The following is a 125,385-nucleotide window of genomic DNA, read 5'->3' as shown; positions in this document are numbered from 1 at the left end:
CTTCAACACGCAGCCTGTGGATCCTATCTGATTAGATAGATTGAAATTGTATGTTAAACATCATAGTTGAAATATATATGTTGCGTAGAAATCCGAAGAGGGTGGCCAGCAGAGATAGATGGGATGGGCTGAGGGTGGCCAGCAGAGATAGATGGGATGGGCTGAGGGTGACCAGCAGAGATAGATGGGATGGGCTGAGAGTGACCAGCAGAGATAGGTGGGATGGGCTGAGGGTGACCAGCAGAGATAGATGGGATGGGCTGAGAGTGACCAGCAGAGATAGATGGGATGGGCTGAGGGTGACCAGCAGAGATAGATGGGATGGGCTGAGAGTGACCAGCAGAGATAGGTGGGATGGGCTGAGGGTGACCAGCAGAGATAGGTGGGATGGGCTGAGGGTGACCAGCAGAGATAGATGGGATGGGCTGAGGGTGACCAGCAGAGATAGGTGGGATGGGCTGAGGGTGACCAGCAGAGATAGGTGGGATGGGCTGAGGGTGACCAGCAGAGATAGGTGGGATGGGCTGAGGGTGACCAGCAGAGATAGATGGGATGGGCTGAGGGTGGCCAGCAGATATAGATGGGATGGGCTGAGGGTGACCAGCAGAGATAGGTGGGATGGGCTGAGGGTGACCAGCAGAGATAGATGGGATGGGCTGAGGGTGACCAGCAAAGATAGGTGGGATGGGCTGAGGGTGACCAGCAGAGATAGGTGGGATGGGCTGAGGGTGACCAGCAGAGATAGATGGGATGGGCTGAGGGTGGTGTGTATAGTGATGTGTATAGTGCATATTGATGTGTATAGTGTATATTGTTGTGTATATTGATGTGTGTAGTGTATTTTGATGTGTATATTGATGTGTATAGTGTTTAATGATGTGTATATTGTATATTGACCTGTATAATGTATATTGATGTGTATAGTGTATATTGTTGTGTATATTGATGTGTATAGTGTATTTTGATGTGTATATTGATGTGTATAGTGTTTAATGATGTGTATAGTACAGTCCTGGCCAAAAGTTTTGAGAATTACACAAATATTAATTTTCACAAAGTCTGCTGCCTCAGTTTGTATGATGGCAATTTGCATATACTCCAGAATGTTATGAAGAGTGACCAGATGAATTGCAATTCATTTCAAAGTCCCTCTTTGCCATGCAAAAACATTTCCACTGCATTTCAGCCCTGCCACAAAAGGACCAGCTGACACCATGTCAGTGATTCTCTCGTTAACACAGGTGTGAGTGTTGATGAGAACAAGGCTGGAGATCACTCTGTCATGCTGATTGAGTTCTATTAACAGACTGGAAGCTTCAAAAGGAGGGTGGTGCTTGGAATCATTGTTCTTCCTCTGTCAAATATGGGTTACCTGAAATGAAACACGTGCCATCATCATTGCCTTGGCACAAAAAGGGCTTCACAGGCAAGGATATTGCTGCCAGTAAGATTGCACCTAAATCAACCATTTATCATTCATCAAGAACTTTAAGGAGAGCGGTTCAATTGTAGTGAAGAAGGCTTCAGAGTGCCCAAGAAAGTCCAGCACGCGCCAGGACCGTCTCCTAAAGTTGATTCAGCTGCTGGATCGGGGCACCACCAGTACAGAGCTTGCTCAGGAATGGCAGCAGACCGGTGTGAGCGCATCGGCACGCACAGTGAGGCAAAGAATTTTGGGGGATGGCCTGGTGTCAAGAAGGGCAGCAAAGAAGCCACTTCTCTCCAGGAAAAACATCAGGGGCAGACTGATATTCTGCAAAAGGAACAGGAACTGCTGAGGACTGGGGTAAAGTCATTTTCTCTGATGAATCCCCTTTCCGATTGTTTGGGGCACTCGGGAAAAAGCTTGTCTGGAGAAGACAAGGTGAGCACTATCATCAGTCCTGTGTCATGCCAACAGTAAAGCATCCTGAGACCATTCATGTGTGGGGTTGCTTCTCAGCCAAGGGAGTGGGCTCACTCACAATTTTGCCTAAGAACACAGCCATGAATAAAGAATGGTACCAACACATTCTCAGAGAGCAACTTCTCCCAACCATCCAGGAAACATTTGGTGATGAACAATGCCTTTTCCAGCATGATGGAGCACCTTGCCATAAGGCAAAAGTGATAACTAAGTGGCTCGAACAAAACATCGATATTTTGGGTCCATGGCCAGGAAACTCTCCAGACCTTAATCCAATTGACAACTTGTGGTCAATCCTCAAGAGGCGGGTGGACAAACAAAACCCCACAAATTCTGACAAACTCCAAGCATTGATCATGCAAGAATGGGCTGCCATCAGTCAGGATGTGGCCCAGAAGATAATTGGCAGCATGCCAGGGCGGATTGCAGAGGTCTTGAAAAAGAAGGGTCAACACTGCAAATATTGACTCTTCGCATCAACTTCATGTAACTGTCAATAAAAGCCTTTGACACTTATGAAATGCTTGTAATTATCCTTCAGTATTACATAGTAACATCTGACAAAAATATCTAACGACACTGAGGCAGTAGACTTTGTGAAAATTAATATTTGTGTCATTCTCAAACCTTTTGGCCACGACTGTATATATTGACGTGTATAGTGATGTGTATTGTGTAAATGATTGTGTATATTGATGTGTATAGTATATAGTGTATATTGATGGTATAGTGTATATTAATGTATATAGTGATGTGTGTAGTGTATATTCATGTGTATATTGATGTGTATAGCGATGTGTATAATGTATATTGATGTGTATAGTATATAGTGTATATTGATGGTATAGTGTATATTAATGTATATAGTGATGTGTGTAGTGCATATTCATGTGTATATTGATGTGTATAGTGTGCATTGATGTGTATAGTGTGTATTGATATGTATAGTGATGTGTATAATGTATATTGATGTGTATAGTGTATATTGATGGTATAGTGTATATATAGTGATGTGTGTAGTGTATATTCATGTGTATATTGATGTGTATAGTGTATATTGATGTGTATAGTGTGTATTGATGTGTATAGCGATGTGTATAATGTATATTGATGTGTATACAGGGCTCATCTGTGAAAAAGACCTTGGCCTCAGCATGACTCCCTGTCAAAATAAAGGTTAAATAAATAAATGTCTATGCCAAATTATTACATCCGTAAGCAGAAGTGGTAACGGCTTCTCTTACTGTGCTTTTCAAAGGGCTATCATTCCTCCTCGCTTATATAGTGTTGAAGGGAATAATTGTGGTAGGATAATATTCTGAGTACAAAATGACTCATAGATCATTCATTTACCAGATGAGATATAGACTCAGCTTTTCCATATTTCACACATATCAGCGTGTCTGTCACTGCCTTTCTGAGGGCAGGAAGAAATGGCCGTATCAACGTGAAGGATTATCAAAGGAAGATGACTGGATCCTGGTAAATGCATTAACAATAGAAGGTGATCCCGGAAAAGGGAATGCCACATGAAAGCTTTACCGGAATCCAAGCCTCAGACTCTTGACGACTGCCTGTAGAAGTCCACAGCCTTTCTCTCTAAAGGACAGGGTGGAAGGTGCCCTTGAGACTGGTACTGAGTCACCCTGGGAGACGCAAAAGGACCAAGTTCTCTCTCTACTCTGCTTCTGTTTCTCCTGTTGAAATGGTTCATGCTTCTGTAGTAACGGTTTATTGTTGGTTGTGTAATAATATACAATGGTTGTGGGGCATTATGAAACCCTTTGGTCTATAGTTGATTTGAAGACTATATTCTGCTAGATGGATTGTGCTAGCTATGCATATTTCTTACCTAGTGATTCAACATTGTAGATTTGTAAATATGCCAGATGATAATTGTTTTATTGTTGATGACAGGGGTTGACAGTTCCTTCTTGATTTGTTTAATATATGTATACCTCTAAACGTCTCTCTCTCCATTACACACAAATCATCCCATAGTCAATTATACTATTTTTGATCTCAGGAGTTTAATTCATATAATAGGGAGGGGACATTTATTCAAATAAACTAAATGTTTTTTTTTTTTTTTTACAAAACACCGGAGCACACAGAAGTATGCACATGGTCACCCCACTGATCTCTGCTTGTGGTCCTGGACCCTCTGCCTGTGGGTCACTGTGATCTCTCTGAGGGCCCTTGGCCTGTGGGTCACTAGGATGTCTCTGAAGGCCCTTGGCCTGTGAACTGGCTATTAGTGGGGCTTTAGCTCGATGGTTGCCATATGGTAATAAACTCCAGGCAGTCTCCAGTTAATTCTCTGTGATGTGGTGCCTTTGTCCTCGTGCTGTTTCCACAGTGCCTCATGAGGACGCTGGAATGAAAGTTTCCTGGACCTCAAGCGTTCCTGAGCCAGGTTCTCTGAGCCAGGTTCTCTGAGCCAGGTTCTATCAAAAGAATGGAAATAATATTTCCAGGCAACAACCATCTCAACCTTCTGAGTCCATTCAGAGAGCTTTATAGACACTCAGAACCGATGAATGTTGTTTGAACCCATGTCAATTGATGAGTGTCATTCTTATGTGAACCACTCTGTTGTGGAACCAACGGACAGCTGCTAACCACATGCCTGACACTCAGGAAAAATGAAACACGATAACCACTGTGTATAACATTCCATCCCATTTAGTAGAGAAAGAATGTACATGGCACAGGGTCATTGTACAGCAGCCGTGGTGCATTGTAACGGACAGTACGGTTTCCAATAGGACAAGACACAGGAAATATGTTCACACATGAAGGAATTGTCTGCTCTTGCACAGCTTGGATAAGTTAGTGCCCTGCTTGTATAATAATCTCATTTTAGTGTCTTTTCAAGAAAAAACATCTTCAGAGCAGCTGATATTCTACCCAGAAGCAGGACTGGAGCCCACTGGTCCATGCTGATTATAATGAGCAGGATTAAGGGGACAGAGGAGCATAAATATACAACTGGAGATTTGTGAACCGTTTTAGGGCTGCAAAGTAAGTATTTACAGACAGTTTTGTCAATCTAGGTAAGAAAACAATTTAGCCATTGACCTTAGTGTTTTCTGTTTCTAAACATTTATGAGAGTATGATTCATAGAATGTCTCCTCCCACTGTGCTAACCCTGTGGTAAAATCTCTGTCCCCTGTTCAGACAGTAAAACCTGACGTTATTCCTCACTAAGGGGCGTCAGGGGAATGAACCAACAACCATATGTGTGAAACAGCTACTGGCAAGCTGAATGGATTTGTTATGGGCATTTAAAATACTCTGGAGACAACAAATAAATATTCCAAGTAGAAAACAGTTGTTTTCTTTTTTGAGCAAAGGTCATGCTGGGAGCTGGAATACACATTACCTTGAGTATGGTTTTAACAGCATAATGGGCTAAACTCACTAGTATATTTCAGTGGAATATGAGGCCAAATAGGATGGAGATTGTGGAAATGGTTTTAGACAGACGTGACTAAAGACCCAAAACATTAAGATTCTAACAAAGAAAATGAACATGTGAAATGAACGTCAGTGTGTTGCTAACAGTTTAGCTTCCTCCACTGTCCCTGTCCCCATACCGGGCTCTGTCCCTGTCCCCATACCGGGCTCGAGACACACGTGACCGTCTTCCTTGACAATGTACCAACGGTTTGAGCTATCGAAAAATCTCTCACCTCGGACATAGATTGAACGAACCATGTTGCTATGGAGCTGAGGGTGGCATCAGGAGCATCCAGTGTGTGAGCCAGGCGCTAGGTTGCAGATGGGTGCTATGCCATAGGGGGCGGCAGCATAGCCTAGATACGAGTAGCACACTAGTAAGATACCAGTAAGATACCAGTAACATCCAAGTAAGATACCAGTAACATACCAATAAGATACCAGTAACATACAAGTAAGATACCAGTAACATCCAAGTAAGATACCAGTAACATACTAGTAACATACCAGTAAGATACCAGTAACATCCAAGTAAGATACCAGTAACATACTAGTAAGATACCAGTAACATACCAGTAAGATACCATTAACATCCAAGTAAGATACCAGTAACATACCAATAAGATACCAGTAACATACCAGTAAGATACCAGTAACATACCAGTAACATCCAAGTAAGATACCAGTAACATACTAGTAAGATACCAGTAACATACCAGTAAGATACCAGTAACATCCAAGTAAGATACCAGTAACATACCAGTAACATACCAGTAAGATACCAGTAACATCCAAGTAAGATACCAGTAACATACCAGTAAGATACTAGTAACATCCAAGGAAGATACCAGTAACATACCAGTAACATACCAGTAACATCCAAGTAAGATACCAGTAACATACCAGTAAGATACCAGTAACACCCAAGTAAGATACCAGTAACATCCAAGTAAGATACCAGTAACATACTAGTAACATACCAGTAAGATACCAGTAACATCCAAATAAGATACCAGTAACATACTAGTAAGATACCATTAACATCCAAATAAGATACCAGTAACATACCAGTAACATACCAGTAAGATACCAGTAACATCCAAGTAAGATACCAGTAACATACTAGTAAGATACCAATAAGATACCAGTAACATACGAGTAAGATAACAGTAACATCCAAGTAAGATACCAGTAACATCCAAGTAAGATACCAGTAACATACTAGTAACATACCAGTAAGATACCAGTAACATCCAAGTAAGATACCAGTAACATACTAGTAAGATACCAGTAACATACCAGTGACATCCAAGTAAGATACCAGTAACATCCAAGTAAGATACCAGTAACATCCAAGTAAGATACCAGTAACATACTAGGAAGATACCAGTAACATACCAGTAAGATACCAGTAACATACTAGTAAGATACCAGTAACATACTAGTAAGATACCAGTAACATCCAAGTAAGATACCAGTAACATACTAGTAACATACCAGTAACATACTAGTAACATACCAGTAACATCCAAGTAAGATACCAGTAAGATACCAGTAACATACCAGTAACATCCATGTAAGATAGCAGTAACATACTAGTAACATACCAGTAAGATACCAGTAACATCCAAGTAAGATACCAGTAACATACTAGTAAGATACCAATAAGATACCAGTAACATACGAGTAAGATAACAGTAACATCCAAGTAAGATACCAGTAACATCCAAGTAAGATACCAGTAACATACTAGTAACATACCAGTAAGATACCAGTAACATCCATGGAAGAAAGCAGTAACATACTAGTAACATACCAGTAAGATACCAGTGACATACCAGTAAGATACCAGTAAGATACCAGTGAAATCCAAGTAAGATACCAGTAACATCCAAGTAAGATACCAGTAACATCCAAGTAAGATACCAGTAACATAATAGGAAGATACCAGTAACATACCAGTAAGATACCAGTAACATCCAAGTAAGATACCAGTAACATACTAGTAACATACCAGTAACATACTAGTAACATACCAGTAAGATACCAGTAACATCCAAGTAAGATACCAGTAACATACTAGTAAGATACCAGTAACATACCAGTAACATCCATGTAAGATAGCAGTAACATACTAGTAACATACCAGTAAGATACCAGTGACATACCAGTAAGATACCAGTGACATCCAAGTAAGATACCAGTAACATCCAAGTAAGATACCAGTAACATACTAGTAAGATACCAGTAACATACCAGTAACATCCAAGTAATATACCAGTAACATCCAAGTAAGATACCAGTAACATACTAGTAAGATACCAGTAACATACCAGTAACATCCAAGTAAGATATCAGTAACATCCAAGTAAGATACCAGTAACATCCAAGTAAGATACCAGTAACATACTAGTAACATACCAGTAAGATACCAGTAACATCCAAGTAAGATACCAGTAACATACTAGTAAGATACCAGTAACATACCAGTAAGATACCAGTAACATCCAAGTAAGATACCAGTAACATACCAGTAACATACCAGTAACATCCAAGTAAGATACCAGTATTATACTAGTAAGATACCAGTAACATACCAGTAAGATACCAGTAACATCCAAGTAAGATACCAGTAACATACCAGTAAGATACCAGTAACATCCAAGTAAGATACCAGTAACATACCAGTAAGATACCAGTAACATCCAAGTAAGATACCAGTAACATCCAAGTAAGATACCAGTAACATACTAGTAAGATACCAGTAAGATACCAGTAACATCCACGTAAGATACCAGTAACATACTAGTAAGATACCAGTAACATCCAAGTAAGATACCAGTAACATACCGGTAAGATACCAGTAACATCCAAGTAAGATACCAGTAACATACCAGTAACATACCAGTTAGATACCAGTAACATCCAAGTAAGATACCAGTAACATACCAGTAACATCCACATAAGATACCAGTAACATACCAATAAGATACCAGTAACATACCAATAAGATACCAGTAACATACCAATAAGATACGAGTAAGATAACAGTAACATCCAAGTAAGATACCAGTAACATACTAGTAACATACCAGTAACATCCATGTAAGATAGCAGTAACATACTAGTAACATACCAGTAAGATACCAGTAACATCCAAGTAAGATACCAGTAACATACTAGTAAGATACCAGTAACATCCATGTAAGATAGCAGTAACATACTAGTAACATACCAGTAAGATACCAGTAACATACCAGTAAGATACCAGTAAGATACCAGTGACATCCAAGTAAGATACCAGTAACATCCAAGTAAGATACCAGTAACATCCAAGTAAGATACCAGTAACATACTAGAAAGATACCAGTAACATACCAGTAAGATACCAGTAACATACTAGTAAGATACCAGTAACATCCAAGTAAGATACCAGTAACATCCAAGTAAGATACCAGTAACATACTAGTAACATACCAGTAAGATACCAGTAACATCCAAGTAAGATACCAGTAACATACTAGTAAGATACCAGTAAGATACCAGTGACATCCAAGTAAGATACCAGTAACATACCAGTAATATACAAGCAACATTCTAAGTAAGATACCAGTAACATAGCAGTCATTACCAGTAAGATACCAGTCCTCCTGATTTTTGTTTCAGATTTAAATAGTTGTGTTTGACATAGTAGATGTTTTCACACTCATATTTAGAGTGTGTGTATGTGTGTGTGGGGGGGTCTAATGTAAAACAGGTCCACTACCATGGTGAGTCTGAGGGGTAACGTGGCTGCTGGCACAAAGCCCTCCAGTTGAATGCCCATTACATCCCACAGGGAGGGGCCCAGTTTAAGGGGGAGAGAAGACAATGTGAATAGAAATATAGCCTTCAATAATTTCCCACCGATCCAGACATTTCTGACTTAACTCAAGTTAAGTAGGAGTCTTACACATAGATCTGCACACAGACTACACAATTGTAGAGCAGGCTACATAAACAATAATCAATGACTTAATTGCAATTTTGAAAAACATGATGGATGTTGAGGTTTGGTTCTCCTATCTTTGCAATTTACCGTGATGCCCACCCAATCTGCCCATGCTTTCAAGACAGGAGGTGACAGAGCAGAGACCACCAACACAGTGGTGAAACGCCTTTTAATCACACTGGGACTATCCCTGTGTACAAACACACACAGGCCGTTAAGCAAATCATTTGCTTTGCTATAGCACCAGTACACAACATTACACTATTGACAGACTGCGGTGTGGACTGGGACTGCTGTGTCCCAGTATAAACTACCTACAAAAGAACAGGCAAGAAGTAAACAGGACAGAATGGACACCCTGCACACTCCATCGAGCGTCAACAAACTATCATTATTATCCAACTGGCATACTTGTGTTGAAATCATGTGTTTTCAAGTCTTCCCCTGCCATGCGAAGGCCTATGAGAGCTTGAAGGTAAATTGTCTTGATAAACTATTTTATGTCAGATGGTGTACAGCTCAAGAGGATTATCAGTAGGCTATAATAGCTTCAGAATAGCTCATGTTCAGGTTCTGTATTTTGTGCTAACTCTGACCTCTGCTGGTCATTATACGTATCACATTCACTTTCAATAGAAATGTTAGGGTCTGAAAGACCTCAACCGATTATAGAGTCAACACAATACTCATAATGGTAATAATAACAATATACTTTATGACTATGGACTGCAATGTCTTCTGGGCATTAAAAACATGTTAAATCGTGCACAGCAAAGAAGAAATAACTAGCAAAGGCCAAATTATTGAATTAGTGGATAGAAGTTATTTGTAGTTTTAAGGAGAGATGTTGATTAGTTAGTACACTACAGGACCAAAAGTATGTGGACACTTGATCGTCGAACAACTCATTCCAAAATCATGGCCATTAACATGGAGTTGGTCCCCCCTTTGCTGCTATAACTCCCGAGTGGCGCAGCAGTCTAACACACTGCAACTCCGTGCTAGAGGTGTCACTACAGACCCTGGTTTGATTCCAGGCTTTATCACAATCGGCTGTGATTGTGAGTCCCATAGGGTGGTGCACAATTGACCCAGTGTGGTTAGGGTTTGGCCGTGGTAGGCTGTCATTATAAATAAGAATTTGTTTTTAACTGACTTGGCTAGTTAAATAAAGGTTAAATAAAAATATAACAGCCTCTCTTCTGGGATGACTTTCCACTAGATGTTGGAACATTGCTGTTGGGACTTGCTTCCATTCAGCCACAAGAGCATTACTGAGGTTGGGCGATTAGGCCTGGCTCGCAGTTGGCGTTCCAAATCATCCCAAAGGTATTTGACGGGGTTGAGGTCACGGCTCTGTGCAGGCCAGTCTAGTTTTAACTCACTGATCCTGACTAACCATTTCTGTATGAACCTCACTTTGTGCATGTAGGCATTGTCATGCTGAAACAGGAAAGGGCCTTCCCCAAACTGTTGCCACAAAGTTGGAAGCACAGAATCGTCTAGAATGTAAGTGTATGCTGTAGCATTAAGATTGCCCATCACTTGAACTAAGGGGCCTAGCCCGAGCATGAAAAACAGCCCCAAACCATTATTCCTCCACCACCAAACTTTACAGTTGGCACTATGTATTGGGGCAGGTAGCGTTCTCCTGGCATCCTCCTAACCCAGATTCGTCCGTCAGACTGCCAGATGGTAAAGCGTGATTCATCACTCCAGAGAATGCTTTTCCATTACTCCAGAGTCCAATGGCGGCGAGCTTTACACCACTCCAGCTGACACTTGGCATTGCGCATGGTGATTTTAGGCTTGTGTGAGGATGCCCAGGCCATGGAAACCCATTTCACGAAGCTCCCGACGAACAATTATTGTGCTGACGTTGCTTCATGGTGCAGTTTGGAACTCGGTAGTGTCTTGCACCCGAGGACAGATGGTGTTTACATGCCACGCACTTCAGCTGTCCCATTCTGTGAACTTGTGTGGCCTACCACATCACGGCCGAGCCGTTGTTGCTCCTAGATGTTTCCACTTCACAATATCAGCACTTACAGTTGACCTGTGAAGCTCTAGCAGGGCAGAAATGTGACAAACTGACTTGTTGGAAAAGTAGCATCCTATGACGGTGACACATTGATAGTTACAGAGCTCTTCAGTACAGGCCATGCTACTGTCAATGTTTGTCTATGGAGATTGCATGGCTGGGTGCTCGATTTTATACACCTGACAGCAATGGGTATGGCTGAAATAGCCGAATCTACAAATTTGAAGGGGTGTCCACATACTTTTAGTGTATAGATTAAGTAAGCCTGATCGGTCCGCTAACAAACAGATTTTACTCAATAAAAAACTCTGCTACCTTCCCCTGGTATGTTGCTTACCATCCAACCGCAAATAACACCTTTATCAAAAAGGCAAAGGATATCAATGGTGATGCTTAAAGGCATGTGGAATTCCCAGCCAGACCCAGTTCTACAGTATTTATTCAGGACAGCAAAAGTTTCTCTTGTTGTAATCCCCATACTAATTTGAGATGCTGGTGTTATCTCTTCGGTCCTCTGTCTCGCTCTCCCTCTATAATGATCATTAGCATAGACATCTGCAGTTAAAGTTGAAGCAAACATTCAAACAATACAATCAAACAAAGCCTAACTGGGGCAGGCTATGTGTGCCATACTCTCCCAAAAAATTCATTTCAACACATACCAAAATCTAACCTTCCTTTAATGCTGGATCATGGAGACTAATGGCATTGTTGAGCTAGTAACAGGGCCGGTTCCAGGCATAAGCGACGTGGTTGCTTAGGGCCCCCACGACCAAATATATATTTTTAAATCAGGAACTCAGTCGGGTCTCAATTTACTCTTGAGAGTAACAATAGTAGAAAACACCAGGTGAAATTGAAAAATGTGCTTGTGCATCCTTACTTTTTCTCTTATGTCTCTCACTGACAGTCAACGAATTAGCCATGCCAGCTAACAATTGTTAGATTGGTAGTTAGTCTAGCCAGCTATCTAAACTTGTAATCATGACCGGACAAGTGTGCAGGGAACCTGACCTCCAGGGGGCCCCCATTGATTTCGTTATTCTCACTCAGACCATATTAACATGGCATGTCATTACAAAATGTGTAGAATTACAGGAAATTAGCTTTGAAACTGCAAAAATCTCTCTCCATTCCATGGCAAAATATGTAGAATAGCAGAAAATGTGCTTTAAAACTGCTTTAAAACTGCTACATTTTCTCAAAGTCCCATGGCAAAATATGTAGAATGACAGAAAATGAACTTTAATAAGTGCAATTTTTCACTTCACTGTAAGGGGGGGCCTATATTGTTTTGCTGCAGGGTGGCAAACTATTAAGTGCAGTACTTTGGACCAGGGCCTTATAGGCGGCAGGTAGCCTAGCGGTTAGGAGCGTCCGCCCAGTAACCGCAAAGTTGCTTGTTGGAATTCCTGAACCAACTAAGTGAATAATCTGTCAATGTGCCCTTGAGCAAGGCACCTTAACCTTAATTGCTTGCTGTGCTGAACAATGGGCAGTTCAATACCTCTGTCAATGAAATATGTGTGTATTTGATCTGGATAAGAGCATCTGCTAGAGCCGCCCCTGGCTAGTACTGTAATAATGAAAGGGAATCTCTCCAGATGAAATCTCGCGTCTTGTGACGGCCGGCCGCCCAACAACCTGCCCGCTTGACCCTATTCCCTCCTCTCTTCTCCAGACCATTTCCGGAGACCTTCTCCCTTACCTCACCTCGCTCATCAACTCATCCCTGACCGCTGGCTACGTCCCTTCCGTCTTCAAGAGAGCGAGAGTTGCACCCCTTCTGAAAAAACCTACACTCGATCCCTCCGATGTCAACAACTACAGACCAGTATCCCTTCTTTCTTTTCTCTCCAAAACTCTTGAACGTGCCGTCCTTGGCCAGCTCTCCCGCTATTTCTCTCAGAATGACCTTCTTGATCCAAATCAGTCAGGTTTCAAGACTAGTCATTCAACTGAGACTGCTCTTCTCTGTATCACGGAGGCCCTCCGCACTGCTAAAGCTAACTCTCTCTCCTCTGCTCTCATCCTTCTAGACCTATCGGCTGCCTTCGATACTGTGAACCATCAGATCCTCCTCTCCACCCTCTCCGAGTTGGGCATCTCCGGCGCGGCCCACGCTTGGATTGCGTCCTACCTGACAGGTCGCTCCTACCAGGTGGCGTGGCGAGAATCTGTCTCCTCACCACGCGCTCTCACCACTGGCGTCCCCCAGGGCTCTGTTCTAGGCCCTCTCCTATTCTCGCTATACACCATGTCACTTGGCTCTGTCATAACCTCACATGGTCTCTCCTATCATTGCTATGCAGACGACACACAATTAATCTTCTCCTTTCCCCTTCTGATGACCAGGTGGCGAATCGCATCTCTGCATGTCTGGCAGACATATCAGTGTGGATGACGGATCACCACCTCAAGCTGAACCTCGGCAAGACGGAGCTGCTCTTCCTCCCGGGGAAGGACTGCCCGTTCCATGATCTCGCCATCACGGTTGACAACTCCATTGTGTCCTCCTCCCAGAGCGCTAAGAACCTTGGCGTGATCCTGGACAACACCCTGTCGTTCTCAACTAACATCAAGGCGGTGGCCCGTTCTTGTAAGTTCATGCTCTACAACATCCGCAGAGTACGACCCTGCCTCACACAGGAAGCAGCGCAGGTCCTAATCCAGGCACTTGTCATCTCCCGTCTGGATTACTGCAACTCGCTGTTGGCTGGGCTCCCTGCCTGTGCCATTAAACCCCTACAACTCATCCAGAACGCCGCAGCCCGTCTGGTGTTCAACCTTCCCAAGTTCTCTCACGTCACCCCGCTCCTCCGCTCTCTCCACTGGCTTCCAGTTGAAGCTCGCATCCGCTACAAGACCATGGTGCTTGCCTACGGAGCTGTGAGGGGAACGGCACCTCAGTACCTCCAGGCTCTGATCAGGCCCTACACCCAAACAAGTGCACTGCGTTCATCCACCTCTGGCCTGCTCGCCTCCCTACCACTGAGGAAGTACAGTTCCCGCGCAGCCCAGTCAAAACTGTTCGCTGCTCTGGCCCGCCAATGGTGGAACAAACTCCCTCACGACGCCAGGACAGCGGAGTCAATCACCACCTTCCGGAGACACCTGAAACCCCACCTCTTTCAGGAATACCTAGGATAGGATAAAGTAATCCTTCTCACCCCCTTAAAAGATTTAGATGCACTATTGTAAAGTGGCTGTTCCACTGGATGTCTTAAGGTGAACGCACCAATTTGTAAGTCGCTCTGGATAAGAGCGTCTGCTAAATGACTTCAATGTAAATGTAATGTAATGTAATGTAAATGGAAGCTGTCAGACACCAACCAGAGGTTGCCCATATAGTATAGGGAACATGTAAAGCTGTGATGGTACAGCAGCATTCTGAATTGATGTGAGGTCAAATGAAATGCTCAAGTATTGGACATGCCTTCTTTCCCTCCTGTTTATAGCCAGCTTCCACTCCAGAAAGAACCAAATGCTGTCAGCCTTTGGTTATGCACTCAATCATTAGGTAACAACAACATAATTGATTATACACATTCTAGATTAGAAAACAGAGAATCAAAAACAAACAAACATCACAGTAATAAAACCACCATGTAATAATAGTATCATATAGCAATGATTAAATCAGACATTAAAGATGTGAACACCATGATGGCAGGTTTCCATTTACCACGTGATCCCCAGGTTGCGAAAACTGTTTTGACTTCACCATGTCCTCTCCTTTTCCTCAACAGCAGCCCTATATTGTGTTTGTGTGCACGGGCCCAATGATTTATGGCCAATATACCATGGCTGAGGGCTGTGTCCAGGCACTCCGCGTTGCCTCGTGCATAAGAACAGCCCCTAGCCGTGGTATATTGACCATATACCACACCTCCACAGGCCTTATTACTTAAGTAATACAGTCAACCATAGTTGAAAGAACATCCATGATTTCTTTCAATCACACTATATATGTGTGTGTGTTAAAAAAAAAATGGTGATACATATGAGAGACAGAAAGTGCTGGATTAGTTACAATCATCAGTTATGCCTTATCACATTTGTTTTATTAAGTTATTTCCACTTCTGTGCATATCGTTGAAATTTCTTTCTTATTTTTTTAAGAGTTGAGGGGGGACTATTCCTTCAGCACAAAACTTTCTTACTCACTCAATTACGGGCATTGGTCAAGAGGTAAAAAATGTCAGCCAGTTCTTGAAGATCCCACCACCATATTTTCCTGTTCTGTCAGAAGTACCCCAACTTCAACCCAATACTGTTACTCTACTCATGGGCCTCTGGGGTTGAGAGGAGAGGGCAGGACCGTCCTAACAGCATCCTCCCCCAGACTGCCTCACTGGAGTGCTGTCAATCTTCAGGTTGTGCTTCTCTCCTCCTGCCGTGGCCCCGGGCCCCATGCGCTTCTTAATCTCAGCCGCCATGGTCATGAAGGATTGCTCCACGTTAGTTGCGTCCTTCGCACTGGTCTCCAGGAAGGGGATGGATAGAGAGTCAGCAAATTCCTGTTTGAGGACAGTGAGATGAGTCAATCACCAGTCTGACTGCAGTAGTAGGGTGCTTCCATTGCAAGTAATAGTGTCTCCCAAGGGTTGATAATTGAGCCTGTCGACCAGGGCATAAAATGAACACCCGCCAAACGCAGGTAGATTTAGGTACTAGCGGGTAAGAATGTCTATTTCCCCAGCCATGCTGGCAAGTGGTCAATTTGCAGGGTTCTACAATGCGAGCGTTACATTCACAAATAAAAAAGTGAGAAAAGTATGAAAAAATGCAACAGTAGCTGTTTTCAAATTATTTCTGCGTTTTGTTTAATAGCTGCTAATTGCACAAAGAAATAAGAATCCTATACCCCTCCTCACGCAGCAACATTGCCTTGCAGGGGAGCTGTGCACACACTGAGTGAAGTGCTGATGGATTAATTGAGGCGCTCTGCACAGGCATAAAAGCTGGTCTAATTTACCCTAAACAAATCTACAAAGTGAGACTTAGTCCTCAAGCTCAGTTGTTTTTCAATGTTAGTTTGAGTCTGCTGCTTCAACTGATAGTGAAGACGCGCTCTATAGCCAGATCAAAAATCTCAGACACAGGACACTACTCATTTCCTGTTACCACGGTAATGTCCCGCCCTTAAAGGGGAAGATAAAAAATGTAGTCTGATATTTTGATTTAAAAGACTCACGCCACAAAAAAACTAAATTGAGCAATATACCACATTACTTCTTACATTTCTTGTTTTAGAAACATTACAAAGCATGGTGATCTGTTTATGGCCCCAAAAAATTGACTGGTGAAAATATTTGAGTGGCTAGTATATTTTCTTAATTTACCTGCCACAGTGGCTGGTAGACAAAAAGTAAATTTTAGGCCCTGATGTAAACTACAACAAACTAAGGCTACAGAGTATAATATACCCAAATACTGTGGTTAATCTGTATGAGAGTCCAAGTTTCCTGAGGACTCACCTTGGCTGTCGTGTAGTCTACTACCTTCTTGGTGGTGAGGTCACACTTGTTACCCACCAGCAGCTTGTTGACATTCTCGCTGGCATAGCGGCCAATCTCCTGCAGCCACTGCTTTATATTGTTGTAAGACTCCTAGAAAGAGAAAATACCTCAGTTACGGGTTGTCAATAAATGCAGGTTGACTCATAGATGTTAATTAATGTTCTTTGTGGAGGGGCGTCACTAACCTGATCTGTTACATCATAGACAACGATGATACCATGGGCTCCTCTGTAATAGCTGGAGGTAATGGTGCGAAACCGCTCCTGACCAGCAGTGTCCCACTAAAGACAATTTAAAATGTATAAGTTATCGCACTACATGAAAGCATGAACTGCAATTAAACTTCCCAGGACAGCTGCCAGAGCTGCTGACTCAACTCACAATCTGTAGTTTGATGGTCCTGCCATCCAATTCAATAGTTCGGATTTTGAAGTCCACGCCGATGGTGCTTATGAAACTTTCTGTGTAGGTGTCATCCTGAAAAGCATCATAAAAACATAGCTTTAGTCAACAAATGGACACACAGTATCCATCCAAATGATGTAAAGCTGAAGACTGATAGTTCTTACCGCAAATCGAAGCAGGAGGCAAGACTTTCCCACCCCTGAATCACCAATCAGAAGCAGCTTGAACAGGTAGTCACTAGGGGGAAACCAGGTCAGGGAACATTAAATAACAAACCAACAAATCTATTCAATCAAGCCCCCAGCATTGCCTTTCATCTGGGTCTCTGGGGAGTTAGGCTAAGTTCATATGCAATGCTGTCATTTCCATCTGAAATTAGCTATGTTATTATAGCTACAGTTGCATGGGTGTGCAAAGAAATGTCAAAAGAGGAAAATATAAATTATAAACATGGTGGGTCGAGCCCTGAATGCTGATTGGCTGACAGACCTTATCTAACCGGGTGGGTCTAATCCTGAACGCTGATTGGTTAAAAGAGCATTCCAGCAGGTGCCTAATCCACAAATTACTACCGGCTAAATCTATGATGTTAAAATGCCTATTTACTCTGTTCCATCTAACTGCACAATCCACTGTCTCATCAGCCCAGGCAGGAAAGCTATAAACTTGATCTCCACTATAAAAAGCATCTAGACATTATCTCACACTTCTTTTAGACTAACATTTAGTTTAACAGCGGAGATTTGTATAAACCTTGCTGTCACAGTCTCTGACATTTGCAACATTGTTTCAATATTCAAAATCGATCTCCAACTGTCCCAGAGTACTGAACCTTTAGGGGTCGGGAGTCGGGAAGAGAGGCAGGCAGCATTTCTCAGCCAGTCAAAATCATGAATCAGCTGGCATAATTTTTATGGATATATACAAAGTAATGTCATTTGAAACAAGGTCAATCGAAACGAAGTGCAATTAGTTTGCAGTCTTTCCAGCTTCAGTTTGAAGTGATTGTGTTAGCTGTGTTGTTGGCTAGCTCCTCTGAACAACAGTGTCCTGAAGAGAGAGCACGTTTTCTACACCAGGCGAAATTGTGCCTCCTTAGCTCATTGTTATAGATGTATCCAAATAAATGTCACTAGAAAACAGCTTAAACGAATGCAGCTATTGTTGTTATTCTGTCTGCACTGTTTGACGTGACTAAATTAGCAGTAGTTGTCTAGCTAGCAAGGGATAAGAACGTTGCCAGCCAGTACGGCAATGTAACATTTAGAATGAACGACTGGGTCGCGTCCATAGATACAGAACAAAAAGAACGAACTGAACGACTGGGTCGCAGCTCTGGCAACCGAACCAATAGAAGGAACGACCAGCCGGCTTGGTAGCAACCCTAGATTTGTTTCAGGACTACATCTTGTGGAAGGATGAAATACTATGAATAAATTCATCAAATGAACATCAATTATTTTCCGGTTGTCGTGGTAATACTATGAAAGTGTAGATGCCAATCACCATATAAGTTTAAAGATGAAAAAGCCTGGGAGGAGAGATTTTATTTATTTAACCAGGTAGGCAAGTTGAGAACAAGTTCTCATTTACAACTGCAACCTGGCCAAAATAAAACAAAGCAGTTCGACACATAACAACACAGAGTTACACATGGAGTAAAACAAACATACAGTCAATAATACAGTAGAAAAATAAGTCTATATACAATGTGAGCAAATGAAGTGAGATAAGGGAGGTAAAGGCAATAAATAGGCCATGGTGGCGAAGTAAATACAATATAGCAATTAAAACACTGGAATGGTAGATTTGACAGTAGAGGAGTGTGCAAAGTAGAATTACTGGGGTGCAAAGGAGCAAAATAAATACAGTAGAGATGACTAGAAACGATTCGGCCGGTCGTTTTATGTGTGGATTAATTGTCGGAGTAGAGGACCTTGTGCATTTCAGGTAAAATAACAACTCAATGTTTATATCCCAGGACAAATTAGCTATCAACAGCAAGCTAGCTAAATAGGGCAAATTAGCTAGCAAGTGCAAGCCAACTAGCCATACAGGTTCAATGCTTTCAGACCTGTCGCCAAATTAATGTCGTTACAAAATAAATTAATGCACGATAGCGCACGCGCCCAGCCGGTTTGGTTTCCGTGTTAGCCGTGGTTTATTGGCCATATATACACACAACACCTCCTCGGGCATTATTGCTTAAATATAGAACGTTGCAAGAGACAACTAACTAGATCAACAATATTATACATGGTTTTGTCAGCATTGCTTTTGCTATGATCATGACAATATTGTACCAAAACAACCCGATATGATGGCAGATGTAAGGCACAGAGCGAGCTAGTACGTAAACAAAAGATGACGCAGCGATTTGTGATTTAACGTTAACGTTAGCAAGCTAACAGTGGCTAGTTAGCCAGCTACATTGGTTTTCACTCAGAAAAACATCTCATGTTTTTGTGTGTGCAGTTAGCTACTGTAACTAGCTATGTATTTAAGGGCACTTGTTTTACTTGTGTATTTTGTTTTGCGGTAGACGTGTTTGACGTACTGTAGTGATATAAATGGTTGATTGTTGATCATTTGTATATAACGAATATTTGTGCCTGATATGTCATTTGTACTTGGAATAAAGAATACAACAAAATGCTTGTTACATCATCGGTGTTATTAGATATGGAGCTAACAAAAACACCTAAACATGAACTTTACTCACTATTCAGGATTCATGGTGTCCGAAATCTGTGTTTTCTTGGCCCTGTCTGGGTCACACACTCATCTTCTTGGTAGCTAGCTGCGTTGCTATCGTAGTAGGAAAGAAGACTTGTTGTTGTAGCTAGCTAACGTTATTGTACAGAAAATAAATTAGCTAACGTTGGTTTGGCAAATGGTTCTGCAATTTCACGAGCCAAAATGTTTTGTATAGCTTGTTGGTTAGGTAAGTAACTCAAGTGCTCGGTGACTAACCAATTTAGCTAGAATTAGTGTTGCTAGGTAAACATGGCTTTGTTTACCTTGTTGTTCTCGCTTTACTTGTTGCTTACTCGTCCTCATCCCTAGCCGTTTGCGCATGTGTCAGTGAGTGATGACGTTAAATAGTTTTCCTACACCGATTGGAAAATGTAGTTCAGCCAAAGTCCTTCTGAACGTTCTTCTGGCCAGCTGCGTCTTTCTTTTCCCCATTGCAGTTAAGCCAAAACCACGCCCCGTTATTCAGAGGCAGTTCTAAAACGCTTTGAGCGCTCTCCAAGTCCGGAAGTGAATATCAGGTAGCGCGAAACTTCAGTCACTGATTAATAATATTTGCCATGTTTCAAAAATATAATAACATAATGTCGTGGACCGAGCTAGCCATTAACGTTCAAAGACAGATTCAATGGCTGTAGCATAGCGTATTCGACTGAATGATTAGCTAATAAATATTTGAGAAATTATGAATAATAAGCATATGATTTGACCTGATAATAGACTACTAATGATAATATAACAACTTCAAATTCCGAGCTAGTAACGTTAAGTAGCTTAGGTTAATTTAGCTCACCTTCAATTGAGAGAATTCAGCAGAGTTCTCAGAGACATTTTTACAACTCATTGAAACTCTGAAAATAAATACATGATAATAATATGCCTACATTACGGTAGGCAGCTAATTGTTCAATTAAACTTTCTTTCCTTACAATACACATTTTCTGAACCACCAAAGGAGGCGTATTTATTCTTCATGCACAAACGTAATAAATAATAGTGCAAGATCCAGATAATAGATATGTTCCGAACACAATGATATCTATCCACGAAAAAGTGAAGAAGTACCACATAATTTAATATGACAACAATTTAGAGAAAACATATTCAAACAAACTCTTAAAATGCATTATGTATCACTCACAGGTTTAAACAAAACATTGCGTATCCTTTTTAAAAAGAGGCTTGGACAAAGTAATACTTTATTGTCACATCATTACATTTTCAGATCTACCCCCCCCCCCCCCCCCCCCAAAAAAAATGTCACATGCTTCGTAAAAAAAGAAAGAAGTGTTGACTAACAATGAAACGTTTACCTAAGGGCCCTTTCCAACAATGCAGAAAACAAAACTAAAATTGAAATAGTTGAAAAAAATAGAAGAAAATAATATTAATAACACCATGAATAATAGTAATCATCATCTATGATAAATAGCACATAACATCGAACAAGCTATTGGTAAATGTTGACTCTATTAATACTAGACAATTTGACAGATCTTTCAAAAAACATGCAGTGCCAGGTAATTAATATACATTTGTTTTAACTAGGCAAGTCTAAAGAACAAATTCTTATTTATAATGACCCCTGCCAAACCCTAACTCGGACAACACTGGGAAAATGGTGTGCCACCCAATCACAGCCAGGTGTGACACAGCCTGGAATCGAACCAGGGTCTGTAGTGACACCTTTAGCACTGAGATGCAGTGCCTTAGACCGCTGCAACACTTGGGATACTCAGAATAATAGAGGGACATACAGTATTATATACAGGATGGTATGTATGTTTTCCAAGTAGGACTACTAGCTTATGTCTACAACTAGTTTCACCTTTATTCACTATTCTCTTTTTCTTTCATTTCTGGTTAGATCTGACTGTTCATGCCACTTGTAATATGACACACCTAACCCAAACATTTCTCATGCACATGTCCAATCCATAAATAATAGAAAGATTGATAAAACACAATTACAAGTCATCACCAGAAGTCATCAAGACATGATACTCTCATGAACTTGAGTCTTTCATCAAACATCTGGGTCCAAAGTAAAACACAGAGCTGCTGTTACCAAACCCTCCTGTATACAAAGAGCTGATGTTACCAAACCCTCCTGTATACACAGAGCTGCTGTTACCAAACCCTCCTGTATACAAAGAGCTGATGTTACCAAACCCTCCTGTATACACAGAGCTGCTGTTACCAAACCCTCCTGTATACAAAGAGCTGATGTTACCAAACCCTCCTGTATACACAGAGCTGATGTTACCAAACCCTCCTGTATATACAGAGCTGATGTTACCAAACCCTCCTGTATACACAGAGCTGATGTTACCAAACCCTCCTGTATACACAGAGCTGATGTTACCAAACCCTTCTGTATACACAGAGCTGATGTTACCAAACCCTCCTGTATACACAGAGCTGATGTTACCAAACCCTCCTGTATACACAGAGCTGATGTTACCAAACCCTTCTGTATACACAGAGCTGATATTACCAAACCCTCCTGTATACACAGAGCTGATGTTACCAAACCCTCCTGTATACACAGAGCTGATGTTACCAAACCCTCCTGTATACACAGAGGCCTGATGTTACCAAACCCTCCTGTATACACAGAGGCCTGATGTTACCAAACCCTCCTGTATACACAGAGCTGATATTACCAAACCCTCCTGTATACACAGAGGCCTGATGTTACCAAACCCTCCTGTATACACAGAGCTGATATTACCAAACCCTCCTGTATACACAGAGGCCTGATGTTACCAAACCCTCCTGTATACACAGAGGCCTGATGTTACCAAACCCTCCTGTATACACAGAAGCCTGATGTTACCAAACCCTCCTGTATACACAGAGCTGATGTTACCAAACTCTCCTGTATACAAATAGCTGATGTTACCAAACCCTCCTGTATACACAGAGCCTATGTTACCAAACCCTCCTGTATACACAGAGCTGATGTTACCAAACACTCCTGTATACACAGAGGCCTGATGTTACCAAACCCTCCTGTATACACAGAGCTGATGTTACCAAACCCTCCTGTATACAAAGAGGCCTGATGTTACCAAACCTTCCTGTATACACAGAGGACTGATTTATTTTGTGTCTAAACACCAGACCGTTCATTTCATAGCCAGTTCCATCAAAGCATTCAGGCAAAGTTCTCTTATATTGTTGATGAGATCAGTGAGATGTTTATATACATAAAAGTAAACATGATGGCCTATACATCTGAACCTCTTAGCTTCATGGCAGTCTAAAAGTACACAGCACATCTGTTTGTACAGTGGGCTTTCTGTCTATTGAATGACAGAGTAAGGCACATTGCCAGACTGAATTGGAAAGGTCCTCGTTTCTCAAACAAAAGTACTCCATGGATGGGCGACCTTCCCAGAGTCTCTTACCTCAAGGTACAGAGGGATTTATTTCTTCAAGTATCTCCAAAAGGGAAGGCACACAGCCCCAGCACCCCCGGGGGTATAATTGTTTATTAACCATCAGTCCCAAAATCCCAGTTAAGGATTTGTTGAAGTGGTGACATGTTTGTCTAGGAGTGTTTCATATTGTAGGTTGCTGAGTGACTGAGAGCTTGGTTTGAAGCAGAGATTGAGGAGGTTTAGTTCTAGATGGGTTGGTATTTAAGGCACTGCGCTATTTGTCATTGTCGTCCCTACTCTCACTGCAGCACACACTTGTCTTTGTTGCTGAAGTTCCTGCGTCTAAGCTCCAGCCCTCGCTCCAGACGCTCATCCTCCTCAACGGCACTGAGGACACACACACACACGCATAAACAACCACACAGTAGTGCATCGTTTAAAACGTGTGTAAACGTTTAAAATATGTGTGTGCATGCTTAGTGTGTCACACTGCATAAGCTTGGCTGTATAACAAACAGATGGGCTAGACTCACCCTCTCTCCTTGGCGTCCAAGTCCCTGACCAGCTCGTCCCGCTGGTTGACCAGAGAGACCAGTTCCTGCAGTAGGAGCTCCTCCCGGTGCTGCTGGGCCTTAGTCTTCTGCCACTCTGAAGAGAAGGGGGATGAGGCAAGATAGAACATTTGTGGTCATATGCACGTCCTTAAAAAATGTAGTATTATAACAGAAAAGCTCACACACCGAATATGACAACGTTTCAAACCACAAGGATCTTCTTCAGGTCAGATCTGGATCAAAACATTGTCAATAAAGGTGGTAATTTGGAGCATATTAAGTGTGTGGGCCTTTCTATTGTTTTCAGGGATGAGAGACAATATCATAGTCATTATATATACACACACAACTGCTATAGGTCTACAGTCGTCTCACTGGTTGTGTTCAATGTAAACAAGGTTGTGTTTATGCATTGGACTCACTAACCTTCATTGGCCATCATGGCTCTAAGTTCTCTATTCAGTAGTTCAAATCGTTTCTCCAAGTCCTGCTCCTCCTGCCTGTTAAATACAATACATTCAATTAGCTGCCGTCTGCTGGGCACACACACAGAATATGGCGCATTTCAGTTCAAACCATTTCCTCGTAATATAATCATGTTACGTATTCTGAAGAATAATAGATGTGTGAGTGGTGTGTTGTGTCTTACAGCAGCTCCAGATGATCCTGTCTCCTGATCAGGGCGTTCTTCTTGTTGACCAGAGTGAACCACTCCTGGATCAGTTTCTCTTCCTCGTCACGGTCGCTACCTGGAGCAAGGACACAACACATGACACCTCAGAGGTTAGACCCTGTTATATCTACTGAGAAAAGTCACCTGTGGCCTTTGATAAGCACACATAAAGGTAAGCCTGACACTTCCTGTTAGGTTTACAGCCACTTTTTTATATTGTTCTGTTTCTCACTTGATTCCATCAGTCTTCTGAGTCTCCTCTCCACGATGCCTGCTCGGTTGTCGATGTGCTTCTGTTCAGTCTCCAGGGCTTGCAGCTCACTCAGCACATACTGACTGGTGTCCTGCAGACGCGGACCATGAAGATACAGCGACACACATTGCCAAAACGGACATGCAAGGACAGACACACAGATGAACATAGACGACAAAGAGAAAACGGTCAGGAGATTAGAGGGAGAAACAGGAATAAAGGAGAAGAGAAATCCATGTTGACTCCAATGCTTCCCACAGTGAGTGTCAAGTTGGCTCGATGTCCAGGGTGGTGGAACATTCTTGATACACATGGGAAGCAGTTGAGTGTGAAAAACCCAGCAGCGTTGCAGTTCTTGACACACTCAAACCGGTGTGCTTGGCACCAACTACCATACCCCGTTCAAAGGCACTTAAATATTTTGTCTTGCCCATTCACTCTCTGAATGGCACACATACACAATTCATTTCTCAATTGTCTCAAGGCTTAAAAATCCTTCTTTAACCTGTCTCCTCCCCTTCATTGATTGAAGTTGATTTAACAAGTAACATCAATAAGGGATCATAGCTTTCACCTGGATTCATCTGGTCAGTCTACATCATGGAAAGAGCAGGTGTTCATAATGTTTTGTAGACTCAGTGTATATAAAACACAGCAAATCAGATTTGTGACTGTACTGGGCCTTTAAGCTAAACAGAGAGAGAGAGAAGGTGGCCTAAACCAAAAGAGAAAAACAAGTGGATAATAATGTGAAGTCAAGGCAAAGGTTTGAACTGACCAGAGTATCCTCCTCCTGGCTTGGGACACTGGACTCCTGGACTTGTGCTGGGCTCCTTGACTCTACACACAGACCAAACAGCGAGACTGCATATTAGTATATTTACAACAACAATAGAAAAAACTCAGAGTATGCAGCCTTTCATATCATGCTTTACGCATGGTCCTTTTCTGTTGTCTGCTCATTCAGTTCAGGTAAAAATCTCCCGGTAAACCTCCTACCGGATTCTGAGGAGACATTCTTCACTTCTCTGTCTGATACACTTTCAGCTGACTGGACAGGAGACACAAACACAATAGACATGATAGGTAAAGAGAAACATGGCCTGGTTTAAATAGCAAAACATTAGCGCATTAATTGAACATCAATCTCTGTTCAAATACAAGAAAACAGTTTTAAAAGCTGGGAGAGTATTCAGCATGTACCTCTGTGCTCTTAGATGTGCTACTCTGCTGCTCCACCACATCCCCTTCATCCATGGACTCACTCTTCAGCCGCAAGCGCCTTTTCTTCACCAGGTCGGCGTCTCTTACGTGACCAAATCCTGATTTGGCTGCAGAGGTGTGTGACCTGGGTGGAGGCACGGGGGTCTGTGTCTCTCCCATTCCCCCATCCAAATCCCCAGCTACGCTTCCCTTCTCTTCCACTTTTGTCACCCGTTTAGTCCGGGGGGGTGGCACTAGGCTCCCATTGGGCTTAGAAGCCTGTTCTGTAGCACCGTCCTCCAGGGAGATGCTACCTTCCTGTAACTTGCGGGCACAGAAGCGAGCAGCAGCATCCACATCAGAACCCTCACTGGGCTCAGTCACTGCATAGCTGGACTGGCTGCTGTTGTGCTCTATCTGAAGAACACTCAGCTCCTGCCCCGTAAAGTGGGTGCGGATCTGACTCAGGTATGTCATGATGATCAGGCGGTCTGGCACAGAGAGCAGCACCATGTCTGAGGGCTCCAGCAGTCGGGAGATGCCCAGCGCAGCGAAGCCATCAAAGGCCTGTGGGAGAGGGAATAGTCAGCACAAAAAACAACGACTTCTGTGTTCCTTATAGACATTATGTATAATTATGTAAATATGTCATCAATAAGCTCATTGACGTTTTCACCTTCTTGTTGTTTAACTTGATATCGTTGGGTTCCAGTGCCTCAAAAGCTCTAAGAAAAACATCAGTAGTTAATAGAAGGACGGAGAGGACATTTTCTACTATTTTGTGAGAACTTCTATCCTATTTCCTGTAAGGAGATGGAATAATTCTACCTCTCCTACATTCAGCTGTATGGGTGGGTTTAAAGTACATGCGTGGACTACTAATAAAGTTGCTCGACATTTCACATTCAGACTAGGATCGAATATTGTGGATGATTTATCTGATTAGTGATCAAGTGCTTACATCTTGTCGGGATAGAAGTGGTGTAGGATGGAACAGAAAGCCAGACCATTACGCCAGGAGGTGTTAAAATTAGTGACCTTCACTCCCTTATAACCCTGTGTAACCACCTGGCACCACTCCAGTAAAGACCTGCTGGAGGACACGAGACCAGGACTGGGCAGAGGACCAGGCATCTGAGCAGGGTGTGAAGGAGAGAAAAGAGAGAGAGAGGAACAGAGGGAGAGAGACCTGTTATAAGTGACATTCCCATTAACATATTCAATGTTCAGCTGTGTTTTAAATATAATTAACTGTTTATATTCACTTGTAAAAAAATAAATGTACCTCCTGGATGAGGACGAACACATCCTTCCCATGGGCTTCGTCCTTGTCCGCAGGGGGAGTGGAGGCCTCTGGGGCAACTTCCTGGAAGACCACAGGAAAGGAAAGGGGTTTCTTCTTGCTGCGTCGAGGAGGAACAACCGTATCTGACGCTTGACCAGAAGGGACCTCCTTATCTGCTGGGGTCTGTCCATTGGACTGTGGCTCTTCACTGCCTGAGTTACCCTGGATGTTACCCTGGATGTTACCCTGGGTTGTGGTGTCTGGTGAGGATGGCTGAGAAGCTTTCTTAGAGCATCTTGTTGGGACAGCCAGGTCACTGGACTTTCCCCCCCCCTCAGCCGTCTCAGATCTATAGAGACAGAAATAGGAGAAATAAGATGATGGGACAGCAAAGGCAAGTTTCAGTTATACACTCCAAAATGATTGGGAAAGACAAACACGGATTTGAAATGACATACAAATATCATACCCGCCCAAAAATGCTAACCTCCCCTGTTATTGGTAATGGTGAGAGGTTAACATGTCTTGGGGGTATGACATTTGTGCATCTATAACTTTCTCACTCATCATTATTCACAATTCATTCAGGATTATCCATAATCATGGTAGCATCCACACGAATGTAGTGTTTAGAAGCATTTTCTATTCTTATCTACAATAAAAGTGACTACAAAAGGACACATTATTTACCATTCATTTCTACTGGGCACAAAATCATCTGAAACACATCCAAAACAAACAGCAAATGCATCCAACTCATTTGTAGAGTCACAAGCTTTATGTAGTCATTGGGTGCTGGGAATATGGGACCAAATACTTCACTTTTTACTACTTTAATACACATAAGTGAATTAGTCCCAATAATGTCCAAAAAGTGCTTTAATTTCTAAACAGTTCACCCGATATGGATGAAAAACCCCTGAAAGTCTGCACAGTTATTGTATCATTTCCAATGTAAAGTGCTGATGCACAGAGCAAAAACAACAACAAAATTGTAACTGTCCCAATTTTTGGGAGATTACTGAATATCCTGCAAAACAAACAAAAACTGTTTAAAGTTAAGCACGGATTAATGTGAATATTATTTAACTGTGCAAGTAGTTACAAGAGCCAGATGACATGATCTGATTAACTTCAAATTGTTCTGCCAACTTACTGTTGATCCACTGATGAATCTACAGTGCAAAGAGTGGTATCCTGTTCTATCTCAAGGCCCTTCTCTTCCTCCTCAACCCCTGATTCAGTCACATTCTTATGGGAGACTGTCTCTGCTAATTCAGTCAATAACAAGCACTCCTCTTGGGCAGTGGCACAGAGAAAGGTAGCGAGCGTCAAGTCCTCTGTCAACAGGATACAGGCAACCACTGAGAGTATGACATCAAACTCCACTGTGAACTTGACAATCCACCGAGGACAGAAACAGGGACAGATGGGGTATCTGTCCCTGTTTCTGTCCTCGGTGGATTGTCAAGTTCACAGTGGAGTTTGATGTCATACTCTCAGTGGTTGCCACCAGGTCCTCCAGAACCTGTCCATGACTAGTGTCAGTAATAGTCTTTGATGGGTTACTATTTGATGAGGAGGTGGCTATGGTAGAGGGCTCACAAATGATTTCCTGCTGACCTTTCCTTCCATCTAGGTGGTTTGACTCAGGCCTGTCTAGACTGATTTCCTGGGGGATTACTGGTGATGGAGTCTCTTGCTCCTCACTGGCCTCGGGCCCTGGGAGATCTTCTGGGTTCAGAGAGAGGTCTTCCTCATGCAAGAAGGGGATCAGGCGTTTTCTGACACAGAGGGCAGGCACAGGTACATCTGATGTCTCTTCTTCTGCCAACTGACTAATATTAGCCAGTAGCAACTTTTCCTCCTTTATGAGGCTTAGGTCGTCTTTGGGGGGTTCTGCAGGGCTTATGTGAGGGACCTTGGGACATGTAGTAGATGTTCCAGGTTGAGAGGGTGGTAGAGGCCATGGGACCACTGAGTTGACAGAGATAACTTTCTCATTGTCATCCTCCTGGTCAATGCTGGTCATTGGCTCCCTTCTCCTTGACTGTCACCAGAATGCTATCTGAAGAAGTTGTTTCCATGGCGAGGATGAGTGGTTTTGGAATGTCTTCCTTTAGCATCAGTGTTAAGGGTCTCCTTTGTTAAGCTATCTGTGCTGCTGTCTTGGGCCATTGCCTCATTACTTGTATTATCTGGTGGAGGGACAGTTTGTTTTGTTTTGGTGGAGTAAGGCAACTGGCAACAGGTGCCGTGTCTTGACTAACTCTTTCTGGGCCTACTTCCTGAAGAGGCACTGGAGGAGTGATATTTCTATTTTTGCTGCGATGACAGGGAAGTGGTTCCAGTTCAATGGTCCTGGCAAAAGGTCCTGCAGGAGGGGACAACACTGACATGGCCTGCTGTATGGACAAACCATCAGGGCGTGTGTCCTCATGTTCAGCAGGTGGTGAAGAAGATAGCACCCCTGGACTGTGAAACAGAGATATCAATGTTAGCCATCTGGCATGGCTACAATAGCAATTCAATAAATTCCCCAAAATGCAGACGACCACACAATCCTCAACAATGTCACAGACAAAAGACAACAGTAAACATCAACACGGCAAGCTCACTATCAGGTAACGTCCAGTTACATTCCCTGAACAACATTTCATTGGGTTCAGTTCACATGCTCATTCAGCACTAACATCCAACAATTCAACTCTCTCCTCAGGCATGGTAGTAGACTTTACGCACAAAGATATAAAAAACACAAGTTCATGACAAATAACTTTACGAGAAATCTTTACAAGATCACTCAGCATAAAGAAAATACTGTACCACTCCAAATGTCTGAAGACACAAAGCCAGTCAAAACTTGACAGAGCTCCATTCCTATGGCATGAATCAAATCTGCCTCATTAAACCATGCAGGAAAGTAGTGCAGAGAGCGACAGGAGCTCAGGCACTTACCCTCCATCTACTGTATGTAAAACTCTGCTAGCCACACTGTGCCCATATCCTCTTGCCCATCTCAAACTCCAACTCATCTGAATTGCTGTCAGGGATGAACACTGGATCGTCTCCTTACAGACTTTAGCGCCATTAACGATGGGGGTGGCTTCATCTTTATTTTCTTCCAAGCACTCTTCATAAGCTATTTCCTCCAGCTCTGCTTCTCTCAGCAGTGGGAAATCGTCTGTACAGCTTTTGAATCCTTTTTGTATTCTAGAGGTGGTAACACATCCCTCTCTGGTTTACCCTGGTTTACCCACAGTCTTCTCTTTCAGGGGTTCTGTGATCTTCGTCAGTGGTCTGTGATCTCCTTCAGTGGTTTTGTGATTTTATTCAGTGGTTCTGTGATCTCCTTCAATGGTTCTGTGATCTCCCCCAGTGGTTCTGTGACCTTTAGTGGTTATGTGATCTCTATTAGTGGTTCTGTGATCTCTTTCAGTTGTTCTGTGATCTCATTCGGTTGTTCTGTGATCTCATTCAGTTGTTCTGTGATCTCTTTCAGTGGTTTGGCAGTGTCTTTATGTAGTTTGGTGGTCTCCTTCAGTGGTTCGGCCTCTTGCTCAATTTTGTTGGTTGGGTCCTTTAACCATCTCTTGCGCCACAGTCTCCACTAAGCTTATCTTGCCAGTCTCTTCAGTTGTAGAGAGCTTTTTTTTTAGCTAATTAGCAACTTTACAACTACTTACTACATTTGAGCTACTTTGCAACTAAACTCAGCAAAAAAAGAAACGTCCCTTTTTCAGGGCCCTGTCTTTCAAAGATAATTCTTAAATATCCAAATAACTTCACAGATCTTCATTATAAAGGGTTTAAACACTGTTCTCATGCTTGTTCTGACTGGGCTGAGCGGGAACTGTACTTCCACTGAGGAAGTACAGTTCCCGCTCAGCCCAGTCAAAACTGTTCGCTGCTCTGGCCCCCCAATGGTGGAACAAACTCCCTCACGACGCCAGGACAGCGGAGTCAATCACCACTTTCCGGAGACACCTGAAACCCCACCTCTTTAAGGAATACCTAGGATAGGATAAAGTAATCCTTCTCACCCCCCCCCCCCCCCTTAAAAGATTTAGATGCACTATTGTAAAGTGGCTGTTCCACTGGATGTCATAAGGTGAATGCACCAATTTGTAAGTTGCTCTGGATAAGAGCGTCTGCTAAATGACTTAAATGTAATGTAAATGTTGTTCAATGAACCATAAACTATTCATGAACATGCACCAGTCGCTAAGACACTAACAGCTTACAGACGGTAGGCAATTAAGGTCATAGTTATGAAAACTTAGGACACTAAAGAGGTCTTTCTACTGACTCTGAAAAACACCAAAAGAAAGATGCCCAGGGTCCCTGCTCATCTGCGTGACGTGCCTTAGGCATGCTGAAAGGAGGCATGAGGACTGCAGATGTGGTCCGTGCTGTGAGACGCTTAACACAGCGCTACAGGGAGACAGAATAGACAGCTGATCGTCCTCGCAGTGGCAGACCACGTGTAACAACACCTGCACAGAATCGGTACATCCGAACATCACACCTGCGAGACAGGTACAGGATGACAACAACAACTGCCCGAGTTACACCAGGAACGCACAGACTGTCCGCTGGACTGAGGGCTTGTAGGCCTGTTGTAAGGCAGGTCCTCACCAGATATCACCGGCAACAACGTCGCCTATGGGCACAAACCCACCGTCGCTGGATAAGAGCATCTTGATAAGAGCATCTGCTAAATGACTAAACTGTACAGGGCACCCACTAATTCTCTCATGAAGACATCAACATCAAGACCCTCCTCCTGTACAGCTACAGGAACCTGCTCATCTTCCAACACCTCCGATGTGCTCTCAGCGCTCTTCTTTGACACTGGATCTACCTGCTGCTCATTGTTGGGGTGTCCTTGGAAGAACCTGACTGACTTGCATCTTCCTCACACTCAGTGTGGACAACAGCACATTTTTACAGATACAATCTATTTTTCTTAGAAGGGTGAATTGGGCCTCCTCAGTCAATGGTGTGTCAAAGGCTCCTGAACTGTCACAGTGAAAGTAAATGTATGTTTCTCTATTTTACTCGGAGGGAGATGGGAGGAAAATGTCCTATAGGTACTCAGTAATGTAGATCTCTGTTACAGACACCTGTCTATATGGGCTGCCACGGATACAGATATGAAATGACACACTTGATTGGACACTAATCTGAAACCAACAGAAGGACTGGAATCCATAGAGTCATGATCCATAGGTAATGACTTGTAATATGGGGAAAATGACTAGTGTCCAGAAAAGTTATAGCCTAAACGCAGTGTTATTGGCACTTGTTGGCGAGCATTAAAACATTTTTTAAATGTCAACACCACCACAATTATGCATGTCTAGTGTAAATGTGCCTCACAGACACTTTATGCCATGCTGTGATGTGTTCAACCCCCAGTAACTTACCCTGTTTGCAAGGTATTCTTTCTTGGCTCCAATGTGCTCATGCCTACTCCCTCTGTCCCCTTCTCCTTAGTTTCCTCCTCTAAAGTAGCCCACAGAGGCCTTTCTGCCTCAGTTACAGCCTCCCTACTGGGAGGACGCTTCATATCGCACGGCCCCTCTTTCTTCTTAACATCTGACTCTCCAGCTGGAGAAATGTCTCCTTCCACTGACACAGGCGTGTCTAACAGCAATGTGCGCTCCATGGTGAAGCTACCGACAGCCTTCGCAGGGAGATCCAGGAGGGGTGTAGTCGATATTGACGGTACACTATCTTTACCATTTTCCTCTTCAATCATCTGTTTTCTAAGTGATTCAGAAGACTGGGTAGTGGGCTCTGGGGTAGCAGAAGACTGGGTAGTGGGCTCTGGCGTAGCAGAAGACTGGGTAGTGGGCTCTGGGGTAGCTGAAGACTGGGTCACTGTGGGCTCTGGGGTAGCAGAAGACTGGGTAGTGGGCTCTGGGGTAGCAGAAGACTGGGTCAGTGTGGGCTCTGGGGTAGAAGAAGACTGGGTAGCAGAAGACTGGGTAGTGGGCTCTGGGGTAGCAGAAGACTGGGTCACTGTGGGCTCTGGGGTAGCAGAAGACTGGGTAGTGGGCTCTGGGGTAGCAGAAGACTGGGCAGTTGGCTCCGGGGTAGCTGAAGACTGTGTAGTGGGCTCTGGGGTAGCTGAAGACTGTGTAGTGGGCTCTGGGGAGGCTGAAGACTGTGTAGTGGGCTCTGGGGAGGTTGAAGACTGTGTAGTGGGCTCTGGGGAGGCTGAAGACTGTGTAGTGGGCTCTGGGGAGGGTGAAGACTGTGTAGTGGGCTCTGGGGTAGCTGAAGACTGTGTAGTGGGCTCTGGGGAAGCTGAAGACTGTGTAGTGGGCTCTGGGGAGGGTGAAGACTGTGTAGTGGGCTCTGGGGTAGCTGAAGACTGTGTAGTGGGCTCTGGGGTAGCTGAAGACTGGGTAGTGGGCTCTGGGGTAGCTGAAGACTGGGTAGTGGGCTCTGGGGAAGCTGGCATCTGGAGCAGCTCTGATTCATCTGAGATGATTTGCTTGTCACCCTCAACTCTGATAATAGCAGCTTCTGGTTTAACATCGTTGTCTGAGCTGAGAGGGCAAACATATGTGAAGGACATCAGTATTATGACACAGTGAATACTTACAGATCAGACACTCATAATAACTGTAGGACAGGGCCAGGTTTTGTCTTACATTTGAACTATTGCCAAGGATTACCACCAGACCATAATTCACACATATATGGCAAACTTGAACTGGGGTATCCCTGAAGTCATCAATTACTCTCAGTGTTACAGAGATGCCTCCCTTCCTTCCACACTTACCCTGTCTCCAGTGATTCTACATCTGGCACTAACATGTTCTCATCTACTTCCCCCTGTTCCTCCCTGAGGACTTCATCTTTAATCATCACTTCTCCAGAGTCCTGCTCTGGTTCCTGATCATTAGCTTTCTCCTCAGGGCCTTCCAGAGTGGAACCTCTGGCTGCTCCAGGGCCACTGTTGGAGGCTGAGGCTGTGGGTCTGTCTTCTCTGGCAGTTCTACATTCTCCATTGCATCCTCAGCTATGGTGTATAATGTGAATCTCAATTGGATCACAGGTTCAAGGACTTCATATTGCGGGGGATCAGGCATTTTGGGTGTCTCTAGGCTTACTGGAGTAGCATCAATGGTTTTACCCATAGAAATGGAATAACTACTGTTTGATAGTACATCTACTTCTATGGTTTTATCTACACTGACACTGCCTGACAAGGGAAGCGTTTCTGCTTTTGATGACACATGGTCAGAAGAACTGAAAGAGAGACAGAAGATGACATGGAACAGGACATGGAGTGTGACAGAGGAAATGAGAGTTAGACAATAGAAAGGTTGACAAGGTTAAAGGACATTTCGTAGAGAGGAAAATGCTAATAAGATGTACTCTCACTTACCGCTCTTTCAGAACACAGTTAGCATCTCTTCTGTGTTCTTCCAAAAAGCCTGCTTCCTCTTTCGCTGCGTTCCATTCAGAACTATGTGACTCCTCTACACTCTTGTTCACTTGAACTTCTAGAGTGGCTGATTTGTGCTCATCAGCTTGTGATAATGAGGCCTTCTCATCCCGGGGTTGATGGTCCATCTGTTTCTTATCATTCTCTTTGGAGCCCATAACCTCCTCAGTCCATGATGGCCTTTTCGCTTTGATTGGCATTTTCATTTCCTTGTCTTTGCTGGGAGGACCTGCCTTCAGGGCAGCCATGCTTTTCAAAATTTCCTTGTCTTCATCTGACCTGTTGAGGTCATATAAACAAGGTGAATGAGGCACTGGGCTCTGTTTCCTGTGCGTCTTATCAACGGGCTGCTCTAGGCCTTTGGCGTGCTTCTCAGCTGCACACGTGATGTTTCCAACCTCTGGAAGTGTCTTTGTGTCAACTGGGCCGTGCTCTACGTGGAGCTCCATTGATGTTGGCACTCCAGTTGACTCTGGATCAGCGGTCCGTTCAACACTGTGGAAAGGGACATTGATGTTAAGGGTCTGAGCATCAATGGAGATATTATTCTCAGAAGTGCGCGCGTGTGTGTGTGTGCATGCGCGTCCGCGTGTGTGTGTATATATGTGCACGTGTGTGAGTACACTTGCAATGGTAAACATATTTTTTTGTGTTAAGGAGAAACAAAGAGGAGCTTTCAATAAACACACAAATAGTGTCTGTAAAATAGCCCAGTATAGTGTTTAGGCTTGTAAGGATGACATGTTATTATACATCATCACATGAGGATGAGGAAAAAGGATGAAACTGCAGCACAGTGTTAGTGTGTGCTTGTCTACGGAATGTCACACTTACCCTCCATCCTGATGATCCATTCCAGTCATCAAGGGGCTGAATGGTGACCTCTTTACTGCGCCCACTTTTGATGTTTCTTCATCTGCATTGTCCTCCAAAAATAAGTTACCGGCCATGACTGACGGATCAGGCGTCTCTCTGATTATGTCATCAAGGTTGAGCTCAGCCAATGGCGGCTTGTCTGCACTAAAAGGTTTTTCACCCGGGGTTGAGGCAGAGTTGTCCTCTGGTTTGACAGGTTGAGAAGGCACTTCTTTGGTCTCATTGGATTTCTGTTTAAAGTCAGGCTTCTTTTCAGCCAATGGCATGTTATCAGCACTAAACGCTCCCAGGATGTTGGGCTCTTTATGGGTAGTGCTCTCTGGTGCTTCTGTCTCTGGGCTAGAGAAAGGCCATGGAGGAGGGAGCGCTGGAATAAGCTCTGCTGAGACTTCTGTGTGAATAGGGCCAGGAACACCAGTTGCTGGGTCGCCATCTTGCCCAGAACTGAGGAACAAATATACTTGGTGTCAGAGCTCAGACGTTGAGAGCAGGGAGGTTGCGGGGAACACAGCAGGCAGGTCACACACATTAGCAGGGTCATGAACCAGTAGTGTTAGGGAGGGTTGTGCTTTATAGAAGGTGAAATGAAAGTAGGTGTAACAAGACAAAGGGGAGGGGGTGAGTAATTATGGGTATAAATACCAGACACTAGAGACATCCATGTCACTCTTTACCAATCCTCCCTGTTTGAGGCCATACATAGGCCTATTTCTGCCCTTTATGAATCAACAGGGATCCATCAAGCAGGAGGTCAGATTACAGCGTGTCTCTGCACTATTGCTGTAAAGCTGAAATCATGGCAATGGTTCCTTTCACTCCATAAAACTTTTGTATCCATTGGCATCCATTTTATGGTTAGGTAAAAAATTATAGCAATCAATAGAGACGAAAAAGGCAATTTTTACACCAACAAATAACTTTCAATTCATTATTATTTTTCAAATAATCTTTCTCAAAAACGTTTGGATATTGTCCCATACAATAATCTGTACTCTTACTTTTTGTTAATTTTGCCGACGCCGCTGCAGTTCCCCAGTGACCCCACTAGACCCCGACTTTGAATACCACTGCCTACTACATCACACAGCAACAAGACAGCAACAACTCCATTTAAAAATCAACGTGTGAGGTCCAAGCTGTGAAGTGGCTGTACGTACGGTGTACCATCACTAGGAACTCACCCTTTAATAGTACTGGCATCTTTCAACCCCGCAGTTTTCTCAGCAGAGGCTTGTTGGTTTGTGATCCTGATGGCGCCAACGGTCCTGGGGGAGTGAGGAGACTCGTCCCCTCTCAGAGCCAGGGGAACGGTCTCACTGGATACAGACGCTGTCTGCTGCTCTGACAGTTTCGGACCTAGAGCAATCAGGGAGTAAAACATATAGATTATGCTATAATTAAGCAATAAGGCCCGAGGGGGTGTGATCAAATCCAAATCAAATCAAATCCAATTTTATTTGTCACATACACATGGTTAGCAGATGTTAATGCGAGTATAGCGAAATGCTTGTGTTAACATCTGCTAACCATGTGTATGTGACAAATAAAACTTGATTTGATTTGATTTGGATTTGATCACACCCCCTCGGGCCTTATTGCTTAATTGGGGGTTAGTACAGTTTGCACATTAGACTGATAGTATAAATATAGCGAGAACATGAATGTCTCACCAAGAGTAGGACTGTGGTAGTCCTCTTCTGTGAGAGTCTTCAACCCCCTCTGTATCTCTGTAAAACCCGCACACATACACACATCATGTCATGGGGATAACGTACAATATTATGTTATTTCAGTGTGTACAATTACGGCACTCAACAGTGCATAACATGATTTATACAGTATGTAAGTGTTGTTAGAACTGATATTTTACTGGCAGCAGTAACAGAACGTTCTACTCCATTACATATGCAACAGAATGTGTCATTCTGTCTACAGACAACAGGTACTTTGTGCAGGATATATTCTTAGCTAAGTACACCACTTCATTGGTACTGTGCCTTCAGCACTGCTCACAGGCATTGAAATGAATTTAGTTAAAGCTACATTTGTCCGTGGAATATTGTGGTTGTCTCAGTGCTTTGCCAACAGGTAGTGTCGGTCAAGGGACAAACTGTCCAGAATGGTTTTATTGATGAAACTAGGCTGACGTCTTGGAGCTAGTTGCCCTCCCATGTCCTAATGGTTTTCATGCTGTGAGACCTGTTAGTTCAGTACCTGACTGGGAGGCAGTGAGAACAGCTGAGGCAGGGACAGTAGCAGGAAGCAGAGGGACAGGCTTGGGTAGAGGGTGAGAGAGAGGGGCAACAACTAGGGCAAGTTTACGGTGGGTGTTAGGGTGAGGAGTTGGAGGGTTGTGAGAGAAAATACATTTGACAGGAGGTGAGGACTTAGGGAAGGGGATGGAAAGGGGAGGAGAGTGAGGGTTACACAGGGCATCCAGGTCTAGTCTAGTCAACAGGGGTACAGGGGGGACAGGGGCCATGGCATCTCTGGGAGAGGGACAGAAATAGGAGGGGGACAGGCCAGAGGGGCCTGACACAGGCCTTGGCCTCCCCCACTCCCTCTGCCGGACTGAGAGAAGAGAGGTGATGAAGGGGATCGACAGAGAGAGAGTGGGGGTGGGATGAGAGAGAGAGAGCGAGCGAGAGAGAGAGCGAGAGAGAGAGAGAGGGAGCGAGAAAGAGAGGGAGCGAGAGAGAGAAAGAGAGAGAGAGAGAGAGGGGAGCGAGAAAGAGGGAGCGAGAAAGAGGGAGAGCGAGAGGGAGCGAGAGAGAGAAAGAGAAACAGAATTGTAAGTCAAAGATAGTAGGTAAACAAAGGAAGGGAGAAGAGAAAAATCATATAATTAGTTCAGCAACCAGAATTAAGAGTGAAGACATAGCAGCAAGTCAGCTTGTCTCACGCTCCAATATAATACAACCGAAGAGAAACAAGCTACACAAGCTATAACTACAGAAGTAACACAAAGTTATCAGCTTTGGCTACCTGGCTCAGGGTTTGGGAGCTGGGGTTTGGGGAGCGGTGGGTCTGGCTGGGATAGGGCAGTAAAAGTGTTTTTATCTTGAGGAGAAGCAGCAGCGGAAAAGATAGAGGGGGAGGAGGGACGCTGATAAGTTGATACAATCTGAGGTCTGAAGACATTTGAGCGAGCTGCAGTAGAGGAAGAGGGGGGTGTGGGGTGGGCATCAGTCATAAAGGACAGGAGAGGACAGAAATGTGATAGTGTAAGAAAAACTACAGCATGAGACAGTCAAACCTCTATGAGTCAAACTTAAAGACATATAATGGCTAATGTGATAAAGTAGGTGGCCTTTGACCTATGAACTGCCATGTGTCTGGTACCTCTCTGTGGGTCGGAGGGGGGTTGAGAGATGCTAACACCCCGAGGCTTCAAGTCCACTGCAGGGCCACTCAGAGCCCCTGGGAGACTACTGAGAAAAGACCCAGGTACTAGCAGCAACAAGGAAAGGAGAGTGAAAAGAGGGAAGATAAATAGCAGAAACCAATGAGTGAGAGCGATGACCTGGTGGAAAGAGGGAAGATAAATAGCAGAAACCAATGAGTGAGAGCGATGAACTGGTGGAAAGAGGGAAGATAAATAGCAGAAACCAATGAGTGAGAGCGATGAACTGGTGGAAAGAGGGAAGATAAATAGCAGAAACCAATGAGTGAGAGCGATGACCTGGTGGAAAGAGGGAAGATAAATAGCAGAAACCAATGAGTGAGAGCGATGACCTGGTGGAAAGAGGGAAGATAAATAGCAGAAACCAATGAGTGAGAGCGATGACCTGGCGGAAAGAGGGATACTACAAGGCATGCCTTAAGACGTGCACTGATGTTACTTTGACTTTTTCTAAACCACAATTTCCTGTTAATAATGCAGAGAACATTTCTGTTATCTTATAGTAACACTGGAAGTCTTAAACGAAAGCAAACAGGTTCAAAAGTGCCCCTGGTTGATGCTACTAATAATTTCTATGTTGCTCAAAATCACTCTCATTAGACAGGCCAGACAAACCTACAGCATGCTCTTGCTGGGGGATACTTATGTTGAAAATAATTCAAAGTAATTCATAGGTAAATCAGGGAGTACCATCATGCAGATTGAGAAAGAAGTGAAGCTTCAGTAATCACTTGTCAAGGCAGCATCATTCAGTCTATCTGCCTGGCTGGAGGTACCTGAGCCGCAGCTGGGACGGAAGATTTTGAGCAGTGGTTGACAGTGGGTAAAGACTGACACTGAGGGAACTGGGGCTCCTAGGGACACTAATGGCACAGAGGCTGATAGAACTGATGGAACTGGTGGAACTGATGGAACTGATAGAACTGGTGGAACTGGTGGAACTGATGGAACTAATGGAACTGGTGGAACTGGTGGAACTGATGGAACTGGTGGAACTGATGGAACTGGGGGAACTAATGGAACTGGTGGAACTGGGGGAACTGGTAGAACTGATGGAACTGGGGGAACTGGTAGAACTGGTAGAACTGATGGAACTGATGGAACTGGGGGGATTGATGGAACTGATAGAACTGATGGAACTGGTGGAACTAATGGAACTGGTGCATCCATCAGCTCTAGGCCAGAACAAGATGAAGAACAGAACAAGGGGAAGAGAGACAGGGTACCTATGACAGGGGGTTTCTTTAGTGGTGCAGGCCTCCTTCCCGGGGGAGGCACCGGGCAAGCAGGAGGGAGAAGAGCTGGCAGAGAAAGTGGTGAAAGAAAGCAATGAGAATTAAAAAGAAGGGACAGGAGATAGACTTTTAAAAAATGAAGCGATAGAGTGGGGATGCCATTATTTATTGGAGAGAAAGGAAAGCATCAAATAGAGAGATGAACAACAGAAAGCATCAAAGAAGGTAAGGTTTTATCTGACAATGTATGTATGAGTGTATAATTGAAGTGTACCTGCGGCAGCTTTGCTAATGCTAGCTCCAGCACTAGACCTCCTGTCTTCCTCCTCATCACTCTCGTTGAAGTCGTCAAGGTTACCGATGTCTGTGGGTTTGACACTCATCAGACTGGCCAGGCTCTGCATGTCTTCGTCACTGTGGGAGAGTAACACAGCATTGTCATCTAAAATACATAATGAAGTCATTACTGATGTTATTACTGTAGTGGTAATTATGAATCTATCATTAGTGGGATATTATGGGATGGACTCACGTGGCTTTCCCCTCTCTGAGAAACACACAGGACAGGGAGAGCTTCAGAGTGGCCTCCAGCACCTTGACAGACAGGGGCTTCAGCTTCAATGTCAGGTCTTGCTGAGTGGGAGTGGCACTGGCAAACTTCTTCATATTCACGTCCACTGCAGCCAAGACCTTACGTTGACCCTTTGTCTCCTGCAAGGCAAGCAGCAGGGATACATTCATCAGTGGGCTTTAGTGGTACCATTAGATGATCTTTAAAGAACTTCTATATTTCAATGCTATGAGATATTGTATTAGATAGAGGCAGAAAGTACACTCACACTCTCAATGACAAATGTCCAGTCTTTGTCTTCAAACACATCAGAATGGGGATCCTAGTGGGTAAGTACAGAGATGGAAATGACAGGGGAAAAGGACATGTTGTTGTACGTTGTCAATTTACATTAGAAATGTCTAAAGATGATTTATCACAGAAGCAAATATCTATGGTGCAGTGTACTCATGAATACCCATGGGATGATATTTACCCTGAAGAGTGTGAGGGAGATATCCACGTTTTCAGGTACGGGCCAAACCACCATCCCCCTGTAGGGGTTCTTGATGCCCGGCTGCCATCCATGAAGCTAAAGAGAGAGATCAAGACAACAAGACTACATCAAAACATGATACAAATTATGGAAATGCATCCCTGCCATCCTGGTGGGATAAGAGATGTGCTGATTTGAGGTAAGTAAAACTGGGTGAGTATTTACCTTAGAGCACATACGCCTATTTCTTCTGGTCCAAACCACCCTGACTTTATCTGGTTGCCTAAAATCAAACAAAAAGGGACAATGAGACAAGAAACAGTGAGAAATGCAATAAATTGTTTTGTAGATTATTTTAGTCCTTACATAATTCAGCATAAGTTATCTTCTTTGCCGTTTCAATGTAATAATTTCCACAAAAACACTAATACAAACACCAACACACAAGTTCTCTGTCATTTGTTATGAAACCATTTTCTGAGAAGAACGGGACTGCTTCCCCAGTCAGTGTCATCCCTGGTGGTTTAACTCCAAAGAAACAGTTTGTTTTACACAAACTGAACAACGCAAGGGAATCATGCCCTAACAGATGTTCTATTCCACAACAGATGACGAAGAGGGTGGATAGCAGACAATCAGCTGGAACCCAATACACACAACCCAAAGGCTGGAAGAGACACAGCATGTGTGTGTGTATGTGTGTATGTGTGTGTGTCTGTGTGTGTGTCTGTGTGTGTGTGTGTTTAAAGTAAATCTCGGGAATCTATTTTACATTACATAATGCATTCATGAAATATGTCATAGGCCTACACAAATGTTTGACTGTTTGTCAGATATATTGCTATTCTTTCGGTCCTCAATGTGTAATATTATACTAGTGTTGCTCGGTCTCCACTGACTGGGAGAAGTTTCCAACCCTTGGTTTGCCTCTTGTGTTTGTTAGATGGAGAAGCTCGGGCTTCTGCAACGCAGGAATAATGGAAGGAAGCTGCATTAAGGCCAATGGCACTGCTTTCTTGAGGCCTCTGGGGTGGGGTACCTCACAAGAGGAAGGACCCATATTGCTCAATCACTTTTAATCTACAGTCTGAAGACCCTCCCATCCTGATTGTTTATGTTTTAACAAGACCCTCCCACTTTATTACAACTATATCATGTTATTCTGGAATACAGTTGAGCTGTCTGCTCCCTAATATTGCTTGTAAATTGTAATGCACGTAAATTGTAATGCACAGTGTCTCCTGACCCCTCCTGTCTCAGCCTCCAGTATTTATGCTGCATTAGTTTATGTGTCGGGGGGCTAGGGTCAGTTTGTTATATCTGGAGTACTTCTCCTGTCCTATTCGGTGTCCTGTGTGAATCTAAGTGTGCGTTCTCTAATTCTCTCCTTCTCTCTTTCTTTCTCTCTCTCGGAGGACCTGAGCCCTAGGACCATGCCCCAGGACTACCTGACATGATGACTCCTTGCTGTCCCCAGTCCACCTGGCCATGCTGCTGCTCCAGTTTCAACTGGCCTGGGCCCTAGGACCATGTCCCAGGACTACCTGACATGATGACTCCTTGCTGTCCCCAGTCCACCTGGCCATGCTGCTGCTCCAGTTTCAACTGTTCTGCCTTACTATTATTCAACCATGCTGGTCATTTATGAACATTTGAACATCTTGGCCACGTTCTGTTATAATCTCCACCCGGCACAGCCAGAAGAGGACTGGCCACCCCACATATGCTCTCTCTAATTCTCTCTTTCTTTCTCTCTCTCTCGGAGGACCTGAGCCCTAGGACCGAGCCCCAGGACTACCTGACATGATGACTCCTTGCTGTCCCCAGTCCACCTGACTGTGCTGCTGCTCCAGTTTCAACTGTTCTGCCTTATTATTATTCGACCATGCTGGTCATTTATGAACATTTGAACATCTTGGTCATGTTCTGTTATAATCTCTACCCGGCACAGCCAGAAGAGGACTGGCCACCCCACATAGCCTGGTTCCTCTCTAGGTTTCTTCCTAGGTTTTGGCCTTTCTAGGGAGTTTTTCCTAGCCACCGTGCTTTTACACCTGCATTGTTTGCTGTTTGGGGTTTTAGGCTGGGTTTCTGTACAGCACTTTGAGATATCAGCTGATGTACGAAGGGCTATATAAATAAATTTGATTTGATTTGATTTGAAATGCAGGCCCTGTTTAATATATTACTATTGTAGGATCTATCTAAATTGAATTGAAGTTCCTCTAGTGCAGGGGACTCCTTGCTGACATAGAGAGTCATTGAGCTAATACAGCCTGTAACATAGAAAGCAGGGGAAAATTCAGTTCTGTCTCAGATTGTTAGAGCAACAGCACAGAAGGGAGTCAAATGGCATGTTTGGGTGGGGAGGGGGTTGTTTTTAAAACATTGTGGTATCATAGGGCACAGAAATAGACTGACATACTGGGACAGGCAAACCCATTACAACAGGAGAAAGCACACCCATACTCCTTCCTGAGTTACCAGAGGCCAATATGACTCACACCAAAATAAGGCCACTTTGTCATGCTCCAGCTGTCATAAACTCAACCAGAGGCAAGACTGATCATTTGTTGAGACTGAAGACTTTGACCCTGACAGCTACAACCAGTAGTAAGGCTTTCTCAACAACAAAAAACTCCCCCTCATTGGTTCTTATGTTAGAACAGCTTATTACTAAACATGAGATGGACAGTGTGATCACTCTTCATGTTTGTGTTATTATAAGTGATACCCAGTTCAACTGGAGAGCTTCAAGTTCTTCTTTGTTCACATCACTAAGGATATATCATGGTCCAAACACACCAACACAGTTGTAAAGGCACGACAATGCCTTTTCAGAAGGCTGAAGATATTTGTCATGGTCACTCAGATCCTCAAAATCCTCATGGTCACTCATATCCTCGCGCTGCAGACGGCTATACCGGCCCGCTAATACAGGACTATTAAAGGCCCAGGGCACTTTTTTATATTCAAAAATGTTTCTTTAAATATTTTGAAATTATTCTGATTTTTCAGGGGGTGCTGCATCCCTCAGCATCCCTACTTCCCGTGGCTTTGACAGCTGCACCATTGAGAGCATCTCGACTTTCTGCATCAACGTTTTGTATGGCAACTACTTGGCATCTGACCGCAAGGGGGTAGTACGTACGGCCCAGGACATCACTGGGGCCGAAATCCTTGCCATCCAGGACCTTTATACCAGGCGGAGTCAGAGGAAGGCCCTAAAAATTGTCAAAGACTCCAGCCACCCAAGTAATAGACTACAAGCGGTACCTGAGCGCCAAGCCATAAGACTGCTGAACAGTTCATCAAATGGCCACCTGGACAATTTACATTGACACCCTTTTCTTTCTCACTGATATTCTTGCACTGGCTCTATGAACACTCACTGAACTCTACCCACACACTCACTGGACTCTACCCATACACTCACTGGTCGGAGAATTACATACACTTAAGTTGGAGTCATTAAAACTCATTTTTCAACCACTCCACAAATTTCTTGTTGACAAACTATAGTTTTGGCAAGTCGGTTAGGACATCTACTTTGTGCATGACCCAAGTAATTTTTCCAACAATTGTTTACAGACAGATTATTTCATTTATAATTCACTGTATCACAATTCCAATGGGTCAGAAGTTTACATACACTAAGGTGACTGTGCCTTTAAACAGCTTGGAAAATTCCAGAAAATTATGTCACGCTTTAGAAGCTTCTGATAGGCTATTTGACATAGTTTGAGTCAATTGGAGGTGTACCTATGGATGTATTTCAAGGCCTACCTTCAAACCTTCAGTGCCTCTTTGCTTGAAATCATGGGAAAATCAAAAGAAATCAGCCAAGACCTCAGAAAAATATTGTAGACCTTCACAAGTCTGGTTCATCCTTGGGAGCAATTTCCAAACTCCTGAAGGTACCACGTTCATCTGTACAAACAATAGTACGCAAGTATAAAAACCATGGGACCACGCCATCATACCGCTCAGGAAGGAGACGCGTTCTGTCTCCTAGAGATGAACATACTTTGGTGCGAAAAGTGCAAATCAATCCCAGAACAACAGCAAAGGACCTTGTGAAGATGCTGGAGGAAATAGGTACAAAAGTATCTGTATCCACAGTAAAACGAGAACTATATCGACATACCCGGAATTTGTGGGCAGAACTGAAAAAGTGTGTGTGAGCAAGGAGGCCTACAAACCTAACTCAGTTACACCAGCTTTGTCAGGAGGAATGGGCCAAAATTCACCAACTTATTGTGGAAGGCTACCTGAAACTTTTGACCCAAGTTAAACAATTTAAAGGCAATGCTATCAAATAGTAGTTGAGTGTAAAACTTCTGACCCACTGGGAATGTGATGAAAGAAATAAAAGCTGAAATAAATCATTCTCTCTGCTATTATTCTGACATTTCACATTCTTAAAATAAAGTGGTGATCCTAACTGACATAAGACAGGGAATTCTTACTAGGTTTGAATGTCAGGAATTGTGAAAAACTGAGTTTAAATGTATTTGGCTAAGGTGTATGTAAACTTCCAACTTCAACTGTACTACACTGACATTCCAATACACACATACACACTCCCACATACTAAACTGACACTCCAACACACACATACACACACACACACATCGACACACTTTCACACTCTTCACATACTCTGCTGCTACTCTTTTTATTATACACTGCTCAATAAAATAAAGGGAACACTAAAATAACACACCCTAGATCTGAATGAATGAAATATTCTTATTAAATACTTTTTTCTTTACATAGTTGAATGTGCTGACAAAAAAAATCACCAAAAAAAATTCAATGGAAATCAAATGTATCAACCCATGGAGGTCTGGATTTGGAGTCACACTCAAAATTAAAGTGGACAACCACACTACAGGCTGATCCAACTTTGATGTAATGTCCTTAAAAAAAGTCAAAATGAGGCTCAGTAGTGTGTGTGGCTGGACTAAAGCATCCGCCAACTCCTGGACAGTCTGTGGTGCAACGTGGCGTTGGTGGATGGAGCGAGACATGATGTCCCAGATGTGCTCAATTGGATTCAGGTCTGGGGAACGGGCAGGCCAGTCCATAGCATCAATGCCTTCCTATTGCAGGAACTGCTGACACACTCCAGCCACATGAGGTCTAGCATTGTCTTGCATTAGGAGGAACCCAGGGCCAACCGCACCAGCATATGGTCTCACAAGGGGTCTGAGGATCTCATCTCGGTACCTAATGGCAGTCAGGCTACCTCTGGCAAGCACATGGAAGGCTGTGCGACCTTCCATGACTGACCCACACCATGACTGACTCACCGCCAAACCGGTCATGCTGGAGGATGTTGCAGGCAGCAGAACGTTCTCCACGGCGTCTCCAGACTCTGTCACGTCTGTCACATGTGCTCAGTGTGAACCTGCTTTCATCTGTGAAGAGCACAGGGCGCCAGTGGCGAATTTGCCAATCTTGGTGTTCTCGGGCAAATGCCAAACGTCCTGCACGGTGTTGGGCTGTAAGCACAACCCCCACCTGTGGACGTCGGGCCCTCATACCACCCTCATGGAGTCTGTTTCTGACCGTTTGAGCACATTTGTGGCCTGCTGGAGGTCATTTTGCAGGGTTCTGGCAGTGCTCCTCCTGCTCCTCCTTGCACAAATGCGGAGGCAGCGGTCCTGCTGCTGACGGCCTCCTCCACGTCTCCTGATGTACTGGCTTGTCTCCTGGTAGCGCCTCCATATGCTCTGGACACTACGCTGACAGACACAGCAAACCTTCTTGCCACAGCTCGCATTGATGTTCCATCCTGGATGGGCTGCACTACCTGAGCCACTTGTGTGGGTTGTAGACTCCGTCTCATGCTCCCACTAGAGTGAAAGCACCGCCAGCATTCAAAAGTGACCAAAACATCAGCCAGGAAGCATAGGAACTGAGAAGTGGTCTGTGGTCACCACCTGCAGAACCACTCCTTTATTGGGGGTGTCTTGCTAATTGCCTATAATTTCCACCTGTTGTCTATTCCATTTGCACAACAGCATGTGAAATTTATTGTCAATCAGTGTTGCTTCCTAAGTGGACAGTTTGATTTCACAGAAGTGTGATTGACTTGGAGTTACATTGTGTTGTTTAAGTGTTCCCTTTATTTTTTTGAGCAGTGTATATCATGATTGCCTAGTCACTTTTACCCTTTACTTTTACGCTTATAGGGAAGGACATTCAACAAGCACAGCACTTACACAAATGACTGATGGTTGGCTGGGAGAAATCGATGATAAAAACATTGAGGGGGCTGTTTTGTTAGACTTCAGTGCGGCTTTTGACACTATCGAAAATAGTGTGCTGCTGGGAAAATGTATGTGTTATGGCTTTACACTCCCTGCTATATTGTGGATGAAGAGGTACCGGTCTAACAAAACACAGAGGCTATTCTTTAATGGAAGCCTCTCCATAATCCAGGTAAAATCAGGCATTCCCCAGGGCAACTGTCTAGGCTTATGCACGGCTATGCACGGTATGCTGGTATTTACCGGGTTTTGTTTTCACGCCATTTCCGGTCACAACTTGCAGACTTGTTTACATGTTGCTGTGCGTTTTGTTGCCAACCTTACTTTGCTACCTGACAACTTTACGGTTTTTACTTTTTAATTACCGTTTATATTTTTGGTTTTTCCCTCAACTTTTTTTTTTCTCCATTCAACTTTTTCACTCCAGACGCTTTATCTGGACATGGTTCGTCAGGACCTCCAACAGCCGAAGCTAAGTAGTAACATTAACATGATGCCTTCTAATTGCAGTCGCTGTACTCAAAATATACAGGAGAACGATCGCCTTACGGCGAGGATAGCTGTGCTACAAGCCAGTCAGACGCAATCGTTAGGCAAGGGTAATTTCAGTGTAGGAAAGGATGAAACAGCGTCTGTGCCACCAGTAAGTACAGATAGGAACGTTAGTATAAATCCCCTCGCACGGTCCCCGCACCGGACAACTTTCTCACGGTTTCTGGAGGGAAATGCTGTAGGAATGCTCAACCGGTGTCGCTCATTCAGCCGACAGAAACTTTCAACCGGTTTTCCCCATTAAGCAACGAGTCGGAGTCAGAGGCCGAGCCTTCTCTTGTCTCTACTCCTCCCGTTACGGGGTCTGAGACGCCAAAGCTTCCCACCATTAGCTCTGACAAATTGAAAATTCTAGTCATTGGCAACTCCATTACCCGCAGTATTAGACTTAAAACGAATCATCCAGCGATCATACACTGTTTACCAGGGGGCAGGGCTACCGACGTTAAGGCTAATCTGAAGATGGTGCTGGCTAAAGCTAAAACTGGCAAGTGTAGAGAGTATAGAGATACTGTTACCCACGTCGGCACCAACAATGTTAGGATGAAACAGTCAGAGATCACCAAGCGCAACATAGCTTCAGCGTGTAAATCAGCTAGAAAGATGTGTCGGCATCGAGTAATTGTCTCTGGCCCCCTCCCAGTTAGGGGGAGTGATGAGCTCTACAGCAGAGTCTCACAACTCAACCGCTGGTTGAAAACTGTTTTCTGCCCCTCCCAAAAGATAGAATTTGTAGATAATTGGCCCTCTTTCTGGGACTCACCCACAAACAGGACCAAGCCTGCCCTGCTGAGGAGTGATGGACTCCATCCTAGCTGGAGGGGTGCTCTCATCTTATCTACCAACATAGACAGGGCTCTAACTCCTCTAGCTCCACAATGAAATAGGGTGCAGGCCAGGCAACAAGCTGTTAGCCAGCCTGCCAGCATAGTGGAGTCTTCCACCAGCACAGTCAGCGTAGTCAGCTCAGCTATCCCCATTGAGACCGTGTCTGTGCCTCGACCTAGGTTGGACAAAACTAAACATGGCGGTGTTCGCCTTAGCAATCTCACTAGGATAAAGACCTCCTCCTGATCATAATCTTGGTGTGATTGGCTTGACTGAAACATGGCTTAAGCCTGATGAATTTACTGTGTTAAATGAGGCCTCACCTCCTGGTTACATTAGTGACCATATCCACCGCGCATCCCGCAAAGGCGGAGGTGTTGCTAACATTTACGATAGCAAATGTCAATTTACGAAGAAAAAAAATGATGTTTTCGTCTTTTGAGCTTCTAGTCATGAAATCCATGCAGCCTACTCAATCACTTTTTATAGCTACTGTTTACAGGCAACCTGGGCCTTATACAGCGTTCCTCGTTGAGTTCCCTGAATTCCTATCGGACCTTGTAGTCATAGCAGATAATATTCTAATTTTTGGTGACTTTAATATTCACATGGAAAAGTCCACAGACCCACTCCAAAAGGCTTTCGGAGCCATCTTCGACTCAGTGGGTTTTGTCCAACATGTCTCTGGACCTACTCACTGTCACAGTCATACTCTGGACCTAGTTTTGTCCCATGGAATAAATGTTGTGGATCTTAATGTTTTTCCTCATAATCCTGGACTATCGGACCACCATTTTATTACGTTTGCAATTGCAACAAATAATCTGCTCAGACCCCAACCAAGGAACATCAAAAGTCGTGCTATAAATTCACAGACAATACAAAGATTCCTTGATGTCCTTCCAGACTCCCTCTGTCTACCCAAGGACGTCAGAGGACAAAAATCAGTTAACCACCTAACTGAGAACTCAATTTAACCTTACGCAATACTCCAGATGCAGTTGCACCCCTAAAAACTAAAAACATTTCTCATAAGAAACTAGCTCCCTGGTATACAGAAAATACCTGAGCTCTGAAGCAAGCTTCCAGAAAATTGGAACGGAAATGGCGCCACACCAAACTGGAAGTCTTCCGACTAGCTTGGAAAGACAGTACCGTGCAGCATCGAAGAGCCCTTACTGCTGCTCGATCATCCTATTTTTCCAACTTAATTGAGGAAAATAAGAACAACTCGAAATTCCTTTTTGATACTGTCGCAAAGCTAACTAAAAAGCAGCATTCCCCAAGAGAGGATGGCTTTCACTTCAGCAGTAATAAATTCATGAACTTCTTTGAGGAAAAGATCATGATTATTAGAAAGCAAATTAAGGACTCCTCTTTAAATCTGCATATTCCTCCAAAGCTCAGTTGTCCTGAGTCTGCACAACTCTGCCAGGACCTAGGATCAAGAGAGACACGCAAGTGTTTTAGTACTATATCTCTTGACACAATGATGAAAATAATCATGGCCTCTAAACCTTCAAGCTGCATACTGGACCCTATTCCAACTAAACTACTGAAAGAGCTGCTTCCTGTGCTTGGCCCTCCTCTGTTGAACATAATAAACGTCTCTCTATCCACCGGCTGTGTACCAAACTCACTAAAAGTGGCAGTAATAAAGCCTCTCTTGAAAAAGTCAAACCTTGACCCAGAAAATATAAAAAACTATCGGCCTATATCGAATCTTCCATTCCTCTCAAACATTTTAGAAAAGGCTGTTGGCAGCAACTCACTGCCTTCCTGAAGACAAACAATGTATACGAAATGCTTCAGTCTGGTTTTAGACCCCATCATAGCACTGAGACTGCACTTGTGAATGTGGTAAATGACATTTTAATGGCATCAGACCGAGGCTCTGCATCTGTCCTCGTGCTCCTAGACCTTAGTGCTGCTTTTGATACCATCGATCACCACATTCTTTTGGAGAGATTGGAAACCCAAATTGGTCTACACGGACAAGTTCTGGCCTGGTTTAGATCTTATCTGTCGGAAAGATATCAATTTGTCTCTGTGAATGGTTTGTCCTCTGACAAATCAACTGTAAATGTCGGTGTTCCTCAAGGTTCCGTTTTAGGACCACTATTGTTTTCACTATATATTTTACCTCTTGGGGATGTAATTCGAAAACATAATGTTAACTTTCACTGCTATGCGGATGACACACAGCTGTACATTTAAATGAAACATGGTGAAGCCCCAAAATTGCCCTCGCTAGAAGCATGTGTTTCAGACATAAGGAAGTGGATGGCTGCCAACGTTCTACTTTTAAACTCGGACAAAACAGAGATGCTTGTTCTAGGTCCCAAGAAACAAAGAGATCTTCTGTTGAATCTGACAATTAATCTTAATGGTTGTACAGTCGTCTCAAATAAAACTGTGAAGGACCTCAGCGTTACTCTGGAACCTGATCTCTCTTTTGAAGAACATATCAAGACTGTTTCAAGGACAGCTTTTTCCATCTACATAACATTGCAAAAATCAGAAACTTTCGGTCCAAAAATGACACAGAAAAATTAATCCATGCTTTTGTCACTTCTAGGTTAGACTACTGCAATGCTCTACTTTCCGGCTACCCGGATAAAGCACGAAATAAACTTCAGTTAGTGCTAAATACAGCTGCTAGAATCCTGACTAGAACCAAAAAATGTGATCATATTACTCCAGTGCTAGCCTCCCTACACTGGCTTCCTGTCAAGGCAAGGGCTGATTTCAAGGTTTTACTGCTAACCTACAAAGCATTAAATGGGCTTGCTCCTACCTATCTCTCTGATTTGGTCCTGCCGTACATACCTACACGTACGCTACGGTCACAAGATGGAGGCCTCCTAATTGTCCCTAGAATTTCTAAGCAAACAGCTGGAAGCAGGGCTTTCTCCTATAGAGCTACATTTTTATGGAATGGTCTGCCTAACAATGTGAGAGACGCAAACTCGGTCTCAACCTTTAAGTCTTTACTGAAGACTCATCTCTTCAGTGGGTCATATGATTGAGTGTAGTCTGGCCCAGGAGTGTGAAGGTGAACGGAAAGGCTCTGGAGCAAGAACCGCCCTTGCTGTCTCTGCCTGGCCGGTTCCCCTCTTTCCACTGGGATTCTCTGCCTCTAACCCTATTACAGGGGCTGAGTCACTGGCGTACTAGGGCTCTTTCATACCGTCCTTAGTAGGGGTGCGTCACTTGAGTGGGTTGAGTCACTGATGTGATCTTCCTGTCTGGGTTGGCGCCCCCCCCCCCCCTTGGGTTGTGCCGTGGCGGAGATCTTTGTGGGCTATACTCGGCCTTGTCTCAGGATGGTAAGTTGGTGGTTGAAGATATCCCTCTAGTGGTGTGGGGGCTGTGCTTTGGCAAAGTGGGTGGGGCTATATCCTTCCTGTTTGGCCCTGTCCGGGGGTGTCATCGGATGAGGCCACAGTGTCTCCTGACCCCTCCTGTCTCAGCCTCCAGTATTTATGCTGCAGTAGTTTATGTGTCGGGGGCTAGGGTCAGTTTGTTATATCTGGAGTACTTCTCCTGTCCTATCCGGTGTCCTGTGTGAATTTAAGTATGCTCTCTCTAATTCTCTCTTTCTCTCTTTCTTTCTCTCTCTCGGAGGACCTGAGCCCTAGGACCATGCCTCAGGACTACCGGGCATGATGACTCCTTGCTGTCTCCAGTCCACCTGGCCGTGCTGCTGCTCCAGTTTCAACTGTTCTGCCTGTGATTATTATTATTTGACCATGCTGGTCATTTATGAACATTTGAACATCTTGGCCATGTTCTGTTATAATCTCCACCCGGCACAGCCAGAAGAGGACTGGCCACCCCACATAGCCTGGTTCCTCTCTAGGTTTCTTCCTAGGTTTTGGCCTGTCTAGGGAGTTTTTCCTAGCCACTGTTTTTCTACACCTGCATTGCTTGCTGTTTGAGGTTTTAGGCTGGGTTTCTGTACAGCACTTTGAGATATCAGCTGATGTACGAAGGGCTATATAAATAAATTTGATTTGAAATTTCATTACCTTTTTTTCAATCTTACATCAGATATCAGCTGATGTAAGAAGGGCTTTAATGACATGCCACTGGCTTTGAGTAATGCCAGTTTGTCTCTGTATGCGGATGACTCAACACTATACACGTCAGCTGCTACAGCAACTGAAATTAACAAAGAGCTAGTTAGTTTCAGGAATAAGTTAAGAATAAGTTAGCCCTAAATATTTCAAAAACTATTTCAAAAACTAAAAGCATTGTATTTGGGACAAATCATTCACTAAAGTCTGTCCATAATAAAGTGCTACTCTACCTTCTTAACAGCACTATCAACAAGGCAGGTCCTACAGGCTCTAGTTTAGTCACACCTGGACTACTGTTCAGTCGTGTGGTCAGGCACCACAAAGAGGGACTTAGGACAATTGCAGTTGGCTCAGAACAGGGCAGCACAGCTGGCCCTTGGATGTACACAGAGAGCAAACATGAATAATATGTATGTCAATCTCTCCTGACTCAAAGTAGAAAAGAGATTACTTGTATTTGTGAGAGGTATTGACATGTTGAAAGCACCGAGCTATCTGTTTAATCTACTAGCACACATCTTAGACACCCATGCATACCCCACAACACATGCCACTAAAGGTCTCCTCGCAGTCCCCAAGTCCAGAACAGACTATGGGAGACGCACTGTGAAGCAACACAAACATAGGCAGAGACACAAGCATACACACACCTGATACAGACACGTATACATTGGATTTTGTGTTGTAGATATGTGGTAGTGGAGTATGGGCCTGAGGGCACACACTTAGAGTGTTGTGAATTCTGTAATGTATGTAATGTAATGTAAATTGTATAACATTCTTAATTTTGCTGGACCCCAGGAAGAGTAGCTGCTGCCTAACTAATGGGCAACCATAATAAACCCCAGGAAGAGTAGCTGCTGCCTAACTAATGGGGAACCATAATAAACCCCAGGAAGAGTAGCTGCTGCCTAACTAATGGGGAACCATAATAAACCCCAGGAAGAGTAGCTGCTGCCTAACTAATGGGGAACCATAATAAACCCCAGGAAGAGTAGCTGCTGCCTAACTAATGGGGAACATGTAATGCTTGTCGTCTGGGGAAGGAGAGGACCAAGTTACAGCGTGGTAAGTGTTCATATTATTTAATGACATATGCAACACTAGACAAAACACGACACACAAACAGTCCTGGGGCCTGTTGCACAAAAGTAGAATTAAGACATCCGGGATAAATGACTCAGCTGAGCTCAATGAAGCCAAAACATGTGCGTCCAGGCTTAATTGGTTGCACAAAGACCAAGCCAGGATGAGCAGACACGGATTCATTAAGCCAGGTGAAACCAATCCTGGATAGGTGCGCGCTCACGGCTCACTCAAATAGACCCCGCCACAGATCACAGATTAACTGATTTACCATGGCAACTAGAGCCGCGTACTTTTCCCCGTCGGAAGCACAAATCCTCATGGAGGCATACGAGGAGGTAAAAGATATAATTAAGAAGAAAGGCAACACCGCCACAGTGATAAAGCAAAGAGAAAGCGTGGCAAAGTATTGCAGACCGCCTGAATGCGTAAGTAGTGCACAATTACACACTCACCGCTCCGCTGAAACATCACAATTACAATTCAAATATTTAATTCACATCTCCAAAAATGCAGTTGTACTGTAATTATGAAACGGTTAAATTTTTAATTGAAATGCACTGCAGATATGAGTGAAATTGTGTAAAGTAACTCCATCACACTGTATAAAGCTATGATAAATTTTTTGATATTTTTACTGAAAACAAGACAAAAATACCAAGTAATTTTTTGCAGTGTGACTCCATTAAATGTGTGTGTGTGTGTGTGTGTGTGTGTGTGTGTGTAGATTAAACATGAACGGGCCAAAACGGACATGGCAGCAGGTCAAAATCAAATACAAGAACATTCTGCAGAATGGTATGGTCCCTGACTAATATTTAACAAAGCACAAGCATATATTGTACCCAGAAGGTGCCTGCTCACACATTGTCTGTACTGTTTTAACAGTGAAAAAGAATACCCACAGACAAGGCACGGGTGGTGGGTCACCAAAGGCTGACCTTACCCCAGCAGAGGACATGGCCTTGGAGCTAAATAAAGGCAGGCCCGTCTTAGAGGGGATCCCTGGGGGGAAAGAGACGAGCATAGGTTCCTCCCAAGATGCCACCCGCTTCATTCAAGGTATGTCCTTCCATCTCTACATGGGATACAACCACATTCATATTGAATCAATTTGGACTGTCTGACTTTGGTTTACCTATTGCCTTGCAGTGCCTGGCAGCACTGTGTTCCTGTTAGAGCCACCAGCACAAGCACCAGACGATGCTGATCCAGTGAGTACTCCCATCAAAGGCATACTGTAGGCCTGGCATGTCTTGTCTACTAGCTTCAATATGAATCCGATTAAATGTGATAGGGTGAAGGCCCCAGTGCAGCAGCAACAGCACATGATGGAGACGATGATGAGGAGGAGACCATCTCTCTGGATTCCAGAAGGCATGAGGTATCATGTTAAGACTGTGAAAGTACTATTTACTCTACAATGGTGAGGAGTCCTCATCAAAATCAAAAAATCTAATTTCTTTTACAGGACCCAGATGCTATACAGTGGGAAAACCAGCCTGGCAACATAGTGCGTATTAATAAAAGGACACCACATCCTGCCAAATTCCAGCTGCGCTAATTGTATTGTGTTCACAGAGCTCACAAGCTATCAGAAAGTTGTATGGCAACCACCTCCGGCGCCAAATAGAACTGGCAGACATAGACATTCAGTACAAGAAGAAAAAGATGGAAAATCTTGCACTGGAGTCCGAAATAAAAAAGAGGACAATTAGGAAACTGGACCTTGAAATAAAAAAACTTGAGAGGGAGGTGAGATATGCCTTCAATGTACACTGTATGCTAACTGTAACACAAATGTATGAATCATTATTTTTCTTTCCTCCCCCAGCTCCAAGAAGATGACACAGCTCAAAATAAAAATTAGGTATATTCTCGTAAAGTCAAGTGAGCCATGACATATGAGCTCTTATTGTGAGCACACAGGACGGTGGCATCTTTCTAAGGTTTTTTTATTTTCCCAGCAATCAGTACAACCAAGTCATCGTTATAAGGCATCGCCCTCTTTTGCCCACCCCCCCAGCACCAGGTGTGGCCACTAGCCTATATGAAGGCCCAAAATTGTGTGTTCCTTTCTGCTCTGACAATGGCATGCCCATTCGTGCGAGATGTGGTGGATGAAGAAGCACTTGTGCTGAGGAGAGCCTTCAGGCGAGAAAGGGTCTTCAGGGACCGGTTGGACCCACTGGCCTTCCCTGATGACCATCTATATGAAAGATACAGGTTTTCTGCAGATGGCATCAGGTATCTATGCAGACTACTGGGTCCCAGGATTAAGCACCGCACTGCACGGAGCCATGCACTGAGTGTGGAGCAAATGGTTTGTGTGGCCTTGCGCTTTTTTGCTAGTGGAGCCTTCCTGTACTCAGTGGGGGATGCATTTACATTTACATTTACGTCATTTAGCAGACGCTCTTATCCAGAGCGACTTACAAATTGGTGCTTTCACCTTATGACATCCAGTGGAACAGCCACTTTACAATAGTGCATCTAGGTCTTTTAAGGGGGGGGGTGAGAAGGATTACTTTATCCTATCCTAGGTATTCCTTAAAGAGGTGGGGTTTCAGGTGTCTCCGGAAGGTGGTGATTGACTCCGCTGTCCTGGCGTCGTGAGGGAGTTTGTTCCACCATTGGGGGGCCAGAGCAGCGAACAGTTTTGACTGGGCTGAGCGGGAACTGTACTTCCTCAGTGGTAGGGAGGCGAGCAGGCCAGAGGTGGATGAACGCAGTGCCCTTGTTTGGGTGTAGGGCCTGATCAGAGCCTGGAGGTAGTGAGGTGCCGTTCCCCTCAAAACTCCGTAGGCAAGCACCATGGTCTTGTAGCGGATGCGAGCTTCAAATGGAAGCCAGTGGAGAGAGCGGAGGAGCGGGGTGACGTGAGAGAACTTGGGAAGGTTGAACACCAGACGGGCTGCGGCGTTCTGGATGAGTTGTAGGGGTTTAATGGCACAGGCAGGGAGCCCAGCCAACAGCGAGTTGCAGTAATCCAGACGGGAGATGACAAGTGCCTGGATTAGGACCTGCGCCGCTTCCTGTGTGAGGCAGGGTCGTACTCTGCGGATGTTGTAGAGCATGAACCTACAGGAACGGGGATGCAGAACAGCTGAACAAGGCCACAATTTGCCGCACAATAAGGAGTGTGTGTCTGGCTATCAAAGCATTAGCAGATGTCTTCATCTCCTTCCCTGGCCACAGAAGACTCTGTGACATCAAAGAGGAGTTCTATAGGATTGCAGGTAAGAGGATCTACAAATTACAGGACAACTGTTAACACATAGTAGGATACTCATTACTTTGTGTGACAGGTTTCCCCAATGTCATTGGTGCAGTGGACTGCACACACATAAGGATAAAAGCCCCCTCAGGTGCCCATGAGGCCGATTTTGTGAATAGGAAATCCTTTCACAGCATTAATGTTCAGGTGAACATAACTTTTTGATATTGTCCATTGACGAACACTCTGCATTGCCAGTGATGTGCATTGATTGGTGTAATATTCCTCATCTTATGATTTCAGATGGTCTGCAATGCTGACTGTGTGATCAGCAATGTTGTGGCAAAATGGCCTGGCTCAGTCCATGACTCCAGAATCTTTCGGGCCTCTGAAATCTATCAGTGCCAAGGTAAGCCACACAACCCCTATTTATAACCATCATGGCTGTGTCAAGATTATCACTGTGTTTATGAGGTAGTAATGATGAGATTTTGTGTTGACAGGTGAATTCTCTGGTGTGTTGCTGGGAGACAGGGGTATGGCTGCCAGCCTTTTCTCCTGACACCTTTCACAGACCCCAGGAAGCACAGCAGGCCTACAACCATGCCCATGCCAGGACCAGGGCCAGAGTTGAAATGACCTTTGGCCTCCTGAAGGCACGCTTTCACTGCCTTCACAAATTAAGGGTCAGCCCTGTTAGGGCATGTGATATTACTGTGGCTTGTGCTGTCCTCCACAATGTGGCCTGCCTGAGGAAGGAGAGGGCCCCCAGAGTGCCACCAGCCATGGACTGGGACAATCCGGCAATCTTCCCTGATGACGACAGTGGTCGGCTGCTGAGGGACCAATATGTGTTGAATTATTTTAGTTAGTATGTGTGCTTTCAATTTTGGTTAAATATGTCCTGCGGTGGCAGAGGAATTTGGGTTTTTTTGGGTTCGTTTTTTGACGAATTTGGCCTCTTATGATGTTTGTGCGGTATACTGTGTGTAATACAAGGCTGCAGGGAGGCTACTGCATCCATTCATTTGTCTGTTCAGTTGATGTGTATGGATTTGTCCTGCATTTATTTTAGTGTGCAGACATGCAGGGTGTGTTATATACAGACCTTTGAATGTGTATGTATAATATGCTTGGATTCTGTGCTTTCCATCTTGTAGAGTCACTGTGACTTCAGTTTTGAAAGGAGCTGATGGTTTACCTGCTTTGTTTTGTCCTTATTCAATAAAGGAACATAATGTTACACATTGTGTTTTTATATTCATATGGAATGTGTATTTGTTTATATGACAGAGTACTAGGGCCACACTGAAGAAAAAAGATAAAGTCATAAATTTATGAGGCTGGTTCTTTCTGCAGAAAAGCTACATATTGTTTTTACAGTTTTGATACTTATGACAATGTGATACTTAATATTCTGGCACATCAGCATGTCTTTGTTTATGAAACCATACTGAAGTACAATTTCACGAAATGCCCCACATCTGTCATTTTAACAACTGTCCTCCTTTAAAACAACTGGTTACAATATTATGACTTGTGTTTTTTTCCCCTCTGTGGCCCTAATATTCTATCATTTTATATATAGCCTTATAGTCTATGGGAAACTAAATTATCTAATGATAGCAACATCATCTAAAAATCATTTTTTATCCAAAATCATTGAAATTAATGATCACAAACGTTTAAATAATAACAGTGGGTCTAGTTATATGTGATAACAATGTATAGTGAGCAGTGAAATAACTATTGGTTTCCATTTGTGGTGACTGCTGACTGACATTAGGGATGAGATTAAATAGATCCTGGAATTTAGCCTGGTCTGGAGCAGGCTAGCTCCACAGAATAAATCTCCATGGTAATTTATACCATAACATATCCTCCTGCCCCCTATCCATCTTTAGTGCAACCGGATTACGGATCAATTGAGCCAGGATCACCAAGATATCCTGGCTTAATCCCTTATCCTAGTTTTGTGCAACAGGCCCCTGAAAGGTGAAACAAAAACACTAAACAGGAAACAACCACCCACAAAACACAATGGAAAACAGGCTACCTAAATATGGTTCTCAATCAGGGACAACGATTGACAGCTGCCTCTGATTGAGAACCATACCAGGCCAAACACAGAAATAGAAAATCATAGACAAACTAACATAGACAAGTCACCCAACTCACACCCTGACCATACTAAAACAAAAGACAAAACAAAGGAACTAAGGTCAGAACGTGACCTAACCATAATAAATACAAAATACAAATACAAAACTACCTTGTACCCCTGCACATTGACTCGGTAAGCCTTGTACCCCTGCACATTGACTCGGTAAGCCTTGTACCCCTGCACATTGACTCGGTACGCCTGTTATTGTTATTTTATTGTCTTAATATTTCCTTTGTTTTTTCATATTAACTCTGCATTACTGGGAAAGGGCTCGTAAATAAGCGTTTCATGATAAAGTCTAGATCTGTTGTATTCGGGCACATGCAGCAAATAAAATGTGATTTGAATTGATCCATCACCCTGATGGGGCTCAACACTCCAAGGTTCAATGTGTGGACGTTGTGTCAGATTTCAAATGGTCTGTGTTTTAGTCCAAGTTTAAATCTTATCTGCTAAGAAAGAATGATATAGTCACACTACTGTACAGTACACAATAGCACATGCTATAGCTCTGTTGGAACATGACAGAATACGCAAGGACATGGCACGGCTGGCAGGCCTGTTTACAAATGACATTATTGTGTAGTCTACTGTGGTGCAACTCAGACACTCATTGAACAATCTTGAAAGATCACATTGAAAGATCTCCCTTATCATGGTTGACAGAAAATAAGTACGTAGTAACTTTCGGATTTCGCGAAGAGTGAAGAAAGCATTGTTTTAATTGAATCAATTATGAGGCCATTCTCCTCTTAAGATCAAACTAGGCAAAGGCTAGCCTAATTGATGACATGTATGATGACATCAACACAGATAGCCTAATTAACAGTACAAATAAATACCAACAAATCCAATCATAGGGAAACAAATGAAGTTAGACGTGATATCACTCTTGAAAACATTTGCCCTGTTTCCCAGTATCTGGCCATGACAGGGCATCATCATCATCATCATGATAGAGATTCTCCTGTCAGCTGAGTGAACTGAGTAATGTCTGTTATTTATCCGTCTGACAGTGATGAGGTAGGCTTGTGGTAGGAGTATTGATGCCTATTGTGTGCATTACATCTACAGTAGACCTGTGCCTATGGGACACAGTCTTTTCAAGCCACTTCGATACTAAGTGATCTTCGTAGCAAGTTAGGAGAGTATTTTTGCAAACCCTATATATTTTTCTAACCTTTAACCTCTGCCTCCTAACCTGCTACGTTAATTCTCCTGAACTGTTGCGTAAGTTTACGACAAAAGTCTCGTTGGTATCAAGTGGCGTGAAAATAGTGTTTATCCTGTGCTCATAGCCTACTATAATTACAATACACGCGGAAATGTAGAGGCTCAATTCGATTTCACAGCCACAAAATTGGCTATAGAGTAAAAAAAAACATTGGTCTTCATTTATGGCAAGGGTAGCAATGTGGTTAAGGTTAAATGTTAGGTTTAAAATAACATTTTAAATATAACAATTGGAGAAACAGGCAGAGTTTATCCATCATTATGACTTTGTAGTTGTGGTAGCTAGTGACGACAGCTCACGCGCTTCTCTTATTCATATTACTGTTTCAGAGGAAACAACGAACTAACCGCATTCTGCGCTCTTCCTGTAACTCTGTTGTCACTAGTACGGAAATGGAATACGGTCCGTTATGGCTTGGATCAAATAAATGGAATAGGTTCTTGACAAGGATGCCTAAAGCAGTGTCCATGGTGGTAGGCTGCGCAAACCTAACATTAAAGTAGAAATATTACAAGGAGAAACGCCCTTCACGGGAGCAGATAGATAACGTGGGTCAATGGGATGTTGTGAAAATGAGTTCGTTTAACCTAAATAAATGACATAACCTACCATTTCTTCGTGCATTCCAACACAAGTTCTTGATAAGACGCCACAAACTGGAATTTTGAAGCTTTCTTGCCAACGCGTTGTAATCTTTTCCAAACCGAAGTCATAACTTGGTTGAGGTATTACAAAGTTTTAGAAAGTAAATTCCACTCTCTTGTAACTCCTTTCGGGATGGTTGTTCAATGACAGTTCGTGGTGTGTAAAACCGTTGTCTTCAAGCTGGCCGTGTTCAGAAGGAACAGCCGCAGGTGAAGAAGTTGAGTTGAGTCACATAAAACTGTCGCCATCAACTAAACGCATCGAATAAAAAAAACATGTAGCACGGAACTACCGTAATTATTAAATACAGTATTTATAAGCGGAACCGAATCCACTGTCGTGCGCATTTCAACACTTCCACATGGTCAGAATAAGGAAAAACAAATATCCTAAATGCAACTGCTAGTCCACAATATGCATTCCCGAGTTAAAAGACAGTGTCGACAATTCATCCAGGTATATAATAGCTGTCCTTCGCCCAGCCAGGGAAATAAAACTGTCCGATAAAGCCAGCATAACACATTTTAGGCTACGTTATACTGACAGTGCAATAAACTCTCCAAGTGGTATCATTTGTTGAGTCTGTAGGCTGCAGATAAAGAAGGGGAGCGGTTGCGAAGCATTGATGACGCGGCGCTATGCAAAATTCCCTGTCTTTTATCTTCTTTTTGCCTATCCGTATAACAGTAAACAATAACATTTCAGACTTTGGAATCCGTCCATGGTACGATGCCACTGTCAGTATGATGACCGTTAACGAGTCAGATGACACTTATCCAACTTTTCTAAAGTATATTCAAAATTAATACTTTGTCCTGAATTGTTCACTCAAACTATTATTGGCACTGTTCTCTGCAGTATACATTGTATCCATTTGTAAAGTGCTCTTGCCTATTTTGACACTTTTATCCTAATATTTGATTTACATTTTAAGAACATCCTTTAATTTCCTTACTGATCTAAACGGTTTGTGATTCAATTTGGGCCAAACGCACATTGGGCAATAAGATGATGCATGATTTTTCATGAAGAGAGATGTCCTGTCCCAACGGGTATTCGAAGTAGCCATGCATAGGGATTTTCCATAGCTGTGTGGAGTATATTTTTGGAAGGAGAAGAGGGAGGGGTGGGTGGACAGAGGCAGCTGGGGACAGAGAAGTGTGGTACAGCCTACACGTGGAACACAGCAGCTGTGTACCTCTCCTTTCCTCTTTGCAATAGTATTATAACAACATTGACAGAGAGGATGCACGATGGATCACAGGCTATAAAAAAATCAAGGCATGTTATGACTAGGAGTTATATACATTTATTGAGCCTGATTATGTTCAGAACGTCATTACTTAACATATGGAACTACACTAATAATGTTTTACAGTATTCAGGGAAGAGATCAGTGAAGTAGACAGCTGGCTAGAGCCAAGAGTTTCCTAACTCAACCCCACCTTGTTCACTGAGACAGAGTGAGTGTTCTGCCAGGCAGCAGCGGATGTGTAAGTCATGAGTCAACATGTTATTTATCTTGACTCAAGCAGCAAACACATCACTATCAGTGTCTGAGAGTCATAAGGTCAGGTAAAGACCTGAAATGAGCAGAGGACTTGTCTAATTTATCTTTGCTCAGGCTGTAAGTTAACTATCATAAACTGAGTTGAAGCCACATTACATTTGTTTTCATGCTCAATCGGTCAGCTAATACAGGACTAGTAAAAGGACTAGTGCACTACTTCATTTTTTAAATTGAATTGAGATTTTTTTAGGGGGTGCTACAGCACCCTCAGCACCCCTACGTCCTGCAGCTGTGTGTGGCCTATTTATAGAAATACATGGGACTTTCTACAAGGAATGTAAAAGCTCTCACCCGTTTTAATGTGCTGTATTACTTGAAAGATCACATTGAATATCTCCCTTATCATGGTTTATAGAAAATAAGTGCCTAGTAACTTTAGGATTCCGCTAAGAGTGAACAATGGATTGTTTTAATTTGATCCATCATCGTTAGGCTATTGATTGAGGCCCTTCTCCTCTTAAGATCAAAGAAGTCAAAGGCTAGCCTAATTGATGACATGTCTGATGACATCAACACAGATAGCCTATTTAACAGTACAAATAAATACCAACAAATCCAATCATAGTGCTAAAAATTAAGTTAGAAGTTATACCACTCTGGAAAATATTTGCCCTCTTCGAAGTATCTGGTTTATGTTAGGGTGTCATCATCATCGTGATGATGCAGATCCTGCTGTCAGCTGAGTGGATGGAAGTAATGTCTGTCATTTATCAGTCTGACAGCGATGTAGTAGGAATGTAACAGCTCTCACCCCTGTTTTCATGTTCTGTTGCTATATGAATAGTAAATACAATTATTGAAATGGGAACTGACCACCAATGGTAAAAATATTTCAGAGACCGTTATTACGAAAATACAATCAAAGGTTGCAGTAAAGTGGCCTTGCTCTGTGGCTATTAGGAAAATGATCATGGATGTCTGAGGCATGTATGGGGCTTCCTGTTTTCAATTAGTCATTTCCTGGTGGCTAGTGGATCTGTAATGTAGCTTGCTCAAGGGTAGAGTTGATCTATTCATGTAATTCCTGTCACCAGTTAATGTGTTAAGCAGTACACACTTAGAAAAAAGGGTTCTTCAACTGTCCCCATACGAGAACCCATTTTGGTCCCAGGTAAAACTATTTTGGGTTCCATGTAGAACCCTCTGTTTAAAGGGTTCTACATTGAACCAAAATGGTTGTACCTGGAAACAAAAAGGGTTCTTCAAAGGGTTCTGCTATGAGGACAGCCTAATAACTATTTTAGGTTCTAGATAGCACCTTTTTTTCTAAGAGTACACTTGCTGCTCTGACCTTAGCATTTGCTGCTATTACTTTTGATTCTGTCTTAAAAGAAAACATACTGACTCTGTGTGTACTAATATACTTATTAGACTGTAATTACAGAAGTTATTCCATTCCAGTTATGCTGGCATAATGTCTATGTAATATATATGGAAGTGTGGCAGAGAATGGAAGGAACTATGTGGAGACAACAATAAGCCGGGCCTACTGGTATAAGCCTCTGCTATTATTGCTTGATGTTGATGAGTTGTCATACAACTTTCCTTTATACTAAATATAATGGCAAGCTAGCAAGATAAATGACCTGGGATGTCCTGGTTGTATTCCTCTAACCTTCCTTTACACAAAACATTATGGTGTTTTCAAGTTTAAACAAGACTTTTATGTTTTATTCAAATTCTATTTCAACCACTAAATAAGTAGAAACACTAGATGTTCAGGGCTAATTCCGTTAGTAAGGAATGCATTATGATGGTAGTTGAATGTTTTACAGCTACTGTGTTCTGGACTCCTCCTCCTACCCTGGGGAGAGAACAGGGATCATTACCTAATAAGTCCATGTGTGGCTGGAATGGTTTGTTTATAATGGCCAGACAGTCAGAGTGGTGCTCTCAGGAATCAAAAACATGCAAAAGTACAGTCATATAACTTTAAAGGGCTAAACAATGATATCAATGGCATCCACATAACTTCTCCTGTGAGATACTGTAAGTAATAGTTAGATGCAAAAAGACACACTTCCATAGTTATCAAAAAGGCACACTTCCACGGTTATCAAAAAGGCTCACTTCCATAGTTATCAAAAAGACACACTTCCATAGTTATCAAAAAGGCTCACTTCCACGGTTATCAAAAAGGCTCACTTCCACGGTTACAAAAAGGCTCACTTCCACGGTTACAAAAAGGCACACTTCAATGGTTATTAAAAAGACTCACTTCCACGGTTACGAAAAGGCACACTTCCACGGTTATCAAAAAGGCTCACTTCCACGGTTATCAAAAAGGCACACATCCACGGTTATCAAAAGGCTCACTTCCACGGTTACAAAAAGGCACACTTCAATGGTTATCAAAAAGGCTCACTTCCACGGTTACAAAAAGGCACACTTCAATGGTTATTAAAAAGACTCACTTCCACGGTTACAAAAAGGCACACTTCAATGGTTATTAAAAAGACTCACTTCCACGGTTACAAAAAGGCACACTTCAATGGTTATTAAAAAGACTCACTTCCACGGTTACAAAAAGGCACACTTCCACGGTTATTAAAAAGGCTCACTTCTACAGTTATCAAAAAGGCACACTTCCACGGTTATCAAAAAGGCACACATCCACGGTTATCAAAATGCATACTCTGCAGTGAGCCAGAAACACAAGAACAAAAGTACAGTTTTTGGAACTAAAGGGCTTTCTGACTTCACCTTGGGAAACAAGATTTTTCAGGTTTTCTACATGTGGAACAGATGCTGATATCTGTCACAACAAATGTTGCCATCTAGTGGTTAGAGTATGTCAATAACCCCTTTCCAAACCAATATATTACAGTTGAGCTGGACCCATTAACGGACCATTGAAGTAGTGTAGATTTGACTTAAAAGACATGGTTACTGTCCATAGCATTTTTTATTTTTATGCCAAGATATTAAAAAAGCTCAATACATAAACTTCCCATCACAACAAACAAAGAAGAGAAATACTGACATTGTGTGTATGTGACTACGTGTCTAAGATTACATTCAATCTTAAAATTGTAGAAAATAAAATTATATTTAGAGAAAAATCTGTTTTACTCCGATAAAGGAGTAAATTACAAGGCATTTACAATCATGTATATGTAATATATATGTATATATATAAATCATCAGGTATTTGAAATATGCCTTAATTGGCTTGTGTTTTCAAGATACGTACAATTAGTCCAAATCAACAAGCAAGGTCTCTTTAACGAAGGATTGTATAGTAACAAGGTTTTGTTGAAAATGTCAGCTCCTTGTGTGATGGAGACGGTTCATCAGTAGGGCACCAGTATAAAAATGTTCTTCTGCCAATAACCTAGCTAGCTGGGTACAAGTATAATAAATAATAAAACAGCTATACAGAACAGGAAACAGATTATATTATGTAAATACAGGAAAAATATTAGTTGGTTTATAAGGAAATGTGGAAAGACTCTTTGATCCATTGGTCCCGGGAGTTTTGAGTTGACTGGAGAGTCAGTGAAGTGCCAGGTAGATTCTGAGGTACATTATCACCATCGTTCTCCTCCTCTTCATAATCATCCTCTTCCTCAGAGTAACTATTTTCTGTAGTGATGCCGCTCTCTGACAGCAGAGAGTTGGAGATGTCCTGAAAGGCTCCCTTGTACTCCTGGATGGACTCATAGAGAGACCACAGCTGACAGTGCAGAGACATGTCCAACTGTCTGAGGCCCACCTAGGACACACAACAGGAAAGGATAATTGTGTCAATAATCTCATACATTAACTATATTAACGTTGTCAATTTAATACAAATTTACAATAACACATGTAGGTAAATTGAGCAGAAATAGCAGCCGATTAAATAAATAATAAATAATAAAGCTGTGAGAAATTATCAAAATATTGTATGTATTTCTGTTTTTAATTTGCTTTTGTTGTTCATCAAATTTCAGTATGTTTTTTTTTTTACATTTCTTACGATAAATATTAATAAAATAAAATCAACTGATTGCAAAATTATGTCCAACCATTTCTTCGCGCAGCACTGCGAGCCCTGCGTCCAGACTTGCAGGCTTGCTGCGGCCGAGAGAGTCGATCACTGTAGACTCGCTAATGTCGGCCTGAATGGGTGTCAGTTTACTGTATACTTTTTTGATGTCCCTCCATGAGCCACCACTGGAGTCCAGGATGCCGCTGAGGCCTTTTGGCAAAGGGGGTAGTCCTTCGATTGAACAGACGCTGTCTGGACATTCAGGAGGACTGGTCTGGAACCCGTTCATTTTCTACCTCTGTATCAATGTATATATATTTGTTTACTTCCACGCGTCTTATTATATGCTATAATATAACTGCCAGAAATATGAAATCATAAAGAACATACGGATTCAATAACGGAAGTCCACTATCAAGTACAGTTTGTGATAATTTCGAAAAAGTCGCCTATAGCCTAGTCGTCTCAAATCAACAATCCACCGATGATGAGCGTTTAACAGAACATGTCGCAAATGTAGAGGGAATGTATAGTTTCAATAAAAATACCTTGCGTCACCTTCAGTCCGATTATTGTATTTCCAACGAGTCCTCAGTAGCACAATAGAGGCGCCATACACACAGCATCCATCGTAGTGTGGATGAAAAACTGCTTTGACAATGAAAACATAACGGAAGCCTATGCAAATGTTACCAGGATGAATTCATGTCTGATGTCCTTGCTTTGTTTCCCACTACGCTACGCTTTCCTGTCTCAACTGCCAACCTCGCCCTGGATAATATCCCCTCCCCGTCCCACTTCATCGCAGCGAGACCGAGGCGCTGCACCGCTTCCAAAATACACTATTTGGGGAGAGGAAACAGTACGTCCTTTGTAACGATAATTCCGAAACGAGGTTGGCGTTTTATTTCATTCTAGCAATACCAACATCTTTACCTTAACCCATTTCCAAATGCCTAACCTCAAGACAACACCACTGAAAACTCCCACTCAATCTTGCCATCCAGAAATACTGAATATTCCAATTGTCCCCACAATTAAATCGGGGAGTGAACTATGGATCTGTCTCCATCAGTACATTCCTACTTTCGTCACACGTGATGTCAGACAGCACTAGCACGATTTCGACTTAACTTGGATGAATGGTGCATCTTTCCATAGAGTTCCGGCATTTACAATATTACACTGACTGACACAAGGCGGGAAATGTGTTAGTCACACGTGATACCTCAATTCGTGGGGCATTTGTATTGTATTTGTTCCCTTGAATTATATTTATACTACAACTCCCAAATCAAAAAATATCCACCATTACAACAAACACACTGAAATTCGTTCAGTACTACATCACAGCAAATATCATTATGCATCCATCAAGTCTCTTATCAAAAACATCCTTAGTTGCACCAACACTACTTGTTAAAAAGTAGGAAAGTCCCACTAGTGAATATTACAAATATCTTCTAGTATAAATAGATTGCTACAACACCATACAATTACATGAGCATTCTGTCACTATATTGTAGTATGCCACATAAAACAAAGGCCACTTGTTTAAAAATGAAGTAATAAGGACAGAAAGTAGGAATGTGGATAAATTCAGATTTTTATAAACAAGTGATGTACATTAATATCAACCAGTCAAACCCCACTCAACTATATGCAGTTTAAAGAAATTCAACCACTCAGAGGTGCCCATTCTCACCATGCAAGTTTGTGTCAACTTCACCATGAATCCAGAGAAGACTTCAAATGAAAAGTAACAGCAATGTTTAAACAAATGTTACACTACAGGTCAGGCAATCAAAATACAAACTATGCATACACAGACAGTTGTAATTAATAATGACATGAACCTTTACCGCCAGAGGCGAAGCTGTTCATATTTGCCACAAAAACCTTTGCAAGGGAATCAAGCTGCTACAACTTCCGGTGTTGCTTATGTGAGCATGTGTTTATGCCTTGTGAGCATGTGTTTATGCCTTGTTTCTGTTTTTAGAATTGCCATCAGTTCAGTCTCATGATTGGTGAAGCTCTTTCAGGCTGCGCAGTGAATCTGCGCAGCTGCGGATGAGGCTGCACAGCTGGATACTAGCCTCTACTGAGGCTGAGTGTTGGAGCTCCTGTGTAGCCCACCGCAGCTTGTGCAGCACTGCATCCTCAGCACTGGACAGGGCTGGGTGAGGTGCAGGGGCTACTATGGGGGCTGCCACCTGGACTGGCTGTATGGATGGGGTGGATGTAGGGAGGAAGCTAGGGGTCACGGTGAGTGCAGGGGAGGGGTTGGCTGGTGGAGGTAGGGGCCCTCTCAGTCCTGACGCAGCACCCTCGCAGTGCTCTGGTCGGGGCTGCCCTGTGATGGAGAGGGGGGTGTCACTGGAGGGGGCTCCATTGTCCAGATGGACAGGCTGAGAGGCTAGCTGTCTCTCTCTGACCTGTGACAGGGCAGCCTGGGCATTTAGGGCTGAGTGTGAGAGTAACAGGAAAGAGAAGGAAAGGAGAAGAACAGTTTAGTTGGAGCAAGACAATTATTTGTTCAGTTGCAAACTAATATTAGATTAGTCATAAGCAGGGCCCAGAGTTAGCTCAGGAAACTAATTTCCTAGCCTGTCTACCGATCCACATTGCTCCAGCCAAACGTCACACCCACAAGTGTTTTCTTTGTATGGAGTGATCAATAAAGCAGCTAAATTGAATTCAGGACGAGTTGTCAGGCAACTTTCCCCCCCAGTCATAACATAAATGAACCTAGCCCTGCACAGACTCTTACCTGGGTTGTCCTTGTCTACGTCAGAGTCCAGTTCCTGACATGCAACACAGTAGTTCTTCTTCTGCTTGTCCTGAAGGAGAATCGTCTGGACAGGTACAAACAACCAATTATTAAACTCAAGCCCAGATACTACTTAGACGTTCATTAATCTCCAAAGACAAGACCAATCAATCCCTTTAGTTTTAAAAAGCATAGCTTTTAGCTATAGATCTCACTCAGTAAATATATAAAATGTTACAAATATATAAACGGGGATGGCCTGGATTATCCCCCACTCACCCCACATTGCTCACAGCATTCTCCTAACATTTTGTAGCCTTTGAGGAGGTAGGCACCCATGAGCTTGCTTATTTTGTCCTGTCGTTCCCGCTGAGCATGAATAACCTTCATCTCCGATTCTGAAGGGGGTGTCCACTCGAAGTCATCGTCGTCTGACAAGAAAACAGTGGAGGGTGAGGAAACCGACATTCAAACTATTAGAACTCAGTCATATGGACACGGCTGGCTTGTAGCTAGCTAGTTTATCAAACTGACAGTACGGTCATTTAACGCGTTGCATTAGTCGATTTTGGTTAATCTTTCAGCTAGCTAGGTGATGCTAATCTAACGTTTGATAGTGAGCCAACAGTAACTAGTTAGCAAGCAAGTATTATGCGACGTCAGTTTGCGCGAACTAAACTGGAGACACCGGTGGACCAACTAGTTGGCTAACGTTAGCCAATTAGCCAGCTAACGTTACTGTAGCTGGCTTAGCTGTCCAAGCTAGCTGTCAAACTGGGCTTCCGGTCAAAACTTTAATTCCCCAAAACGTCAGAGTTTGGCATTCTGAAAGACAATTAGCAAAATAAACTTTTGAGATAGCCTACCAAAATAAAACATAAGCACTTAAAGAAAGCAGCTGGTTTATTTACCTGCATTCAGTGCCATGATTCCACTGCTCTCCCTGGTTGCTGGTTGCTTTACAAAAAATGTATGTACACATGCGTGCACTACGTTTGAAATGTAACCTTTATAGGTTTGCTACTGCCACCTGCCGTAGTGGAAGACTATAGCTAGCTAGCTCAGAGACAGTCCAGTCAAATATATATTTTTATAACTAAACCAAGATAGACCTCAGCCCGGAACAAACGCATCACGGTGGGCAGAACAAACCAGGAGGTGGGCGGAGAAACACGAGCTAGCAACATCCTATTGGCGCGGTCTAGTATATATTCCGTTAGGGAACGCCTACTCTGTGATTTTTAAAAATTTAAATTGTACCTTTATTTTACTAGGCAAGTCAGTTAAGAACAAATTCTTATTTTCAATGACGGCCTAGGAACAGTGGGTTAACTGCCTGTTCAGGGGGAGAACGACAGATTTGTACCTTGTCAGCTCGGGGATTCGAATGTGTAACCTTTCGGTTACTAGTCCAACGCTCTAACCACTAGGCTACCTGCCGAAATGCGCCTATGCAATAACTCAAATCGCCTTTGCACTCCTAAGCAACGCTTTTTTTTTTTTTTTTTTACTTTGGCAAAGGGTAAAGTCTACAGAACATAGTCAACTCTGTTTGTAACATATTCTAGTTTTGGGAACAGAAACCTGTATTGAAATCAAATGTTTCATAAATGAGAAAATTAGCAGAATGTTCTCCCACTGCCGGCAAATAGGCTTCCTCTCACTACTTCCATATTTGGTAGTGAGTGGAAACGCCAAGCGGATGCCTCACATTTATACATCCGGTGAAATATCTGTCTCATTGTTCTTTCTGTGGTACAGTATGAAGATCACCCTTGTAGGCGATGTCATGGCGACGTTGGCTACTTTAACTCATGCGCAGAAACGTCATCGGGTCTAATCTTTCGGATTGCGCATGTGCAGACCATCAAATCAACGGCACCCCTTTAATATAAAGTTGTTTTTTTACAAAAATTAAAACGTGTCGGTTTGTCACTTTTACGAGGTTGGAGTAATAACATGTTCAACTACACAAGACATTGTCTCGAACCTAGATTGTGCCTTTAGATTTCGAGAAAATTTACTGCTAAAGAATAATGTTTCACTTCTCTCATTGACTTCTCAAACCTCAGCCTGGTCTGCTTTGCAAGCGTTCCCGAAAGTCTCGCGATCTTCTTCTTCTTCATCTGTGGATTTTATATGGCAACCAACTTTAAGGTTCATTACCACAACCAACTGACTGGAGTGTGGACCAGAGACAGGGAAGGTCTAAATCCTACCCATTATTCTCGTCTCCATAAAGAAAAACACAATTAAATACTACATCCCCTTGGCTCTTCAACCCCATTACTACTTAAATCTAATAACAATCTCTCCCTTTCCCTCCCATATTTCTGCCACTGAAATAGAACATGTTCCACTGTCTCCATCTCCTCCTGACAATGACCACACCTCCCAGTCGGATGTTTTCCTACCAATTTCTATGTAGTGTTGAGCCTCGTGTGTCCGTCTCAGCCTTTTAATTACCCTTCTCTCTCAACCTGAGGACCTCCCTGCCCCCACCTTTTCCTAGATCTTATATAGTTTGATTTGATTTGATTTTTACAGGGACAGTGCACATTAACGTTTCAGTAAATGTGCCAGTATTAACAACCCGGCTAATTTTCAACCACAGTCCCTGGGCAGGTTATTAAAAACAATTACATTATAGACAATAGCAACATAGGACAAGCAAGACATAGCATACAGACAGAGCAACATTGGATAAGTAAGACGTAGCATACAGACATAGCAACATAGAACAAAAAGCAGCAAGACAAAATTCATAAAAGCAACAAAGTGTTTCCACACTTCACAAGTTACAGACAACAGACAACATGGAAAGCGGCAACACACAGCTAGGGACCATGTTCACAAATCTGATTGCCCTTTAGCCATGTCTTCAAGCATTTTGTGAAAGTGTGATATGTGGTGTGTCTGACGGCAGTGTATTCCAGACATGGGAAGCTCTCACAGAGAAAACTGATTTAATAAAGTTGCTTTTCCTTAAGGGAACTATACAGTCACCTCTCATGGCAGACCTTGTGGATCTGCTGCCATATGTTTGGGTTTTCTGTTTAACAAAAATACTGAGTGGAGGGGGAGCCAGGCCATTTAGGATCTTGAATACAAGACATGCATCGGTGTATTGCACAAGATTTTCCCAACTCAGGAGCTCATGCTTTCTGAGGATGTAACAGTGATGATGGCTATTGGGCTTCCTATCAAGCACTTTGAGAGCCTGTTTGTAGACAGACTAAATAGGTCTTAATGTTGTACAGCAAGCTTGGGCCCAACTAGTCAAGCAGTATGTTAAGTGGGGGAGTATCATAGATTTGAAGTACAGTTTTGCTATCTCTGTAGTCAAACACTTTCGTATAAATCGGAAATTAGCCAGGTTGAATTTTGTTATTTGAATTACCTTTTTCACATGCTTTTTAAAAGAGAGGTTGGAATCAAGTATGATGCCAAGGTACTTAAAATCAGATACCACCTGGAGCTTCGCCCCTGACACATAGACATCTGGCTTAGTAGCATCTGTTGTCCTCTTTGTGAAGAACATGCAAACAGTTTTTTTTCACATTGAGATGCAAACACGAGTCACTGAGCCACTTTGTAACCTGGACCATTACAGTAGTGAGTTCTTGTGCAGCTTGTTGTTTGCTCTTTGCATGCACATATATCACTGTATCATCTGCATACATTTGAACTTCAGACCCCAGTACAGACAGAAGGCAGATCATTAATGTACAGGCTGAACAGGAGGGGCCCCAGTATTGGCCCTTGGGGCACGCCCACATCATAGCTAAGAGTGGGCGACAGCTCATTGCTCACTCTGTCACACTGAGTTCTGCCTTCAAGGTATGATTTCATCCATCTCAAGGCATCAGGGGAAAAGTTGAACTTGGACAATTTTGTGATGAGAATCTCATGGTTAACAGTATCAAAAGCCTTCCTTAGGTCCAGTTGTCTTCCCTTTCCATCCTTTTTCCAAAACTCTTATCATTTGTTTTTAATCACTGTTCTTATTAACCCCTTGGCATCTGCTTTACTGATTGACAGCTCCATTTCAACATTTGGATGTTTGAGAGCCTGCTTGGTGATAACATCCACCTCCTCATTCCCCTCTACTCCCACATGAGCTGGTACCCAGAGGAACATCACAAATACCACTATTTGTCTCACCCTATACAAGCACTGCAAATCCTCATACAATACATCCTGTCTGCTCTGATACACAAATGAGTGCTGCACAGGAGTCAGAGCAGATGACTACCCTGTCTGGCCTCACCTCCTCCACCCACTCTGCAGCCAAGAGTATGGCCAGCAACTCCATTGTGTATACGGATAAATTATCCATTGCTCTTTTTGCCACAGCCACTTTAAACTCAGTAATACTAAAAGCTGCACCTGTCCTTCCTGATTTAGGGTCCTTAGATCCATCTGTGAATATATTAAAGAAAGGATAGTACTGAGTTCTTAAATGTTCACTTACAACTGAATCCACTCCTTCCTCAACAGCTCTTACCGTCTCAGATCTTACCGTCTCAGCTCTTACTCTCTCAGTTCTTACTCTCTCATCTCTTACCGTCTCAAGCTACCCTAGATCACTGGCTGAGGGAGCAACCAAGGTGGGATAGCAGGAAGAACTACAGAGGGGCTAAACTCCTCCCAAAACAATCCCATCTCTCGCAATGCCTTTGCCTATCCACCCAAAACATCTATTCAGATTTCGTTCATGTTCCCAGCACTCTAGTAGCACCTTTTTTGTAAGTTGTGTAACCTTATGACCTTGAAGATTGACCCAATATGTGATGGCTAGTTGTTGTCATAGATCCATTTCCTGCAGTGGAATGACCAAAGTGCCCTCTAGTGGCCTCATGGGTGGAACATTATTAATATCTTTCATAATTTCAGAATGAATACCCTTTTTGCCGGCAATCCGGTGTTTTCTATTTCAAATGGTTTTGGCATATTTCCCTTTTCTGTGATGTATATAAAGTGTAATATAATATTGGGATGCAAACTTAATATTGAATACATTTCAGCTCTATATCTGACATTGTACAGGTACCTTATTTTTTAAAGCCCATAGCTTAAGGTGTATACTTTTGTTTCAAAGTAGATTTGTTCAAGGCTACCCAGAAACCCTCTGTGTGGCCCTGATTTAGCCCAAGGCATTAGAATGTTTAACTGCACTACCAATAGATGGGTTGGGTGGTTAATTAAGGTTGTCAAAAACAGGTTATCTGTATTTCGTCTCCAATGTTTATTGAAAAGATAAATACATTTGCAAAATGAACACTTGTCTCTCAAATGAATTATTACAGTTTCTGGTTAGCTAGCTAGCTAACTAGCGCATTTGAGCCATATTAGCCATATATGTGACATCAGTCAAAACACCACAAAACAAGACATGGTATCAAAAACAAGATCAAACGAGCTGAAAGGAGCCACTTACAATTCACCTCATGGCAGTTTCACTGAGTAGCCTACATTTACATGCACACAGTGGTATAAAGTACTTAAGTAAAAATACTTTATAGTACTACTTAAGTCGTTTTTTGTGTATCTGTACTTTACTATTTATTTTTTGACAACTTTTACTTTTACTTCACTAGATAAAATCTTGTATTTTTTACTCCATACATTTTCCCTGACACCAAAAATGACTGCTTAACAGGACAGGAAAAAGTTCAAATTCGCACACTTACCAAGAGAACGTCCCTGGTCATATCACTAAATGCAAATGCTTCTTTTGTAAATGGTGTCTGAGGGGGCCCCTAGCTATCCCTAAATAATAAAAAGAAAAAAAAGAAAATTGTGTCATCTAGTTTGCTTAATATCAGGAATTGAAAATGATTAATTATTTTACTTTGGATACTGAACTATATTTTAGCTATTACACAGAATGCGTACAAAGCTCTCCCTCGCCCTCCATTTGGCAAATCTGACCATTACTCTATTCTCCTGATTCCTGCTTACAAGCAACAATTAAAGCAGGAAGCACAGTGACTCGGTCTATAAAAAAGTGGTCAGATGAAGCAGATGCTAAACTACAGGACTGTTTTGCTAGTACAGACTGGAACATGTTCCAGAATTCTTCTGATGGCATTGAGGAGTACACCACATCAGTCACTGGCTTCATCAATAAGTGCATCGAGGACGTCGTCCCCACAGTGACTGTATGTACATACCCCAACCAGAAAACATGGATTACAGGCAACATTTGCACTGAGCTAAAGGCTAGAGCTGCTGCTTTCAAGGAGCGGGACTCTAACCCGGAAGGTTATAAGAAATCTCGCTATGCCCTCCAACAAACCATCAAACAGGCAAAGCGTCAATACAGGACTAAGATTGAATCGTTCTACACCGGCTCTGACACTCGTCGGATGTGGCAGGGTTGTAAACTATTACAGACTACAAAGGGGAGAACAGATGAGAGCGGCCCAGTGACCCGAGCCTACCAGACGAGCTAAATAACTTCTATGCTCGCTTCGGAGGCAAGTAACACTGAAACACGCATGAGAGCATCAGCTGTTCCGGAAGACTATGTGATCACACTCTCTCTGCAGCCGATGTGAGTAAGACCTTTAAACAGGTCAACATTCACAAGGCCACGGGGCCAGACGGATTACCAGGACGTGTACTTTGAGCATGCGCTGACCAACAGGCAAGTGTCTTCACTGACATTTTCAATCTCTCCCTGTCTGAGTCCGTAATACCAACATGTTTCAAGCAGACCACCATAGTCCCCATGCCCAAGAACAATAAGGTAAACTATCTAAATGAATACCGACCCGTAGCACTCACGTCTGTGTAACAGTATAACTTTAGACCGTCCCCTCGCCCATACCCGGGCGCGAACCAGGGACGATCTGCACACATCAACAACAGTCACCCACGAAGCATCGTTACCCATCGCTCCACAAAAGCCGCGGCCCTTGCAGAGCAAGGGGAACTACTACTTCAAGGTCTCAGAGCAAGTGATGTCACCGATTGAAACGCTATTTAGCGCACACCGCTAACTAAGCTAGCCGTTTCACATCCGTTACACTCACCCCCCTTTTGACCTCCTCCTTTTCCGCAGCAACCAGTGATCTGGGTCAACAGCATCAATTGGTGCAGTATAACTTTAGACCGTCCCCTCGCCCATACCCAGGCGTGAACCAGGGACCCTCTGCACACATCAACAACAGTCACCCTCGAAGCATCGCTACCCATCGCTCCACAAAAGCCGTGGCCCTTGCAGAGCAAGGGGAACTACTACTTCAAGGTCTCAGAGCAAGTGATGTCACCGATTGAAACGCTATTTAGCGCGCACCGCTAACTAACCTAGCCGTTTCACATCCGTTACATCTGTAGCCATGAAATGCTTTGAAAGGCTGGTCATGGCTCACATCAACACCATTATCCCAGAAAAACTAGACACACTCCAATTTGCATACCGCACCAACAGATCCACAGATGATCTATTGCACTCCACACTGCCCTTTCCAACCTGGACAAAAGGAACACCTATTTGAGAATGCTATTCATTGACTACAGCTCAGCATTCAACACCATGGTGCCCTCAAAGCTCATCAACACCTCCCACTGCAACCGGATCCTGGATTTCCTGATGGGCCGCCCCCGGGTGTTAAGGGTAGGTAACAACACATCCGCCACGCTGATTCTAAACACGGGGGCCCCTCAGAGGCCTGATCACGGACAACAATGAGACAGCCTATACGGAGCAGGTCAGAGACCTGACCGCGTGGTGCAAGGACAACAACCTCTCCCTCAACATGATCAAGACAAAGGAGACTACAGGAAAAGGAGGACCGAGCACGCCTCCATTCTCATTGACAGGGCTGTAGTGGAGCATGTTGAGAGCTTCAAGTTCCTTGGCATGTACATCACCAACAAACTAACATGGTCCAAGCACACCAAGACAGTCGTGAAAACCTATTCCCCCTCAGGAGGCTGAAAAGATTTGGCATGGGTCCTCAGATCCTCAAAAGGTTCTACATTTGCACAATCAAGAGCAAAGTGACAGGTTGCATCATTGCTTGGTATGGCATCTGCTCGGCCTCCGAACGCAAGGCACTACAGAGGGTAGTGCGTACGGCCCAGTATATCACCAGGGCCAAGCTTCCTGCCATTCAGGACCTCTATACCAGGTGGTGTCAGAGGAAGGCCCTAAAAATCGTCAAAGACTCCAGCCACCCTAGTCATAGACTGTTCTCTCTGCTACTGCACGGCAAGTGGTACCGGAGCGCCAAGTCTAACTCGAAGCAGCTTCTAAACAGCTTCTACCCCCAAGCCATAAGACTCCTGAACAGCTAATCAAATGGCTACCCAGACTATTTGCATTGCCCCCCCCCCCCACGCTGCTGCTACTCTCTGTTACTATCTATGCATAGCCACTTTAATAACTAATAATAATTATTGTGTGCATAATTATTGTTGCTAGCTATCTGGGCATCCAGGGCTGAGTTTCCCAAAAGCATCGTAACACTAAAATAATATTTTGTCTATTTAGTTTCAAGAAATCTTACAGGTAGAATACATCTCGTTAGAATGGCATGGCTGCCAAAGTTTTACTATTTATTTTTGGTAATAACCAAAAATACTTTATATGGGCAAATAAAATTCATATGATAAAAAGGAAAGTTTCATATTTTTGTAAGTCTGAGGGTGGTTTTAACCTTCCAGACTTGGAATTGTATCAACTCGCCACCCAAGCCTTGCGATATATAGTTAAATGCACTAAAGAGGAACAATGGGTACATATTGAAGATGTACATGCTCATCCCAAAATCTTTTCAAGAGTCTATTTTCAAAAGATAAAGCTAAGAACATGAACAACTTCCTAGTTATGAGCACTATTCTACTAGAACCAATATCACTCGCTAGAAACACAACCTTATGGAACAATCCTTAAATAGCTGTTAAACATTCATCGCTAAATTGGCCCACATGGAAAACAAAATGCATAGAAACCGTAAATGAATTTGGTAACAGGAAATACATTTATTTCCATCACAGAATAAAACAATAATTTTGGACTGACCAACGTAGATAGTTTCAAATACATTAAAAGTTACATATGACGTCATTTCGATTTGAAATCTTTTGGGACATCAGAGAAATCTTGAGGGAGTCCTATTTGAGTCAGAAAAAGATGTTCATATGATAGGTAAGATTTACTAAACCTTGCACAGAGCCTATCCAACTGACAATCTCTTAGAAAAAAATATAAACTATTGGAACCAAGATTGTGATGGGGTATGAGGATGAGTGTCTGGGCAGATGAGATGTAGTCATTGTAGTCATTGTTTGTGTGTCTTGTAAGTTGTTTGTATGTATAAGTTAGTTTTTTGGAATGCAAAAAAACTATTACATATGAAGAATTAATCAGTAAAGTAAAAGAGAACTAACTTTTGTTTTCTGCATAACGAAATACAGATATACTCTGTATTTGAGGGTATCTAACACATATCTCATGCCCTTGGGGTACCGAGTACGCCTCGTAGAGAAATATCCACAATATTTTAATATACAGGCCTATGGTCATCGGCACTTTAGCTCCGAAAGACGCAATATTCACTGGGGCTTGGCGGACATGACCCCGCAAAAAGTCCTTCCCAGTTTTATCATTGCACGGTGATACAAAACTTAGCTTGGGTGTGCTTTAGGACCGTGTAAACGCCTCAGAGCAGTCAGGTAGGCAATTTTCCGGTTTGAGCTGGATTTAGGACCACACAGAAACCACAGAGCTTGCGGACAGGCTGTGTGCTAAACGTCTGAACAGAAGCAGCTGCTGTCTATGTTGCGCTTTTTCTCCAAGTTATAAAAGCAAGGAGAGCAGAAATGGGCTACTCTTTGATCTAGCTAAAAAAATAACAAATGATTCCCTGTGCTGAGCTAGTAGTGTAACTAACATTAGCACATTTTTCATCCCCTCTCAGCTGAAGTGAATGAACTGCTAGCAGCTACCACAGCCAGTTCAGCTCTATCTAGCCTCTAGCTGCTCTATCTGTCAGGTAGCAATATCTAACAGCTGTTGTGTGTATGAAAATGTTTTGTTGCCTTTGTTTTGTCCTGTTTCAATATATGTACATTTGATGATGTACCATTGTACCATTAGCTAGCAGAGCTAGCCAAAAGTTGGCTAGGAAAACTGACAGCTATAGCTAGCTCACTAACTGTAGCTATTATTTTTGCCTCAATCACACTAGACCTGAATCAAATGATTAAACCCAGAGTTTTTATTAGTCAGTATAGCAATGTAACATGATTTATCTGGCAGTTTCCCTAGCTAATTCCCTTCCTTTCACACTGACACGATGTAAGCAGCCATACAGGCTTCATGATGCAGTCAGTACACAACACTACAGTACACATCAAGCAGGATCAGATGATGACAGGTGTCCCAGCAGGGTCAGACAGCCAGGGAAGACCAGTCTACAGAGCTCAGGTGAATTTTGCAGTATATTATAACAATCAGTGAATGAATACAAAGTTCCATCTTGAGTTGGCTAGTCTGGGATCTGGGAATTTCAATTGTTGAACCATTGATTAAAATCATGGATAATATAATGTAGAAATGTACACCAATATAAGTCTTTGTAATGCCTCTTCTTAGTATTTCTGAGCACATCTGAGGAAAAGATGGTGACAGAGTCAAGCAGCCAGGGAAGTCTGGGATGGAGCTGAGGTGAATTCTTGCAGATACAACACAATTTTGTCAGTGTAGCAAACACTGGGCAAGCAAGAAGCTTCAAAGATTGAAACAATTTTGTTGACCCCTTTTTTCTCCCCAATTGGTAGTAGTTACAGTCTTGTCTCATCGCTGCAACTCCCGTACGGACTCGGGAGAGGCAAAGGTCGAGAGCCATGCGTCCTCCGAAACACAACCCAACCTAGCCGCTCTGCTTCTTGACACAACGCACATCCAACCCAGAAGCCAGACACACCAATGTGTTGGAGGAAACACCTGGCGACCTGGTCAGCATGTACTGCGCCCGGCCCGCCACAGGAGTCGCTAGTGCGCGATGAGACAAGGATATACCTGCTGGCCAAACCCTCACTAACCCGGACGACGCAGAGCCAAACGTGCATCGCCCCATAGACCTCCCGATGCATTGCCATTAATTGGAAGGTTGGTTATCCTCCCACAATGGATGGAAGAAATGTCAAGTTATGTATCACTAGATACACTAGTATTTATTACTAGACTAAGGGTATACTGTGCAACTTACATAAAGTATGGATACCTTATATGGAATACAGTATGACAAAGGGTGTCTTTATTGAAAACATGCCCATGTCAGGGGAGATAAGTATTTAGGAAATCCCTAGCTGCTGGGCTGCTCATTCCTCAGTCCTGGCCTTGGGGGTCTGCCGTACTGTTGGTTGTCACTCTGACCTTGGCCTAACACACCTGAAACCAATAATGAATGTTTCACTAAAATCTTAAAGCTGAGTGGGGTGTGTTGGGTTGGGGGCTGCAGGGCCGTGGACCTCTAGGGGCAGGATGGGGTGACCCAGCTATATTGTGTGCAGATAAAAAGAGCTACAGTACTATTACGCATATGATATTAATGATTTTATTTAGGGTGTACTGTTTCTGTGTGTTAATGTGTATGTGTGTTTTTACAACACTTTTGTTTTCAAACCTTTCCTTGAGACATAAAAAAAAGATGGGAAGGAAGTTTTGTTGGGGAGAGAGTTGAGTTATTGACTAGACTGATGGGGGTTGGGCGTGCAGGTGGCTCGGGCTGGCTGGACGGTCTGGCTGAAATGTAATAAAGACAAATAAAGACAATCAAAAGTCTTTGTACTTTATTTGTTAGAGTTGTTCGTTTTTTAGGCTGTTGGTTCAAGGTGCAACACATTATTTCTTATTGAATTACCATTGATCTAGTTCAGTCTTATCAATCACTTAAACATATTAAATAAGGATCTCTTACCTAGCTTGATGACTGGTCATTTTTGCTTTCTTTATGTTGTTCTAAATAGAGATGGCTAGAAAGGGCAATGGGTCATATTAGATTGTGCAGAAATGCAGGAGATTTGCTTTATATGCCCCCAAAAATGGGAGGACCCCCAGACCCCCCACCAAGTTATCCCCCCCACTTCTAAAACCAAAGTTGCATCCCTGGTTTTGGTTGAGAGACTTTTGACACCAAGTTCTGTCATGTAAAACCAAAGAGCATCATGTTAGGGCAGCAATGCCTGCTGGTTTGGGCTTGGGCTTTGCAATTTCTCCTCCATCAGCTCCTCCATCTTCTCCAACCACACTGTCCTCTTTCCATCCTCCTTGCCACAGACCCTCTATCCAGTGGACAACACTGTCATCCCAGTCTCCAGGGAGCAGCAGTAAGAGGTAGCCCACCCCGATGATAGCTGCTGCAGCCACTCTGACCTGGCTGAGCTGGGGGCTGCAGCAACATAGAAATCCACTGCTGCAGAGAGATACAGTAGGGGGTCAGGTATAGTGGAATGCTGTTTGAGATTCCCACAATGACTTCAGGAAAAGCTTGATTTATCGTTTGGAGTTTTATAAGCAGATAAATATCATTGTTCTTTCTGTACCTGAATTAGCTGGGATGCTCAGTAACATTCCAAGAGAAATAAGGGAGGGGGAGGCAAGCACACTTCCTAGATTCACCAAGACATTGAAAGCTGATGGTGAGAGAGGAGGGACAAGAGTGAAGGAAATGTTAAAAACAGAGTTATTCAAATGAACTAATTTAATATCTGGACATGTAGGCCGTCATTGTAAATATGAATTTGTTCTTAGCTGACTTGCCTAGTTAAATAAAAATAGAATATCTGTACAGAAATTAGCGGGGGAGTGTTACCGAGGAGCTGGGAGGCCATCACGCACAATGCGTCCCAGGGGATGTACTGGATTGGAGGCCAGTACTCCACATGTGTGAGGTAGAGTATCACACACACCCAGGAGTGGAGGACACAGCAGCATAGCCCCACACAGGACAGCAGAACACTGGCCGTACCCGGCTGCACCTCTCCCACTCGCTTTCTAAACAACACCTTAAAGAATAAAAACATACGTAAATACTTTGTGCTTATGTCTGCCCACCACAACAGCTAAGATTTTGATTTAAGGAAGGAGACCTAAAGACAAACTCCAGCTATTTTTAAATGTTTTCTGTCGAAAAACAATACAGTTGAAGTCAGAAGTTTACATATACCTTAGCCAAATACATTTAAACTCAGTTTTTCACCATTCCTGACATTTAATCCGAGTAAAAATTCCCTGTCTTCGGTCAGTGGGGATCACCACTTTATTTTAAGAATGTGAAATGTCAGAATAATAGTAGAGAGAATGATTTATTTCAGCTTTTATTTCTTTCATCACATTCCCAGTGGGTCAGAAGTTTACATGCACTCAATTAGTATTTGGTACAACATGATGCTGCCCCCCCCCCCCCCCCCCCCCCTTCACGGTTGGGATGTTGTTCTTCGGCTTGCAAGCCTCCCCTTTTTTCCTCCAAATATAACAATGGTCATTATGGCCAAACAGTTCTATATTTGTTTCATCAGACCAGAGGACATTTCTCCAAAAAGTACAATCTTTGTCCCTATGTGGAGTTCTTTGTCCCCATGTGCAGTTGCAAACCGTAGGCTGGATTTCTTATGGCGGTTTTGGAGCAGTGGCTTCTTCCTTGCTGAGCAGCCTTTCAGGTTATGTCGATATAGGACTCGCTTTACTGTGGATATAGATATTTTTATACCTGTTTTCTCCGGCATCTTCACAAGGTCCTTTGCTGTTGTTCTGAGATTGATTTTCACTTTTCACACCAAAGTACATTCATCTCTAGGAGACAGAACATGTCTCCTTCCTGAGCAGTATGATGGCTGCGTGGTCCCATGGTGTTTATACTTGCGTACTATTGTTTGTACAGATGAATGCGGTACCTTAAGGCATTTAGAAATTGCTTCCAAGGATGAACCAGACTTGTGGAGGTCTACAATTTTTTTTCTGAGGTCTTGGCTGATTTCCTTAGACTTTCCCATGATGTCAAGCAAAGAGTCAAGAGGCACTGAGTTTGAAGGTAGGCCTTGAAATACATCCACAGGTGCACCTCCAATTGACTCAAATTATGTAAATGAGCCTATCAGAAGCTTCTAAAGCCATGACATCATTTCTGGAATATTCCAAGCTGTAATAAAGACATGGTCAACTCAGTGTATGTAAACTTCTGACCCACTGGAATTGTGATACTGTGAGTTATAAGTGAAATAATCTGTCTGTAAACAATTGCTGAAAAAATGACTTGTGTCATGCACAAAGTAGATGTCCTAACCGACTTGCCAAAACTATAGTTTGTTAACAAGAAATTTGTGGAGTGGATGAAAAACTAGTTTTAATGACTCCAACCTAAGTGTATGTAAACTTCCGACGTCATCTGTATATACAGTAACGTAGACACACTTAAGGGTAAAAAAACATGTTTGCGCTAAATAGTGTTTTTTCGACACAACTGCAAACTTCAAGGCGTTGGCCAATGAAGGAGTTGGTCTGATGGTGCCCTCTGATGTCATCAGCCTCCCTGCTTGCTTGCGGGAGCAACAGAGAATACAAGCGGAAAGGTCCGCCTCGTGCCATGTCAGTTGGACACCTGGACCACCTAATGAGATGTGCCTTTTGTTAAGTAAATCATGCGATTAATGAAGTGAAACAGAGAATTGAGGAGGACTTTAATGCCGATGACCTTGTACAGGGCAGTGGTTGAAGCTGAGCCTACTGCCAGGGCCACCCCTGTGATTGAGTCGCTATGGAAACCATCAGCATACGCCATCATGACGATTCCTGTGATGGAGAGAATTACAGCCACTATCTGATAGAGAAAAAAGACACAGGAAGACATCACAGCTCAACACTAATGACAAGGAACACTTTGATTTGCTCAGCCATAAACATCCTCAATTGACTCAAAATCATCAAAGTCAAACCCCACATACGTAGTTGGTCAACAATTACCATGTGAGAGCTTGGCTGGGGTGCATTCAGTTCGGTTGAACATTTGCTACATTGTGTGACGGTTTGTACTGAACGACCCGTTTCCCGCACCGTTCTTTAACAGCCTTTTGAGGTGTGTTTGCCCTCCGGTTGGTAACACTTGACTTGGATCGTCCATTTGTAGATGCTCTACAGACTACTGTATCTACAGACTCTACAGTAACATTTCAACTGTCAATGTACTAACCCAAACGCTAGCTCTAACCCTAAGCTTAACCCTTACCCTAAACTTAACCCTAACCCTAAACTTAACCCTTACCCTAAACTTAACCCTAACCCTAAACTTAACCCTTACCCTAAACTTAACCCTTGCCCTAAACCGTATTCTAAACCTAACCATAACCATAGTCTTAGCAAGCAGTTGCTGATCAACAGATAGTTTGTTGACAGTATGACCCTCTGTAGACCATCTACTGATGGAAAATCCGGACTATCCAAATAAAGTGTGACCCTCCTGTTTGGTGGGGGGGTGTGGCCTGATCAATATGGGTTTGACCATTATACATCTCAAAACTTGTGCAGCACACCATACACAATCGCTCTCTGGGCTGCCATAATCACAACGTTCCTCAACTGGTCGTTCAATACAGTACCGTTTACTTTGAATTAAACGACAAGCACCGCTCTCTCAAGGGAAATCTATACATTTGAGAATTTTTTTATGGAAGCTTTGATGTGAGTATCTGGACGCTTAAATGAGTATCTACATTGGTAGATGCTTTGTGTTGCACTGTCCATCCACCTCCTTCCCCCTTTATCCAGCACTGACAGGAGTTCTTACCCGTACACCCATGAACCGGTCGTTGAGTCCAATCCAGGACAGGAGGAAGATGAAGCCCTGGCTACAGCAGAGAATGGCGCTAGCGTCTCCCGCTGAGATGCGACAAAGAGCCAGCAGGTACAGGTAGCCTGAGAGACTCCACAGCACGGAGAACGGTGCTGCACCCTTCAGGAGCACTCTCACTGTCATGTCCTCCTCCACCAGGAAGCCACTGCACTGCCTGGGACACAGGAAGACAGAGGCAGGCGCCTGGTGACCTGGTCAACCTCTCTACCAATCCTCTGGATAAACAGCAGGGTTGTTTTTAAGATGTTTGTTTGTTTAGCTGCAGATTAAAGCACAAAGCAGCTTGTCTTAAATATCTTGTCTGATACAGAGGGTTTGTGGCAATAGGTTTTCTATATTCCCTAAAAAGAAAACCATTCATTTAGTAATTTGACAAATCTAAAGTTACTGTAAATCCTTATATTACACTCTATCCAAAATAGAGAATCAATCTTGATGAGTGTAATAACAAAAAACAATAGGTGATCATGACTTCCTGCCACACATAGCCCTGTGAAACTTCTCTCAACCTGAAATGGGCCCAACACCTGCTTGTCAGAGGACTCTTTAGCTGTTGTTTCACCTGAAGCAGGCTGTGGGCCACTGTCTCTGCTCTGCCCCTAGCAGGTGTCCCAGGTAGTAGAGGGGGAAGAGGAGGAGGTTCCATGTACTGCAGAACCAAATAGTGAAGAAGGGGGCATGGAGCTGCTCCAGAGACTGCTTGGCACTGTGTGTGCCCACTGCCCACGCCAGGGCCACACAGCACCCAAGGACCAGCCCCCACACAGCTCGACACATGGCTCTCAGCGGGCAGCGGGCACAGCGGCTCTTACTGTCCTCTCTCTTCTCCACACACTCTTCTGCCTGGTCTCCACCCTTCCCTCCACCCTGCCCTCCATCCTGCCCATCTTCAGCCGCGTGCTGAGGTCCCCTCTGTCTTTCAGCATGCTCTATATGGCAAAGGCAAATAAACAATAACATAATAGATGCATAAAGATATAATTCTCATATGGGAAAGGGTAATAGAAGAATATAGCCCATATTACAATTTTACTCCCAAGTTGCCTATTTTTGGTGGATCTTCAAGATATCATCGAATTATTCCCACAACCTGAGGTGTCAGTGCTTTTCTCATACTGAAGAAATATACAGTTGAAGTCAGAAGTTTACATACACCTTAGCCAAATACATTTAAACTCAGTTTTTCACAATTCCTGACATTTAATCCTAGTAAAAAATCCTTGTCTTAGGTCAGTTAGGATCACCACTTTATTTTAAGAAAGTGAAATGTCAGAATAATATTAGAGGGAATCATTTATTTCAGCTTTTATTTCTTTCATCACATTCCCAGTGGGTCAGAAGTTTACATACACTCAATTAGTATTTAGTAGTATTGCCTTTAAATTGTTTAACTTGGGTCAAATGTTTTTGGTAGCCTTCCACAAGCTTCCCACAATAAGTTGGGTGAATTTTGGCCCATTCCTGCTGACAGAGTTGGTGTAACTGGGCAGGTTTGTCGGCCTCCTTGCTCGCACACACTTTTTCAGTTCTATCCACACATTTTCTATAGGATTGAGGTCAGGGCTTTGTGATGGCCACTCCAATACCTTGATTGTGTTGTCCTTAAGCCATTTTGCCACAACTTTGGAAGTATGCTTGGGTTCACTGTCCAGTTGGAAAACCCATTTGTGACCAAGCTTTAACTTCCTGACTGATGTCTTGAGATGTTGCTTCAATATATCCACATAATTTTTCTGCCCCATGATGCCATCTATTTTGTGAAGTGCACCAGTCCCTCCTGCAGCAAAGCACCCCCACACCATGATGCTGCCACCCCCATGCTTCATGGTTGGGATGGTGTTCTTCGGCTTGCAAACCAAACATAACAATGGTCATTATGGCCAAACAGTTCTATTTTTGTTTCATCAGACCAGAGGACATTTCTCCAAAAGGTACAATATTTTTCCCCATGTGCAGTTGCAACCATAGCCTGGCTTTTTTATGGCGGTTTTGGAGCAGTGGCTTCTTCCTTGCTGAGCGGCCTTTCAGGTTATGTCTATATAGGACTCGTTTTACTGTGGATATAGATACTTTTGTACCTGTTTCCTCCAGCATCTGTCTCTAGGAGACAGAACACGTCTCCTTCCTGAATGGTATGACAGCTGCGTGGTCCCATGGTGTCAAGCAAAGAGGCACTGAGTTTGAAGGTAGGCCTTGAAATACATCCACAGGTACACCTCCAATTGACTCAAATCATGTCAATTAGCTTATCAGAAGCTTCTAAAGCCATGACATCATTTTCTGGAATTTTCCAAGCTGTTTAAAGGCACAGTCAACTTAGTGCATGTTAACTTCTGACCCACTGGAATTGTGATACAGTAAATTATAAGTGAAAAAATCTGTCTGTAAACAATTGTTGGAAAAATGACTTGTGTCATGCACGCAAGTAGATGTCCTAACCAACTTGCCAAAACTATAGTTTGTGAACAAGAAATGTGTGGAGTGGTTAAAATACGAGTTTTAATGTATCCAACGTAAGTGTATGTAAACTTCCGACTTCAACTGTATATGACATTATCTACAAGCACCGAAATGGATAGATAATATCTTAATATGCAGTATTACATGTCACTGTGATTTGTCACACCTGACCTACACATAAATGAATGCACATAACGTTAGACTTATGCCTAAAACTATAAGAAAGCTATGAAATATACTCACCCTGTGGAGTGGGCAGCAGAAAGACGGCAGGACCAGTGATGGGCGAGGGAGACACTTTGGCTGTTTGTTTTTTCATGGCCATCTCCAGTGTCGGCTCTTCTCTGGACACTGAGTCCTTCTACAGCCATGGGCTCTGGGTGGTAAGCCTTTGATGTGTATGGAGAATTAAGTTGCTTAAACTCAGCCAACCCAGAATGACCTGTGATTACTATGATTACTCCCCCTGCTTACAGACCATCTAATTCCAGGAGGTTGCTTGAAGCCACTAACAGAACTGCAAACGTGTGTTTAGTGAGACGTGTTTACATATTGCCCTCTGAAATGTGTGTAAGTGACGTGGAATACTGTATACCTGTAATTTTTCATTGCAGTAAAGCGTTGACATATTTACGTGGTTTTGGTGTGTCTGATGTAGAGAACACTACAAACTGGGTGGTTTGAGCCCTGAATGCTGATTGGCTGACAGCCGTAGTATATCAGACATTTTTACTGGGTGGTTCGAGCCCAGGAATGCTGATTGTCAACATTGCCAAGCTGTGGTATTTTAGACAGTATACCACCAGTATACAACATTTATTTTTACTGCTCTAATTACATTGGTAAGCAGTTTATAATAGCAGTAAGGCACCTCTGGGGTTTGTAGTATATGGTCAATATACCACGGCTAAGGGCTGTATCCAGGCATTGCGTTGTGCATAAGAACTGCCCTTAGCCATGGTACATTGGCCATGTACCACACCTCTTCAGGCCTTATTGCTTAATTATAAAACATGTTTTGCTATGAAGACGTGAAGTTACCTGATGCCAGTTCAGCACCATGGACAGTTCCCGTCAATGCACTGCAGTGAATGGATGAAATCCCAGTCTTAGAAGTATATGAGTTGTTTTTATTTGGTTCAATGACGTATCAGTCCAAAACATACATACATACCACAGAAAAACACAACTCTTTGAATATGATAAACTGAGTACTACCGGACTCCCTGTTTGATGGAGTAGTTTAGGTGAGAGTTTTATCCGCAAACCAATAAACCCCTTTATACTCAATGTGTTCATTAACCCCCCTTGGTTTTATGTGAGAAGTACAGAGTGAATGGTTAATTAAGCTACGTTTGAAATGATGTGACTCATACGCATGGCTGGATATCTACATTACAGTACAGGTACTACAGGCTCACATTGACAAAACCACTCAAATACAACACTAAAATGCCCGCAATAGTGAGAGATATCAACATCATATAAAGCTGTTATCATTTTTCATTGATGGTTCTTCCTATGAGGTATTCCAGTTTCTTCTTTGCTTTGGTCATCAGCCTTTTAATCTGGACAGCCATCAACAGCTTTGCTCCATTGAACTTTGCAGTCCCTCATTCCTCGTCTTTCTTCTGCTGGGGGAAGGGAATCAGCCTCAAGGGTAACATGCGTTCTGGGGATTCACAAAACACATACAATAAATATGGCTGCTGGGTGACTGTCACAGATGACTACAGTGAATGATGGCACATGAACTGAGGCAGTGAACTCTTGGGCTGAAGTAATGTCCTAATTAGAATCATTCGATTCAGTCACGGGATCATCTGATCTACAGTTGTTTGAACTTCATTGAAATACAACCGCAGGTGCCTTTATGCCAGCACTATTCCAATACTGGTGATAGTAATGGAAGCCTGACCTCTATATAAAGACCAGAGTTCAACAGCCCTCCAATGAACGGGCACTTCACATCAAATTTATGCCTAATGTACATTAGGGTCGATAAGTCTGGCGGAGAGAAGCTCACCTTTACTCTCCCACCGGGAGACCTCTGCAGATCATAAAGGAAACACGAAAATAGCACAAGGTCACGAGGCAGTTCAAAATGACTTTAAAATGTGCATAACACAGACTACGTTTCATTAGAGCTGAACACTGCGGTGTATGCCACTAATGCGTATTTAAAAATGATATCCTATAATGTTTTACTCACACATCTGCTCATGTAATGGGGTTGATTTTGTAGAAGGGAAAAGAGTTGAAAGATTACATTAGTAACATTGAATAGCAACCTTGAATGAGTAGAGAGAGAGACATTGCACCCTCATCACATCAGTTGTACTTTGACAGTTAATTAGATATGGTAAATCCTATTATTCATTAGGTAACAATATTACTTTACCTTGGGGTTTGGGGTTCATGAGGATCAAGGGGAGCTCCACCTGTACGTCACTGGCTGTGAGACCTCCCAACAAGCTGAATGGGAGTGAAGAACATCATTGGTTAGCATTTAATATTGTCCTCAATTTCAATGTAAAACATGGCATTGGCTTACAGGCAAACATGTATTTAATCTAAGACTTACCCTCCTGAAGACACCATCAAGTTGACCTTGATTTTGTAGGAGACCAAGATTCCCAACACTTCTTTATCCATACCGTCTCTCATACTGATGAGGAGAAAGGAGAAGACAGAGATGGACTCAGGTTGTTTGTGTCTAGATTTGAATGTGAAAATAATGTAGACTGCCACTCACATAGTGTTGGAGGCTAGGTTTGTATCCTCATCCTTCAGTCTGCCGTCCAGCGCCAGACCGCGCTTCTCCTTGTTGTCGGCCAGTAGGGGGATGATGGTGAGGGATTTATCAAATGTGCTATTGGCATCTATTGTCTCTCTGTAAGAGAAGGTTGGAGATGTTAGTGGATCAGGAGAAGAGCACTTCTTAGAAGATGATGAGGAGAGGGTTGGTTTCTGTCTACTCACCCAAACTCTTGACAAAGTACGGTTTTGGTGTATTTGTCCGCGGAGTAGAGCACCACATCTGTAGTCTGGTCAACTGGAGGAAAGAGCCCACTGTTATAAACTTAAGTATAGTATTTTAGTTCTACCATTCAGAGTCAGCGGTGATAGACTTACCTGTGACTTTAATTTTTGTCACTGTTTTGGTGGTTTCATTCTTGACTTTGACGTTGACATTGATCGGATCTCCATGGTAATAGATCTGATATCAATATAAGAAAAACAATTCACTGTTTGCAACCCCTTTTTGTTATGTATTCTAATATAGCTGCTACAGTATATGCGCTGTAGAAGCCGGTGAGGATTTCTGTTTAACTCACCTCCTTATCCAGAGAGGCCTCCAGGTGGACAGGCTTGTCAGACATCATGAAGCTCTTGCAGATGTCGGCCTTGGGACCAGAAGCACCCGTTGCATCTGGAGCAAACTGGATCTTACGGACGATCAGACGGGCAGTGTCTCTACAAGGATGGAGGGAAAAGTGGCAAAGAGGGAGGGAGGGAGGGAGGGAGGGAGGGAGGGAGGGAGGAAAAGTGTCAGAAAGAAACAATTGTTTTTACATGTAGATGTAGAATTTCCATGTCTTATTGTGTAAAGTATTCCAATAAAAGAAGACAAGTATTTGGACAGCCACTCACTTCTTGTCAAGTTTCTCTTCTGGGTCTGCCACATCTGAAATGTAGGTCTTCACTTCAAAGTCCACACCACAAGCCTAGGTATACACAAAAGGCCAATGTAAATATCATTGAATTTAATATATCTGGGGTAAAAAATATATATATATAAATAGCAAGGCAAGTGCCTACCTTTCCAGCATCATCTGGTCCTGGCTGGAGTGTGACAGAGCAGGGAAGGTTTACGGGAATGTCGAAAGTGAAGGCATGGCCCTGCTCTCCTGCCTTCTTGAGCAGGCAGTCATGCATGGGAGTGAGGGTGGGTTTGTGGTCAGCAGCAGGGTACAACTGGAGGTGCTTGAACCAGATGTCTTTCCTGAAGGACAGTCCAATGACATCCAGGTCCTCACGGCCATAACGGAAAGCACAGGCCAGCTGCACAAACACTAGAGACCAGGATAAACATTAGAGACCAGAACAAACACTAGAGACCAGGATAAACATTAGAGACCAGGATAAACATTAGAGACCAGGATAAACACTAGGGACCAGGATAAACATTAGAGACCAGGATAAACACTAGAGACCAGGATAAACATTAGAGACCAGAATAAACACTAGAGACCAGAGTAAACACTAGAGACCAGGATAAACACCAGAGACCAGGATTAACATTAGAGACCAGGATAAACATTAGAGACCAGGATAAACACTAGAGACCAGGATAAACATTGGAGACCGGGATACACATTAGAGACCAGGATAAACACTAGAGACCAGGATAAACATTAGAGACCGGGATAAACACTAGAGACCAGGATAAACATTAGAGACCAGGATAAACATTAGAGACCAGGATAAAACAATAGAGACCAGAATAAACACTAGGGACCAGGATAAACATTAGAGACCAGGATAAACATTAGAGACCAGGATAAACAATAGAGACCAGAATAAACACTAGAGACCAGGATAAACATTAGAGACCAGGATAAACACTAGAGACCAGAGTAAACATTAGAGACCAGGATAAACACTAGAGACCAGGATAAACACTAGAGACCAGGATAAACACTAGAGACCAGGATAAACACTAGAGACCAGGATAATCACTAGAGACCAGGATAAACACTAGAGACCAGAATAAACACTAGAGACCAGGATAAACATTAGAGACCAGGATAAACACTAGAGACCAGGATAAACACTAGAGACCAGGACTAACATTAGAGACCAGGATAAACACTAGAGACCAGGACTAACATTAGAGACCAGGATAAACACTAGAGACCAGGATAAACATTATAGACCAGAGTAAACACTAGAGACCAGGATAAACATTAGAGATCGGAATAAACACTAGAGACCAGGATAAACACTAGAGACCAGGATAAACACTAGAGACCAGGATAAACACTAGAGACCAGGATAAACACTAGAGACCAGGATAAACACTAAAGACATGGATAAACATTAGAGACCAGAATAAACACTAGAGACCAGGATGAACATTAGAGACCAGGATAAACACTGGAGATCAGAGTAAACACTAGAAACCAGGATACACATTAGAGACCAGGATAAACACTAGAGACCAGGATAAACACTAGAGACCAGGATAAACACTAGAGACCAGAGTAAACACTAGAGACCAGGATAAACACTAGAGACCAGGATAAACACTGGAGACCAGAGTAAACACTAGAAACCAGGATACACATTAGAGACCAGGATTAAGATTAGAGACCAGGATTAAGATTAGAGACCAGGATAAACATTAGAGACCAGGATAAACATTAGAGACCAGGATAAACATTAGAGACCAGGATAAACACTAGAGACCAGGATAAACACTAGAGACCAGGATAAACATTAGAGACCAGGATAAACATTAGAGACCAGGATAAACACTAGGGACCAGGATAAAACAATAGAGACCAGGATAAACACTAGAGACCAGAACAAACACTAGAGACCAGGATAAACATTAGAGACCAGGATAAACACTAGAGACCAGGATAAACATTAGAGACCAGAATAAACACTAGAGACCAGAGTAAACACTAGAGACCAGGATAAACACCAGAGACCAGGATTAACATTAGAGACCAGGATAAACATTAGAGACCAGGATAAACACTAGAGACCAGGATAAACATTGGAGACCGGGATACACATTAGAGACCAGGATAAACAATAGAGACCAGAATAAACACTAGAGACCAGGATAAACATTAGAGACCAGGATAAACACTAGAGACCAGGATAAACACTAGAGACCTGAATAAACACTAGAGACCAGGATAAACACTAGAGACCTGAATAAACACTAGAGACCTGAATAAACACTAGAGACCAGGATAAACAGTAGAGACCAGGATAAACACTAGAGACCAGGATAAACAGTAGAGACCAGGATAAAAACTAGAGACCAGGATAAACAGTAGAGACCAGGATAAACACTAGAGACCAGGATAAACAGTAGAGACCAGGATAAACACTAGAGACCAGGATAAAAACTAGAGACCAGGATAAAAACTAGAGACCAGGATAAACACTAGAGACCAGGATAAAAACTAGAGACCAGGATAAACACTAGAGACCAGGATAAACACTAGAGACCTGAATAAACACTAGAGACCAGGATAATCACTAGAGACCAGGATAAACACTAGAGACCAGGATAAACATTAGCCAGTGTATAGTCATTCCGCAGGACTACTAACATTAGTAACTTATCTGTAAAGAATAGTTTTGTAAAATAATGTGTACCTTTCTTGCCTCCAAGGTCTGCAGGATCAATTTTCACCACTCCCTCTGTAACAACGATGGGTCGAGATGTTAGAGATTTTCCCCTCAACACAAATGTCTAAACTTACGATACAGAAGTGCCAAGTGTAAAAGTAAGAGTTACCGATGGGGTCCACATTCTGAACATGGTCGACGTAGTCTCTCTTTCCCAGGTAAAGGGTAAGCTGAAGACAGGAAGAAAAAAATGGTCAAACAGAATGTTTTCTGGAGCTCTATCACACACTCTATCACACTAGGTGATGGTCGGTATTTCTATGGGGCAAGTATTAGAGAGAAAGAAAAGGTTTTCACTTACTGCGCCATTCCCAGAGGTTTTCTTGTATACCCTGAGAAAATATCAAACTAAACGGTCAGCAGTGTTTAAAACATTTCTCTGTCTTACTTTAGTGACCAAAGTAATTTCAAGTGGTGAAAAAACAAAGGTTTATCAGAAGACAAATTATCAATCAACAGTCAATCAAATGTGCGAAGGTATGCAAATTATAATGACACAACCCAATATAAACATATTATTGATACAAAATGATGATAACTGACATGTTTTATCCAAAATGCTTCCTAATCCTGAGAGTTTGGAGATGTGTTTGTCAGACCATACTGAGGGCAGCAGGTATCAGCCAGGGTCGTACATTGTCTTACATGAGCAGATCTGAGGAATTAACCCTTGAGTGTAATATTACCTAACTGGCTGGGTTTGACTCGGGCTGTAAGCCCCCCTGCATGAGTGACCATTCACCACGTAGTGCTTGTGGTATTCAAGGGCACTCAAGTCAAAGCTGCAGCCTTGCCTGCCTCTCTCTCGGATCCTGTTGAACTGACTGGAGCCCTCCTCTCAGTAGTCCTCAGGGAAACCTATTATTGACTTTCACTAGCACCTTATGGCAACTCAACTCATGCAACTCAACTCATGCAACTCAACCCATGCAACTCAATCCATGCTGTTAAAACCTACAGAAGAAGGCACAGTGATGCCGAAACGTTGGTAAATACCCAATAAATGACTATGGAGTGTGCTACTCTCTTTATTTTGATAATTTACAACCTACAGAGGAAACAATGCTCTCCCTATGGGAGATGAAAACCCTGACATAAGGCTAATGTCACTAACAAACGGACAAATCCTTTGTGAATGATAACACTTCATGGTATTAATAGTGTTGGAGACGACCCATGTTATTTCCTGACATAGTCAGCAGTCCTCTGAGTATTAAAGGGATTTCTTGACGTTTTTGTTAGACACATTTTCTTATTCTGCACCATTTAACAGATACCATCAAGTAGTAGTATAACAGATAGGCCTACATGAGGTAGATAGGTACACACTGCTATCTAGAACCTAAAAGGGATCTTCGGCTGGCCCCATAGGATGACCCTTTGAAGAACCCTTATTGGTTCCAGGTAGAACCCTTTCGGTTTCTATGTAGAACCCTTTCCATCAGAGGGTTCTACATGTAACCCAAAAGGGTTCTACCTGTAACCAAAAAGGGTTCTCATATGGGGACAGGTGAAGAACCCCTTTGGAACCCTTTGTTCTAAGAGTGTATATAAAATAGAGGAATGTTGCTACCTCTCAGTAGAAAACGTTTGGAATTCTTCCCATGTGTGCTTCTAAAGCACAGTGAAGAGGAGGAGGTGCATCTAAGGACATCTACTCTGTGACACCTTTGATAGTCAAAGTGTGATGTAGTGGGTGAGAGAACAGGTTCATTCAACAGAACCATCTGCCTCTGTGCTCTCACAGATTAAGAGGCTCTTTGGGGCATGGTGTCCTCAAATGGTCTGAAACACTTGCAAACAGCCAATTACATTGGCCGAACAAACAAAACAGTTTTACTAGTAACATAGTAATAGTAATATAGACCATGTATGACATTCAATAACATTGCATTGCTATCAACATGTAGTCTGATTGAAAATCAGGTGGGGGCTTACTTAGACATTTTTCAGCAATTTCAGGATTTTTTTCTGTGGAAGACAAAACAAAACAAAACGTGTGAGTTCATGAAAATGGCAACAAGAAGTGAATCTCAATCACAATCAGGCATAACCCCTGATTCACCAATGAGTTACGGATGAAAGGATGCCGTATCTGTGTTGAGTGACAGGGAATAATCTGGTGGAATGAGATTACAGCATCACTGTTAGTTGTCCTGAGCCAAATCTTGGCTGGGGTTTAGCTTTTCAAAGTACTGCTGCTATTGACAACGCTCATCTAATAGACTGCAGAGGCACAGAGACCCTAACAGTAGCTAAACGTAACCTGGGCAGGATTTACAAGGTAGCACATTCTTATGTAATACTCCATTCTAAACGAAGGGGTTTCATCCTCACGTCCCTGGTGGATTACACATATTGACCAAGGTTTCCCAAAAGCATTCACAAGGTCACAGGGTCACAGGGTCACAAGGTCACAGGGTCACAAGGTGTCTTATTTTCCTGAAACATTTACAGAGGATAGATGAAGATAATAAAATGAGATCATAACAGTATCAATACTCATAAAAGGAATAATAAGAATTTTCTCATTTTAGTCTAACCCGAAAAATAAGTTTAAATCCACTATTGACATTTCTCTTGTTTGTATTTTGGGACTGTATCACTTTCAATCCTCAACAATGTTGCTGTCCATGTTCCAGATCTCAATACAAGACCGGTATTCAATCAATTACAGTGGATTCCTGGATAGTGCTTCCAGAAGTATCCCAAATGGATACGCCATGCACAGGAGGTTGGTGGTATCTTAATTAGGGAGGATTGGCTCATTGTAATGGCCGGAGTGGAATGAGGGAAATTTTATCAAATGCATCAAACACATGGTTTGGTCCTCCCCTCAGCAACCTCCACAGACATCATGGTATTGATGACCATGGAGAGCGGCCTTCTTGAGTTGCATTTGGAAAGTGTTACAGGGACTACCTGTAGAGTTTACAGGTAGTAGTTGACTATATTTCAGTAGTAAGAAGTTAAGATTGGATTGTCAGCAGTCAGCTGTCTTTATCAGAGAGATCTGTTCCACAATGTAATAGCAGCACATTTCTCCTACAGATGGTAGACACTGCCAGTAGGCGACCAGACACTGCCAGTAGGCGACCAGACACTGCCAGTAGGTGACCCGACACTGCCAGTAGGCGACCAGACACTGCCAGTAGGCGACCAGACACTGCCAGTAGGCGACCAGACACTGCCAGTAGGCGACCAGACAATGCCAGTAGGCGACCAGACACTGCCAGTAGGCGACCAGACACTGCCAGTAGGCGACCAGACACTGCCAGTAGGCGACCAGACACTGCCAGTAGGCTACCAGACACTGCCAGTAAGCGACCAGACACATCCAGTAGGCGACCAGACACTGCCTGTAGCCTACCAGGCACTGGCAGTAGGCGACCAGACACTGCCAGTAGGCGACCAGACACTGCTAGTAGGCTACCAGACACTGCCAGTTGGCTACCAGAAACACTGCTAGTAGGCTACCGGACACTGCCAGTTGGCTACCAGACACTGCCAGTAGGCTACCGGACACTGCAAGTAGGCTACCGATCACTGCCAGTAGTCTACCGGACACTGCCAGTAGGCTACCGGACACTGCCAGTAGGCTACCGGACACTGCCAGTAGGCTACCAGACACTGCCAGTAGGCTACCGGACACTGCCAGTAGGCTACCGATCACTGCCAGTTGGCTACCAGACACTGCCAGTAGGCTACCAGACACTGCCAGTAGGCTACCAGACACTGCCAGTTGGCTACCAGACACTGCCAGTAGGCTACCAGACACTGCCAGTAGGCTACCAGACACTGCCAGTAGGCTACCAGACACTGCCAGTAGGCTACCGATCACTGCCAGTTGGCTACCAGACACTGCCAGTAGGCTACCAGACACTGCCAGTAGGCTACCAGACACTGCCAGTAGGCTACCAGACACTGCCAGTAGGCTACCGATCACTGCCAGTTGGCTACCAGACACTGCCAGTAGGCTACCAGACACTGCCAGTAGGCTACCAGACACTGCCAGTTGGCTACCAGGGATTTAACCCACTGCCATTTCCAGTATCAGATATCAATGAATTAGATTGAGTAGCTATATGCCTGAGTGTTGTACATTTTACTGCAATTACAGGAGGGATGCTATGTTACTTTTCTATCATTGACCTGAGTGACAAAAATAATCCTTACAATGTAATTCACTTAATACCTTTTACTATCCCCTACTAAATCTGACTGACATGGGTATTAACAGGCCAGACAGGAAAGACCTAAGTGTTTACGAAGTCAGGGTTGAGCTATTCCATGCTACAACAACATTTGAGGCTCCCAATTAGACAGTGCGTAATGTTCATTGAAGTGCAATAATTGGTTTGCTACAAGTTGAAACATGTACCAACATATTTTCAACTATATTACAGCGGTTTAGACAGCATCAATACTGGTTTAAAGCCAGTTGAAAACTGTGTAGGCATTGAAAGTTTAAATTATTCTACCTATTTGCAGTTAGGACGTTTGTTATAATGTACTTCTGCTATTCACAGAGTAAGGCTTTGTCCCTTCCGTCATCCCTCCCACTACAAAACTACAAAGCTGTGAAGCAAAAAGAATGGTGATGTCTTACCTTTCTTAAAGCTATCAGTGTTCCACTGACATTCAAATCCCTAGTGTTCTGTGGTTAGAGTGCAGTCTCTGACTGTTGACATCACTCTTTATAGCCGGACCTCTGACCCCTCCCCCGACTTAACTTTCTTGTTTAAGATGCTGTTGTCTGTCTCTCAATCCAATTATTCAATAAGCAAACACCTTTTTTTGACAACATATGGTTTAAAAATACCACAGCCAACTGATTTAAAATGTGCAATGCACAGTAAAGTACTCCCAGGGACAGAGACATGACCTTGATCTATGGTAAGTATAAAACAACAGTGATTCTCTAAAGCCTGTTGTTGGTCCTGTGGCTTACAGTATGCTGAACGTCTAATACTCACAGGGTATTGCACTCTATAGGAAAGAGGCCTACCTTGGTAATTGGCTACAATACTTTGTAAATTAACTAAACATTTCACCTTTGAGTGTGAAAAAATCACAAGTTTGGGGTCACTTACAAATGTCCTTGTTTTTGAAAGAAAAGCACATACTTTGTCCATTAAAATAACATCAAAATGATCAGAAATACTGTGTAGACATTGTTAATGTTGTAAATGACTACTGTAGATGGAAACGGCAGATTTTTCATGGAATATCTACATAGGCGTACAGAGGCCCATTATTAGCAACTATCACTCCTGTGTTCCAATGGCACGGTGTGTTAGCTAATCCAAGTTTATCATTTTAAAAGGCTAAATGATCATTAGAAAACCCTTTTACAATTATGTTAGCACAGCTGAAAACTGTCGTGCTATTTAAAAGAAGCAATAAAACTGGCCTTCTTTAGACTGAGTATGTGGAGTATCAGCATTTGTGGGATCGATTACAGGCTCAAAATGGCCAGAAACAAAGACTTTCTTCTGAAACTCGTCAGTCTATACTTGTTCTGAGAAATGAAGACTATTCCATGCGAGAAATTGCCAAGAAACTGAAGATCTCGTAGAAAGCTGTGTATTACTCCCTTCACAGAACAGTGCAAACTGGCTCTAACCAGAGGAGTGGGAGGCCCCGGTGCATAACTGAGCAAGAGGACAAGTACATTAGAGTGTCTAGTTTGAAAAACAGACGCCTCACAAGTCCTCAACTGGCAGCTTCATTAAATAGTACTCGCAAAACACCAGTCTCAACGTCAACATTGAAGAGGCGACTCCAGGATGCTGGCCTTCTAGGCAGAGTTGCAAAGAAAAAGCAATATCTCAGACTGGTCAGTAAAAATAAAATATTAAGATGGGCAAAAGAACACAGACACTGGTCAGAGGAAGATTGGAAAAAAGTGTTATAGACAGACAAATCTAAGTTTGAGGTGTTCAGATCACAAAGAGGAACATTTGTGAGACACAGAAAAAATGAAAAGATCCTGGAGGAGTGCTTGACGCCATCTGTCAAGCATGGTGGAGGCAATGTGATGGTCGGAGGGTGCTTTGGTGGTGGTAAAGTGGGAGATTTGTACAGGGTAAAAGGGATCTTCCAGAAGGAAGGCTATCACTCCAGTTTGCAACGCCATGCTATACCCTGTGGACTGCAGTAATTGGAGCCAATTTTCTCCTACAACAGGACAATGACCCAAAGCACAGCTCCAAACTATGCAAAAACTATTTAGGGAAGAAGCAGTCAGCTGGTATTCTGTCTATAATGGAGTGGCCAGCACAGTCACCGGATCTCAACCCTATTGAGCTGCAGCTTGACCGTATGGTACGTAAGAAGTGCCCATCAAGCCAATCCAACTTGTGGGAGGTGCCTAAGAAAGCATGGGGTGAAATCTCTTCAGATTACCTCAACAAATTGACAACTACAATGCCAAAGCTCTGCAAGGATGTAGTTGCTGCAAATGGAGGATTCTTTAACGAAAGCAAAGTTTGAAGGACACAATTATTATTTCAATTAAAAATCATTATTTATAACCTTGTCAACATCTTGATTATATTTCCTATTAATTTTGCAACTCATTTCATGTATGTTTTCATGGAAAACAAGGACATTTCTAACTGACCTCAAACTTTTGAACGGTAGTGTATATTTTCAGTTTGCTTGTTGCTTGTTGGTTACATTACTAGTTTAGCTGAATTAACTTCAATATTGTGTTAATCTAACAATATCTGCTTAGTGCTGTACCGTGTTCATCTAACAATATCAGCTTAGTGCTGTACTGTGTTCATCTAACAATATCAGCTTAGTGCTGTACTGTGTTCATCTAACAATATCTGCTTAGTGCTGTACCGTGTTCATCTAACAATATCTGCTTAGTGCTGTACCGTGTTCATCTAACAATATCTGCTTAGTGCTGTACCGTGTTCATCTAACAATATCAGCTTAGTGCTGTACTGTGTTCATCTAACAATATCAGCTTAGTGCTGTACTGTGTTCATCTAACAATATCAGCTTAGTGCTGTACCGTGTTCATCTAACAATATCAGCTTAGTGCTGTACTGTGTTCATCTAACAATATCAGCTTAGTGCTGTACCGTGTTCATCTAACAATATCAGCTTAGTGCTGTACCGTGTTCATCTAACAATATTAGCTTAGTGCTGTACTGTGTTCATCTAACAATATTAGCTTAGTGCTGTACCGTGTTCATCTAACAATATCAGCTTAGTGCTGTACCGTGTTCATCTAACAATATCTGCAGAGTGCTGTACCGTGTTCATCTAACAATATCAGCTTAGTGCTGTACCGTGTTCATCTAACAATATCTGCAGAGTGCTGTACCGTGTTCATCTAACAATATCAGCTCAGGCTTGAAGTTGCATGAACAAAAATATGTTCTTTTTTTTAACCAATGTTGATGTTCACATCTCCGTAACACTTTGCCTAAAGCCTCCAGTTATAATGCTTTATTACTTGCTATAATTTATCAACCTTACAATGTATTGTTATTAGAGGAATACATCTTCTTGATGCTCCTGGACACATCATAAGTGAACTGGGTTCTGGGTCTTTCAACATCAGACGCCCTCGCCCAAGCAACCCAGCCAAGGTTGATCAGACCTCGACTTGCATCCAAGTGGCTATTTCAGCTGCCTCGTTGGTGCTGGTGATGGCTCTCCAGTGATGCTGAGTGTGCTGTAGGCGCTGTGTAGGGATTGCCCAGCAAAACCCCTGCAGCTTACTTCGATAGGCATGTGCCTTCCAACCCTGCTTCCAGCAGTCGATGACCAGTCCCTTGTACTTGGCCCTCTTCTTCTTGTACGCCTCCTCTAGACGTTCTTCCCAAGGGACTGTCAGTTCCAGAATGATAATGGTCTTTGTGGACTCTGAGACCAGGGTGATGTCTGGTCTCACAGTTGTCTTGACAATGTTCTTGTTCCCGTAGAGGGCGATGCTGCTCAGACTCCGTGGCAACCGCAGCCACCTCCGGAGATAGCTGTTGACTTTCCTCTCCAAGTTCTCGACAGTGGAGATGGGGACGTTGTAGATAAGCAGAGCCCAGAGTATCTTCGGAAGGATACCGTGCTGATACATCCACACCTTAAACCTGCCAGGCAGTCCAGACCGATCTACCGCGCTCAGCCAGCTCTCCAGCTCTTGACAAGACTTCTGAACTGATGTTGAGTTGTTCAGGCTGCTGTTGAACATCTTGCCAAAGCTCTTCACTGGCTTTTCCGAGATGGTTGGGATCGGCTTTTCTGCAATGTTGAAGTGTAATCTTTCCACGACCTTGCCCTTCTTCAGCACCATGGAATTCAACTTTCTAGACTTGAAGCTTCTCCAGTCCTTGCAGAACAGAATTGTATCCTGGCATTGACTGTAGTGACTGTCAGGTCGTCCATCAAGGTCCTGATTGATGACTGTCGCAACCCAGATTTGGTTCAGAGGCCCCAGCACTCAGCTTCAGCAGACTTTACAATCATGTTAATCGCCAGGGCAACCTGTCTGACCCTGTCATAGTAGTCCAGGATAATAATAACAGTAGTCCAGGATAATAATAACAGTAGTCCAGGATAATAATAACAGTAGTCCAGGATAATAATAACACTAGTCCAGGATAATAATAACACTAGTCCAGGATAATAATAACACTAGTCCAGGATAATAATAACAGTAGTCCAGGATAATAATAACAGTAGTCCAGAATAATAATAACAGTAGTCCAGGATAATAATAACACTAGTCCAGGATAATAATAACACTAGTCCAGGATAATAATAACAGTAGTCCAGGATAATAATAACAGTAGTCCAGGATAATAATAACACTAGTCCAGGATAATAATAACACTAGTCCAGGATAATAATAACACTAGTCCAGGATAATAATAACACTAGTCCAGGATAATAATAACAGTAGTCCAGAATAATAATAACAGTAGTCCAGGATAATAATAACACTAGTCCAGGATAATAATAACACTAGTCCAGGATAATAATAACAGTAGTCTAGAATAATAACAGTAGTCCAGGATAATAATAACACTAGTCCAGGATAATAATAACAGTAGTCCAGGATAATAATAACACTAGTCCAGGATAATAATAACAGTAGTCTAGAATAATAACAGTAGTCCAGGATAATAATAACACTAGTCCAGGATAATAATAACAGTAGTCCAGGATAATAATAACACTAGTCCAGGATAATAATAACAGTAGTCCAGGATATTTGGCTGTTTTCCATTGACAAAAACAATGTCGCAAAAAAATCATCGCAACATTTTTCATGGAAATGGCAGATGTAAGAGAATAGCAGATCAAAAACAAGTATCAGTTCAACAAGTGTGGGTTGGTTTTGGTAGACATTTTGGTATTGAGATAAATCGTGATGAAAACTAAATACATTTATTAAACTATAAAAACAATGTTTTTTTTTGCAAGATAAGAATAACGGAAACGCACCATGGCAGGCAATTGGCAGGCAATCTACTTACCATGCTAACTTTCTAAATGTCGAAAAGAAATCACTGGACAAGTTAATGGAAACTTAGCTAGTGTCTCATTATAAGGCTTATATCATGTCTCTCTACACAGTTGAAGTCGGAAGTTTACATACATTTAGGTTGGAGTCATTAAAACTTGTTTTTCAACCACTCCACAAATGTCTTGTTAACAAACTCTAGTTTTGGCAAGTCAGTTAGGACATCTACTTTGTGCATGACACAAGTAACTTTTCCAACAACTGTTTACAGACAGATGATTTCACTTATAATTCACTGGATCACAATTCCAGTGGGTCAGAAGTTTACATCCACTAAGTTGACAGTACCTTTATACAGCTTAGAAAATTCCAGAAAATTATGGCTTTAGAAGCTTCTGATAATTCACATAATTTGAGTCAATTGGAGGTGTACCTGTGGATGTATTTCAAGGCCTACCTTCAAACTCAGTGCCTCTTTTCTTGACATCATGGGAAAATCAAAAGAAATCAGCCAAGACCTCAGAAAATAAATGTAGACCTCCACAAGTCTGGTTCATCATTGGGAGCAATTTCCAAACGCCTGCAGGTACCACGTTATGCAATCCGGTTTCCGGCATGGTCACAGATGCACCTCAGCCACGCTCAAGGTCCTAAAAAAGATCATAACCGCCATCGATAAAAGACAGTACTGTGCAGTCATCTTCATCAACCTGGCTAAGGCTTTCGACTCTGTCAATCGCCGTATTCCTATCGGCAGACTCAACAGCCTTGGTTTCTCTAATGACTGCCTTGCCTGGTTCAGATACTTCTCAGATAGAGTTCAGTGTGTAAAATTGGAGGGCCTGCTGTTCGGACCTCTGGCAGTCTCTGTGGGGGTGCCACATAGTTAAATTCTTGGGCCGACTCTTTTCTCTGTATACATCAAAGATGTCGCTCTTGCTGCGGGTGATTCTTTTATCCACCTCTACACAGACGACACCATTTTGTATACATCTGGCCTTTCTTTGCACACTGTGTTAACAGACCTCCAAACGAGCTTCATTGCCATACAACACTCCTTCCGTGGCCTCCAACTGCTCTTAAATGCTAGTAAAACTAAATGCATGCTCTTCAACCGATTGCTGCCCGCACCCGCCTGCCCCACTAGCATCACTACTCTGGACGGTTCTGACTTAGAATATGTAGACAACTATAAATAATGGGTGTCTGGCTAGACTGTAAATTCTCCTTCCAGAACCATATTAAGCATCTCCAATCCAAAATGAAATCTAGAATCTGCTTCCTACTTCGTAAACAAAGCCTCCTTCACTCATGCTGTCAAACATAACCTCGTAAAACTGACTATCCTAACGATCCTTGACTTCGGCGATGTCATATACAAAATAGCCTCCAACACTCTACTCAGAAAATTGGATGCAGTCTATCACAGAGCCATGTGTTTTGTCACCAAAGCCCCATATACTACCCACCACTGCGAACTGTATGTTCTCGTTGGCTGGTCCTCGCTACACATTCGTTGCCAAACCCATTGGCTACAGGTCATCTATAAGTCTCTGCTAGGTAAAGCTCTACCTTACCTCAGCTCACTGGTCACCATAGCAACACCCACCTGTAGCACGCGCTCCAGGAGGTATATTTCACTGGTCATCCCCAAAGCCAACACCCCCTTTGGCCGCCTTTCCTTCCAGTTCTCTGCTGCCAATGACTGGAACGAATTGCAAAAATCACTGAAGTTGGAAACGTATATCTCCCTCACTAACTTTAAGCATCAGCTGTTAGAGCAGCTTACCGATTCCTGCAGCTGTATACAGCTCATCTGTTAATAGCCCATCCAACCAACTATCTACCTCATCCCCATATTTGTTTGTGCTTTTCTGCTCTTTTGCACACCAGTATTTCTACTTGCACATCCTCATCTGCACATCTATTACTCCAGTGTTAATTTGCTAAATTGTAATTACTTCACCACTTTTGGCCTATTTATTACCTTACCTCCTTACTTCATCTGCACACACTGCATACAGATTTTCTTATCGTGTTATTGACTGTACATTTGTTTATCCCATGTGTAACTCTGTGTTGTTATTTTTGTTGCACTGCTTTGCTTTATCTTGGCCAGGTAGCAGTTGTAAATGAGAACTTGTTCTTAATTGGCCTACCTGGTTAAATAATGGATCTTCCAAATGGACAATGATCCCAAGCATACTTCTAAAGTTGTGGCAAAATGGCTTAAGGACAACAAAGTCAAGGTATTAGAGTGGCCATCACAAAGCCCTGACCTCAGTCCTTTAGAAAGCCATACAAACATGACTCAGTTACACCAACTCTGTCAGGAGAAATGGGCCAAAATTCACCTAACTTATTGTGGGAAGCTTGTGGAAGGCTACCCGAAATGTTTGACCCAAGTTAAACAATTTAAAGGCAATGCTACCGAATACTAATTGAGTGTATGTAAACTTCTGACCCAGTGGGAATGTGACGAAATAAATGAAAGTTTAAATAAATCATTCTCTCTATTTTTCTGACATTTCACATTCTTAAAATAAAGTGGTGATCCTAATTGACCTAAGACAGGGAATTTTTACTCTGATTAAATGTCAGGAATTGTGAAAATCTGAGTTTAAATGTATTTGGCTAAGGTGTATGTAAACTTCCGACTTCAACTGTATATCTGGATCCTTATGACATGCTAACAAGACATCATACATAGCAAATTGTTACGGAACTACCTATGCAAGTGTAACGGATGTGAAACGGCTAGCTTAGTTAGCGGTGCGCGCTAAATAGCGTTCAATCGGTGACGTCACTTGCTCTGAGACCTTGAAGTAGTAGTTCCCCTTGCTCTGCAAAGGCCGCGGCTTTTGTGGAGCGATGGGTAACGATGCTTCGAGGGTGACTGTTGTTGATGTGTGCAGAGGGTCCCTGGTTCGCGCCCGGGTATGGGCGAGGGGACGGTCTAAAGTTATACTGTTACATTGGTGCCGTGACCCGGATCACTGGTTGCTGCGGAAAAGGAGGAAGGTCAAAAGGGGGGTGAGTGTAACAGATGTGAAACGGCTAGCTTAGTTAGCGGTGCGCGCTAAATAGCGTTTCAATCGATGACGTCACTTGCTCTGAGACCTTGAAGTAGTAGTTCCCCTTGCTCTGCAAGGGCCGCGGCTTTTGTGGAGCGATGGGTAACGATGCTTCGAGGGTGACTGTTGTTGATGTGTGCAGAGGGTCCCTGGCTCGCGCCCGGGTATGGGTGAGGGGACGGTCTAAAGTAATACTGTTACACAAGTGTGGACTGCCACTTATGAGACACTGAAGCAAAGAGAAACTGGTACCTTGCTCAAATGTTGGTCCCATATCAGAACACTCCCTCCCTGCAAGGACATGCAGGTCTACGTACTTTAACAGATGTTCCATGGAATTACTTGAAAAGTGACCCTTGGACACACAATGAAGTACCTGGTGATGTTACTGTAATAAGGGGAAATTATATTAAGGTTCTTACAATGAACAGTTTTTGCATGTTTTAGCAATTGCAATTTCCATACTTGACAAATTAAATTCCTCACATTTTGCAATTTGAATAAATGTGTTTTTAATTCTGAATCATTTAATAAACTATTGTGAATTACGGAAGGAAATATGGTATTGTATTTATTTTTCACAAAAATGTGACATAGTATCCCTATGACCATCCTAAATCGAACCATCTTGGTCCTTAAATAACTGCACTCCGGCAGTTACCGGAGTGCAACCCTACCACTAACCCTAACACCAATAATTACCCAGGCACCAAGGCTAACACCTTTGTTGGAAACCAATTAAAACATAAGTCGATTGAGATAACTTTAAAACTCGCTCCTGTTATTCACACACCAAGACCATTAAGTTTCAGTCATGTGTTGAAGTGACAGCGTTGAAAGACATTGAAAGCTATGTTTGAATGAGGAAGAAATAATGTTTATGAAGATATTTCTGATTGAAAATGAATGTCACCTATTTGCCAGTCAATTTTCATTGCTAGTTGTGAGTTTTATTGTCCATCTTTGAACAGAGTGTGCTAAGTCTCCAATATTTAGGGTTCTTCGAAAAAAGCATGCATCAAAGCTGCCTTCCTTTCTTAGTGTTACTGTTATTAATGGTGTTCTCTACCTTATCTGGTTATCCTGTTTAGTTCTCCTAGGTCTCACAAGGGCACAACCTCCTGGCCTTGCCTTGATTTGTTTCTGATTTCAGGTGACGTTATAGGGCATCTATACCTGTAGTCGTGGGAGTGGATACTGCTATAGTAAAGTTCTTTGTAATTAAGGTAATCCCCTTACGGTTAAGCTCTGTCTTAAATAGTTGTTCTGGAGTCAAAAGTGGTTAGTGAGTTCAGATTTGGTGTGCACTTCATTGTCATAACATCCATCTATATACCATTCACTTACCATGTTATACTCCCCCAAACCTTTAAAATACTGCCATATCCCCTCTCTGTCTCTCTGTCACACACACACAAAGTTTGAGCTCAACTCTAACAGCTATAATGGGCCAACATTTGACTCCTGGAAGCCTTCTCATCTCATCTCATTGGATTAGGGATCCTAACACCTGTCCTCTCCAGCAGAAGAACCAGAAATATGATTCAATGAGTTCCTCTGCATCATCCTGACAACCTCTGTGAAAGGCCCCAAACTCAATCAGGTCTATGTACTCATATGAGACGTGAAGCTTTCGTAGTACAACCATTGATGTCATGTGGATCTGGAAGTCAGTTTAGATGAGTTACATGTACAGTAAGATGTGACATGTTCTATTTTCAATTATAAACCAGGTGGTTCGAGCTCTGAATGCTGATTGGCTAAAGGCCATGGTATATCAGACCGTATACCACAGGTATGACAAAACATTTATTTTTACTGCTCTAATTACGCTGGTAAGCAGTTTATGAAAGCAATATGGCACCTCAGGGGTTTGTGGTATATGGCCAATATACCACAGCTAGGGGCTGTATCCAGGGACTCTGCGTTGCGTCATGCATAAGAACAGCCCTTAGCTGTGGTATATTGGCCATATACCATACCCCCTCATGCCTTATTGCTTAAACATACCCTGGATAACTTAGGCTGGTTGATATAGCCCACATGGTATAACACAAGTTTGGTATCAGCCAGACTAAGAATGCCTAAAAAGTGGTGCCAGATATTATTCTATACTGTAGCCATTATTTCCAATACTAAGTGTACAAGTAGCCCTGGAGTTTCCAAGTATCTGTGGAGTTTGTAAATATCCGTGTTTGATCATAGGCTTTGTGGGCAACATCAACTGCCACAGTCTCAATACATTTGCAATGCCAGAGAGTGCAGTGCCAGTCGGTACACTATTAGAAATAAGGGTTCCAAACGTCTATCCCCATAGGAGAACCCTTTTGGTTCCAGATAGAACCCAGTTTGGTTCCAGGTAGAACCCTTTTGGGTTACATGTAGAGCCCTCTGTGAAAATGGTTTTTACATGTAACCCAAAAGGGCTCTACCTGGAACCAAAAAAGTTTGACCTGGTACCAAAAAGGGTTCTTCAAAGGGTTCTGCTATGGGGACAGCTGAATAACACTTTTAGGTACAAGATAGCACCTTTTTGTTTTAAGAGTGTAGGATGCCTTTCTGATGCTTCTCTGACGTGCCCCATCATAGCCAACCTCTCAAAAGATTCCCCTGTGAGTTTAACTGGGAGTCTCTTAGAATCCAACTCTGATCCGCAACACAATCCAATTACAGACTAAGTGAGACGGCAGACAGATTGAGGGAGATTTGTCGCTTAATCAATTCAGACTGCTATAGATAGACAAGACACCTGGGGACTGGGAAACCTTGCTTCCAGAACGCCACAAGTCCTGATCAGGCATGAAGAACATTTCATTCTCTCTCTCTCTCTCTGTAAGGCACCGTGCCAGACAGGAGGACTGGTAGAGATGTTTGGCTCGACGCGGTCAGGGAGCTGGCATCCTGCAATCTAAATAAGTCCACTGGCTTGGCAAGGGCAAGCAAGACCATTGGACCAGTAAGTAAAGATCGCTGGTTCAAATCCCTGAGCAGACTAGGTGTAAAATCTGTTGATGTGGCCCTTGAGCAAGACACTTAACCATAATACTGTACCTTGAGAAATGTTTCTCTTTTACAGATGTAGTCCCTATTATTTACAAAGCTGAGGTTGTTGTGGAGTGGATGCTCTTGTCACGCCCTGGACATAGAGAGGCTTTTTATTTTCTATTTTGGTTAGGCCAGGGTGGGACTAGGGTGGGCGTTCTATGTTTTTTCCCCCTATGTTTTTGTATTTCTTTGTTTTTGGCCGGGTATGGTTCTCAATCAGGGACAGCTGTCTGACAAGGAAGCCCGAAAGGCAGCCCCCAAAATTTCTTGGGTGGGGGCACACGGGGAGTGTGGCGGAGTCAGGTTGGAGACCTGAGGCCGCTCCCCGTGCTTACCGGGGCGAGCAGGTGACAGGTCAGGCCCCGTGCTATGGGGTGATGCGCACTGTGTCTCGGCCGAGTATTCACCGGCCGGTGTGCTCGGTGCCAGTGTCCCGCATTTGCCGGGTGGAAGCTGGCATCCAGCCAGAAAGGGGGGGGGGGGGGGGCAGCTATGCGGTCGAGACCGCCAGTGCGCCTACACGGCCCTGTGTATCCGGTGCCTCGGCCAAGGAAGAGGCCGCCTGTATGTCTCCCCAGCCTGGTGAGTCCTGTGCCTGCTCCCAGAACCAAGTCTCCATCCTGTCCAGAGCTGCCAGCGCCTCACTCCTGTCCAGAGCTGCCAGAGCCTCCCTCCTATCCGGAGCTTCCAGAGCCTCCCTCCTGTCCGGAGCTGCCAGAGCCTCCCTCCTGTCCGGAGCTTCCAGAGCCTCCCTCCTGTCCGGAGCTGCCAGAGCCTCCCTCCTGTCCGAAGCTGAGAGAGACTCTCTCCTGTCCGGAGCTGCCAGAGCAGCCCTCCTGTCCGGAGCTGCCAGAGCCGCCCTCCTGTCCGGAGCTGCCAGAGCCGCCCTCCTGTACGGAGCTGCCAGAGCCGCCCTCCTGTCCGGAGCTGCCAGAGCCGCCCTCCTGTCCAGAGCTTCCAGAGCCGCCCGTCAGTCCGGAGCTGCCAGAGCTGCCAGTCAGTCCGGAGCTGCCAGAGTCACCCTTCACTCCGGAGCTGCCAGAGTCGCCCTTCACTCCGGAGCTGCCAGAGTCGCCCTACACTCCGGAGCTGCCAGAGTCGCACTTCACTCCTGAGCTGCCAGAGTCGCTCTTCACGCGGAGCTGCCAGAATCTCAGCCCCTCAGTCCAGAGGCTCCCCTCAGTCCAGTGGCGCCTTCTACGAGGGTCTTCAGTCCGGGGCCCACTGCGAGGTGGAGCAGGGTGGAGCAGGGTCCATGTCCCGCACCTGAGCCGTCGCTGTAGGAAGGCCCGCCCGGATCCTCCCCTTTAGTGTCAGGTTTTGCGGCCGGAGTCCGCACATTTAGTTGTTTGGCTCAGTCAGAAGCGACAAAAGGACTGTTTTAGTCTCGAGGACTTGGGTATTATTTAAAAGTTGCAGAAGAAATGTAGTTTGAATATAACCGAGATCAAGAGTTCTCTCCAGTCACCCATCATGGAATCGGGTGAGAGATGGGCAATGGTAAACAAACCAATTCCAGTGACCAGCAGCAAGTTCTTTCGATACTGTTCTGCTATTTCAGAGGCTTTCCTCAATTGGCATAGGCCAGGCCGCAGGTAGCTGGATTGAAAACTACTTGAGAGATAGAACTCAATGTGTACAGTGACTTCAGAAAGTATTCCTACCCCTTGACTTATTCCACCTTTTGTTGTGTTTCAACCTAAATTCAAAATGGATTGAATATTTTTTTCCCTCACCCACCTACACACAATACCCCATAATGACAAAGTGAAAACATGTTTTATACATTTTTGCAGATTTATTGAAAATGAAATACAGAAATATCTAATTTACAGAAGCATTCACACCCCTGACACAATACATGTGATAATCACCGTTCGCAGTAAAAAATTGCCATAGATTTCCAAGCAGATTAAAGTCAAAACTGTAACTCGGCCACTTAGGAACATTCCCTGTCTTCTTGATAAGCAACTCCAGTGTAGATTCCATTTCTTTTTTATCCTGAAAAACTCCCTAGTGCTTAACGATTACAAGCATACCCATAACATGGTGCAGCCACCACTATGCTTGAAAATATGGAGAGTGGTACACAGAAATGTGTTGATTTGGATTTCCCCCAAACATAACACTTTGTTTTCAGGACAAAACGTTTTTTTTTTTTGCAGTATTAGTTCCTTGCTGTAAACAGCATGCATGTTAAGGAATATTTGTATTTTGTACAGGTTATGCCACTCACTAGAATGAAGGTCATTCAGTCGACGTTCATTCTGGTCCAATATGGCGACATCATCTACATTAATGCGTCTACCAGTTCATTAAAGCCGTTAGATGCAGTTTACCATAGTGCACTTTGTTTTATCATGGGTGACAGGTTTTGCACGCATCTATCAGTAATTACGAGGGTCCTCTTTGACGTGGCATAGGTTGAAACACTGCATTCGATACATTTATAAAGCCCTCCCTTGGGCAAAAAGTATATTCCCCAGGGCATTAATGTTACTGACTGTATATCACATTGCAGTAGGAGAAAGGTTTCAGTTTATACACCAGTTTCAGTGTTGTGTGTGTGAAAGAGAGAGAAAGAGAATGAGAGAAAGAGAGAGAGAGAGAGAGAGACCCTAATTGACAAACAAACAAACCAAACCAAAGGCAAAGTCTTCTCATGCTTTGTTGAATTCAACTCAATTTGTAATGATGGAAAGTGGTGTTGGGGGAAAACATACAACATTATAAAATCCATGTACGCAAACAACGAGTGTGCCGTTAAAATGGACAAAAACACACACATTTTCATTGTTCATCCATCAGACACTGTTGCCCTAGAGCAAACAAAAACAATACATACCTCGGCCTAAACATCAGCGTCACAGGTAACTTCCACAAAGCTGTGAACGATCTGAGAGACAAGGCAAGAAGGGCCTTCTATGCCATCAAAAGGAACATAAAATTTGAATTATCAATTAGAATCTGACTAAAAATACTTGAATCAGTTATAGAACCCATTGCCCTTTATGGTTGTGAGGTCTGGGGTCTGCTGTGATGGAAATTCTAACCAATAAGGAGAGACTTTGCTCTTTCTTCAAACAATCATACTTCAATATCGATTAATTGTTGCAATAATCGAGCTGGTCAACGACCACCCATAGGTGATCATCGAGAACCCGAATAATACAGAAACACAAGGGGTTTATATAGAAACCCAAAACTGCTTAGTCATGGTTGGTTCCACCCCTCCCAGGTAGATCGGGCATCATAAGCTACCTTGTTTTCTTCTTGTGGCTATGTGTATCGGGTGTGTGAGGTCATAGCGCACAAACAAGTGACAAAGCCAGATCTGTTACTCCTTTCTCTACCAAGCCAGCCTCTGTTCTCTTCATATCTCCGCACAGCTGTGCCATTGGAAGACAGTAAAAGAACATGATGGACTGAAGAACTGTGGTCACTCTCAGAGGCTCTTTGTCTTATGCCGTGTGACCAAGTTCCTCAGAAGCAAAGATGATTGGAAACAATAACAGGTTGTTCTGTCCCTCAAGTTCTCTCTATCCCGTAGTTGCAAAGAATGTCCCTGACTACATGCCTAGACCAGCTGCGGGGAGTGACTGTGGAGGAGAGGAACCAACACTTTACATAGGCAATGCATTAGTAGTCATGAATATCTCTCAATATTTGTTAAGCATATAGTTGTTAACTATTAATATTCAACAAATCAGGTAAATACGTCATTTTTCTTTCACATCGCTCACCAACCAATAATTCACAAAATGGGACAAACATCAAATTGAGACTCTGCATGCAGAATTTTGCCAAAATATCCTCTGTGTACAATGTAAAACACCAAATACTGCATGCAGAGTAGAATTAGGTCGATAACATCGATAATGTTTCAAATCCAGAAAAAAAGCTGTTAAATTCTACATCACCGGTCTACTAACCACTGGTCCTGGCAACCCACATTGTGCGGACCTGGCAACCATCATTGCTCACACCTCCCCATCGTTACGCACACCTGGACTTCATCACCACCCTGATTACTCTTCCTTCATATAGCCCTCAGTTGACTGTCATCAGGCAGTGTTGGTTATGGTTACGTTCAGTGTGCTGCGCCTGTTTGGTCTTATCGTCATGGTTATTATTATTATTATTATTATTATTATTATTAAACGCACCTGCTTCTTGACTTCCTGTGTATACATTACAGCAATGAGCTGCCTATAGTGAGTAATCAATCACTTCTGATGCTCGCAAAATGAATCATATTTAGCAGACCTTGTAAACTAAGTACTCAATAAAGTTTCATAAACCAGATGCTTGTATGAGGAATTGTTAACATGACTGCAGGCCTAACCAATCAATACAGAAGAAAGGTGAATGGAGCTGCACAGATCCCAATCAATAGACCCAATAGCGACTGTGTTAGAAAATGACATTGCAATGCTATAAATACTGGGACAATCCTAAAGAAAAACATTTACCGAGAGATAGAGAGGACAGGATCAATAACCTCAGATTAATGTGTCTATTTACTGAAGAATGAATGGTTTAATTACATTTTCTAAATCAAAGTAGTGGTCTAAACTGTTTTCAGCTTTTTTCTCCTTCCTTCCTTCCTTCCTTCCTTCCTTCCTTCCTTCCTTCCTTCCTTCCTTCCTTCCTTCCTTCCTTCCTTCCTTCCTTCCTTCCTCCCCCACCCCCCTCTATCTTCCATATCTCTGTCCCCTTCTATCTCTTTCCCCCTCTCTCTCTCTCTCTCTCTCTCTCTCTCTCTCTCTCCCTCTATCTCTTTCTTTCTTTCTCTCTCTCTCATACACAGACAGACAGACACACACACACACACACACACACACACGCACACATAATCGAGCAGATTGTTGAAGGAATTTGATATAATATGAGTGCAATGTATAATACTCTAGCTTAACCTTTTGAATCAACTTTTATTTTACTAGGCTATGAAAACTTCTCTGTAGGTCATCCATAGCCTATATGCCTATTTATGAAACCCACAAAGACCAAAAACATTGCTCACACAACATGGCATAGAAACACATATTTTTGTCATAGAAAATAATTAACAATGTAATTGTATATATTTAATTACATTTGGCAGTTGAAGCATAAAGCGTGTGACAGTGACATGCCCCTATTCGGGGGCACAAAGCGTGCAAGGTGTTGCGGTCCTACAGCGCTGCCTAGCTACCAAAACAGGTACTGCAGTGTTACAGCCCTGCCTAGCTACCAACACGGACACTGCAGTGTTACAGCCCTGCCTAGCTACCAACACGGACACTGCAGTGTTACAGCCCTGCCTAGCTACCAAAACGGACACTGCAGTGTTACAGCCCTGCCTAGCTACCAACACGGACACTGCAGTGTTACAGCCCTGCCTAGCTATCAACACGGACACTGCAGTGTTACAGCCCTGCCTAGCTACCAACACGGACACTGCAGTGTTACAGCCCTGCCTAGCTACCAACACGGACACTGCAGTGTTACAGCCCTGCCTAGCTACCAACACGGACACTGCAGTGTTACAGCCCTGCCTAGCTACCAACACGGACACTGCAGTGTTACAGCCCTGCCTAGCTACCAACACGGACACTGCAGTGTTACAGCCCTGCCTAGCTACCAACACGGACACGGCAGTGTTACAGCCCTGCCTAGCTACCAACACGGACACTGCAGTGTTACAGCCCTGCCTAGCTATCAACACGGACACTGCAGTGTTACAGCCCTGCCTAGCTACCAACACGGACACTGCAGTGTTACAGCCCTGCCTAGCTATCAACACGGACACTGCAGTGTTACAGCCCTGCCTAGCTACCAACACGGACACTGCAGTGTTACAGCCCTGCCTAGCTACCAACACGGACACTGCAGTGTTACAGCCCTGCCTAGCTACCAACACGGACACTGCAGTGTTACAGCCCTGCCTAGCTACCAACACGGACACTGCAGTGTTACAGCCCTGCCTAGCTACCAACACGGACACTGCAGTGTTACAGCCCTGCCTAGCTACCAACACGGACACAGCAGTTTTACAGCCCTGCCTAGCTACCAACACGGACACTGCAGTGTTACAGCCCTGCCTAGCTACCAACACGGACACTGCAGTGTTACAGCCCTGCCTAGCTATCAACACGGACACTGCAGTGTTACAGCCCTGCCTAGCTACCAACACGGACACTGCAGTGTTACAGCCCTGCCTAGCTATCAACACGGACACTGCAGTGTTACAGCCCTGCCTAGCTACCAACACGGACACTGCAGTGTTACAGCCCTGCCTAGCTACCAACACGGACACTGCAGTGTTACAGCCCTGCCTAGCTACCAAAACGGACACTGCAGTGTTACAGCCCTGCCTAGCTACCAACACGGACACTGCAGTGTTACAGCCCTGCCTAGCTATCAACACGGACACTGCAGTGTTACAGCCCTGCCTAGCTACCAACACGGACACTGCAGTGTTACAGCCCTGCCTAGCTACCAACACGGACACTGCAGTGTTACAGCCCTGCCTAGCTACCAACACGGACACTGCAGTGTTACAGCCCTGCCTAGCTGCAGTGTTACCAACACGGACACTGCAGTGTTACAGCCCTGCCTAGCTACCAACACGGACACTGCAGTGTTACAGCCCTGCCTAGCTACCAACACGGACACTGCAGTGTTACAGCCCTGCCTAGCTACCAACACGGACACTGCAGTGTTACAGCCCTGCCTAGCTACCAACACGGACACTGCAGTGTTACAGCCCTGCCTAGCTACCAACACGGACACTGCAGTGTGATGCTGCGACAGCTCACTACTGCTAAGAGTCCTGCGCTCTACTAATGGAGGAAGTTGTGAGCTATGCGGCGAGAAAGGGGCGATATCCTCTAAAAAGCCCGACCTAAAACCATGGCGGAGGCCAATCATTTTAGGGGACAGCCCCGTACGATGTTTACGATAGAAATAGGCAATTTTTTAAATGTTTCCCCAAATTAGGAAAATTATGTCTATTGCAGCATAGCGATGACAATAATCCTTGCCAGGGATGTGCACTATTGCTGCATCAGGCTAGAAATCTCATGTGACGTTAGGTATACCCAGATGCAAGATAACACTTGAATCTGTGTGTGTTCTAGTAAGCGTGAATGAAAAACTAGTTTACACGTGTTGTATACATGTGCTTAGAAATGCGAGGGGTTGGACATTTCAATGACAAAACCCACTGGACACAGACGTCAGTTAAACTTCTAGTTTTTATTTACATTTGGTTGAGTTGTCAACTAACGTGAAATCAACTAAAAACACTGTCAATTGATTTAGGTTAAAAGTTAGATTAAAGAAATTACAAGATTTCCTTACATTGATGACTTTTTGCAAATCCAATCAGTTTTCCATGTTGATTCAATGTCACCACGATGCATTTTTGGTTGAAATGACATGGAAACAACGTTGTTTAAACTAGTTTTTGCCCAGTGGGAAGGGTGTGTATAATACATATTGTCTGATAAGATCAGTAATATTAGTTGAAACAGCTCTTTAGGCATTGAAGCGTAATATATAGCCTAGTGGTTAGAGCGTTGGGTTAGTAACTGGAAGGTTGCAAGTTCAAATCCCCGAGCTGACAAGGTACAAATCTGTCGTTCTGCCCCTGAACAGGCAGTTAACCCACTGTTCCTAGGCCGTCATTGAAAATAAGAATTTGTTCTTAACTGACTTGCCTGGTTAAATAAAGGTAAAATAATACATTTTAAAAAGCCTCCATTGATGGAAGTACATCTCCATCTTAACCTATGCAAAGTTTTATTAGTAAAGACCAGTCTTATTCACTTCAAGTCCTTAAAGTTCTGAACCTTACATGCATGCATTTGCCTCACACATATGAGAAGAGTCTGATAGAGAATAACAACTAGCTCAGTAGTATCAGCAGGATATAATAATGTTAATAATAATATATGCCATTTAGCAGACACTTTTATGCAAAGCGACTTACACTCATGTGCATACATTTTTAAGCACAGGTGTTCTTGGGAATCAAACCCACTGTCCGGGCATTGAAGCGCCATGCTCTAACAACTGAACTAAAGAGTAGGATGTAGGTTGCAGTAGGATGTTGTAGTTGCTACAGTATATAGTAAGATTCTAAGGACCTCTACTGTTGCAGTAGGATGTTGTAGTTTCTACAGTATATAGTAAGATTCTAAGGACCTCTACTGTTGCAGTAGGACATTGTAGTTTCTACAGTATATAGTAAGGGTCTAAGGACCTCTACTGTTGCAGTAGGACATTGTAGTTTCTACAGTATATAGTAAGGGTCTAAGGATCTCTACTGCTGTTGCAGTAGGACATTGTAGTTTCTACAGTATATAGTACGGGTCTAAGGACCTCTACTGTTGCAGTAGGACTTTGTAGTTTCTACAGTATATAGTAAGATTCTAAGGACCACTACTGCTGTTGCAGTAGGACATTGTAGTTTCTACAGTATATAGTAAGATTCTAAGGACCTCTACTGTTGCAGTAGGACTTTGTAGTTTCTACAGTATATAGTAAGGGTCTAAGGACCTCTACTGTTGCAGTAGGACATTGTAGTTTCTACAGTATATAGTAAGATTATAAGGACCTCTACTGTTGCAGTAGGACATTGTAGTTGCTACAGTATATAGTAAGATTCTAAGGACATCTACTGTTGCAGTAGGACTTTGTAGTTTCTACAGTATATAGTAAGGGTCTACTGCTGCAGGACAGTATATAGTAAGGGTCTCTACTGTTGCAGTAGGACATTTGTAGTTTCTACAGTATATAGTAAGGGTCTAAGGACCTCTACTGCTGTTGCAGTAGGACTTTGTAGTTTCTACAGTATATAGTAAGGGTCTAAGGACCTCTACTGTTGCAGTAGGACATTGGTTTCTATCTCTACTGCTGTGCAGTAGGACTTTGTAGTTTCTACAGTATATAGTAAGGGTCTAAGGATCTCTACTGTTGCAGTAGGACTTTGTAGTTTCTACAGTATATAGTGAGGGTCTAAGGACCTCTACTGCTGTTGCAGTAGGACATTGTAGTTTCTACAGTATATGGTAAGATTCTAAGGACTCTCTACTGCTGTTGCAGTAGGACATTGTAGTTTCTACAGTATATAGTAAGGGTCTAAGGACCTCTACTGCTGTTGCAGTAGGACATTGTAGTTTCTACAGTATATGGTAAGATTCTAAGGACCTCTACTGTTGCAGTAGGACATTGTAGTTTCTACAGTATATAGTAAGGGTCTAAGGACCTCTACTGCTGTTGCAGTAGGACATTGTAGTTGCTACAGTATATGGTAAGATTCTAAGGACCTCTACTGTTGCAGTAGGACATTGTAGTTTCTACAGTATATAGTAAGGGTCTAGGACATTGTAGTTTCTACAGTATATAGTAAGGGTCTAAGGATCTCTACTGCTGTTGCAGTAGGACATTGTAGTTTCTACAGTATATAGTAAGGGTCTAAGGATCTCTACTGTTGCAGTAGGACTTTGTCGTTTCTACAGTATATAGTAAGGGTCTAAGGACCTCTACTGCTGTTGCAGTAGGACATTGTAGTTTCTACAGTATATGGTAAGATTCTAAGGACCTCTACTGTTGCAGTAGGACATTGTAGTTTCTACAGTATATAGTAAGATTCTAAGGACCTCTATATGGTAAGATTCTAAGGACTCTACTGTTGCAGTAGGACATTGTAGTTTCTACAGTATATAGTAAGATTCTAAGGACCTCTGCAGTGCAGTTTCTAGGACTGTTGCAGTACATTGCAGTTTCTACAGTATATAGTAAGGGTCTAAGGACCTCTACTGTTGCAGTAGGACATTGTAGTTTCTACAGTATATAGTAAGGTTCTAAGGACCTCTACTGTTGCAGTAGGACTTTCTAAGGACCTCTACTGTTGCAGTAGGACATTCTATATAGTAAGGTTCTAAGGACCTCTACTGCTGTTGCAGTAGGACATTGCAGTTTCTACAGTATATAGTAAGGGTCTAAGGACCACTACTGCTGTTGCAGTAGGACATTGTAGTTTCTACAGTATATGGTAAGATTCTAAGGACCTCTACTGTTGCAGTAGGACATTGTAGTTTCTACAGTATATAGTAAGGGTCTAAGGACATCTACTGCTGTTGCAGTAGGACATTGTAGTTTCTACAGTATATAGTAGTTTCTAGACTAAGGATCTCTACTGCTGTTGCAGTAGGACATTGTAGTTTCTACAGTATATAGTAAGGGTCTAAGGATCTCTACTGTTGCAGTAGGACTTTGTAGTTTCTACAGTATATAGTAAGGGTCTAAGGACCTCTACTGCTGTTGCAGTAGGACATTGTAGTTTCTACAGTATATAGTAAGGGTCTAAGGACCTCTACTGTTGCAGTAGGACTTTGTCGTTTCTACAGTATATAGTAAGGGTCTAAGGACCTCTACTGCTGTTGCAGTAGGACATTGTAGTTGCTACAGTATATGGTAAGATTCTAAGGACCTCTACTGTTGCAGTAGGACAGTTTCTACAGTTGTAAGATTCTAAGGACCTTTCTGTTGCAGTAGGACATTGTAGTTTCTACAGTATATAGTAAGGGTCTAAGGACCTCTACTAAGGACCTCTTTCTGTTGCAGTAGGACATTGTAGTTTCTACAGTATATAGTAAGGGTCTAAGGACCTCTACTGTTGCAGTAGGACATTGTAGTTTCTACAGTATATAGTAAGGTTCTAAGGACCTCTACTGTTGCAGTAGGACATTGTAGTTTCTACAGTATATAGTAAGGTTCTAAGGACCTCTACTGCTGTTGCAGTAGGACATTGTAGTTTCTACAGTATATAGTAAGGTTCTAAGGACCTCTACTGATGTTGCAGTAGGACTTTGTAGTTTCTACAGTATATAGTAAGATTCTAAGGACCTCTACTGCTGTTGCAGTAGGACATTGTAGTTTCTACAGTATATAGTAAGGGTCTAAGGACCTCTACTGTTGCAGTAGGACATTGTAGTTTCTACAGTATATAGTAAGGGTCTAAGGACCTCTACTGCTGTTGCAGTAGGACATTGTAGTTTCTACAGTATATAGTAAGGTTCTAAGGACCTCTACTGCTGTTGCAGTAGGACATTGTAGTTTCTACAGTATATAGTAAGGGTCTAAGGATCTCTACTGTTGCAGTAGGACTTTGTAGTTTCTACAGTATATAGTAAGGGTCTAAGGACCTCTACTGCTGTTGCAGTAGGACATTGTAGTTGCTACAGTATATAGTAAGATTCTAAGGACCTCTACTGTTGCAGTAGGACATTGTAGTTTCTACAGTATATAGTAAGGGTCTAAGGACCTCTACTGCTGTTGCAGTAGGACATTGTAGTTTCTACAGTATATGGTAAGATATCTACTGTTGCAGTAGGACATTGTAGTTTCTACAGTATATAGTAAGGGTCTAAGGACCTCTACTGGACTTGTAGTTTCTACAGTAGTAAGGGTCTGTTGCAGGACATTGTAGTTTCTACAGTATAGTAAGATTCTAAGGACCTCTACTGTTGCAGTAGGACATTGTAGTTTCTAGTAGTATATAGTAAGGGTCTAAGGACCTCTACTGCTGTTGCAGTAGGACATTGTAGTTTCTACAGTATATAGTAAGGGTCTAAGGACCTCTACTGTTGCAGTAGGACATTGCAGTTTCTACAGTATATAGTAAGGGTCTAAGGACCTCTACTGTTGCAGTAGGACATTGTAGTTTCTACAGTATATAGTAAGATTCTAAGGACCTCTACTGTTGCAGTAGGACATTGTAGTTTCTACAGTATATAGTAAGGTTCTAAGGACCTCTACTGTTGCATTAGGACTTTGTAATTTCTACAGTATATAGTAAGGGTCTAAGGACCTCTACTGTTGCAGTAGGACTTTGTAGTTTGTACAGTATATAGTGAGGGTCTAAGGATCTCTACTGTTGCAGTAGGACTTTGTCGTTTCTACAGTATATAGTAAGGGTCTAAGGACCTCTACTGCTGGACATTGTAGTTTCTACAGTATATAGTAAGGGTCTACACTTGCAGTAGGACATTGCTTTCTACAGTATATGGTAAGATTCTAAGGACCTCTACTGTTGCAGTAGGACATTGTAGTTTCTACAGTATATAGTAAGATTCTAAGGACCTCTACTGTTGCAGTAGGACATTGTAGTTTCTACAGTATATAGTAAGGTTCTAAGGACCTCTACTGCTGTTGCAGTAGGACATTGTAGTTTCTACAGTATATAGTAAGGTTCTAAGGACCTCTACTGATGTTGCAGTAGGACTTTGTAGTTTCTACAGTATATGGTAAGATTATAAGGACCTGTAGTGCTGTTGCAGTAGGACATTGCATATAGTAGGGACATTGCAGTTTCTACAGTATATAGTAAGATTTTCTACAGTATATAGTAAGGGTCTAAGGATCTCTACTGTTGCAGTAGGACTTTGTAGTTTCTACAGTATATAGTAAGGGTCTAAGGACCTCTACTGCTGTTGCAGTAGGACATTGTAGTTTCTACAGTATATAGTAAGGTTCTAAGGACCTCTACTGCTGTTGCAGTAGGACATTGTAGTTTCTACAGTATATAGTAAGGGTCTAAGGATCTCTACTGTTGCAGTAGGACTTTGTAGTTTCTACAGTATATAGTAAGGGTCTAAGGACCTCTACTGTTGCAGTAGGACATTGTAGTTTCTACAGTATATAGTAAGGGTCTAAGGACCTCTACTGCTGTTGCAGTAGGACATTGTAGTTTCTACAGTATATGTAAGTTAAGGATCTCTACTGTTGCAGTAGGACTTTGTCGTTTCTACAGTATATAGTAAGGGTCTAAGGACCTCTACTGCTGTTGCAGTAGGACATTGTAGTTGCTACAGTATATGGTAAGATTCTAAGGACCTCTACTGTTGCAGTAGGACATTGTAGTTTCTACAGTATATAGTAAGGGTCTAAGGACCTCTACTGCTGTTGCAGTAGGACATTGTAGTTTCTACAGTATATAAGTATTCTAAGGACCTCTACTGTTGCAGTAGGACATTGTAGTTTCTACAGTATATAGTAAGGTTCTAAGGACCTCTACTGCTGCAGTGCAGTAGGACATTGTAGTTTCTACAGTATATCTAAGGACCTCTACTGCTGTTGCAGTAGGACATTGTAGTTTCTACAGTATATAGTAAGGGTCTAAGGACCTCTACTGCTGTTGCAGTAGGACATTGTAGTTGCTACAGTATATGGTAAGATTCTAAGGACCTCTACTGTTGCAGTAGGACATTGTAGTTTCTACAGTATATAGTAAGATTCTAAGGACCTCTACTGCTGTTGCAGTAGGACATTGTAGTTTCTACAGTATATAGTAAGGGTCTAAGGACCTCTACTGTTGCAGTAGGACATTGTAGTTTCTACAGTATATAGTAAGGGTCTAAGGACCTCTACTGTTGCAGTAGGACTTTGTCGTTTCTACAGTATATAGTAAGGGTCTAAGGACCTCTACTGCTGTTGCAGTAGGACATTGTAGTTGCTACAGTATATGGTAAGATTCTAAGGACCTCTACTGTTGCAGTAGGACATTGTAGTTTCTACAGTATATAGTAAGGGTCTAAGGACCTCTACTGTTGCAGTAGGACATTGTAGTTTCTACAGTATATAGTAAGGGTCTAAGGACCTCTACTGTTGCAGTAGGACATTGTAGTTTCTACAGTATATAGTAAGGGTCTAAGGACCTCTACTGTTGCAGTAGGACATTGTAGTTTCTACAGTATATAGTAAGGGTCTAAGGATCTCTACTGTTTAGGACTTTGTAGTTTCTACAGTATATAGTAAGGGTCTAAGGACCTCTACTGCTGTTGCAGTAGGACATTGTAGTTTCTACAGTATATATTAAGATTCTAAGGACCTCTACTGTTGCAGTAGGACATTGTAGTTTCTACAGTATATAGTAAGATTCTAAGTAGGACATTGTAGTTTCTACAGTATATAAGGTAAGGGTCTAAGGACCTCTACTGTTGCAGTAGGACATTGTAGTTTCTACAGTATATAGTAAGGTTCTAAGGACCTCTACTGCTGCAGTAGGACATTGTAGTTTCTACAGTATATAGTAAGGTTCTAAGGACCTCTACTGCTGTTGCAGTAGGACATTGTAGTTTCTACAGTATATGGTAAGATTATAAGGACCTCTACTGTTGCAGTAGGACATTGCAGTTTCTACAGTATATAGTAAGGGTCTAAGGATCTCTACTGTTGCAGTAGGACTTTGTAGTTTCTACAGTATATAGTAAGGGTCTAAGGACCTCTACTGCTGTTGCAGTAGGATATTGTAGTTTCTACAGTATGTAGTAAGGTTCTAAGGACCTCTACTGCTGTTGCAGTAGGACATTGCAGTTTCTACAGTATATAGTAAGGGTCTAAGGATCTCTACTGTTGCAGTAGGACTTTGTAGTTTCTACAGTATATAGTAAGGGTCTAAGGACCTCTACTGTTGCAGTAGGACTTTGTAGTTTCTACAGTATATAGTGAGGGTCTAAGGACCTCTACTGCTGTTGCAGTAGGACATTGTAGTTTCTACAGTATATAGTAAGGGTCTAAGGATCTCTACTGTTGCAGTAGGACTTTGTCGTTTCTACAGTATATAGTAAGGGTCTACCTCTGCTGTGTACAGTATATGGTAAGTCTAAGGACCTCTACTGCTGTTGCATTGTAGGACATTGTAGTTGCTACAGTATATGGTAAGATTCTAAGGACCTCTACTGTTGCAGTAGGACATTGTAGTTTCTACAGTATATAGTAAGGGTCTAAGGACCTCTACTGCTGCAGTAGGACATTGTAGTTTCTACAGTATATGGTAAGATTCTAAGGACCTCTACTGTTGCAGTAGGACATTGTAGTTTCTACAGTATATAGTAAGGGTCTAAGGACCTCTACTGCTGTGCAGTAGGACATTGTAGTTTCCAGTATATGGTAAGATTCTAAGGACCTCTACTGTTGCAGTAGGACATTGTAGTTTCTACAGTATATAGTAAGATTCTAAGGACCTCTAGCTGTTGCAGTAGGACATGGTAGTTTCTACAGTATATAGTAAGGTTCTAAGGACCTCTACTGTTGCAGTAGGACATTGTAGTTTCTACAGTATATAGTAAGGGTCTAAGGACCTCTACTGTTGCAGTAGGACTTTGTCGTTT

At 42.9% G+C, this 125,385-nt stretch overlaps 6 protein-coding genes and 1 long non-coding RNA gene across 11 annotated transcripts; 1 reads left to right on the top strand and 6 right to left on the bottom strand.

Annotated features, from left to right (window-relative positions):
* Window positions 1–14,825: 14,825 nt before the first annotated feature.
* Window positions 14,826–20,533, bottom strand: LOC115101455 (ras-related protein Rab-1A-like). The gene is made up of 7 exons (XM_029620949.2): window positions 20,349–20,533; window positions 20,051–20,136; window positions 17,493–17,565; window positions 17,305–17,400; window positions 17,109–17,204; window positions 16,882–17,013; window positions 14,826–15,921 (listed from the first exon to the last, which is right to left on the bottom strand). Exons 2-7 carry the CDS (start codon window positions 20,062–20,064, stop codon window positions 15,727–15,729), a joined length of 606 nt encoding a protein of 201 aa, XP_029476809.1. The 5' UTR covers window positions 20,065–20,136; window positions 20,349–20,533; the 3' UTR covers window positions 14,826–15,726.
* A 603-nt stretch (window positions 20,534–21,136) lies between these two features.
* On the bottom strand, window positions 21,137–62,164 carry LOC115101454 (EH domain-binding protein 1-like protein 1). 3 transcript variants are annotated; one of them, XM_065004896.1, is made up of 23 exons: window positions 61,512–62,164; window positions 41,687–41,744; window positions 41,462–41,557; window positions 41,255–41,308; window positions 40,948–41,126; window positions 40,690–40,829; window positions 39,120–39,227; window positions 37,448–37,504; window positions 36,959–37,133; window positions 35,736–36,221; window positions 34,842–35,396; window positions 32,866–33,996; window positions 27,437–27,785; window positions 27,113–27,285; window positions 26,828–26,876; window positions 26,152–26,718; window positions 25,948–25,999; window positions 25,727–25,788; window positions 24,928–25,039; window positions 24,672–24,771; window positions 24,449–24,522; window positions 24,002–24,116; window positions 21,137–23,855 (listed from the first exon to the last, which is right to left on the bottom strand). In XM_065004896.1, exons 1-23 carry the CDS (start codon window positions 61,613–61,615, stop codon window positions 23,768–23,770), a joined length of 4,884 nt encoding a protein of 1,627 aa, XP_064860968.1. In that variant the 5' UTR covers window positions 61,616–62,164; the 3' UTR covers window positions 21,137–23,767. The 3 variants fall into 3 exon arrangements, with proteins under 3 accessions (XP_064860968.1, XP_029476807.2, XP_064860969.1); XM_029620947.2 differs by lacking the exon at window positions 39,120–39,227 and having other exon boundaries at window positions 61,512–62,163; XM_065004897.1 differs by lacking the exon at window positions 32,866–33,996 and having other exon boundaries at window positions 61,512–62,155.
* LOC135562360 (uncharacterized) lies at window positions 57,013–58,768 on the top strand. The gene is made up of 3 exons (XR_010459873.1): window positions 57,013–57,526; window positions 57,808–57,913; window positions 58,008–58,768. It is a non-coding gene; the product is annotated as an uncharacterized LOC135562360 (long non-coding RNA).
* A 3,839-nt stretch (window positions 62,165–66,003) lies between the features above and the next one.
* On the bottom strand, window positions 66,004–68,580 carry LOC115101453 (leucine repeat adapter protein 25-like). 2 transcript variants are annotated; one of them, XM_029620944.2, is made up of 3 exons: window positions 67,639–68,580; window positions 67,128–67,388; window positions 66,004–66,832 (listed from the first exon to the last, which is right to left on the bottom strand). In XM_029620944.2, exons 2-3 carry the CDS (start codon window positions 67,377–67,379, stop codon window positions 66,548–66,550), a joined length of 537 nt encoding a protein of 178 aa, XP_029476804.1. In that variant the 5' UTR covers window positions 67,380–67,388; window positions 67,639–68,580; the 3' UTR covers window positions 66,004–66,547. The 2 variants fall into 2 exon arrangements, with proteins under 2 accessions (XP_029476804.1, XP_029476805.1); XM_029620945.2 differs by having other exon boundaries at window positions 67,649–68,580.
* Window positions 68,581–68,678: 98 nt separating this feature from the next.
* znrd2 (zinc ribbon domain containing 2) lies at window positions 68,679–70,882 on the bottom strand. Of its 2 annotated transcripts, XM_029620943.2 has the most exons (4): window positions 70,772–70,882; window positions 70,140–70,291; window positions 69,861–69,945; window positions 68,679–69,554 (listed from the first exon to the last, which is right to left on the bottom strand). In XM_029620943.2, exons 1-4 carry the CDS (start codon window positions 70,785–70,787, stop codon window positions 69,109–69,111), a joined length of 699 nt encoding a protein of 232 aa, XP_029476803.1. In that variant the 5' UTR covers window positions 70,788–70,882; the 3' UTR covers window positions 68,679–69,108. The 2 variants fall into 2 exon arrangements, with proteins under 2 accessions (XP_029476803.1, XP_064860967.1); XM_065004895.1 differs by lacking the exon at window positions 70,772–70,882 and having other exon boundaries at window positions 70,140–70,750.
* Window positions 70,883–81,984: 11,102 nt separating this feature from the next.
* Window positions 81,985–88,508, bottom strand: LOC115146953 (solute carrier family 35 member F3). Its single transcript, XM_065005049.1, is given in 8 exon segments — window positions 81,985–82,265; window positions 82,268–82,291; window positions 82,422–82,511; window positions 82,691–82,883; window positions 84,569–84,694; window positions 85,658–85,877; window positions 86,286–86,652; window positions 88,427–88,508. Coding segments are annotated over 8 exon segments (1,326 nt in total). The 3' UTR covers window positions 81,985–82,041.
* A 784-nt stretch (window positions 88,509–89,292) lies between these two features.
* LOC115101450 (arrestin-C-like) lies at window positions 89,293–99,302 on the bottom strand. The gene is made up of 14 exons (XM_065004894.1): window positions 99,228–99,302; window positions 96,557–96,589; window positions 94,920–94,950; window positions 94,728–94,788; window positions 94,586–94,630; window positions 92,006–92,259; window positions 91,838–91,911; window positions 91,522–91,660; window positions 91,319–91,403; window positions 91,166–91,238; window positions 90,939–91,076; window positions 90,768–90,851; window positions 90,210–90,658; window positions 89,293–89,855 (listed from the first exon to the last, which is right to left on the bottom strand). The coding sequence occupies exons 2-13, from the start codon at window positions 96,562–96,564 to the stop codon at window positions 90,556–90,558; spliced, it is 1,095 nt and encodes a 364-aa protein (XP_064860966.1). The 5' UTR covers window positions 96,565–96,589; window positions 99,228–99,302; the 3' UTR covers window positions 89,293–89,855; window positions 90,210–90,555.
* Window positions 99,303–125,385: the final 26,083 nt, after the last annotated feature.

Source organism: Oncorhynchus nerka, linkage group LG19, assembly GCF_034236695.1.
Source record: "Oncorhynchus nerka isolate Pitt River linkage group LG19, Oner_Uvic_2.0, whole genome shotgun sequence".
In the NCBI taxonomy this organism is placed as follows: Eukaryota; Metazoa; Chordata; class Actinopteri; order Salmoniformes; family Salmonidae; genus Oncorhynchus; species Oncorhynchus nerka.
This window is presented reverse-complemented; position numbering and strand designations above follow the sequence as displayed.

Coding starts and splice junctions, on each gene's coding strand:
- LOC115101455 (XM_029620949.2), bottom strand. Junction 17,401..17,492: donor GCCTCCTGCTTCGATTTGCG/GTAAGAACTATC, acceptor GATGCTTTTCAG/GATGACACCTACACAGAAAG. Junction 17,014..17,108: donor TCTATGATGTAACAGATCAG/GTTAGTGACGCC, acceptor TTCTCTTTCTAG/GAGTCTTACAACAATATAAA.
- LOC115101454 (XM_065004896.1), bottom strand. CDS start 61,615: ATGACTTCGGTTTGGAAAAGATTACAACGCGTTGGCAAGAAAGCTTCA. Junction 41,309..41,461: donor TCTCCCTCACACTCTTCAGG/GTAAATATCATC, acceptor CTTACCCACTAG/GATCCCCATTCTGATGTGTT. Junction 36,222..36,958: donor GATGCCAGTACTATTAAAGG/GTGAGTTCCTAG, acceptor TTTGTTCCTCAG/TTCTGGGCAAGATGGCGACC.
- LOC115101453 (XM_029620944.2), bottom strand. CDS start 67,379: ATGAACGGGTTCCAGACCAGTCCTCCTGAATGTCCAGACAGCGTCTGT. Junction 66,833..67,127: donor CAGTGCTGCGCGAAGAAATG/GTTGGACATAAT, acceptor TGTGTGTCCTAG/GTGGGCCTCAGACAGTTGGA.
- znrd2 (XM_065004895.1), bottom strand. CDS start 70,328: ATGTCGGTTTCCTCACCCTCCACTGTTTTCTTGTCAGACGACGATGAC. Junction 69,946..70,139: donor AATGCTGTGAGCAATGTGGG/GTGAGTGGGGGA, acceptor GTACCTGTCCAG/ACGATTCTCCTTCAGGACAA. Junction 69,555..69,860: donor CGTAGACAAGGACAACCCAG/GTAAGAGTCTGT, acceptor TCTCACACTCAG/CCCTAAATGCCCAGGCTGCC.
- LOC115101450 (XM_065004894.1), bottom strand. Junction 94,631..94,727: donor TCAGAATGTGGACCCCATCG/GTAACTCTTACT, acceptor TCGTTGTTACAG/AGGGAGTGGTGAAAATTGAT. Junction 91,404..91,521: donor AGGCCTCTCTGGATAAGGAG/GTGAGTTAAACA, acceptor TATTGATATCAG/ATCTATTACCATGGAGATCC.